The 144,179-nt window shown below is 43.8% G+C and overlaps 1 protein-coding gene and 1 non-coding gene across 3 annotated transcripts; one reads left to right on the top strand and one right to left on the bottom strand.

Moving 5' to 3' along the window:
* Positions 1–47,997: 47,997 nt before the first annotated feature.
* FAM124A (family with sequence similarity 124 member A) lies at positions 47,998–114,887 on the top strand. 2 transcript variants are annotated; one of them, XM_036457344.2, is made up of 4 exons: positions 47,998–48,201; positions 71,073–71,104; positions 87,059–87,795; positions 113,727–114,887. In XM_036457344.2, exons 1-4 carry the CDS (start codon positions 48,137–48,139, stop codon positions 114,531–114,533), a joined length of 1,641 nt encoding a protein of 546 aa, XP_036313237.1. In that variant the 5' UTR covers positions 47,998–48,136; the 3' UTR covers positions 114,534–114,887. The 2 variants fall into 2 exon arrangements, with proteins under 2 accessions (XP_036313237.1, XP_036313239.1); XM_036457346.2 differs by lacking the exon at positions 71,073–71,104 and having other exon boundaries at positions 48,016–48,201.
* LOC118731068 lies at positions 50,252–50,382 on the bottom strand. Its single transcript, XR_004991767.1, has one exon. It is a non-coding gene; the product is annotated as a small Cajal body-specific RNA 24 (non-coding RNA).
* Positions 114,888–144,179: the final 29,292 nt, after the last annotated feature.

Genomic DNA, 144,179 nt, shown 5'->3' with positions numbered 1-144,179 from the left:
ATGCATTCAGGCAAACTACTTTAATGATCTGGTGATGAGAGATGGCTGCAAGAGAGAATATTCCTTGAAGTTAAGACATTCCTGAATTGAGCTACTACTTTAAAAAGCATTAGCTTCTGATCCATTTGTAAAATTGATTCTGTGGCGCTTTACTTGCAAGCAATGATGTACTTGCAGATAAAGTAAGGACGGCGAAGGGAGAGGGGAGCGAGGGCAGGTGGGAAGCAGATGTCTCAAAATGCTTGGTGCGGGCCATGGCTCCCAGCAAAGCACAGGGGGTGTGTGCAGAGAGGGCGCCCTCCACTGATAAACTGGGGACAGTGTTGACATCAGTGTCCTGGCCCGGGTGGCGGCCTCCCAGGGTGCAGAGGGCCAGGGAGGACCAGAGGGATTGCACAAGCGGTTCCCGCCCAGCACTAGGGTTGGTAGTTGCTACGTTTTGTTTGTTGTTAGTGTGTGTGTGTGTGTGTGTGTGTGTGTGTGTGTGTGCGTGTGTGTGTGTGTGTGTTTTATGGGCAGAGATCAAGACCAGATCTGGCTTTTGTGGCAATTGAGGAATTCAGCAGCAGTCAAGTTTTAAGTGTCTGAGGAGTTTAAAAAACGAAAGGGGCCGGGAAATTGTACATACATCTCGAAGGAATAACAATCAGCAGAGCTCTAACCATGTCAGGCATCGGTCTAGGCCAGAGGTCAACAGAGCCAAACATCAACAGTACAATGATTGAAATTTCTTTTGAGAGCCAAATTTTTTAAACTTAAACTTCTTCAAAATAGACTCGCCCAGGCCTTGGTATTTTGAGGAAAAGCCACACTCAAGGGGCCAAAGAGTCGCAGTTTGCCCGGCCTAGGCAATTTATTGACTCATTCAATCCAGACAACAGACACTTTGAGGTCTCCGGATTTGGTCCCACCTGCTTTTCTGGCTTCAGTGGGCCCGGTTGCTCACACAGGAAACCCCGCGCCCTCTGTCTGGGCCCAGGCCTCCAGGCAAAGACAGCGAAGGAAGAGAAGGGAGCAAGGGTAGGTGGGAAGAGATGTCCCCGTGTTCCACGCTGGCCAAGGCTCCCCACAGGGCCAGTCCCTCGAGGGAGGACGGGTGAAGGTGCTGCTAGTTCTCCCCTGTCCTGCCTCTGCTGGTCACAGTTAACCCAGGGCCCCTGGGTGGCTTTCCTGGAGCCTGGAGAGAGGCGAGGAGATGGCTCAGCAGGTGCCAGGAGCCAGCGGACCCTCCCGCCGCAGCCCTGGCCTCCCTCATTCCCACAGCTCCGGCTAGCGTCCCAGAGCCTACCCCCGCTCTGCCGGTGCGGCCTGGGAGGCCCTCCGCCGTGGGCCGTCAGTTCCTCTCCCTCCTTTCATTCTGCGGCCCTTTTCCTCCCTGTGTGCACTGGGACCACCCTCACAAAAACATAGGTTGCCCCACCTTCCTCATCCCAGGGGCTCTGCCCAGATCTGGATGCTGCACTAGTTCCTGCCCCACAGCTTGTGGCCTCCGCAAACCGTTCTTGCACCTTCGATGGAGTTCGGTGTGGATGCAGTCTTACCTGCAAGACCCTCTCTCACCCTAAAGGCAAGAAACTGCCTCTGTCAGACTCAGACCCGCTGAGGGACAAACACTGCCTGGGTTCTGTGGCTGGGTGCCCTCCCTGGGCACAGTGCCTGAGGGAAAGCTACCACTGCTCTCCTCCTGGTTGTGGCTTGCTCCTCTGTAAGGGGAGGGGTTCCATCTGGGTCCTCAGCCTTGAGGACAAGTGAGAATCACCTCCAGAGCTGTTTCCTATTGGTGTCTTCCCTCCTTCCAGATCAATTACGTCAGAACTTCAGGGATGAGGCCTGGGCCTGCGGCTACAAGCCGCTCAGTTGATCTCCAAGGGCTCCACCACATTTGCAATTCCCTGTGAGGTCCTGGGCTCTGGGGATGGTGGGCCCTCCCCCACCTCATGCCTCTTCCCTCCTAGTGAAAGGCTTGGGAAAGGAGGGGCACTTACACTAAGTGGAACAAAGCAAATGGAACTGAAGGAGACCTTTATAAGGTTTTGCATTTGCAGAGCACCTTGGACCATGTGATTTCTCTAACAACCCTGATTATTATCTCTAGTGGAGAGGCAGGGGTTGTACCTGGGCCAGCAGAGGGGCGTCTTTAAAGGCCTTTTTATTATTTATTTATTATTATTATTATTTTAATTTATTTTTATTATTTAAAGTATTTCAGATGTCCCCTCCCCCCATCCGTACCCCCACCCGCATCAGCCCCCCTCCTCCATCAGCCCGCCTCCCAGCCCTTCGTACAAACACGGAGAGCCTATCGATGCCGGCCCTGCACCTGGTTCCAGCCACACGGGGCACAGTGGGGTGATACCCTCAGTGCCATGCAGGGAGCAGTGGTGAGGGGGGAGGTAAAGGCTGCTTCAGTGGCCGGCAGCCCTGCAGGGGAGTTCAGCTACCTGACCGGGAGGCAGCCTGTGAAGAGCCAGGAGACTCAGGGCCAGCAGCTGCTGGGCCTCTGGGTGTGAGGTGGCAGGCCAGGGATCAGGTCTGAGGTGGATAAGAAGAAAAGAAAGGATTTCCCTCTGATGCTCTGTGGGGCCTCTGGCTTGGCAGGAATCCACTCCCAGGGGCAGGGCCTGCCTTAGGGAACAGAAGAGTGAACCCCTGCACATGCAGAAGGCACAAATGTCCCTCTGGCATCAGCCCTGCTGGTTCCCCACAGGCCCCCGAGCTGCCCAATGCTGAGGCCCCCAGGTTTTTGAACCTTCTGATGGCCCAGGCTCCCTGCAGGCTGAGTGCTTCATGACAGATTCTCCCTTCCCCCAACTGATGGACAGAGTATGACGTAGCCTGCACCCGCGGCCTGGACATTCCTGAGCACCTAATCAGGCACCTTATATGGACTATATATATGCATACCCCAATCAGCATCTGCCAAATACCCCAAGCCCTCAATTCCTAGGTCTCTCAGTGCCTAATCATGTGCCTTATATGAAACCACTGATCAGCACATGCTGAATATTTAAGCCCCATCCCTTCTTTTTCCTTCCCTCAACAGGCATGTTCACCTCTGCACATGTTGCTCTTCTCTCCTGTGAGACAGCCTGGCAGGGTCCTTCTCCTCTAATAAAGCCTGTAGTCCTGGTTTGGGGTCCTCTGTCTCATCTTTCACTTGGTGCCAAAGTCTGGGAGAGGTGCATGGGAGCATGGACGATCCTCGAACCTACCCCGAGCTTCTGACTCCTGACATGGCTCTGCTCGGTGGTACGGTTCTGAGTTGATCGGCTCGTTCCGGACACCTCTCAAACCTTGCCGAACCCGGACACGTGAGGACCTCGTCCCTTTCTCATGGTAGGCATTATGCTCAATTAATACTTGACAAAGGAGGCAAGAGCATATGATGTACACAAAACAGTCTCTTTAATAAATGGTGCTGGGAAATTTGGTCAGGTATATGCAAAAAAATGAAACTAGATCACCAACTTACACCATACACAAAGATAAACTCAAAGTGGCAAAAGGACTTAAATGTAAGACAGGAAACCATAAAATCCTACAAGACATAGGCATCAAAATAGCAGACTTATGTCGTAGCAATATCTTTACCTACACAGCTCCTGGATGGCAATGGAGACTAACGAGAAAATAAACAAATGGGACTACATCAAAATAAAAATCTCTGCACAGCATAAAAAAAAACACAAACTATCAACAAAACAGTAAGAAATATGGGAGAACATATTTGCCAATGCTATTTCAGATAAGGGTTTAATCTCCAAAATTTACAGAGACCTTTATAAGACTTTACATTTGCAGAGCACCTTGGACCATGTGATTTCCTACAACTTTACAAAAGGAAGATAAACAATCCAATCAAAAAATGGGCAAAGAACCTAAATGGACACTTTTCTAAAGAGGACATACAGGAGGCTGAGAGACACATGAAAACATGCTCAAAGTCACTAATCACCCAAGAGATGCAAATCAAAACAACAAGAATGAGGTACCATCTCACACCTGTCAGAATGGCTATCATCAACAAATCAACAAATGACAAGTGCTGGTGGGGATGTGGAAAAAAAGGAACCCTCGTGCACTGCTGGTGGGAATGCAGACTGGTGCAGCCACTGTGGAGAACAGTAGGGAGTTTTCTCAAAAAGTTAAAAATGGAACTCCCATTTGACCCAGAAAACCCACTTATTTCTAGGACCATATCCCAAGAAAACAGAAACACCAATCAGAAAGGATATATACACCCCTATGTTCATAGCAACTATTTACAATAGCTAAGATTTAGAGACATCTCATCAGGAGATGAGTGGATTAAAAAACAATTGAATACTATGCTGCTATAAAAAGAAAGAACTTTTAACATTTGCAACAACATGGATGGAACTGGAGAGCATTATGCTAATCGATATAAGCCAGTCAGGGAAAGATCAATATCACATGACCTCATTCATATATAGGATATAATGATCAACATAATTTAATGAACAAGAATAGATCCAGAGAGAAATGGCATGGGTGGTAGGAGGGTTAGAGAGCAACCAAAGGACTTGTATGTGTGCATTTTAGCATAACCAATGGACATAGACACTGGGACGGTGGGGGCTTGCCTGGGGTGGGAATGGCTGGCATGGTGTCAAACATGGGAAAAGGAGGCATATGTAAAACTTTAGACAATAAAATAAAAAAGGAGAATATATATGCATACCCCATGGACATGGACAATAGTTTGGTGAAGGCCAAGGGATGGGTAGGCAGAGATGGGCAGAGATGGGGGGGAGACACCTGATTGGAAGACAATAATTACTGGGGGGAGACAATAGTCTGAGCACGGTTACATGCAATCTGAGGTGTTCTGTCCATCTCGCCAGGTCTGCACATGTAAACAACGTCTGGAGCCAGACTCTGTCCTCTCCATGCTGTATGGTGATTATGAGAATGTTGTTATTGAGGGCAGTGATTTCTCAGACACACATGAGTCATCTCATGCACATAGTCCAGGAGGGAAAGAAAAATGCATGCATGTGGTTAAAGCAGCATGCCATGCACCAAAGTCCTGCAGCAAGCCCTGAGGGCTCACTGAGCAGAAAGTGCTTTCCTCTGCTCTGGCTAGTCAAGGAAGGCTACCTGGAGGAGGGGAGACACTCCAACTAAGTCTTGAAGCCCCAAAAGGAGTCTGCACAGCTCCGGGTTCATGTAGTTTCAGAGCCTTTTATTTAGCCATTTTCAGGGACACGGGAGTTAAACAGAGAAACCATTTTTTTATTGTTCACACTTATCTAGACCCTTGATCCTCAAAATATGATCTAGAGACCAGAAGCATCAGCATCACTGGGAAGCTTGTCAGAAATACAGAATCTTGGTCCCAGCCCAATCCTACGGAGTCAAAACCTTCATTCTAAGAAGATTCCCCAGATGACTCGTGTGTCTGAGAAATCACAGCCCTCAATAATAACATTCTCATAATCACCATACAGCATGGAGAGGACAGAGTCCGGCTCCAGAAGTCGCTTACATGTGCAGACCTGATGGGATGGACAGAACACCTCAGATTGCATGTAACGGTGATCGGAAAGGTTCACCCCACCCTATGCCCTTCTCAGCTTTTGCACAGATACCACACACGATCAGGCTATACAGCTCTGACCAGAACATTGGGCAGATTCACTTAAAAAAAACAAAAAAAACAAAAAAACTTTGTTACAAACATCACCGTTTTATTTCTTAGAATATCTGACTTTAACATTAGCATTCTTCTCTCTCTCTCTCTCTCTCTCTCTCTCTCTCTCTCTCTCTCTCTCTCTCTATCTCTCCAATACATCATCTGTATATTATATTGCCTAATAGGTAAAATTTTAATTTCATTCAATAACTCAGTTCTATAATTTACTCTTATTTTCAAACCATTGAGTTTCAATTTGTTTCTCCTGCCATCAATAAAACCAGGTCAGGGTGGCTCTGGCAAACCCCAGCCCTGGTGTTCAGAACCTCAGTCCTAGGAAATCCTTGGCTGAAACCTTTTTGTTCCCGCACTCCACCTCCAACCTGTGCGGGAGCAGAGCGTGACAGTATGAGGAAGCAACCTAATAGCATATTTAAAATGTCGAATGAGTCTAGCTGGTGTTGCTCAGTGGGTAGAGCATCAGCCTGCGGGCCGAAGGGTCTCCGGTTGGACTCTAGTGAAGGGCACATGCCCCGGTTTCAGGCTCAATTACCAGCTATTGTCAGGGCTTGTTTGGGAGGCAACCAATCAATGACGCATTGAGATTTCTTTCTCAGCTCTTGTCCTCCCTTCCACTCTCTCTAAGAATCAATGAAAAAATATCCTCAAGTGAGGATTAACAAAAAAATAATAAAATAAAATAAGAGTCAAATTAATAAAGTGAGCTTTGTAGAAGCCTCATGCATCATGAACTAATAAATGTTCACTGAAATTTAGAGAGAGGCAATTAAATATCGGCACCTGTGTTATAGCTCTTACAAGGATTTGTAAGTGGCAAGGACGAGCAAAGAGAAAGTTTGTAACTATAATATGAGTTTAAAACAATCTCAAGTCACTATTCTTGCTGATATTATCAAGAATAATGGTTACAGAAAAAAATGGAAAAACAAAAACAAAAATAGCCTTTTCCACATTTATGATGCCCCAGACAGTTGATTTTGTATTCATTGGTTCCATGGATGCATTTTGTAGACAGGAAAACTGAAATCCAGAAAGGTTAAGTAAATTGCCCAAAGTCCCATGGTCCGTCGAGGTGCCAGGATTTGAGCCTGTCTTTGTCAAGTTCCAGAACCTATGCTCTCTGCCACCACATTATGCCTGGATGAGGGACAGTCCAAAGAGAGCTTGGACTTCGGCAATGGACAGAGATGGGTTCAAATGCTGCCTCTGCCTCTCCCTGCTGGTTAGTAGAATAAATGACTTCTCTAAAATCCTCAAGTAAGAGAAGAGCAGGGAGGGACGACAACTCCGACTTGCTGATTTGTTTTGAAAAAATGAATAATATTTGTAAAGCGCCTTTCTCACAAAAGGCACTCAGCCATGGTGACCGTTAAGGATATTCACCACCGTGCAAACTAGAGGCCAGCTGCCTGGGGTGAGAATGATGGCTGCCCCTCGCAGCAAGGTCCTTCCCTGCCCAAAAAGCACCTGTTGACCATGGTGAGCCTCCCTCTCTGTCACCTGGCAGGGTCCTCCCAGCAGGGTCCGCCCCGCCTACAGTTTCCACACATCACACTTCACAGACTCGGCAGCACTGGAGCACAGTAGCCAAGGATGGATCTGGAAGTAACCATCAATTCACGGAACAACGTTACTGACATCTGGGTTCCTTCCTCCCGCTGGTTGTTGAACTGAAGGGTGTGCCGTAGACCTGACTGCACTAGAGGTTCTTTCAGTGTCTGAGAGACAAGATGATGGTGTGCGCCCCAGAAATGAAAGAACCTGCTCGGCAGAGAGCATTGAGGCAAATCATTTTCTTCCTCTGGCAGCAGCTTTACTTCCCAACTCCTTCTGCACAGGGAACTGAGATGTATTTAAGGGAGCTTTCACTGCGTATCAATGTGCTGAGAAGCTAGCTCCCTTTCCATTCTCTTAGCATTCTGAGGGACAGGTTAGGTGCAAAGGTAACTCTCCCAAGGGCTCTCGCTCACACACACACACACACACACACACACACCCGCAACATACACACACTTGACCAATCCTGAGCCACTGAAACCATTGTCTTTTTGTCCTCCTTCCCCCACATTCTCTCCCCTCCTCACACCAATCCTTCACATAAATGATTTTCAGCATTAAATGAAAATGCAGACTCTCAGGCAAGTCAACCGAATGCCAACTCTTGGGTGTGATGATTCATACCACACTTGTTTTCACTGACAGTGATGAAAAAAACACATGTCAGAGTGAGGACTGGAAGGGTAAAGGGGTGGAGTGGGGGATTGGAGAATGACAAGAAATGAAAGAGAGCTGAGTCCAGAGAATTCTGAAACCTTCAGAGTTGCTGAACTCTTAAGCTTCCTCCAGCCATTAGGAGAGACCAGCTTGCTGACCCCCTTTCAAGCACTAAATTACAGTTGAATTTTTATTTTAAAAAAATCAATCTCTTTCTCTGAGTCTTTGCTGCTGTCACCGTTATGTCATTGTGCTGAGACCTCAGGGTTACTGTCATTAGTGTGCAAATGGAATTCTCACATACAACCAAAAAAAAGATCCTAAGGACCTGGGGTCTCACCAAAAAGCCCCATAAGTCAATATGCAATGTATATTTCACATTTTAATGAATTTTATATAGCATGGAATGTCTTATTCCTGGCAACTCACATGTAATGCAGTGTGACATTAAGAGGGGGTGACACAATGCCAGTTAAAAAATTGATTTGCTTCTCCATATTGGCATACTTTATGGTGCACAAAATACAAGGCAGGACGTGAGCCTCCCTCACTGAAAAGTAATAAGGATTTGTGAATTGGACTGTGAGGCACTGGAAAGCATATAATTTCTCAATGGTGTTAGAAGAACATCCCTCAAAATAGTAGGTGTAAAATGAGTGGGAACACCCATAAATGATTATTTTTAAAAACACTTAGAAAACTAGAAATAGAAAGAAAATACCTTAATCTGATTTTTTAAGTATCTGCTAAAATCCCACAAAGAGTGCTATTCCTGATTGTAATCAGAAAAAGCATTCTCTCTGAAAAAAAGGAACAAGGCAATAAAGCCTGAGACCAGCACTTCTAGTCAACATTGTACTGGAGACACTACTGCCAGAAAGAAAAATAAAATCTGCAAGGATTGGGAACAAAGATACAAACTGTCATTTTTCACAGTTGATATAATCATCCAAAAAGAAAATTCAAGGGATAATTTATAACTAAGTAGAATTAATAAGTGAGTTACACTTTATTATCCCATATAATAAAAGCCCATCGACTGAATGGCAGAACAATCAGAATGAAGAGTCGACCAGATGCACACGGACCACCAAGGGGCAGAAGCTCAATGCAGGAACTGCCCCCTGGTGGTCAGTGCTCTCCCACAGTGGGAGCAGCCTCTCAGAGGGTAGGCCCACAGCTGCTCAGCTGACCAGGATGAGTGGTGCTCCCACAGTGGGCTGATCACCACAGGCCATGCCCCCCCCACCAGTGCACAAACCCCATGCACTGGGCCTCTAATTTAATATAAATATTAATATGCCATTATCACTTGGCTTCCTATATCTAATGCACTTAGCCATCAGATATTTATTTAACTCTTACTATGAGTCACTCTTCTAAGTGTTTGTAGTATATCAATAAAGACAACAGGCAAAGAGCCCCACCTTCTTGATCTTACGAGCCAGAGCTACGTAAACAATGTAACTGACATGAGTGGGAACAGAAATACTAGACCACATGTGTCAAACACAAGGCCCGCGGGCCAAATCTATCCCGCCAGGCCTTGCAATGTGGCCCGCACCGCGCTGTCATCACTGCACTCCGCTGCGTTTCCATCACAATGACAGTTTATGACTGTTCAGTAAACCATTCGGCCGCGATTTAGGCTGGATTTTAGATTTTGGCCCCTTCTCTGATTGAGTTCGACACCCCTATGAGTGGGAACAGAAATACTAGACTATCAGGGAAGGGAGGGAGCTTTGAAAGCGCTGGGTTCTGATTCCTGGTGGTTTGCTGCAGCAGAGGTATTATTTACCAAGATGTGGATCTGCTCTTGGGCCATCAGTGACAAGTGGGGCAGAGAGAACTCAGACCTGCTCAATAAGAGCCAAGTTTGACCTTAAAGTTTAATATTGTTTCAATAATATCAATTATTTAGGAATCCATACTCAAATATCCATAGTTGTCCTAATACTAGTTTTTTTATAGCTGACTTTTAAAAATATAGGATCTTATTAATGCTCACACATTCACTTGTTATGTTGTCTGAGTCTTGTTTAATCTACAACAATCCTCCACTGTCGTCTCACCCTATGTCAAAGGCCACGGCTCCCATCAGTCAGCCCACACCCTCAGTTACCCTCGCCAGGTTCTAGGAACCACTCCTGCTTCCACTCCCTCCAACTCCCCCCTGTTTGTAACTCCAGAATACTGGATTATTAATGGTTGATGTTCCCAAACTGTGTTCACATCTTTATAAAAAGTCCCATTGTTAAACTCACTCCAGATTACCTAGATTTCCCCACCAGGTCTCTGACCAATGCAGGGAGAGAGGCCCAAGGACTTGGGGCAGCTTAATAGGTTGGGAAGAAAATAGGAACAGCAAAGATGATCAACAATGAGCAATCACTGAGATTGAACAAAAGTCAAGAAAGTGTGGGTGTCCTGACACCAAGTGAAGAAAAGCAGCTTGGGCTGAAACCAGTTTGGCTCAGTTGATAGAGCTTTGGTCTGAGGACTGAAAGGTCCCAGGTTTGATTCTGAACAAGGGCATGTACATTGGTTGTGGGCACATCCCCGGTGGGGGGTGTGCAAGAGGCAGCTTGTCAATGTTTCTCTCTCATCGACGTTTCTAGCTCTCTATCCCTCTCCCTTCCTCTCTGTAAAAAAATCAATAAAATATATTAAAAAAAAGAAAAAAGAAAAAAGAAAGAAAGCAGCTTGGGAAGAGTGACTGACTGACTGTGTTGATAACTCATGTGAGGTGAGGACTGGCTGAAATGTGCCATTGGTTTAGCAACATGGAAGTTACTGATCACCTCGGCAAGAACAACAGTGGAATGCTGATGTGTAAGGGTCCCAGATAAAAATGAGTGCAGATTCTGCTAATCTCTTTCCAATGGCAATAAGTAATCATAGTCTCTGAAAAATCCTATCTATTAAAAGAGTAATATTCAAATTGACCATCACTCCAACACACAAGATGGCCATCCCCATGTGGTCAAAGATCCTGCCCCCATGTGGACACAAGATGGCCACCACAAGATGGCCTGCAGGGGAGGGCAGTTGTGGGCAGTTAGGGGTGACTAGGCCAGAAGAGGAGGGCAGTTGAGGGGGGACCCAGGACTGCAGGGGAGGGCAGTTGGGGGAACCAGTCCTGCAGGGGAGAGCAGTTTTGGGGGGACAAGGCCTGAAATGGGGGCAGCTGTGTGGGGGGGAACCAGACCTGCAGGGGAGGACAGTTGGAGGGGGGGCAGGCCTTCAGAGGAGGGCAGTTGATGATGATCAGGCCAGCAGGGGAGGGCAGTTGGGGGGGAGGGCAGGCCCGCATGGGAGGGCAGTTGAGGGAGGCCAGGCCTGCAGGGGAGCAGTTAGGGGCAATCAGTCTGACCAGGGAGCAGTTAGGCATCGATCAGGTTGGCAGAAGAGTGGTTAGGGGATGATCAGGCTGGCAGGCAGGTAAGTGGTTGGGAGCCAGCAGTCTTGGATTGTGAGAGGGATGTCCGACTGATCAGGCCTAAATGGTCAAACATCCCTCGAGGAGTCCCAGATTGGAGAAGGTGCAGGCTGGACTGAGGGGCATGTGCACACCACCCTCCCCCCCCCTTCCCCCGTGCACTAATTTCGTTCACTGGGATTCTAGTTAGATATAAAACTACATTTATGCCATGTGCTATTTTTGAAATTGATTTCCGAGATGAAGGGAGAAATATCAATGATGAGAGAGAATCACTGATGGAACTTGCAACATTTGCATGTGCCCTGACCAGGAATTGAACTGTGACCTCCTGGTTCATAGGTTGATATTCAACCACTGGGCCACACCAGCTGGGCCATTTAAGCCATGTTTTTAATCAGCACAACAGCTGCAAATAGAGAGACTCCCAAGCACTAAGAACCATATTTTAGTTCAGGTGCTATGCATATATTATCTTATTTAATCTTCATAACAATCCCATGAGACAGAATTATTTTCCCATTTAACTATTCATCCAATATATATCACTATGGGCCAAGTATGATTTAGAACATCATATAAGGGATACATCAGTAACCAGAAGAGGAAAATGTGTCTGCTTCAATGGACTTCTGTTCTGGTGGTGGGTTCAGAGGAGCGATGCCGACACAGGGAAGTCACATCATTTCCCCAGAAAGTGAAGAAGTAGAGGAGCTGGAATTGGAATAAACTGTATCCTTTCCAGCATATATATATATATATATATATATATATATATATATATATATATGTATTTTTTTTACTTAATTATGCAAACACATAAATTTACAATTAAAAAGTTGTTTAATAAAAATAAGCATGACTTTAAACTTCCTATATGATAAACATGATTGCCACAGCAAGTCTTCATTCTCCATTCGAATGTCCAATATTTCTCCAAGACTAAAATAAAAACCTCAAATATCAAGTAATTCTACCCCAGACACCCACCTGGAGTTTGCTGCATTTGAACACCAAAGGTGATCAACACATACTTACACCCAAACACTCTCCTACACATGCCCAGGCGTTCGCATACAGCTCTGGGGGGTGTTGGGGATGGTGGCCTGGCACTGTGTGGCTTTACGCAAGTCAGAGGAAGGGGTGGGGTTCTAGCAGTAAGTATATAAAACACCTTTTAAAGCTGAAAAGCCCTGTTTAGATATCTGTATAGTGTCAATGGCTATAAAACTCTTGACTCTAGGATCCCCCAAATCCCTCCCTGGAGCAGAGCCTAACGAGTTAGCCACTGGAGACCCTTCTAGCCATGGCAGAGAAGGCCTGCTTGCTGCTCAGGATGGGAGAATAGGCCAGCTCCTAGGAACTGCAAGTCTCTCTCTCTCTCTCTCTCTCTCTCTCTCTCTCTCTCTCTCTCTCTCTCTCTCTCTCTCTCTCTCTCTCCCTCTCTCTCGTCTTTATTGCTGAAAGTATTACAGATACCCCCTCTTATTTTCCTCCATTGACCACCTCCACCCTGCACTCAGCCCTCCCAGACCCTCACCACACTATTGTATGTGTTAATGGGTTATTCATATATGTATACAAGTTCCCTGGTTAACCTCTCCCCATCCACCGTCGCCTTCCCTCTGAGATTCCTCAGTCTGTTCATGCTTCTGTCTCTGGAACTATTTTGTTCATCACTTTATTTTGTTCATTAAATTTCATATATGAGTGAGATCATATGATACTTACCTTTCTCTGACTGGCTTATTTCACTTAGCATAATATTTTGTAAGTTCTTTATGAGGCAAAATGGCAGGAAAGTGACAAATGGGCTTTAAATTCCATTTTCATGGTTAGAAAAGTTCCAGTACTCCATTTATTTCTTTTTAATCTTCTGGGTGGATGTCTCTTATACAAGCAGAAATGCCTAATCTGTCTTCAACTAATCAGCTCCAGGGGTTTCTGGCTCCAGCCGGGTATGCAGGTATGTGGGGGGATAACCGCTTTTCTAACTGATTACCAGGCTTTGGGTGTACTGCACATCCTGCTGCCTCATGGATTTTAGTTTTAATCTTTGTGAACTCTGTGTGCTCAGGGGAAAGTATTCAAAGTCATTTATCAGAAGCTCTCCAGATGCTGCATCTGCGTGCGTGTTTGCCACCAGGAGATGAAATTCCCACCAAATTCTAAGCCTTCACGTAGCTGCACAATATAGCCTTCCTGATAGAATTGCCAGTTTTATACTTTCAATAAAGGGGAGGAGAAAGGGCCCTTTACTAGTATTATTGAACACTTACTATGTACCAGATGCTCTAACAGACACCTTAAGGACATTAATCCCCATTTCTTGTCTCCATTTTATAGACAAGAAAACACACCTGTGTGAGGTCCAGTTAGTAAGAAACAGGTAAGATTTCTTAAGATTATCTATTATCTAGATGAAATAAGCAGTTTCCCATTGTCCTGTAAAGTCTTATGTGCTAGAGATTGCCAGCTACCTCTCAGTAACCATTCTCACTTCTCTGTCAATTTTAGCTGAACAAATAAATGGTTTATCAAAGCCTAGATTGGTTCACAGCCTTTCTTGTAACATGATATAGTTATGTAATGAAGTTTGACAAATGGAAAGTAAATAAAAGTGGTGTGAGCTCCCTCTAGGTTACCTCATTACCATGCAATTTTGATTACTGCCACTTCATGATATATTTTGAAGTCAGGAAATGCGATGCCTCCATCTTTGTTCTTTCTTAGCATCCACTTAACCAGTCATGGTCTTTTGTGTTTCTATATGAACTATAGAATTGTTTTTTCTATTTATATAAAAAAGTTCTTTGGAATTTTGATAGGGATCGCATTGAATTATTTGCAAATAGTTTTAGATATTACAGACATTTTAACAATATAGTACTAAGTCTTCCAATCCACAAATACAAGATGGCTTTCCATTAGTTTCTATCTTGTTTAATTCCTTTCATCAAAGTTTTGTAATTTTTAATATAAAATTCTTTTACCTTCTCCGTTAATTTTATTCCTATGAAACAGAATACAAAACTGAGACATAAAACCCATTCATATATGGTCTACTACTTCTCAATAAGAGAGCCACAAATACCCAATGGGGAAAACACAGTCTCTTCAAAATATGGTGTTGGAAAAACTGGACCTCAGAACATTTAAATACAAAATATGTTTGAATTAAATTGGACCTGCATCTTCCTCCATACCAAGAGGTCAACTCAAAATGGATTACAGCCGAAACCGGTTTGGCTCAGCAGTAGAGTGTCAGTCTGCGGAATGAAAAGTCCTGGGTTCGATTCCGGTCAGGGGCATGTACGTTAGTTGCGGGCACATCCCCGGTAGGGGGTGTGCAAGAGGCAGCTGGTCGATGTTTCTCATCAACGTTTCTAGCTCTCTATCCCTCTCTCTTCCTCTCTGCGAAAAATCAATAATATATATATATATATATATATATATATATATATATATATATTTTTTTTTTTTTTTTTTTAAATGGATCACAGACTGAAACCTGAGACCCAAAACTGTAAAACTCCTGGACAAAACCTTTTGGGGAAAAAAGCTTCATGACATTGATTTTGGCAATGATTCCATGGATATGACACAGACAACAAAAACTAAAATATGAAGTGGGACTACATCAAACCAAAGAGCTTCTGCCCGTCAAAGAAAACAATCAGTAGAATGAAAAGGCAGCCTATATATGGAATGAGAGAATGTATTTACAAATATATATCTGGCTAGGGGTTAATAGTCAAAATACATAAAAAATTCATATAATTCAGTAGCCAAAAAACACTCAATCCAATTTTAAAATTATGTCTCTAGTTCATATATCTTTTCTGCTCTTTTCCTGAACTTTGATCAGGGTCTACCCTTATGGTCCCCTTTATCACTAAGTCTGATGGAACTTTTAAATATTTATCTTGACTAAACTCTCAGCAAAATAATATTCTCTGGGAAAACTCTCTCTACTGGGCTATTGTTTTTGTACTTGCTCTCCTGTTTCTTCCTTCTTCTTGGGCCAAATCTTTCCGTCTCTTTTGCCGGCTTCTCCACTCCTCATTTGTAGAGTGTTGATGTTTATTAAAGATGGTCTTGCTCCAGAAACTCTCTCTAAACATTGCCATAGTTTTAATTACTATGTACATGCCACAGACCTCCATAGATACATCTTCAGCTTTAGCAGTACTCTCTCTTGAGCTCCTAGACCACAGTAATTAAATGCCCATTAAATTAATGAATGAATAAATGATAAACATCTACCGAATGTTAAACTGCTTTAACTTTGATTGCATTTTTTTAAAAATATATTTTATTGATTTTGTACAGAGAGGAAGGGAGAGAGACAGAGAGTTAGAAACACGATGAGAGAGAGTCATCGATCAGTTGCCTCTTGCACACCCCCTACTGGGGATATGCCTGCAACCAAGGTACATGCCCTTGACCGGAATCGAACCCGGGTCCCGTCAGTCCCCAAGCCGACGCTCTATCCATTGAGCTAAACCGGTCTCGCCTGATTGCATTTTTGATAGGTAAGTTCTTGGAGACATGGAAATCATCTTTATCTCATAATCAATATTTTCAATACATTTTTCCTAGCTTTACTGAGATATAACTGACAATTTTGTGTGAATTCAAGGTGTACAATGTGATCGTATGATGCATTTATATATGGTAAAATGTTTACTACATTAAGTTTAGTTAACACATCCCTTACCTCACATAATTACCACTTTGTTGTTGTTGTTATGGTAAGAACATTAAAGCTCTACTTTCAAAGCAACTTTTAAGTATGTAATTTCCATTTAATTCTTTATATACTCGGTTAATCACACACAGGGCTTGGAAATTTGCTATGAACTTGAGTAAAAAAAAATTTTCTTAGGTGATAGCTTTACTTGGACTTGTGAATTAGTCATCTCACAGATCATTGTTTATTCCACAGTACCTAGAATAGTCATTTACAGATAAAGTATTCAGTGAAGATTTATTTGGCATTTAATTTTGTTTATTCCTCAATTGCTCTAGAAGAGGCCAAAAATGAAATGTGAGGTATTTCCATTTAATATAACCTGATGTAATACTGTATGGATTGATTTCTACATAGCCACATCTATATTTTTACCTTTTGCTTTGGGCTATTAAACTTTTGACCATATTCTTCATAGAATTTTAAAAATATCACAAGTGAATTTTGTAGACAGAAGCAACTGTGTGGGACAAGTGACATCTTTATGTGGTCTGAAACTGTCATAATTGCACAGAAATGGTATAAAAAATTAAAGTAAGAATATCTGCATAATTAGTGTTTTTGAATGAACATTTAAATACAAAATATGTATGCTTAATTATGTATCCTATTCTCTTCCTTATCCTTAGCTCATCTCATTTCTTCCAGTGATTATACTCTCTTCATACTTCTTAAAGAATATTTCAAAAAAGATATCTTTTCTTTCATTATTTTGAATGGTAAAGATCTCCTCAAAATTACTTCCACTCCACAAGCCCTCCTATCACTATTATTTTTTTACCCACATCAGGAGAAGCATAATTCCAACTAACAGCTTAAAAATTAGATTTACTAGCATAATAAAAATGAACCTAAACTATATCAGAATTTTACTTTTTATCCTTTGTTTTCAGTGCAAATGTTTGAACTGGCATGACATATAGATCCCTTCTTTACTTTTTTCTAGATGAGGGACTGCATTAATTAGTGAGATCAAAATTTAACAGAAAATTAATCAGATGTCTAAAGGAAACAGCTTCTCTTTCTTATATAATTGGTTTAATTTCTACTCATTGGGGGGAAATGAGATGGGTAAACAACATAGGGACTTAAATTTACCAGTTAAAATAATATGCTCTTATCTGTTTTAAATAAGTCTTGAACTTATTTTGATTTAAGATAAATAAATTTCTTCCCAACTGTCCTTTCCAAGTGACATCTTGGTGTGGTTTGCTGTTATCTAATAGAGCCAACAGTGTATCTTCACCTCATAAATGAGGTTACAGGACTCAGGAAAAAAAAGTAAAAAAAAAAATCATTTTAGAAATTAAGACTAAACTGGAAGAAACACAAAGCAATTGAACACAACAGTGGTGGCTTAAGAGGAAAGATGGTGAAGTGAGGAAATTCTTTAATTAAAAAGAAACAGAGTTTTTAAAAAGACTCAAGAAAATGTGACAAATATTGAAAATAGGCAAAGAAATTTCATTATATATATATATACTAGAGGCCCAGTGCATGAAATTCATGCATGGGGGTATGTGTTCCTCAGCCCAACCTGCACCCTCTCCAATCTGGGACCCCTCGGGGGATGTTTGACTGCCAGGCCTAAACAGGCAGTTGGAAATCCCACTCACAATCCTGGACTGCTGACTCTCAACTGCTCACCTGCCTGCCTGATTGCCCCTAACCACTTCTGCCTGACAGCATGTTCACCTCCTAATCACTCCCCTGCCAGCCTGATGGACTCCTAACTGCTCTCCTGCTGTCCTGATCATCCCCAAATGCCCTCCCTTGCATATTCCCTCTTTATTAGATAGGCTGGCAGGGGAATGATTAGGGGGTGAACATGCTGTCATTCATTAATTTAATGTGCATTTTCTTTAACATATTGGGCAGCCCTAACTGGATCAGTGGATGGAGCAATGGCCTGCAATCTCAAGGGTCCCAAGTTTGATTCCAGTCAAGGCAATGTACCTTGGTTGGGGGCATACCCAGTGGGGAATGTGCAGAAGGCAGCTGATCAATGTTTCTCTCTCATAGATATTTCTAGCTCTCTATCCCTTTCCCTTCCTCTCTGTAAAACATCAATAAAATATATATAAGAAAAGAAACTTTTAAGATTTCTCCGTATCTGCCTGGCTGGTGTGACTCAGCAGCTGAGAACCCAGGCTGGGCCGAGAGGGGATCTCTGTGTGGGTGCGGGCTCCACTGCTGGCCTGAGACCCCAGGCTGGGGCATGGACCCAAACCACTGCTTGGTGCTGGAGCATTCCCAAGTGGCTGCAGCTGGGGTGGGAACATTACTGCTCCACCCCCATCCACTTGGTGCCTGCACTCAGTGGCTGGGGGTGGAGCAGTAACATTCTGGGTGTTCTGGGACCCCTGCCACTCAGGGCCTACAGGCTAGGAGCAGCCTGGGTCCAGAGGATGTTCCTGTTGCCTGGGAAACCCAAGCCTCCCTCCTGCTCTCTGTAGCCGTAGCCATCTTGGTTGTGTTTATTTGCATACTCGCTCTGATTGGCTGGTGGGTGTAGCTGATGGGCATGGCTTGTGAGTGTAACGGAGTGATGGTTAATTTGCATATCACTCTTTTATTAGGTGGGATAACTAGAGGCCTGTGCATGAAATTCATGGGGGTGGGGATGTTGTGTGTCCCACTGCCCAGCCTGCACCCTCTCCAATCTGAGACCCCTCAATCAGACCTAAACAGCAGTAGGACATCCCTCTCACAATCCAGGACTGATGGCTCCCAACCGCTCACATGCCTGCCTGCCTGATTGCCCGTAACTACTTCTGCCTGCCAGCCTGATCACCCCCTAACCAGTCCCCTACCAGCCTGATTGACACCTAACTGCTCCCCTGCTGGCCTAATTGACCCTAACTGCCCTCCCCTGCTGACCTGGTACCCCCCCGCCCCAACTGCCTTTCCCTGCTGGCCCAGTCACTCCTAACTGCCCTCCGTTGCCAGCCTGGTCACCCCTAACTGCCCTCCCCTGCTGGCCTGGTCACCCCCAACTGCCCTCCCCTACAGGGCTGGTCCCCCATATCTTTCCCCCCTGCAGGCCTGGTCGGCCCAACTGCCCTCCCTGCAGGCCTGGTCACCCCTAACTGCCCTCCTCTGCAGGCCTGCCCCCCCAACTGTCCTTTCCTGCTGGCCTGATTGCCCACAACTGCCCTCCCCTACTGGCCATCTTGTAGTGGCCATCTTGTGTCCAAATGGGGGTGGCCATCTTTGACCACATGGGGGTGGCCATCTTGTGTGTTGGAGTGATGGTTAATTTGCATATTATCTCTTTATTGTTAGGACAGAAGTAACAGAAGAAGAAACATAATACATGGGAATAGACTAAATACTAAAAAATAAAATTTAAGAAAGATCTTAAAATTAAAAAAAAAATTTTTTTTTTGAAAGTACATTTTGAAGTATTATATCATGGACCTGAGAATAATGACTCAGAATGACGACAGTAAATCATGTCAGATAAACAATTATATTTTAAAGAAAAAGGAAAAATATTATGGTCATCTAGGCAAAACTATTAAATAATATATAATACATAATAGTAAATTGTTACCAGAATTTTGAACTTCAATGGTTATGGCAAAATAAAGTGGAGTAACATATTTTAGATACTCAAAGAAAACTATGAAGAATTGTTAAGTAATCAGCCAAAACCAGTTTGGCTCAGTAGATAAGAGCGTCGGCCTGCAGACTGAAGGGTCCCAGGTTCTATTCCAGTCAAAGGCATGTACCTTGGTTGCGGACACATTCCCAGTAGGGAGTGTGCAAGAGGCAGCCAATCAATGTTTCTCTCTCATCGATGTTTCTAACTCTCTATCCCTCTCTCTTCCTCTCTGTAAAAAATCAATAAAAATATATATTTTTAAAAACGAATTGTTAAATAATCAGTTAAACTGACTTTCAAATATAGAGGCAACATGTAAACTAACATGGTAAGAACTTAGGATATATGGTTTCCATAAGCCTTTACTGAAGAATATGCAAAATAATGAGCTTCCAATTGATTAGAGAGAAATCAAATATATACTGAAGATTGAATTTCAAATAATTAGACATCAAAATAAGGAGTGGTAAATATTAAATGCACATTTACTTATAGAATTAAATGAAGCTGAAGATAAAATATAGAGTAATATACAATCTATATATATAAAACCCTAATATGCAAATAGCCTGAGCAGTGGAATAACTGAACAACCAAATAACTAACAACCAGTTGCTATGATGTGCACTGACCACCAGGGGGCACACATGGAACCCGATGGGCATCTGAGGCAGGCAGCAGAGCGTAAAACATAGAGGGCATTGGCCAGGTGAGCAGGGACGCCAGACCTAGGCAGGGCACTAGTCGCTGTCATCAGGCAAGTCTCTGGTGGTTATTGAAAATTCTTTGCTCCTGCACACTATGGTCCTGCCCAACACTCTCACCTTCTGCCGGTGCCGGCCCCACTCACACCTGCTGCCAGTGCCCAGCACCGAATTGCTTGACACTGTCAGCATGTGTGAAAGGAGGCTGCCGGCCCCTATCACTCCCGAGGGCTACTCCATCTCCTCCTGCTCCTGAGGGGCTATTGGGGCTGGCAGCCACTATTGCACTCACAGATGTTGCCAGAGCCATTGCTTGTACCTGCTGCCAATGCCCAGCACTGACCCCAATCACTTGGCACAAGCAGTGGGTAAAGGAAATAAAAAAAAAAGTAGCACCACCTATAGTCTTTCTAAAAGGATTAAATATGAGTCTTATTGAGACTTTGGATCCAACCATCAATTTGCAAGAAATACGAAGGACAGAGGAACATGCTGAAATTGTACCATGATTATACAATAAAAATTTCCATGCTGTACATAATTCAGTATTTTTCCACTTATAGCACCCCTTCTCTTCCCTCCTTCCAGCCCCAGATTAGACACGAGTCCGATCCATGAAACCGCAGGAGCCATTAACCTTCAGGAGTGCTGTGCTCAGGGCCACTTCAACATGAGGTAACCCCCAAGTCCACTTGAACCTCGCCAGGCGTACTATTCTGTTAGAAAAAGTGAATCAGAGGGGAATGGGTGGGTGTGTTCTCCAGTGTTAGCTTCTTGCTTACACTATCACAGCAAGTGATTAGAAGCTTCATTGCTACTTTCATCTTGGCTTGTTGCTTTAGTCGGCTACTCTGACACCTGAGAGCTCAGCTGAGCTAATACAACACATAATCATGTAAATTATGCTTCAAAAATATTTAAGGTTAATTTTATAACTAATAATCATTATGAACTATTCCTTGCACTTAATAAAAAATGCTTTCATGCTTGTTAATCTCCTATGAGAACCCACTGCAGGCAACCAATTTTACTGTCTATTACAGTTACTATACCCTTGACAGCTTGTCTGAAGTCCACTACCAATAGATATGTCTTACTGCACACACATTCACATACATGCTAATTTGAGACTCCTTTATTATTTACATGTCTTGTCCATTAAACTTCCCTGAGCCCCTTCCACATATTTCTCTTCCTTTGGTGGCACCTCTGTGAATCTCATCTAACCTACTATTCAAACTAGGCCTATAATGGAGTGGAAATACAAGAGCAGATTGCCTATCACCCTTTCTTTCAGGGCTGTCAAGGCAGAGACAATACTGACCTCACTTCAGTACAGAGATGGGTATGTGCCCCACGTGAGAGGACGGCACCCCAGTGGCTATGTGATGGTCACAGAGAAGGGCACTGAGCCAGGCTGAAATCACATCTTCCCACGGGTTTTTCTGCCATGGGTGTGGGGAAAAGTGCTTTTGTTTTCTTCTGAGATCTTGAGCCCTAACGTCCATAAATGCATGCCACTTTGAACACGTTCCCCAATGGGAAAAATCTGTCTGGTATAGGAATGAATAAAGCCAACACTCATAAAGGAAACAGAAGATAGAGAAAGAAATTGAAAAATAGACTCTTTGGGTCCACTGCCACGAATGTGTACCTCAATTTCATAGTTACATAAGGCAATTACTTCATTTTCCTTTGGTTTAAATCTGTGTGAGTAGTTTGTCACTTGCAAACACAAGAATTCTGATTAATTCATACTGTATATCACCGTTGTTTGTTCAACATAATGCTTTCCTGAATAATTGTGTTAATGAGAGAAGATCTGAAATTAAGACTATAAAATGAAGATAATAGCATTCAATTAATTCTGTCCCATAGTCATTTATTCAATTGTTATGGAAGAAAAGATTTGAAAGGCAGATAAGAAATCAATTATAGCATAAAGCTCTGATATCTGGATTGCAAAATTCTAATCTCTATAAGATGAATATAATATAGCTATTTCTGCTTGAAAAATAAGTGGTTTCTGCCTAATTTTGAATTTTTGCCTTATTGTGTGCTCTGAATCAGCCCTCCTATGAGTGGAAAATATTAATTCTCATCAAAATTCATTTGAATTCTGACAATAGTTGTGATGTGCATTTGCATCTAATTACATTCCACTAAAAGGAACTAAATTGGATGCAGCACAGACTGAATGGTGTTGAGTCCTGAAGAAATAAGGGAGTCTAGAAAAATCAGAAGAGTCTGGCGAATTGATAGGTGCTTGAAGAGCATCATATCTTCACCACCTGAATGTCGTAGAAGAATGGCACTCATGCAGGATATCAGCATCTCTTGGCCCCAGGTTCTTGAAGATAGGACTTCTTTGAATAAACACACATAGACAGTTACACAGACATGCAGTTGGATTCTCTCTTACTCTCTCTCCTTCCCCTTCTCTTCTCCCTCCTCTTTTCCTCCATCCATCCTATCCTCACTCTGTCTGTGTTGCTGGCTTCTTAAATGCCTAAAAGTCACTAGCCACATTTATTATCCAAACAATTAAAATAGTATCAAAGAAGCCATAAAAATGTTCATGTGTCTATAGATTTACCCATTTGTTCTATTCCCTTTTATCCACCTCAGGCCGTCAACACTTTTTTAAACAAACACTGTACAGTTTATTAAAAACCTATCACCCCCCTCCAAAATTTCTTGGTGGCTGCTTTAGGTATTTTATATAAATATCTACAATATTTTCCCCACATTTTGCTTAGGGAAAAAAAGTTTTATTTGAAAAAGTTTTATGAATGTCCTGATTTCTCTATTTCTTGCATTAATTAACCTAATACAGGTTTTTCAATAATTTTGGTTCCAAAATCCTGCTGCATATCAGCAGTCCCTGCAGAATTTCCTTGGGAATCCAGATGTGGAAGCCTCTGCTCCACAATCCTGTCACTGACAGTATGCTCGGAAGACAAGCAGCATTGGCAACCCTTTCTCTGAGCTCCTTAAAAATGCAAACTCTCTGGCTCCATCACAGACAGAATGAATCAAAATCTGCAGCAAAGACCCCAGGCGAGTCTCTGCACATTAGTGTTTAAGAAACATCTATAGAGGATGATCATTCTTTCCTCTATTTCTGTTATTCAAAATTTTGACATCTTCTACTTAGTTAAGAAAACTATGTAGTGCACTTAAATATTATTTATTTTTTATCTGTACCTTGCACCAATAAAACTTAAATCCTATCTTAGACCACAGGTAAAAATGAGGTTTTAAACTTTGTATAGCCCCTCTTTGATGTCTCATTGCATTTTATTTCCAGAATATTCCTTTTAGGCCTGTATCACTAAAGTATTTTAAACTTGTTGTTTCTATATTTCTTGACCTTTGCTTCTTATGTAGGTTTCATTTCCAAGGTTGTTTCATCTTAGCTGCGACATTGTCATTCATCTCCTGCTAAATTTTCAAAATCATTCCTCCGACAGACTTCCAAGGCTCTTGTCTTCCTTTCATCTTTTTGGACAGCTTTAATTTTGCCTAATATGAAGACCCCATTTTCTGTAGGCTCTCAAAGTAGTTGTAACTTCCAAATTTCATTCCTAGGACAATTTCTGCCAATATCTGCTTTCTGGCTGTTCCTACTTCACTTCCAAATGTCTGTATAAAGGTGATTCATCAATCACCTTGACATCTTATTTTCCCACTGCTGGATGCTTGGTGTTACTCTAATCATCTTCTTGAGGATCCTCAATTTTTCTCTTTTCATCTAGATATTTTAATGTTACATAGATGCAGTAGATTGAAAGCACACAAGTAGATTGAAAGCACAGTGATTGGCTTATTATAGTGATAGCAGGAAGGAGTAAGCAATGATCAGAGTATGAGAGTTGTTATGAATGAATTCTGCCTCAGTGTCTTCACTTTCTCACTTTCAAAAACCTTTCTACTATTTCATTTTAGTCACTTCTCCAATAATCAGACCCTGCGCCTGGCCATCATCAGGAAGTACCCACCTTTGGCACTGTGAATGCCAATTCCCAACCAATGATGAAAAAGCTTTATCTGTCAGACTTCAATTCTCTCATCCATGTCTTTTGACACTGATTCAGGTTAAATCAACTAAAACATGAACTCAGCCTTTCAGCATCTTCCACAAAATATAAGATTACCAAAGGATGTCATCATTATTGAAGTCATTAATAAAGACTGTGATCAGGCAGGCAGGCAGTCAGAGAGCTTAGGAGCAATCAGGCAGGCAGGCAGGAGAGTGGTTAGGAGCCAATGGTCCTGGATTGTGAAAGTCATGTCCAACTGCTGGTATAGGCCCAATCCCACGGGGAGCCCCAAATATCCCCGAAGGGGTCCCGGATTGTGAGAGAGAGAAGGCCAGGCTGAGGGACCCTTTCCCTAAATGCACTAATTTCATGCACTGGACTTCAAATATATATATATATATATATATATATATATATATATATATATATATATATATATATATATATATATATACACACGCCCAGGGACCATTACAGTGGAACAACCAGAACGACCAATCTCTGTGACACACACTGACCACCAGGAGGCAGATGCTCAACACAGGAGCCGCCCCATGATGTTCAGTGCACTCCCACAGCAGGAGTGCTGCTCATCCAGAAGCTGGGCTCACAGCTGGTGAGCATAGCTGGGCATGAGCTTCACCCACCTCCAGCAGGCATAATCTCCAGTGAGCAGACTGCAATCTCAACACCTGGGGGGGGGGGTGTAGCCAGAATGACCACAGATCACCCCCTGCCATCCCCTGGAACTCTCCCTCACAACCCTGCAGCTGCACCACACCCCTTACCAATTGCCTTCTAGGTCTCCAGATGTGGGCTTGGAGAAAACCCACAGAGGTGCTTCATGCACATACTGACTGGACTGGCCCCCATCTTGAGAGTGAGCACCAGTGAAGTCAAGTTCAATGACCAATACCCACTCATATCTGTGGACAAGCCCTTCACAACTTCCACCTACCATCTGGCCCCAGCCCCATCTCCTGGAAAGATTGGCACCCTAGCTCTGAAAAGCCACTCCTGGATTCCTGCAGAGTGCTGATCGGCTCTGGTGGGCAGGGGGGTACCAGCAGGTGCTGGCCTGATCTGTTCAATTCAGGCAGCCCCACACTTGGGCCAGGATTTGCATGGAAAATCACCCCCTATACCTGCAGATACAATCTACTGTGAACAAATGCAGCATGGAACGTTTGAGCATGACCAGGATGACCTTGATACCTAGGCCAGCCCCTGGAACTCCCCCTCAGGCATCAGGGCCTCCCTTAGCTAGTGCCATGTTCCTTTGGATGTGAAACTGAAATACTAAGAATGAATCTTACCCAGGACCATGATCGGCCTCTCTCTCCCTCCTTCCTACCACCCCCAGCTGCCACATCCAAGTTGGACCAGTTGCCACCTCCAAAGAAAGTCCTGGAAAAAAGTGAGAAAATTTCAATCCAACTAGCGAGTCTCCCGTACATATCTGTGGCCAAGCCCATCGTGCCCTTCCTGGGCTCGCGGATCCCCAGGACTTCCGCTGGTGGGTGGGCCCACGACCACGGCTCCCATAGACAGACCCCAGTAGTGCTGGTACCTGGCCCGGAGGAAACCCACAGCTCAGCCAGAAGTTGCTGCAAAGCACATACCACATAAGCCTACAAGTTCAATCTCCAGGGAATGGATGAAGCACGGACACTCGGAGTAAATGGGATGAGACTGATAATGACAGCGGGCTCCTAGAACTCTGCCTTGGGCATCCAGATGAGATCAAATCTCATCCCTTCTCGATTGCCCTGGAGCTACAGAGGAAGGCAGCAACATAAAAGTGGCCACAAGGTGGCAACTGACAATTAGGATAAAAGTCAGAGAGATGGAGGTTGGCAAGAGAGCACCCCCACGTTCCAAGCTCCCCAACTATGTATTGTTCACCTTGGAGCATCTCTTATCCGGCTCCAAGCAGTGGGAAGCATCCAGCATGGATCAAAAACACCAGGGACCTCCTGGCCAGCAAGACGTGACACTGGCTGCAGAAGAGACATTAGGAAATTTTTTTTTTTTTCAGGAATATTCAGCTGCGGGGAGGAAGACAGACTCCCCATGCTACTTCCCAGAGGCTCACAGGGACCAGGAAACTCAACCATCCAAAATCCATAGAACACAGTTAAAGCAGTCCAGAGAGGGAAGTTCACAGCTCTATAGGTCTACCTACCTAAATAAATAATAAATAACATTTTAAACAAGTTAATTACTTATCTAACCCTGCAACTTAAAGAATTAGAAAGAAAGCAACAAGAAACTCCCAGAGGAAGCAGAAGGAAGGAAATAAAGATCAGAGTTGAAATAAATGAGATAGAGACAAAAATAAATAAATAAATAATAGAAAAGATCAACAAAACCAAGAGCTGGGTTTTTGAAAGGATAAACAAGATTGATAAACCTCTAGCCAGGCTCACCAAGAAGCAAAGAGAGAGGACCCAAATAAACTTGGTGCACACTGCCCAATGGGCAAGACAGGTGGGTGCCAGGAGCCCACCCAGTCCAGGGCTGATCAGTGGGGTCTGCTTGGTCTTGGGCCCTTTCCTAGAAATAAGCCCTGCTTTATCATGGTGTATAATACTTTTAAGGTATTGCTGAATTCAGTTTGCTAACCTTTTGTTAAGGATTTTTGCATCTCTGTGCATATTGGCCTATAACTTTCATTTTGTAATGTCTTTGGCTGGCTTTAGAATCAGAAGAATGCTGGACTCCTAAAATGATCTTGGGGATCTTCCCTCTTCTTGAATTTTTAAAAATAGTTTGAGAAAGATAGATGCTAATTCTTCTTTGAATGTTTGGTAAAATTCAACTGTGAAGCCTTTCCTCCATCTGGGACTTAAGAAATTTAGAAATTTTTTGACTACTGATTCAATTTTCTTGGTAGTAATCAATCTTTTCAGGTTTTTTGTTTCTTCTTGATTCAGTCTTAGAAGATTGTGTGTATCTAGGATTTATCCAGTTCTTCCAGATTATCCAATTTATTGGTATGTAGTTGTTCATAGTATTTTCTTATAATTCTTTGTATTTATGTGTTGTCAGTTAACACTTCTTTCTTTTTTCTGATTTTATGTGTTTTTGTCCTTTTTATTTTTTTTCTTGATAGTCTGGTTAAGGATTTATCAATTTTGTTTATTTTTTCAAAGAACCAGGTCTTGGTTTCAGTCATCTTTTGTATTTCTTTTTTGCTCTATTTCATTTATTTCTGCTCTGATCTTTATTTTTTCCTTCCTTCTAGCCACTCTGAACTTTGTTTGTTGTTGTTGTTGTTTTCCTAGTTTCTTTACATATAAGGTTAAATTGTTTATTTGAGGGGTTTTTCTTGTTTACTGAGGTAAACTTACATTGCTCTGAATTTTCCTCTTAGGTTTTCCTTTATTGTGACTCATAAATTTGGGATTGTTGTGTTTTCATTTTCATTTATCTCAGCTATCTTTTAACTTATTCCTTGATCTCATTGTTTACCCAGTAATTGCTTAGTATCATGTTATTTAGTAATGAGACTTGGTTTTGTGGTCTAACAGGTGGTCTATTCTGGAAAATGTTCAATGTGCTATTTAAAAGAATGTATATTCTGATTCTTTGTGGTGAAATCTTCTAATAATATTAATTATATCCATCTAATCTAGTGTGTCATTTAAGGCTACTGTTTCCTTCTTGATTTTCTATCTAGAATATCTATCCATTAATGTCAATGAGATGTTAAAGTCTCCATTTATGACTCTTTTACTGTCAGTCTCTCTCATTATGTCTATAAGTATTTGCTTTATATAAAGGTTGGGGCAAAATTAGATTTACAATTGTGAGTATACCAGACACAAAGTTTATTCTTACATTATTAATCATTGCCATTATTTTCCATACAAACAACTATAAACTTACTTTTGCCCCATCCTGTATTTAGGTGCTCCTCTGTTGGTTGCATAAATGTTTACAAGGGATATATCATCTTTTGGATGGATTCCTTTGTAATTGTATAATGTTATTCTTTGTCTCTTATAACTTTGGTTATAAATTTTTTTTTTCTAATATAAATATTGCTACCCAGCTTTTTAAAATTTTTGCATTTGCATAAAATATCTTCTTCTATTCTTTTACTTTCAGTCTGTGTGTCTTAAGCTGAAGTGGGTCTCTTGTAGACAGCATATGTATGAATCTCTTTTTCATATCATGTTATTCAGTTTCTCTATGACTTTTTATTGGGGCATTTAATCCATTTACAATTAAAGTGATTCTTAATAGATAAGCAGTAATTGCCACATATTTATTATTCATATTTGTGTTTCCTTTCCTCCCCACTTCTTCTTCTTAAAGAAGTCATTTTAACATTTCTTATTATACTGATTTGGTGGTCTTGAACTCCTTACTTTTTTTCTTGTCTAGAAAGCTCTTTCTTTATTTTTCCTTTAATTTTAAATTATAGCTTTGCTGAGTAGAATAGTCTTGATTTTAGGTCTTTGCTTTCCATCACTTTGAATATTTCATGCCAATTACTTCAGGCCTAAAATGTTTCTGTTGAAAAATCAGCTGATAGCCTTATGGAAACTCATTTTTATATAACTGCTTTTCTCTTGCTGCTTTTAATATTCTCTCTTTGTCTTTAACTTTGGAGTTTTAATTATGATGTGTCTTGGTGTGGGTCTCTTCGGGTTCGTCTTGTCTGGGATTCTTGGCACTTCCTAGACTATTTTCCTCACCAGGTTAGAGAAATTTTCAATCATCATTTCTTCAAATATTTTCTCAATCCCTTGCTCTCTGTCTTCTCCTTCTTGTACCCTTATGATGAGAATGTTATTATGCTCAGTTTTGTCCCAGATGTCCTTAAACTATTGTTGGTTTTTTGGAACTCTTTTCCTTTTGCTGTTCTGAGTGGGTGTTTTCTGCTACTTTCTCTTCTAAATTACTCATTCAGTCCTCTGCTTTATCTAATCTGCTGTTGATTCCACCTAATGTATTTTTCATTTCAGTTATTGTATTCTTTATTGGTTCTTTTTATGGTTTCTCGTCCTTTTTTATGCTTACTATCTCTTTGTTGATATTTTTACTAAGCTCCTTGAGCATCCTTATAATCAGTGTTTTGAACTCTGTTTGGTAGTTGCTTGACTTTATTTCATTTAGATCTTTTGCTGGATATTTCTTTTGTTCTTTTATCTAGGACATGTTTCTTTGTCACCCATTTTGACTGCTTCTCTGTTTGTTTCTATGCATTACGTAGATCTGTTACACTTCCTAGTCTTAGTTTTATGTAGTAGGTGTCCTGTGGAGCCCAGCTGCAGAGTCTTCCTCATCACCTGACCTGTTGCTCCAGGAGTGACTCTTGACTATGCAGCAGGAGAGTTCAACCCAGAGACAGTGATGGCCTTCCCTTTATCCCTTACATCAAAACCACACAACTCTGCTTCTTTCTGTATGTCTCTAGCACCACTCAAGCCAAAAACCCTCCACCAGAGCCCATGGTGAGTGCCTACAAACAAGTGTTTGTGTGCTGGCCATTTAAGAGGGTGCCTGCTAGCCTTTCTTCTCACTGAGATGGAGGAATATTTGCTGACTTTTATAGCTAGATGTTATATGGGCTTCTCTTCCTGGAACTGCTGTTCTGGGCTGGGAAGCCCAACATGAGTCTAAAACCCCCTCATTCTTCAAGATATCCCTCTGGAATCTCAACTGCCACTCATGGATGTGGGGCCAGTCTGTTCTGTGTTTCCACCCCTCTTAGCAGTCTCAGTGTGGCTTCTTCTTTATATCTTTAGCTATAGAACTTCTGTTCACCTAGCTTTCAGATGGTTCTACAGCTTGATTGTTTACAATTTAATTGTAATTTTGGTGTGTTCATGAGAAGAGGTGAATACAGTGTCCACATACTCTGCTATCTTGACCAGAACACTGAATATATATATTTAAAATTGAGATATCTTATCACCAAGTAAACTTTTATTAATGTAGTATAGATTAATAAAATCATTTATGTTAAGATGCTTAAAATCCTTTTAGTCAATTTTGTACTCTTCATTTCTATCAGGCCTAAGAAGGTCTTTCAACTACTTTTTGTTACTTAACTATACACTTATGGGTTCATTCCAACCCCAAACAGCTCATAGAGGCATTCTCTCCCCCTGCCCCACCAGGAAAAACAAAAAACAAAAAACAAAACAAACAAACAAACAAAAAGCAAGTCTGTTTTATTTACTACTACATCCTCAGCACCTAGAACAGAATCTGGTGATATAATCAGTGGGGCCAAATTAACAATTAGAATAAAGAGTATGTCAAATAGTGGCTAGTGCTGTGAAGAAAATAAAGCAGATTGTGGAGGAATGAAGTATAACATTTTTAGAAAGTGACCAAAGAAAGTTTTATTTATTTATTTATTTATTTATTTATTTATTTTAAGAAAGTTTTATTGATACATTTATATTTTAGTAAAGACTTGAGGATTTAGTAAAACAAGGCATGAGGCTCTTGAGAATAAGAGATTTTCAGGCAAAGGAGTAACAAGTGCAAAGATCCTGGGGGTAGAAGTACAGTTGATTAAATAATATGGTGAATTTCTTTTAAATTTTACACTTCAAATATACACAGATTGTTACTGAACTTAACATAGAAATATGAATACAATAGATTTTTGTCTATTTCATCATTTTATTTCCTAGGATTAAAGACACTAAGAAAACAATTTTATTATCTCAATTAAACAGGAGTTATTGATCTAAGGGACCTGGAGCTGAGGTTACTAGCCCACAGAGGTGGTATGACTCTCCCACGAAAGCATGGGTGATTTCTCTGAGAACCAAAGTTATTTATTAACAAGTTGAAGATTTGCAGGGCAGTTTTGCAAATGACTCTGAACCATAAAATTTGAGCTCCCTTTAATGGAGGTTGTCCCAATTAGGACATCCAGTTAACACCTGCCTATTAGAATAATCTCTTAGTCCACACACCTGAATTCAGGTCTATGTTACCTAATTCTCAAGTCTGATTTAAATCTGCAACTATTGAACTAAAATAAATCAATCTGGCTATCACCTAGCTCAGCATGAGCCATAGCTTTTCCATTTTTAATGACACCGTGTTTCACTTTTCTGTCAGGCTTTGTGATTCTCAGCTACTTCTTCATGAGTCATCCTACTCAACCTCCACATAATATCTGACATCCTTGATGACTAAGCCCCTTTCCAAAACTGTCACCTACTCTGGCTTTTATTAGTGTACTAGAGGCCCAGTTTACAAATATTCGTCCCTCAGCCTGGCCAGCCCCCTCTCACTGGGAGCCCTCAGGGGATGTCCTACGGAGGGCACGGGGAGCAGTCTTAAGCCGCAGTATGGCCTTCCTCTGCAGGAGGCAACCAGGCTGACAGGGGAAGTCCCATGCTGCTGTGCAGCCACCAGAGCTCAAGGCTGCCATGAGCCCTGGGCCTCGCAGCCACTGTGACTTTGTCCTGATGGACGTCCAGATGGATGTCAGGAAGACATCTGCCCTAATTGGAATATTGCCCTTTTATTAGTATAGATTATCCTCATTTTCTGGACCCCTCGTTCCTCTATTCCTCTCTGTAACAGTGATGTTCCCAGAGTCTGCTCTGACTCTTTTCTCTCCCCCTGGCACTAACTCACACTTAATGCTCATAACATTCTCTGTACATTAGTCCTCTCTACTTACAATAGTTTATAGGTAAAGGTAAGGCAATTTCCATGTTCATCCCCACTACTATTATCATTGTTAGTTGATAAATAATGTCAGTTGCTGAGTGTTAAACAAAAAAACCAATAGCACAGTGATAATGTTACCCATATATAAAAGAAAATAAAGGGATTGTGTACAAATACAAAACTGATGTTATTTGTGTCTATCCAATATCAGTCAAACTGGCTTAGGCACAATGGGAGTGGGGTTTTTTAACCAAGAAAGCTGAAATGTGAACACTTATATTTTGCTCTCCCTGAAGAAACTCCAATGGAGGAATGTGGTCGATAGGTCCCTAGAGAAAGAACAAGACCATGTGGCTTTGCCTACGTGTCCATTGCACAGGCCAGAGGAGGAGGAACCTGTGTGGTCGGACTTGGTTCACACTCTGTTCTCCCCTCTCTGCCAAAAGGTTTGCCTGAAGTAAGCAGCCTGTAGCCAGGCTACTTAAAATAATCCCATGTTTTGGCATGTGGGTAAGAAATAAAAAATAGAAAAGGCGCTGACATTCCAGCCCTCACCTCAGCCCCTTCCCCTTCCCTGGTCCCCAGCAGGAAACCTCCATGGCTGTAGGCATATGTTTCTTCAAGATGACCATGGCCTATTGCAGTCATGATGTTATTGGCTCTTCAAGGATCATGAGGCACCAACTTGGGTCTCTCTCTCTCTCTCTCTCTCTCTCTCTCTCTCTCTCTCTCTCTCTCTCTCACACACACACACACACACACACACACACACACGCACTTCTAGGCAAGAGCAATAGGAAGAGAGTAGGATCTTGAAATTGTGAATTTAGGAACCTAACCACTTGGGTTCAAATCCCAGCACAGCCACTTACTGGCTATGCACCTTTAGCAACTTCTCTGCCTCACTTTTCTCCTCTGAAAAGTAGAGATAGAGCATCTATCTCATAGAGGGTGCAGAAGAGTGCCTGGCTGCAAGTTAAACTCTCCCTATCATCCTAATGGGCAGAGAGAGTAGGAGGAAGACTACAAATCTTAGCATTTCTTAGCTCGCCTCGCCAATTTCTGTTCATTAGAGCCAAGATTGCTTCTCACTGATTCCTTCCCCTCAAAGGCAATTACTCCAGAAGAATGGTGCTTACCACCTATAGTTGTTGTTTTTCTAAGACCCAAGCAGAAGAGAGAAATCAAACAATTATTCGTTCAACTACTTTATCTCGTTTAAAGTAAAGTTTAATAAAGTAGAACATTCTTCCAGCTGGTTCCTGTTGAAAGTACAAAGTTACCTTTTGAATTCCGATATATTTTGGCTAAGTATTTCTATCTAAATGGTGAACATTTCCATAGCTTTGTGGGGGTTTTGTGTTTTTTGTTTTGTGTTGTGTGTGTGTGTGTTGTTGTTGTTGTTGTTGGATTTTTTTTCCCCCAGCTGTTTGCTGTTTTTTTAAAAAAAAATTGTTTGTTTTTTGTCTTGTTTTGTTTTGTTTTGTTTTTTTAAAGGGAGCAAAATCATTTGTAGAAAAAAATCTCATATATAAGTAAAAGCTGCTTCATTGTTTGTTATCCCGATTTCAAGTTTACCTAAGCAAAAACAGCATCAACAGTGCCTAGAAAATTCTATGTGAATATTCTGGACCAACAAATCAATAAGAAACATTCATCTCACTTCCCTAGCTTGGATATTATGTTCATTGAGCAGTCTCCTGATTACTGGTATAGTTTGTCTTACAGTCTTTAGGGTGGAAAATGTATTGAGCAGTGAATTCAATACAGTCTTTGGGGAAAATTTATAGTTATATTTCTCACTTTAAGTTAATCAATTTGAGATGGCAAGCCCTCGCCCTGTTTTCACCACCATAACCACGCCTCAGCTTCTGTAATCTCGCTTACTTCTTCTGCTTCTGCTTCAGCGGGGCCGCAGCCGGTCAAGCTTCTGCTGTCTCAGGCTGCTGCACTCACCATCTAAGACATTGTAGGGAATCTAATGGGAATGAGCTTGGAAGTCATGTCTGTGGGGGCAGCTCCGGAGGCCAGGGCCCCAGAGGGTCAGCACGAGGGCCCTGCTCAGCTCCTAGGAGGCATCCTCCTGAGCGGCTGCATTGGCTGAGGGCACAGTGCAGAGGGAGAAACAGCTGAGAACACAGGCGCAGATGTGGGAGAGGGGGCTACCCTCCCGCGCCTCCAGGGGCTCGGCCTGCAGGGAGGTTCTGAGCTCTGCTTGGATGTGGTGCCCGCCCTCCCCAAACTGCAACAGATACCCGGAAGCTTAGCATGTAAAGAGAAAAGAATGCTAGAGTGTGTGTTCAGGCCATATATGGGGGACAAAGAACCCAGGGATGTATACAAGGCAAACACCCGCTGCGCTGGGGACTCAGCCTCCGGAGGGGCTCCGCTGAGCCAGCACTGGTGCGGGGATAAACACTCCTTTTCTGAACCTCTCAGTGCATTTGGTCTGTCGTTTCCTGCCGGCCTGATTTCTGCTATAACAAATTGACATGTTTGCACACCAATGATCAAAACTGCCCCCAAAATACTGGGAGCTTCAGTAAATTAGACTCCCCAGCCTCTGAAACCTCCGGAATGCTGTGGCCACACCTGGTATGATTGCCATTCGGTGAGCCCTGTCTGAGGGAACATCCAGTTACCTTTATAACATCCCCATTGGTGCTTAGTTACAACAGCTACTACAGTTACATCTCCTACTGCGACCTCTATGCACCTGCCCAGGGGACCCTAACCCACCGGCATTTCTGAGACACAATTCATGGTCTTGCTCTGCAAGCCTATTCTTGCTACTGTTTCTAAGATGTTAGGAGATCACAAAAAGGCTTTAAGCAGAGAAGTAACAAGAGTGGGTTTGCATTTCTTTTTTTTCTTTTTTTGAATATATTTTATTGATTTTTTACAGAGAGGAAGAGAGAGGGATAGAGTTAGAAACATCCATGAGAGAGAAATATCGATCAGCTGCCTCTTGCACACCCCCTACTGGGGATATGATAGGAATCGAACCTGGGACCTTTCACTCCGCAGGCTGACGCTCTATCTATTGAGCCAAACCGGTTTCGGCAGGGTTTGCATTCCTGTAACATTACTAACCCATGTAGAGAAGAAATTGTTAGGAGGCAGGAGTGGATTCAGGGGTGTCAGTTCGGAGGCCAGTGCAGTCAGCTGGGTCAGCAATGATGTTGGCCTGGCCTGAGGGGTTAGAGTGGAGATGGAGAGAAGAGAACAATTGAATGATTGGGTGTAAATGGTGAGACAGATAGAGATATCAAAGATAACTCCTTGGTTTCTGGTGGAGGTAGGATCATTTACTAAGAAACAAGGAGGAAGAGCAGCATGTTTGGGAGGAAGATGATCATTTCTGTGCCAGACATGTTGAATTTGACACATCTCTGAAACATCTAAGTGAGTTGGTGTGTAGGAAACTGGACTTAAGGGTGGAGCTCAGCTGGGAGAAATGTTCAAAGACACAAATTTAGGGTCATCAGCATAACGATTGTCCTTGTAGTCATGAGCATGCATAAAATCACCAAGGAAATGAGAATGAGTAGGGGTTGGGGGTGAGGGCAGCAGGTAGAACTAGTGTAACAGGGAGACTCCAAGACAATACCTCAGATGGATCTGTACGATCTGGCAAAGTAATCAAGGTGATATCAAGGGAAGGGAGTGCTCTAGGGAGAAGGGTGTGGCTGTCTGTGTGGGCTGTTGCTGGCAGGTCAAGTTAAAATGTCTATAATCTTTCTCTTGGGGAAAATTGCATGATAAAATCAGAAAATGTTTTGTTTTTTTAAAAAACAAACAAACAAAAACCAGCTCTCTGGATAGCCACAGTTATATTTTGAAATGTAATGTCAATCCTAGTTACATATAATAAAGAAACTTTTCAAAAATGATTTTTGCAGCACCATAATAAGTAATTGAAGAAGAAAAAAACACCCGCATAATTCTTTATCCAAAACATTTGTCATTGTAATGCCAGGCATTTGAATGTTTTCAAATATCTTGATGTTTGGCATAGTGTAAACCAAATGTGCAGACGTTTTCAGTAATAATTTTTTTCTAAAATTATCCTTCTATCTAGCATAATTTGCAAAACAGCCCAAATCTCTCTACAACTCACTGACCCACACTCCACCTTTTTAACATAGAGCCAGCATTTGCACCTTGATCTTTTTGGTTTATGCACTGTTGGTCTCTTAAATCACTTAGAACACCATTTGTCAGTGTTCCCAGGCTCACAGATAAAATATCACATGTGCTCCCAACATGAAGCCAAATCCAGATAAATTTTGTGTCAGTAGCATAAGCTCTCCAACATCCTCACATGGGGCTTTGCTTGTTTCCTAGGTGACCAAGCTGTGCAGCTAGTTGCTATTCCAAATCACACAGCCAGATTCTCATCACTACAGTATATTCCATTTTCTATTCAATTTCATCCCCGGGAGAAAACTCAGGGGTTATGTGGAATTGCACATTTAGACTTGCCATTCTCTCACACATTAATAGGATCATGGGATCATCATGCAGTGGGAGACCTGTGGACTCGTGGAATCAACCCATTTCCCTTCAGCAGGAAAACATTTAACCTAACCATGAGGAACGAAGGAATCTTTACATTTAAAGGCAGCTTCTTTCCCCTCTAGGAGAGAAGATTCTAGTCTATAGCAAAAAATTCTCAGTGCTGAGAACATCTACCCGAGGAGAGCCCTGGGGTGACACAGAATCAACATGATCACAGTAGGACAGACCGAGAAGAAAACGATCAATTCACCTAGAGATGATCAGAAATAATACTGTGAGTTTTGGAAAATATTATGGAAAAGTGAAAGCATCAAAGCACAGCCAGTTCACATTAAAATGTTTTTCACATTAGACTACTCATGCCTGGAAGAGTCCATGGGTCATTGGGGTCAATTCTTGAGGGGTTATGGGAATTAACCATTGTCACTCATTGTGCCTTTTTTTTCATGCTTCTTCCAGTAAGGAAATTTCCCAGTGGGGTGAAACAATTATTTGAACTGTGTCTGTTTTGTTACATATTCTGTCTTGCCCATGAAAAATGCTTTAATAAAACTGTAAGTCTTTTTTTTTTTTTTTTAAGAGTAGACATTTTGATAATTTTTCTAGTTTCCTCCAAGGGATTAGAAAGGGCATCAGAACATTCATAGTGCATATGCTCAATCACCCTTTCAGAAACATTTGAAGGACTCCTGTGTGCTAGGCTCAGTATTAAGTGCTAAGCATAGATACATCTGTTGTAATAAGCACATGTCAAGCTCTGTGTTAGACAGTGAAGGTACAGTGGTGCACAGAATCATCTGGTCTTCATGATGCATAGAGATGAAGAGAGAATGATTAAAGAAACACAAAAATATGAAATGACCATTTTGTGAAGGTCCTCTGAATGCATAAATAGGGGATACACCTAGTCAAGCAGGCAACAATGATTGAGTGGTGATATGACAGCCAAGCAGCAGTCTACCAGGCCACAATGAGCCAGGAAGAGTATTCCAGAGAGAAACTGGCAAATGCGAAAGCCTGTGCCTGGAGAGAAAGCACAGTTGGTTGTTAGGAACGCTAGTATACTTGGAGCACAGACAATGCCTGCAGAAAGGGGGATTGTGATGACACATAGCTTGGTATAATCCTGGTCTCCATTCTAAGAACAACAGGAAGTTATTTCTATTGTTTAGGTTGCTGAGGGGATGACGTGGCCAGACTTCCCTTTCACAAAGAGCACTCCAGCTAGAGTGTGATGACTGGATAAGAGGGTATAAATGGGTGTGGGAAGCCATTTGAAAGACTAGTGTAATAAGCTAGCCTAGAGAGATGGAAAGAATGGACTGAGATGAAAGTGGAGTAGGAGGCAAGAGAAATATCTCAGGGCACATCTAGCAAGCTGAAATGACAGAACCTGGTGGTGAACTGATAAGTAGTTAAGGGAGAGAGAGTTTTTAAGGATGATATCTAATTTCTGACTTGATACTAAGATGGTACCACTCGGTGAGATGAGAAATAGAGAAAAGAGAATCATGGCAGAGTGGGAATGGTGACCACAAGTTCAGTCTGTATAATTTTAATTGGACGTACCCTAGAGACAGCCAAGAAAATCTGTCAGTGAGATAGTAAGATAGATAGGCCTGATCGCCAGAGAAGATATGAGAGCTGGATTCTCATTTGGAGTCATATGTACATCAGTTGAAATCACGGGCCAAGGGAGAGGGTGCAAAGAAGAAAAGAGGACTTAGGAACAAACTTTGAGAATTCCAGTCCATAAAGACATAGAGGAAGCTGCATGGGAGACAGGACCAGAGGGGTGGTCCTGTATCATATTATGGAAGTCAGGGGAGAGACTATTCCAAGAACAAAGGAGGAATCAAAAGTGACTAAGGAATCTGAACCCTATCTGGCATTGAAAGGAAATGGAGATTACAAATATGGACAATACTTTCAGGAAATGTGCTGTGTAAAGGAGTGGCAGTTGATGAAAGAGGATGTGGGGTTACAATGATTTTTTTTTCTTTTTCAACATGAGAGAGATGAGTGTATTTAAATGTTGATGAGAGAGACCCCAGGAGAGGTAGATAGAACAGAGGGAAGGGGCGGGCAATAGGCTACTGTTTGAATAGGCTAAAAGGGAGAGGAGCTTTATGTGGAGAGATTTTATTTTGAAAGTACCCATTGTGGGTGTTACAAACTCAGGTTCTCGGACTATATATTAAAAACAACCATGTTGCCAGGGCAAGTAGCATTGTGGCCAGATCAGGGAACCCCAAAGGTTCTGTCAGTTGTTCCTCTTCTTGCCACCCTGAGGACAGCCGTATAGTCAGGACACTGCTTGCTGGTTGACCCAGCAGAGAGGTTGTCTGAGCCAGAGGCTTTGCTTAACAACCCCAGCCAGCCCACCTAATAGCACGTCCCATCAGTGGCACACAATACTTGTAAACCCACAACACAGAAAAAGGGCTCATAGACATAGCTCTGGTTTAAAAAGAAAACAAACAAAAACCAGCAAACAAGGTGAGTACATCAATAGGTATTACATGAAAGGTCAAAGGGTTTTGTGGGAAAATAGAACCCCCTCAGCCTGACTTTGGGCTTGAGAAAAATTATCACATTGTTTTCAAACTGTCAGCTTACTTTTTAACATCAAATATAGCTGGCAGCAATTTAAGGGAAAGAATTGTTTCCTTTTTATCTGAGTGTCCCCAGTGCCTAGAGCTGTCCCTGATACAGAGCAGTTGATGGGCAGGATCCATCACAGAGTGGAAAGAAGCTAGAGAGATAATTGAGGCTAGGAAGAGCATCAAGATGGGAGGTAAGTGCAGGTTGTGGTGCCTGCCTGAATTCTGTGAGTAGATGGTAGAAATGAAAGCTGTGCTGTAGGGCAGTAGCTCCTGAAGCAGCAGATCTGTCTGGAGACCTTTTCGGGTGGTTCAACTTTGAAATTGCATAAATAGAAGTCTTTATGAGGTGAGGAATGGGTGGGGAGACAGAACTGAGCATAGAAAAGACTAGAATGGGTAGTCATAAATTTGGAGTTTCAAAATTGCAGTTGGAATAAGTGCAAAATGAAGGCAAAAAATGAGTGAGGATGATTGTTAGCGAATTCCCAGATCCTCACCGGAGGAACTAGGATGTCTATAAAATCAACACAACAGAAGCCGGATAGATAGTGGAATGGGCTGAGTTGGGGGTTGGGGGGAAATAGGGATGCCGAACGGCCTAGACCTCAAAAGAAGAAAGATGGTTTGGTGAACTCTATTTGCTCTTTATGCCTCAAACTTGGTTTTCTCTTTGTTAAATCAATTCCAATCAATTCTTCTCCCTCTCCCCTCTCATCCTACTCTGGATCTATTATTTCCTCCCGTACACTGGCTCTAACAGCATCTTGTACATGTTTCTAAACTGAATGGCAAACACATCTGTCATAACATTAATGACAATGTATTGAGGTTTGGGGTTTACTTGTCTGGATCTTCCACTAATGACTGTTAGCATTCAAAGGTAAAGTATCTATTTGGACCAGATCCAGCTGGATACCCAATATCATGCTGAGGATTGAGGGGTTCATGTAGAAAGGGTCAAGAGCATTTAGATCGTAGATACAGACTTGTGAGAGCATGTGAAGAGAGATAGAGATTTGGAAGCTGACTGCAGTGTGAAATGATAATATCCAACACTTCTCACATGCCAAACACTATCTCAGCACTCTATGTATTAATTTCTCAGTCCTCACAACACCCTTAGAATACTAATGATACAACCAAGGAAAATGACTCTGAGAGAGGTTGAGTAACTTGTCCCAAAATCACAAATCTAATGATGGAAAAAGCATTTGAATTCAGACAGTCTCGCCAGCATTAAAAAGTCAGTCTTATCCATGACACATACAATCCTTCCACTTATGTGAGACTTCTTCAAAGGCATTATTGTGGGCTAAATTGTATGCATCAAATTCATATATTGAAGTCCTAACCCCTAGGATTTAAGAATGTGATTGTATTTGAAGGTAAGTTCTTTCAGGAGGTAATTAAGTTAAAATGAGGCACTTAGGATAGGCCCTAATCCATTATTGGTATCTTTATAAAAAGAGGAAATTTAGACACACAAAGAGACACCAGAGATGTGTTCTCACAGAAGAAAGACAAGCAAAGAGGCCTCAGGAGCAACCAAACCTACCAACACCTTGATCTTGGACTTCCAGCTTCCAGAACTGCAAGAAAATGAAGTTCTATTGTTGAAGCCACCAGGTCTGTGATGCTTTGTTATGGCAGCTCTAGCAAACTAGCGCTGGCAATTAGAGCTGTGCAAGACTGGTCCCTGAAGTCAGTGTTTTTCAACCTTTTTTGGGCAAAGGCACACTTGTTTCATGAAAAAAATCACGAGGCACACCACCATTAGAAAATGTTAAAAAATTTAACTCTGTGCCTATATTGACTATATATAAAGTAATTCTCTTGAATAGGAATCAAATAAACACAAAGAAAGTATTTTATAATTACTTTATTATGAAATATTAAGTAAACAAATAGTGAAAAATTATAAAATTCTTGTCTTGTCTGCACCTATGGCACACCAGGCAACATCTCGCGGCACACTAGTGTGCCGCGGAACAGCGGTTGAAAAACGCTGCCTGAAGTCACTGAAGGGGAGTGTGAGAATGAGAGGGCAGAGGATAAGCCCCAAGTCTAGATGAATAATATGCTGATAAGAAGATGACCCGGCCACAGTTCCAAGAAGGCATAAGCATCCTCATAGGAGCCTAGAGGGCAGTGTTGTGGGTCTAGAATTTCACTGTATGCTTAAATTTCCACAGCACTTTTCCAGAGTTCTTTCTCATTCCATCTCATCTTTCTCCCACCTCCCTGCGGTTGGAGAGGTGACCATGGGCACGTGGTCAGATGTCTTGTCCTGGTCTCCCCATGAACTGCAGGCTGAGAGTTCTTGGATAGGTGCCAAGGCAGGACCACTATCTCTGCTCTCCCTTATCGAAGCAGTCATTTATATTTTAATGAGATTATTTTCCAACTCAACAGTTTATCTTTAGTTTCATTTTCCCTTTGCCATCTGGTCCCCTTATGCTTGCATGTAAGGCTAGTGGCTTTCTTTGTCTAAATAGATTTGTCAATAGTTTATAATTTTTTCTTGTCATGATCATAATATTTATTTTTCACATTAGACAAACTCTTCTGGAGACTTGGAAGAAAACGGGGTTTTGTTGTTGTTGTTTTATTATGTCTCTTTTTAACCTGAAATTTTTCTTTCTAGAAAAACGTGTTTTTAAAAACATTGTTAAATAAAAATGAATGAATAAAACTTCCCAAGCTAACATATCTTTGAGTTCTAATTGCTGCTAAATACCCTAAACTAGTACTTCATTTAAAGAACTGTAACAGAGCAGGTGGCCTTACAGCAAATGGTCCAGAAAGGTTAAACTCAGGCAGAGGAAGTGGCTGCCTTCTTCTCTCTAACTTTAAACTCAAATCCAGGAAAATCCTATGCTTAGGAGATTTTTTTATTTTTATCTGTTTGTTTTGTGTTGGTTTGTGTTTTTTTTTTTAATCTCTAGGCCTTTAAATTCTTATAAAGCTGCTTATCTTCTGTTATTTAAAACCTTGGCCCCTTCCTTATTACTTTTGGCCTTCTTGATTACTAATCTTTTTCATCAAAATTGATGCTCTTTATTTACCGTCAGATTATTTTGAGATTTGTTTCTCTTCAGTAAAGGGCTTTGATATTCCAGGTTTACCCTAATGGCTGATGGCACTGTGCACCTGACAGGTGCATGATAGGACTTAAGGAGGTCTCCTAGGAAGGTTAGGCCTAGTGGGGGGCCAGGCCTGCCCGTAAGACCTAGAGCATGATAACTGACCTCAAAAGCTCCATTTGGGCCCTAAGCAATGTGGCTCAGTTGGTTGGAGCATCATCCTGTACACCAGAAGGTGGCCAGTTTGATTCCTGGTCAGGGCACATTCCTAGGTTGTGGATTCAATCTCTGATTCCAGGGAGTCATGTGGGAGGCAATCCATTAATGTTTCTCATTCACATCTCTCTCTCTCTCTCTCTCTCTCTCTCTCTCTCTCTCTCTCTCTCTCTCTCTCTCTCTCTCTCTCTCTCTATTGCTTCTTCTTCTCTCTGAAATTAATAATAATAATAATAAAAAATAAAAAGGCCAGTCACTACCTCTGACCTGTTCCCCAATGTTCCCTGGCACCAGGCCACTGCCTGGCACACTGAGTGCTCAATAAGTAAGTGGATGAATGACCTTGTATTTGTAAGACTAACACATGCAATAGCATCAACAAAGATTTAAAATAGTACTGTGGTGAAATAAAATATGGGTTTTGAGACCTGGTTGAGAAAAAGTGCTTAAAAAGTCAGTGACATCTTATATTCATACTAGATGCTTGGTGCACGAATTCATGTATGGGTGGGGTTCCTTGGGGTGGCCTGTGGAGATCAGTTCCCATCTCACACCCCATCCTTGCACCTCAGTAGCCCCATCTGGCAACTTGCCTTGGCCTGGCACCACCCCTTCACCTGCTCCATCATCCCGGGGATGATTAGTCAGGGCTGGGCCGCCCACATGGCTCCCTCAGCACCTGGGAGCCCAGCGGCAGCCCCACCCCCCACCACTGCCACAGCTGGTCACCGTCTGTGGGGCAATTAGCAGGGCAGTTAGGCCCCTGCTCACACCAACCTTGGCCTGGCGCTGTCTGCTCACCTGCTCCACCATCACACCACAGTCCCGCTCCTGTCAGGGCCCATTAGGGCTGGCAGCACCTCCACTGCTGCCGCTGCCAACTCTGTGTCACCAACACCTGCCATGTTCCGCACCACCCCCGGTGGTCAGCGCATGTCATATCAAGTGGTCAAAATCTCGGTCTCCCAGTCTAACCATTAGTCAAACAACAGTCCTAGGGGACAATTTGCACATTAGGCTTTTATTATATAAGACTAGAGGCCTGGTACATGAAAATTCCTGCACTGGAGGGAGGGGTCCCTCAGCCTGGCCTGCCTCTCTTAGAGTCTGGGAGCCCTCAGGGGTGGGAGCTGGCCCAGTGATCAGGGAAAGGCGATGCCCCATCACACCTCTGCTGCTGCCACTGCTGGCAACACAAGCCTTGGCCGGCCCTGGTTTCTGGAGCCTCGGGCTGCCAGGCAGTCACCATATGAAGTTTGCCTGTGCCTCGGGCCAGCCCTGGACAGTTGGGCAGCTGCTATTCGAGGCTGCCCTGGGCGGCTGGGGGGCTGAGAGGACTGGGGGACTCCAGAGGCAGGTGTGTGGTGGGGGCGGGCCCAGCCTTGCTGCATGACTGCTGCCCCGGCAGGGCTGAGGGGACTGGGTGGCACCATCTTTGAGGGTGTGGCAGTCAATTAGCATATTCCCTCCTTATTGGCTGTGGGCACTGCCATCTTGGAGGGTGTGGCAGTCAATTAGAATATTTCCTCCTTATTGGCTGTGGGTGCCGCTATCTGTGACGGTGTGAGGGTTGATTAGCATATTCCCTCTTTATTGGATAGGATATTTCATAGTTTCTAGACAGATTCAACGACTCCATTTTAAGAATGATGGGAGCCTCAAAGGCATTTTTGAGGATTAAAGAGATCATGTATGTAAAGTCCCTACCACATGCCTGACATGTAGTAATGAAAACAGCTGATGGTCTACACTTTCTTCTAGTGAAGTGACAAATTCAGGTCCAGAGGTCAGGTTTCCCATCTTCTGGCCTATCACACTTTCCCACTTCCTCAGTGTTCCTCCCACACTGTTCTCAGACTCTGGTGGGATCATCTTTAGGACAGCAGAACAGGAAACCCTAAGCAGACCAGTGACACTCCTCTGTTGCCATCTTATGGGGGAGTGGGGAGAAGGTATCGCACCCTCCACCATTAAAGTGACTGATGCTAAATAGCTGGAAGTAGAGCCTGGGAGCCATGCAAGGTTTGGACAAGATATCCTACTGTCATCACTGTAAAATCCCTGGACCAATTCCCTGCCAACAGCTCTGTTTCTGAAAAAATAACAAATAAAGTGAAGCTTCTAAGACTCAGTGTCTAAAGTGAGAACCCACACAGATCCATGATATGTCTGCTCAGAGGGACAGTGATTATCCTTCAAACTTTCCATCCAAATAATAAATGCATTATGGAGTTGCCGTTAGATGCTGTGCCAATGATAAACAACACTGTGTCCCTGAGGTCCAGGGGATCTGAATCAAATGCACCATTCTGAGATGTGGCCCAGGCTTTTTGTCTGGATAATTAAAAAAGAGTGAAATAATTTAAGTACCATCTCATTTTCTCCTGTCCTCTTTTTAAGGGCCATGCTACAGTAATTTCATTCTTTTCTTTTCTGACCTTTGTCTTTATGCCATCTTGCTGAGGGTGCAGCTGGCCCATCCATAAGCAATCCAGGTAGATGACATGAGCTCCATTGCATTAAAGCACATGTGTCAAACACAAGGCCCGCGGGCCAAATCCGTCCCGCCAGGCCTTGTAATGTGGCCCGCACGGCGCTGTCATCACTGCACTCCGCTGCGTTTCCATCACAATGACAGTTTATGACTGTTCAGTAAACCATTCGGCCCGCGATTTAGGCTGGATTTTAGATTTTGGCCCCTTCTCTGATTGAGTTCGACACCCCTACATTAAAGGGCCATCTGGCACTTCCTCTCACTCACTGAGTGGCGTGGGGAAGGCCCTTGAATTCAGTGGGGTTTAGTTTCCTCTACAGAAAAATGGAAAACTATACCTACTTCACAGATCTTTCTTTGACAAATATGAATTACCTATACAGAATAGACAGAGGTAGTTTCTTTCATAACTATAAGGATAATAAGATGGCAGAATGTTCAATATACTTACCTATCTTCCCACTTCTATCACTCCTGTTCATCTCATTTCATTGGCACTGTTTTTGTCCTTCTGTTTTACAAATAGGCTACAATTGCCCGTTGATTTCCTGGAGATGTCACGTTTATGTACTAGTAGGCATGTCTCACTGTCATCTTTGCCATTTTGGGTTCTGCTCACCTAGCTTTCCTTCGCTCCCCCTCTGATCAAATCCCAGTGCCTCTACCTCTTGCTGGTCTCCACCTGGAACACTCTCCTCATGGCCCACCTTCACTTGAGGGCTGCTTCTCTTTCATCCCGTTTTTCAGAGAAGAATAGGAATGCAAACTCATAATCGAGAATTAAAAAACAGGTGAATGTGCCAACCCCAAATCATAACTGAATTGTCCTTGCAGAGTATTACATTCCTTTTATACAACACAGAAATGGATATATTATATTTATTTATTGCTCCAGGTGTTAGGTATATAGCAGTGAACAAAACAAAGCCCCCGCTCACGTGGAGTTGGCATTTTTGGGGTAAAGTTGGAGATGGGAGAGCAGGTAATTAAAGAAATCTATCATATGCCAGATGCTGGCAGAGTTACAGGAAGGAGTCAAGAGGGGTAAGAGGGTTCTGTGGTGTGGGTTAGTTGGGACGGGCTCTCTGTGTCAGGAGTTCTGCAGGAAATCTGGAAGACAATATCCCAGGGAGAAGGAACAGCTCAAGTGCAAAGGCCCTGATACAGCAGAAGGCTAAAATACCCCTTTCTGAGAGAGCTCAAATTTAAATTGTGTTCTTTTGTTCTCAGGGCACACTGTTCTTTCCCCTCAAAGATTTATATATATCATATAATTTACTTATTTAGTCTGGATTATAAGGTCTCTAAGGGTAGGCATCATCTGTTGCTGTTTTCTCTTACTTCTACATTCAGAATTCACCCTCCTGTCTGGTTAAATAGTCATTGAATCCATTGATACCTTTAAAAAGGTCGTTAATGGCATTGTGTAGTAAATCACTCACTGGGTTTCTTTTGCCTCCTGTGAGAATTTTCTTTTAGAAATCAGTACATGGGGGTGGGAGGAAATCCTCCTTGACTTGCTCCATTCTTTCCGCTAATGAGCACAAATTGAGTAGAATATATCCATTTCTGTTTTGTGTAAAAGGAAAATTCAGTTAAGATTTGTAGTTGGCATATTTACCTGATTTTTACTGATGATAAGATTGCTCTCTATTCTTTCGCTAATTGGTTTCTCTTTTGTGTAATTTAAGTAAGAAGCAGAAATAAGTGATCTTTAGGTAGGTACATGGTAAGGAAGAAATAAAGAGAAGGGAGAGGGAAAGAAAATATATTCCTCTTCATCCATATCACTTGTCATCCAGAGTGACACTGCTTTGCAAGTTGAGATTGAGATGTAACGACAGCTGTCTTGACTAGTGCTTGGCATGTATTAGGGCCAATGCTAAGTATTTAACATATGTGAACTCATTAAATTTACAACACACTATAGGGTACATATAACTAGCTCTATCTCATAAATAAGTAAATTAAGTCTTAAAGAGGTTAAATGACTTGCCTCCAAATAGAAGAAAGTAGGAATGATTGCCTTTTAATGGCTAGGTCAGAACTGTCAGAATTAAATCCCAATTTTTCTGATCTTCCCTTTCCTCATGCTCCCATCTGGCCTCACCCTCCAATAGTGATCATTAACTCACCTTGAGTCCTTGAAGTGGTCTTTACAAACATCCATTATTCCCTTACTATAATACAACAATTCCTGACTGAAGTACAGCCCTGTTTAAAAAAACAAAAACAAACAAACAAACAAAAAGAATGCAAGATGCCCATTGTAAACCGACAAGCTGGATGGTGGGAAGCCACCCATACCTGTGCTAAGAAAGGTGGTAATGAATTCAGTGTAGGCGATTCTGAGGAAAATATAAGAAAACACCTAGATGCTCCAACTGGTCACAGGAGTGAAACAGATCCCTCCTTGCTTTCAGGGTACGACCCGGTGTTTCTCCCTGCTGCTTGCACCAGCGCCGGGCTCAGGAACCCTGAGGCTGGGGAACCGAGGGGGCGATGCCTGGGGGTCTGGCTCACGGACTGTGGACACGGGGGAGAGGGCAGACCAATGCTCACACATACATACGCGCAGGCATACATACACTCACACACCACACACGGTCTCAAGAGGGCACAAGAGCAAACGCGTTTGACACATACATAGAAGTGTGCACCTATAAATGCATACTTCACCCGCCCACCCACATCGCACCACAAACACAGGCGCACGAGAACTCACACACCCTCCCACTCATGCACGGACACCGAACACAGGCCCGCAACACGCGAGCTACAAATGCTCTTGGCGCACACGCTTCCATCCTGTGCACACACCCTCTTGCGCGCACACACACCTTGCACAGGCAGGCACCGCGCGCACGCGCGCACCCGCGCGCACAGGCTCTCGCGGCGAGGGCGGGGCGGGAGGGAGCGGCCGGGTGCCCAGCCCCGCGCGGCCAGGAGGGGGCGCGGCGCGGAGCCGCGGGCGGAGCCGGAGCTGTTGCTGGCGGCGGGGCGGGGAGGCTGGCCGCGGGCTGCACCGGGTCCGCTGCGCGGGGCGGGGCGGGGAGGGAGCGCTCCCAGGCCACCCGGTGCCGGTGCCCGCGCCCGCGAGGGGAGCGCGGCGGGGAGCGCGCCATGGACCCCAAGGCGGGCGGCGGCGAGGATGACGACTGTGTGGACTCGGGAGCCGAGACCGGAGGGTGAGCCGGGCCGGGGGTGGGTGGGGGCCGCTCTGTGAGTTGTGAGGCCGCTCTTCTCTGGCCTGAGACCTTCCCTTCCCGGACCCCTTCGGCTGAGAAGGGGCCCGGGGCTGCCCTCCCGCAGCCACTTCTCCCCGAAGCCCGAGGGCAGTGCGAGCCTGAGGGCACGTGGTTCATGGCTGCCCGGGACGGGACCGGCCCACCCGGGGAGGGGAGAGTGAAAGACTCAGGGTTCAGAGAACCCCCACAGCCCGCACCCCGTTATCACTGAGATGGTGTGGAGTGCCAGACAAATGCAGTGTCCCCCGTGGTCGTCCTTAGAGAGACAGGAGACGCTCTTGCACCTGTTTGGACCTTCCATGAGGACTTTCTTGTGGCTCAGGAGCCCCCTGGAGTCCGGGATGGGGGCTCCTGGGTGAGGAAAAGAGGTTAGGACACCTGGCACCTAAAAGTCTTTCGGAAATCGGCGAAGAGGGAGGCATTTTTAATTTGATGGCTTTACTGTGCTTGCTGAGACATTCTCCCCTACCCCTCAACTTCTCCACTCTGCCCTCCCGCAACTCACCCCCCTGTGTACCTGTCCTACCCGCAACCTTTTGCCTTGGGTACAGGTGGGATGAAGATGAGGGATGAAGACATATTTAAAAGCAATGTCCTCCTCACTTCAACAGACTGTTACCCCAAACCTTTGGAGACTAACTAGCCCTCTCCCAACAAAACCGGTTTCCTGAATGTCTTTAAGGAGATGAAAGTCGTTGTAAAGGTTCCCACCCAGCCCCTATCTCTTGAGGATTTCCCCGTGCAGAGTCAGCGCCACATGCAATGTCCAGGATGCCGTGCTGACCCAGGAGGAAAGGGTGGATTTTCCTATCCGGAGGAGCCCGGGGGAGGGCTGAAGCTGCCCAGACAGCCTTCATCCCTGAGTTGGGGAGGTTTAGACCAATCTCAGGGGTTGGCAACCGGGTGCGGGCAGGAAGACAGTCCAAACCTAGAATGGACACCGGGTTCTGACCTGACCCCAAGAAGCGCTCCCTACTGGCTTCTCCTTTGTAGCCCCCACTGCCATTGCCAGCCCAAAGCTGGTGTGTTATGCCCTAAAGCAAGACCCTTCAATGGTCTTGCCCTGTTTTCCAAACTTGTGATCGATCATCTGTGGTTCACTACAGAACTCAATGATGTTCCAGTGTAGTGACCTGAGTCCGAATACTGAACTCCCTTGCTTTCCCCCCACACTTTGTATATGTGGCCTTTATCAACTGTAACTGAAGATCCTCCCTAATGTCTGTAGTTAGCTGGACCATGAATAGAGAAAATGCAAGCAAAATTAACCAGCGCATTATCAGCCTTGCTAAATAAAGCACGGACTAGCCCATTTGTTTTCAATGGACTAGTCAGTGCTTTTTTCCAAAGCACTAAAACATTTTTGCCAAAGGCTCCCTCTTGGAGAAGAGAATGGAGAGGAGTCTCACCCTCTTCACCCATTTCACACCACCCTGGGATCCCAAGAGCAGCATCTCAGCCGGGACTCCTGGGTGGGGCTTGCTGAACACGCGGATACCAGAGTGTCTGTTTTCTGCCTGTGGTGAAAGTGTGCAGTTGTAACAGGACATGATTGTTTAAAGAATTCTTATAGCCTCAGTAGCAACCTTAAATTGAAGATGTAGGTAAAATGCCCTGAATTTAAATAAAATAGTTTCTGTGTATGCTTATTGGTCTAGTATCTGCCACATATTCACATATGCCTGGAAGTAGTTTAGTTACCAAAAGGCTGTTCATAATTTCCCTGCTTTTCCAGAGCTTGTCCCCTCTTACCCTATCTAGCTTCATAGAGCTGCCTGTTGAGACTATGAATCAAAAGTGGAGAAAGAACTCAATACATGTTTGCTATCATTATTTTTTAAATTTTATATATATATATATATATACACACATATATATATATTTATATATATATATATGTATATATATATATATTTATATATATATATATGTATATATATATATATATATATATATACACACACACACACACACACACACACACACACACACATATCAGCAGAGGAACGATCTACCTTTTCCACTTGCAAAGGGTGAACAGAAAGCCACTATATTTCTTTAGGACATTTACAAAGAGATTTCTTCACCTTAAGAAATCACTATTTTTGAAGTGCAAATCTGGTCATGTCTCTCTCCCATTCAAACTTTTATGGCTCTGCCATCTATAAAAGGCAAAGAGCTCAGCATGCCCTATAAGCCTGATGTTATGGAATTCCTCTCTCTCTGGCTTGTTTCTTGGCAGGTCTATCCTTACTTTTTTTCTTTTCTTAGACATTGTCTTTTGCTTGAAATGCTACCTTTGCTGTCTGACCCACCTAATACAGGTCAAAACTAAATGCAGTCTATATTCTTCTGAGCTGATTGATGTCATTTTGAAACTCTCATTTTCCTATTGAAAACCAGCCTTGTGCTTTTGTGTACTTCTTGTTAGAAAAAACAGGTCAGCTATTGACAGTTGTGAGCTATCTTAAGAAACAGAATTCTTTAATAGAGGGACAGGCAATGCTGTAAATCCAAATAAAAGACAGAATAAGCAAGACACTATATATAGTGTATTGCTTATTCAGTATATATATATATATATATATATATATATATATATTTTCAGTATATATATATATATATATATATATATATATATATATATATATATATATATATATATATAACTGAACCGTGTAACAACCAAACAACCAAACATCCAGTGACTATGACGTGCGCTGACCACCAGGGGCACATATGTAACATAGTGGGCATCACCAGCAGGCAGCAGAGCATGGAACATGGTGGGCGTTGGCTGGGTGGGATAGTGGAGCAGGTAAGCAAGGGTTCCAGACCAAGGCAAGGTGCTGATCGCTGTCATTGGAGTGAGCCTCTTGTGGTTACTGAACATTCTTTGCTCCCATGTGCCACAGTTCCACCCGGTGCTCGCACCCGCTGCTAGCACCAGCCCCAATCGCTAGGCAACAGCAGTGAGGGTGCACAGCGGCTGCCGGCCCTGATAGCCCCTCAGGCTACTCTAGCCTCTTTTGCTCCTGAGGGGTGATCAGGGAAACAGCTGCTGCTGCGCCCTCTGATGGTGTGTGGGAGCAGTGGCAGGAGTGGGGCTGCCGGCAGATAGGGGGTCAGGGCTGTGATGGGAGGGGTCAGGTGGAGTGTGGATGATGGGTCAAGACCCACCCCTGTATCCACCACAGCCTTGGAGCCCACAGTTCCTTTCAAGGAACTCCCATTTTCCTATTGAAAACCAGCCTTGTGCTTTTGTGTACTTCTTGTTAGAAAAAACAGGTCAGCTATTAACAGTTGTGAGCTATCTTAAGAAACAGAATTCTTTAATAGAGAATTTTTAAGAAACAGAATTCTTTAATGAATTTATGCACTGGACCCCTAGTGCTTTATAATGGGTGTTTCATTGGTGATGTCTCCCAGATTCAGCCTGTAAACCACTCTTCCAAATATGACAATACTTGATGGATTACTTTCATTAAAAAGTTTGATCTGCCGAAACCGGTTTGGCTCAGTGGATAGAGCGTCGGTCTGCAGACTGAAAGTTCCCAGGTTCGATTCCGGTCAGGGGCATGTACATTTGTTGTGAGCACATCCCCAGTGGGGAGTGTGCAGGAGGCAGCTGGTCGATGATTCTCTCTCATTGATGTTTCTAACTCTCTATCCCTCTCCCTTCCTCTCTGTAAAAAAATCAATAAAATATATATATTTTTAAAAAAGTTTGATCTGACAATAATGAACTTCTACTTCACAGTCAGTTGGCCCTGGGTTTCTGGAACTATAGGGCCTGTCAATGAAAGGATGACCAGCCTAAGAAAAGATTTGCAAGAGTTTATTTGAGCTAACTGATGACAATTGCCAGGAAGCAATTAAAAAGAGTTGGGATTAAAAAGAATGCTCAGGAGAATGGCAGTTTTGTGGCTTATTTTATACATTAGAATCGAAGGAGGACACAGAGGAGGATTACATGAAATCTAGTGGTGGCAGATTTAGGGGGCTGGAGAAGAGTGGGGAAATCTCTGAGACTGGCTGAAAAGCCAAATGGAGAGACACATACTTCCTTTGCCGTGGTGGGTCAGGACAGCTGACATTTACAGCACACAGAGACGGTGTGCGGGGAAGCAGATAACAGTGTGGCCTTGTGCTGGCCTTTGTGCTTTCCAGAGGTTTAGAAAAGAAAATTACTCTGACTTTTAAAGGTACGTTATCTTAGATCAGGGGTGGTGGGCTTCCAGCTCTCAGGCCGAATAAAGCCCTCGGAATCAGTTGATCTGGCTCTGCCAACGCACTAGGGGTGAGCTGATTAAGTGTCTGACCATATATAAAAGACTAATTTTTAAGTTGACAATTTTATACGGCCCACAAATGATGCTATAAATATCCAAATGGCCTTCCCCACCCCTGTCTTAGACAGTAGACGCCTAGCACATGACTACCTACCATGCCCCACTTTTACTTAGGAAGTTTTATGTTCAAACCTGTTACTGTTGTAACTAGCTAGTTGATGTTAATAATAGGAAAGGAGCAAAAGGGAGGCCAGACATTATAAGCAGGTCATCTAGGCAGCCTCACCAGGAAGCTGCCTCTCACACTACCCACAGAACTACCAGTCCCTTCCCCACAGCTCAGTAGGAGAAAGGGAGAACTGAGTCATGTGCAGTAAAGTCGGGTGATGTATGGAAGATACTTGCCTGTCAGCCTAGCCCAGAGAACCATGGATTCGCTAGAGGGGATGGAGCCACTGCATTTTAATCTTGTAAGATTAAATTCCCAAGGACAAATTCTCTCTCTTTCATTGCTCTTGCTTCACTCCTGCCATGTGGACCCCACACACCATGGACTGCAGCTGGAAATACAAGCTAAGCTAGCCTGATGCTGGATTGTGCAAATATGGGACAGAAACTCTGGACAATGGCTTTAACCTGAGCTCTGCTGATGGCACACCTGGACTTTTTCCTTGGCAGGATGGAGAGAGAGGGATCTTGGAAACTCATGAGTTTAATTTTATGCAAATAAATGTCACCCATTCTTTTTTGTGAGTCTCAGAAAATTTATTTTCTCATGACATCGCAAGAAGCCCACTTCCATCAGCAACAGGTGGGACACGAAGAGCAGCCCACCAATAGCAAGCCCATCCTGTGTGATGACTTTCGGTCTCTTGAGTTTGTAAGGCCTTCCATGTAGGCCTCTGCTGAGCTTGTCAGGTTTGATTTGTTGGTCCTTTTTCATCCACAGGTAATACAGATGCAGTTGCAATAATCTGGTTATTATTTACAGGAAAGAAGTAAAGGGGAGATCAAATAATATAGGCATGCCATTTATATCACTCTGCCAAAAGCTGCACTTAGCACTCTCCAGGTCATTCCTTGCTGTTTAATGGGGGAAAGGACTGGACAAGGGCAGTTTAGACTCATACCCAGTAAGTTCAGAATGCCGTGGGAAGGTGCCTACCTGTCTCTCAGTCACACCTGGGATGGGTGTGGCCTCTGCAAGTAAGCAAAACCTGAATATTTAAACTTCTAATCAAAAGAGCACCCCCCCCCCGCTCGCTCTTGTATTATTATTCTGCTCATCTGTATTATGTGTCCATAAATTTTTCATCCTAAAATGCATGGATTCACCTTTCACGCTTTACTCTGGCAGAGCGGAAGGTGTTATGTAGAGCCAGCTGGGTAAATTCTCAGGATGTGATTCCCAAGATAGGCACCCTATTGCTGTTCCTCCTCCTCTGAAAAAGCTTGGGAGTGCAGAGCCCTCCAGAGATTGAAATTGTTTGAACCTACTTAGTATGCATAAACTTGTTTTAAGTTTTACAGTTTGTCTTTCATTGGCAGTATTTCCAGTAAAAAAAACTTTGTAAGGTATTTGGACTGTGTTTTAAGAGCTATACAAGGTCCATGCCTTGATTCAGTCCCTGCTCCTGTTCATGATAATTTTCCTAAGGAAAAGAAAATAAGTATCAAGTTGTATTATACATATTTCATTGCTGGTGTGCTTTGCAAAAGTGAACAATCAGGAGCAATTATATAACCAACAAGAGGGAAATAGTTGATTAAATTATAGTAAATCACTTTATCTAAAATTATAACTACAGGAACTATGCAGCAGCATGTTATAATAGTGTTCAGTGAAAAGATCAAATTAAAATTGTATCTCCAGTATGATGGCAACTGCATACAAATTATAGAAACAGGATGAGAGGCTGGAAAGCAGCGTGAGAGTTTAGGTGACTTTCTGTTGATTTCTGTCTTCAGGAATGGAAGATGGGGCGATGAATGAGACTGCAGAGCTGGGCAGGGGCCATCAGTAATGGAAAGAGGGGTTTATGCTGTATAATATATCAAGCTTGAACTTCATCCAGAGATACAAGATTAAATTTGTACTTTGCAGAGTTTCACTGATGTAAAGGGTGAGAATGACAGTCAAGAGACTGAGCAGTACCAGGCCAGCCTGACCCACGCAGTGCCTTTAGACATGAGAACTAAGGAAGGATTCCTGGCAGGGGCATTAGTTATGCTACCACCTGCCCTAAAATTCTACTGTTGCACTTTAAGATTGTTGAAATGTGTTTCAAATGTAAATCTCATTCTAAGTACATTGCCATCTGTAGCAAATCTTTAAAATGTATGCATATGCGAACCGAAACCAGTTTGGCTCAGTGGTAGAGCGTCGGTCTGCGGACTGAAGGGTCCTGGGTTCGATTCCAGTCAAGGGCATGTGCGTTGGCTGCGGGCACGTCCCCGGGTAGGGGATGTGCAGGAGGCGGCTGGTCGATGTTTCTCTCTCATCGACGTTTCTGGCTCTCTATCTCCCTCCCTTCCTCTCTGTAAAAAATCAATAAAATATATATATTTTTTAAAAATGTATGCATATGCGAAACCCATCTGCCTCAGGAGTATTTGGAAATCCTAGCTGAAAATACTAACAAATTTTTAATAAGGTAAATAACCCTATCACACATTCTTATTGAATGTTTTATTTGAGTTATCATGAAATTTCTTTAAAATCTGTCCACCTTAATGAGATTGCTTTTCTGTTGTATCTACTACAATGGATCTTTGTCGTGTATCATTGCATTTATAGAGTGTTATATTTCTAAGTATTGCCCTAAAGTTTATTTATTTCCTGCCTGATTCCAAAAAACATGCAGTGCACCAATACTGGGGTTCCAGATCCTGGGTTTCAAAAGATTCTTGATCCTTGACTCTCCTTTCTCTTTCATTTCCCTTAGCCGACGTGTCGCCATGCCCTAGCCAATTCCTCGACCTTCCAACTTCTTCCTTCCCACCGCCCTGCACACACAGGTCAAGCCCTTATCATTCCTCACCTCCTGTTCTCCCTACAGACAGTATCCCTGTAGTTTCCTAATCAGCAATATAAAAAATTGGATTAGATCTAGGGGAATGCAGTTAGTAATATATGAAGAGATATGCAAATGTTAGTAGTTTGTTATTCTTTCCAGTTTTAGAACTCAGTGATTCTATGACTAACTGTACTCTTTTTCTTCTATTTTCTTCCTCTACTAGTAAGTCAGTGCATCATTTTGTGTGAGAGATGCAGGTTATTTTAATTAGTAAGGCGCATGCTCTTTATGTTTTTTAAGTTTTACATATACTGTGCTTTGTTAATGTGCTAAGAAACTCAGTGGAGAGAAAATTGGATGATTCGGGAAGGATACTATGAGACTAGTAAATAAAAGGAGTGCAAATCTATAAAATGTAACATAACTAATCACTTAATTTGCATAACTATGTCCCCTAACTCCCACTTAGCAGAGTAATCCCTGTTTGAGATTAATTTCCTACTGAGAACAACTTTGGGATACTGGGGAAAGGAAACTAATAGCTCCTATACCAATGCGTTGCCAGAGAGGGAAGCCTTAACAGCCATATAAGTAGGGCAGAAGTTTAGCAGAGAGTAAGCAGGCAGGTCCTTGGCCAGATGCCCATTTGCACAGAGGCTGAATGCCAGCAGCTGACTTCTTAGCGTAGAGACTGATGGCTGATTTCACCCTGGCCCTTAACCCTGCCTTTCCTTTCCCCAATCACAGCCTATATCCTGTTACTGTACCGTGCAGCAGGAGTTGTCCTTAGATGGAACTGAAGTCAGTCAGACATCATGTGCCTCTGTGTTTCCTGATGGCAGGCCAGACCTTGAACATGGAAGTCCTCACAGCCAGGTCCCCACTCACACTCCCCAGGCTCCACCGTTCCTACAAACAGGAAGATCTGTCCAAGGTGTGGTGGTAACATTTGGAGGGTATTATTTGCAGTGGTTTAAACTTCTGGGGAGTCATGAGCCCTTTGAGAATCTGTTGAAAACTTCGAGGCTTTCCCCCAGTAACGTAAGTGTCCATTCAAAAATTTGCCAGGAAATTTAGATGGTCCAGAGTCCACCGGATCTCCAGTCTGGGAGAGTTACAGAGCCCATATGAAGCCCTGATTTGTTTGTTTGTTTGCTTGTTTTCAATTACAGTTGGCATTCAGTATCATTTTAGTTTCAGGTGTAGACTGCATAGTGGTTAGACAATTGTATAATTCACAAAGAGATTCCCACCCTTTGTTATGCCCAGACTTCGTGATCCCCAAGGACCACCAGGGAGCCGAGTCCGATGCAATAAACAAAAGAGCCTGTACCATGCTAGCAATGGGCTCCTCCCACTCATGCCGGCAGCATGGCGGAAGAGAGCGAATTTCTCCCCGTCCAGGAGTTTTGAGGGCTAGGGATAACTCCGCCCTACGGGGCGGAGTTGGGAGCTCATCCTCGCCCCGCCCTGCCCTTTCATTCCCCCCTTGTCTAATGTGCCTAGTCAAATCATTGACTCAGCAGCCTACTTCCTTTCAGCATAAACAACAAATACAGTTATCAAGACCCTTAGTACCACAGTTCCCATCAGTATTGTCCTCACTGAAGTCCAGTTCCCCTCCTGGCCTGTAGTTGCCAGGATCCAGGCCACGCAGGAGCTGGGAGTCATGTAGTCAGGTCTGGGTGCCATCTACTTCAACAGCAGTGGGTGTGCTCAGGATAAAGTGCAACATCCCTTTGAGTCCTTGGGCAGCAAATTTCTTTACCCACATTGAGTTCCGGGGCTACAGGGTCTGCGGTGGGCACTGGCAGTGCATCTGGAACAAGCAAACTGCAGAGCCTGTAAGGACTTGAGCAAGGAAATGGTTACCATACATGATCCCCTCCCAAAAAGGGGAAACTTGTCCCAATAAGGGGTACACCTGGCCCTCAAGAGGGCAAAGGACAGGGGGTTGGTCCAATTTTCACCGATTTTAAGACACATTTAGTTAAACCCCCTTCCTCCCGAGTTGCACCTACCTGTCCTAAGGCTAGAGCTATACTCTGAGATACCTTAGCTACCAAGGTGGGGCTGTTATCCGATAGTGGGGTATACTTCAACCTAATCTGAAGTGTCTATAAAAACTAGACCTTAATGCTGGTGGTTTAATCTCTGAAATCCACCTACCAATGCTCTCCTGGGGAGGTTCCCTGGGACCTGAATTCCCAGGGGGGATCCCCTTACCTTGCTTAGCATTTACCTGTGCACAGACAGTACTTCTAGCAACTCTACCTCACAGAAGTTTAGAAGTCTTGGTGACACTTAACCTGGTGTCACCGGGCAACTCTGACCTAGAGCCTCTGGGACCAAGTCTTGTCATCTGGAGGGTCCATCAAACATCTGGTCCTTCAGTGGCTTGCTTCTGTTCAACCAATTCCTTCTTGTTGCAATTGGTAACCCTCTTTTCTCTGTGGATGGCACAGTGTCTCCATCAAAGGGCCTGGATTAAGGCCAAAAGTTCTGGAGCTGTGCCCAAATGGTGTGGTCCAGGGTGACTACCACTGCCCCTGCATATCAGGTCCCATCCTGAACGTAACTGCTCCCATCTGTGAACAGTACCTTGTCGTCTGTTACCTCTGTGCAGTCATGAATGGGTTCCTCATCATCATCTGGAAGCAGGCTGGCAGGGTTGATGGCCAGAGTTTTATGAATCTGGACACAGGGCTGGTCCAGGAGAAAAGCCTGGCCCATCCAGGTTAGCTCCTGGTCCAGAGTCCGCTTATCTGCCTCCTTCACCAACAATGCTGTGGCTGCCACAGGGTCCAGTCTCTTAGACAGATAGGCAACAGGTCTCTTCCAGGGACCTAGAGTCTGAGTGAGAACCCCTTTGGCAATGTCTCTTACCTCACTCACATAGAGGTGGAAGGGCTCCGCGTCGTCCAGCAAGGCTAGGGCAGCTGCTGAGATGAGAGCCTTCTTTAGCTCCTCAAAGATCCGTTGTTCCACTTTGGACCAGTTCAACAACTGCATTCCCCCAGTACGTGTTCCTTCCGAGGACCACAGTCCTTCTTGATGTCCAAGGAAAACAGGCAGTTTGTCCGGTGGCTTCCTGGGCTGATGTACGGGTCCTATTGGCTCTCTCAAGACTAAATAGGGTGCCCCCATGCCCATCAGGAAACTAAAAGGCTTGCCTCTCCTAGCTAACCTGTCAGGACATACTCTTTATAATTTCTATAAAAATCTTATCTTCCAAAAATACATAACCATGCCTCAAATTTTAAAGAAAAGGCAAGGGAGGAGGAAGCAGGTCCAGTACCTGTTCCCAGGCCTCCAGCCGTTTAAAATTTAAAATGCCACATTTTTCCTACAGATACAGATCTATCTGCATTTCTAAGCCCCTCTACTCCCCCCGCAGAACATCGGTGAAAATTGTCCAAGCAGTCGCAGGGGGTTAAATCATACAATTAATTGTTTTCACATTGTTTTAACACAATTCTAAATAAATTATAAACCTTTGTGATGAAGTCTACTTAAACCTATAAAGTAGATACACATGACTGAAAACAAAAATGATTCCCAAAGTTTAAACAAAATACAAGATGCAGGTACAAGCCCAAATCCAACAACAATGGCATATGAGAAAAGCAAAACAAAACAAATCAAATATAAAAGTTTCATATGTTACATTAAACATTACTTTAGAAAAACTGACTTAAAAAAATACTGCATCACTGACTTAAAATAATTTTTTTTTAAGTGTAAGCATTACATACTTTTTCATCTGACAAATGAGAATAAATCAATCCTTGAGATCTTTGATCATTACTGCTTATTCTTAACATATATAATACAGTTTAGCCTGCCATATTCTAGGCATCTAGTTACTGCAATTAACTTTTCCTAAATCAACTTATAACTTTTAAAGCTGGCAAGTCAAATAAATTTTGCATTTCTTAGATTAATAACATTACATTTCTAACACATCCTGCTTATTTAGGGTAAAGTTTCAGCAACAGATCTAATCATACAATTTTTTCAGATCTCAAAATTTTTTTCTGAAGTTCAAACAAAGCTCTGAATAATCTCTTTGTAGGAGAGCTAATAGTCTTGCGCTCTCCGGCCTCCCCTAGACCTCTTCACACCAGAGGCAGTTTACTAGGATTTAAGACAATGTCAGAAAATCATAGGTCAATCACAATTCATACTTAAGTAGCTATATGACTCTGCTTAGCTAGCACCAATGACAAGGAAGACTAACCATTGTGGGCTGCTTCACCACCAATCACCTGCCACTCCTGAAGCTGGAGCAGCATTCAAATGCAAATGAACACATTCTTTACCTAAAGACTCCTGGCCATTCAGGGCCATTCACCACCATTCACGTAAACTTGTTACCATTACCATCTAGTTTCCGCCTCATGGCGGGGAATTTCAAAAGCTGCTTACAATGACTTGGGAAACCAGTTTTAATTTATCTCCACTACTTTTAAAACTTATTCTGTACCCAGAAAAGTGTTTTTAAGCACAGCCCAAAACTATGCGCACTCGTTTTGAACTGGCCTTTTCACTTTACTGAGCACAGAGATTCGCCCTTGAGCTCTTCTCCAGTACCGGATGTCGCCAGGGACCAGATGCCTCCACGATGGCCCAGGCCACCAGGGCCCAGGCCCCCGGAGTGAGGCTGCTTTGGCCGCAGCCCCAGCCACGCTACTCAGGCAGCCCCCGAGGAGAAAGCGCGGGTCGCCCCAGCGGCTTCCCGGCTCCGCCTCCCCTTCTCCAGGCAGCCAGCAAATTAACCCAGGTGCCTGCTCCCTGAGCAAGGCCACCACTGCCCAGCCGCGCTCCGACTCACAGACTGAGCCCCGCGGGAGCCCCCCCTCCGACCCAACGCCGCCAGGGGCCCCGCACCGCCACGCCGGCCACACTTCGCCGGCTCCATCCTGGGGCGCCATGTCGCCCACAGATACCAAACTCAGACCTGGGAAAGGCTCACTTTCCGCAGGTGAGGCAACGGCTCACGCCATTCCTCTCCCCATACGAGGGTCCCTCTCGGGCCCTCCCGGAGGTCAGAACGTCTTCTGATCCTCTTGCCCGTGGCCTTCATGGTGCGTCCACCAGGCGTTTTCGGGCACCAATTCCACAAGGGGTTTTACTTCCCTCCAGAGCGTGCACACAAAAACACAGACACACACACACCTACCGCGGCCAGTCAGACTCTCCGGACCGGGTTTTCCCTAATGGTCCGGGGGATCCCGGACGAGCCCCCATCTGTTATGCCCAGACTTCATGATCCCCAAGGACCACCAGGGAGCCGAGTCCGATGCAATAAACAAAAGAGCCTGTACCATGCTAGCAATGGGCTCCTCCCACTCATGCCGGCAGCATGGCGGAAGAGAGCGAATTTCTTCCCGTCCAGGAGTTTTGAGGGCTAGGGATAACTCCGCCCTACGGGGCGGAGTTGGGAGCTCATCCTCGCCCCGCCCTGCCCTTTCACCTTCACCCCTCGCCCATAATTCTCGTACCACCTGGCTCCATACATAGTTATTACAGCATTATTGACAACGGTCCCCGTGTTGTATTGTACTTGAAAGCTGAGACAGAGGGCCGGAGACCAGGACTCAGGCTTTGTTAGAGGAGAAGGACCCCTGCCCGGCTGCCTCCCAAAGGATGGGAGCACATGTGCAGGGATGAACACGCCTTTTGAGGGGAGGAATGTGAAGGGCACTCAGCACACGCTGTTTGGTGGTTTCATGTAAGGCACATGATTAGGAACCTGGGGACTTAGGAATCGGGGGTTTAGGGTATTTGGCAGGTGCTGATTGGTGGTTCAATGTACGGTCCCTATAAGGTGCCTGGTTGGGTGTGTAGAAACGTCCGTGCTGCGGTGGAGTTCACACCATTCTTCATCCATCAGTTGGGGGAAGGGAGGATCTGTCAGTACTTTACATCCCTATGACTATTTTGTAATGGCAAATTCGTATTTCATAATCCCTTCACCTTTTCAATCAAGCTCCTGCCCCACATCTGACCTGGCAACCCTCAGTTTATTCTTTCATCTGTTTCTATTTTGTCTGTTTATGTTGTTCTTTAGATTCCACATATAAGTGAAATCATATGGTATTTGCCTTTCTCTGTCTGACTCATTTTACTTAACATAATATTCTCTAGGTCCATCTATATTATGTATTGTAAGATTTCATTCTTTTTAAAAATATATTTTTTATTGATTTCAGAGAGGAAGGGAGAGGGAGAGAGAGGTGGAAACATCAGTGATGGCAGAGAATCATTATTTTGGCTGCCTCCTGCACACCCTGCACTGGGGATGGAGCCCACACCCAGGCGGGCCCTCACGAGAGACAGCCGGGACCTCCTGGTTCATAGGCCGACACTCAACCACTGAACCATGCCAGCCGGGCAAGATCTCATCCTTTTTTATAGCCTCGTTGTATTCCATCGTCAATATCTTCTTTCTCCAATCATCTATTGATGAGCCCTTGGGTTGCTTTTCAGATTAGTGCTTTAAAAAAATTGTCTTTATTGTTGAAAGTATTACAGATCTCCCTTTGTTTGTTTGTTTGTTTTCACCATTGACCCCCTCCACCCACACTCACCTTTTGATTTCTTCCAATATATATCCAGAAGTGCAATTGCTGGATCAAATTCCAGCAATTTCTTTAGAAACCTCTATACTATTTAGAAACTGCCATACAATTTTTTTAGAAACCCCATACTGTTTTCTGTAGTGGCTGTACCAATTTGCAATCTCACCAACAGCTCTTGTTGTTTGTTGATTTATTGATGATAGCCATTCTGGCAGGGGTGAGATAATATCTCACTGTGGATGTAATTTGCTTTTCTCTGATAACTACTTGAACATTTTTTCATATGGCTGCTGGCCATCTGTATGTCCTCTTTGGGAAGTGTCTAGTGAGGTTCTCTACCAATTTTTAATTGGATTGTTTGTTCTTTCAGTGTTGAGTTCTATGCGTTCTTTATAAATTTTGCCCCGTATTGGATGTATCATAGGTGAATGTCTTCTTCTTTTTAGTAAGTTGTCTCTTTATTTTGTTGATAGTTTCCTTTGCTGTGCAAAGTTTTTTAATTTGCTCTAGTCCCTTTAGTGTGTTTTTTTTGTTTGTTTGTTCCTCTTGCTAGAGGAAATATATCAGAAAAAAACCTTGGTAAATGTCAGAGTTTACTGCCTAAGTTTTCTTCTAGGAGTTTTATGGTTTCAAGTCTTATATTTAAACCAAGGGCCCAGTGCACAAATTTGTGCTCCTTGAAAGGAGCTGTGGGCCTCATCAGGTGTGAGCAGTGGCTCTGGTGCTGGCTGCAGGTGCAAGTGGGGCCATTGCTAGCAGCGGCTGTGAGCAACAACACCAGCGCCGGTGGAAGTGCGAGCAGCGCTGGTGCCAGCAGTGGGTATGAGTGGCAGCTCTGGTGCTGGCAGCAGTACAAGCAGGGCTGTTGCCAAGAATGGGTGTGAGAGGTGGCTGCCAGCCCGATTGCCCCACAGGAGGAGGGGAAGGTGGAGAAAGCCTGAGGGGCGCTCAGGGCCGGCAGCTGCTGCTTGCACCCACTGAGGATGATGAGAGGTTGGGAGGGTGCCGGATGCCGGCAATGGTGTGAGCGGTGGCTCCAGCACTGGCAGCAGGTGCGAGTGGGGCCAATGTTGGCAGCAGGTGTGAGCTACAGGTGGGACCACGGTACACAAAAGGGAAGAATTTTTAGTAACCAACAGAGTCTCACCCAATGACAGCAACCAGCGCCCCGCCTTGGTCTGGCCATCCCCCCCCCCCCCCCCCATCTGCTCCACCATCAAACGGAAGCCGATGCCCACCATGTTCCGTGAGTGCCTCCTGGTGGTCAGCACATGTCATATCAACTGGTTGTTCTGTTGCTCTGTTGTTCAGTCTGTTTGCATATTAGCCTTTTATTATATAGGATCTTATATTTAAAACTTCAATCAATTTTTAGTTTAATTCCATATATGATGTAAGAAGGTTGTCTTGTTTCATTTTTTTGCATGTATCTGTCCAATTTTCTCAACACCATTTCTTGAATAGACTATCTTTATCCTATGGTATGTTTTTGCCTTGTATATAGGCAAAAGGTCAGTTTCATTTCTAAGCTGTCAATAATGTTCCATTTATCTATATATCTATTTTTATTCCACTACCATGCTGTTTTGATTACTACAGACTTGTAGTATACTTTAGGTATCAGGTAGCAGGTATTTTTCCTCAGAATTATACTAGTGGCTATTTGGGGTCTTTTTTGGTTCCATATAAATTTTGGAATTATTTGTTCTGTGAAAAATACCATTGGTGTTTTGATAGCGATTGCACTGTATCTATTTAGATTGCTTTTGAGTAGTATGGGCATCATAACTATGTTAATTGGTCCTATCCATGAACTTGGTAGTATATATGCTTCCATTTATTTGTATCTTCTTGAGTTTTTTTCTTCCATGTTTTATAATTTTCTAAGCATAGGTTTTCTGTCTCCTTGGTTAAATTTATTCTTAGGTACTTTTCTGATGCATTTGTAAATTGGATTGTTTTTTAGTTTTCTTTTCCAGTAGTTCATTATTGGTGTATAAAAATGCAACCAAATTTCTGAATATTAATTTTGAACCCTACTACTTTACTGAATTCACTTATCAGTTCTAGTAGTTTTTTTGGTGCATCCTTGGGTTCTCTATTTACAGTATCATGTCATCTGCAAATAAAGACAGACAGTTTTACTTCTTTCTTTCCATTTTAGATGCCTTTTTATTTTTCTAGTTTCATTGCTATGGCTAAGACTTCCAATGCTATGTTGAATAAAAGTGGTGAAAGTGGGTATCCTTGTCTTGTTCCTGATTTTAGCTTTTCCTCATTGAATATAATGTAAGTTGTGAATTTCCATATGTGACCTTTATTATGTTGAGGTATGACCCCTCTATTTCCATTTTACTAAGAGTTTTTATCATAAATGGATGCTGCATTTTGTCTAGTACTTTGTCTACATGTATTGATATGATCATATATTTTATCTTCCATTTTTATGTGGTGTATCATATTAATTAATTGGCTGATTTTAAACCCAATTTGCATTCCAGGAATAAATCCTACTTGATTGTGGTATATGATCTTTTTAATGTATTTCTGAATTCGATTTGCCAATATTATTGAGGATTTTTGCATCTGTGTTCATTGGGGATTTTAATATATAATTTTCTTTCTTTATAAAGTCTTCTAGTTTGGGAATCAGAGTAATGCTGGCCTCTTAAAATGATTGGGAGCCTTTAGTCCTCTTGAATTTTTTGAACAGTTTGAGGAGAGATGTTAATTATTACTTGAATGTTTGGTAAAATTGCCTGTCTAATGTGACTCAGTGGTTGAGCATTAATCCATGAGCCAGGAGGTCATGGTTCCATTCCTGGTCAGGGCATATGCCTGGGTTTCAAGCCGGATCCCTAGTGAGGGATGTGCAGGAGGCAGCCAGTCAGTAATTCTTTCTCATCATTGATGTTTCTCTCTCTCCCTCTCCTTTCCTCTCTCGGAAAAAAATTAAAAAAAAATTTTTTAATTCATCTGTGAAGTCATCCAGTCTATGACTTTTGTTTATTGGGAATTATTTTTTTTATTACTGATTTGATTTCATTGGTAGTAATTGGTCTGTTCAGATTTTTCGTTTCTTCTTTTTTTAAAGTTTTTCTTTGTTGTTAATATTATTACAGATGTCTACTTTTCCCCCCATTGACCCTTTCACTCCAATCCCCAGGCCTACTGTACTATTTTTTCTGTCCATGGATTATGCATATATGCATAAGAGTTTTTTTAGTTGATCACTTTCCACCCACCCTTCCCTGTCTTCCCTATGAGATTTCACAGTTTCTGGATCATTTTATTCATCAATTTATTTTGTTCATATATGAGTGAGATCATGTGATACTTGTCTTTCTCTGACTGGCTTATTTCACTTATTATAATACTGTCCAGGTCCCTCCATGCTGTCTCAAAGGGTAAGAGATCCTTCTTTTTTACTGTTGCATAGTACTCCCTTTTGTAAATGAACCACAGTTTGTTTTTTTTAATCTACTGATGGGCACTTGGACTGTCCCAAATCTTAGCTATTGTAGATAGCACTGCTATAAATATAGGGGTGCATATGTTCTTTTGATTGGTGTATCAGGATTCTTAGAATATTTTCCTAGAAGTGGGATCACTGAGTCAAGTGGCAGTTCCATCTTTAATTTTTTTAGGAAACTACTGTCTTCCACAGTGGCTGCACCAGTCTGCATTCCCACCTACAGTTTACTGGGGTTCTCCTTTCTCCACATCCTCACCAGCACTTGTGATTCATTTTGTTGATGGTAGCCATTTTGGGAGTTATAAGATGATACTTAAGTGTCCTTTTAATTCGCGTTGCTCTGGTAATTAGTGACTTGGAGCATTTTTTCATGTGTCTCTTGGCCATCAGTATGCCCTCCTTTTTGTTTTTATTTTTTTTAAAATATATTTTATTGATTTTTTACAGAGAGGAAGGGAGAGGGATAGAGAGCTAGGGACATCGATGAGAGAGAAACATCAACCAGGTGCCTCTTGCACACCCCCTACTGGGAATGTGCCCGTAAGCAATGTACATGCCCTTGACTGAAATCGAACCTGGAACCTTTCAGTCCGCAGACCGAAGCTCTATCCACTGAGCCAAACCGGTTTCAGCATCCTTTTTGTTTTTAAATATTTATTGTTGAGAATATTACAAATATGCCCCTTTTTTTCTCCATTGCTCCCCACCACCTGGTTCTCATTCCATCCCAGGTCTCCACCATCCTATTATCTGTGTCCATGGGTTATGCATATATGCATATAAGTTCCTTGGTTAATCTTTTTCTCCCTGACCCCTTTTCCCTCTGATATTTGTCAATCTGTTCCATGTTTCCATGCCTCTGGTTCTATTTTATTCATCAGTTTATTTTGTTCATTAGATTCCTTATCATTTTTATTTTAAATTTAATTATCGATAGATATGTATTTTATTCATATTTTTATCTCTTCTTCTTGTTCTTGTTCTTCTTCTTGTTCTTCTTCAGTTGCTTTTCTGTTGCTGCTTTTTAAGATTATTTCTTTGTCTTTAACCTTTGGCATTTTAATTATGATGTGTCTTGATGTGCCTCTTTGGGTTCCTCTTATTTGGGACTCTGCAAGCTTCCTGGACTTGTTAATCTATTTCTTTCACAAGGTAGGGGAAGTTTTCTGTCATTATTTCTTCAAATAGGTTTTCAATATCTTGCTCTGTCTCTTCTCCTTCTGGCACCCCCATATTGCGAATGTTGATACGCTTGAAGTTGTTCCCAAGGCTCCTTATACTATCTTCAGATTTTTGGATAATTTTTTTTTCTCTTCTGCTTAGGTGTTCTTTGCTTCCTCATATTCCAAATCCTTTATTTGATTCTCAGACTCTTCTACTCTACTGGTGAATCCCTATAAATCATTCTTTATTTCAGTTAGTGTATCTTTCATTTCTGACTGGTTCTTTTCTTTGTCATTGATGTTCTCACTAAGTTCCTTGAAGTTGTCACTAAGTTCCTTGAAGCTCTCATTAAGATCATTGAGCAACCTTATAACCATTGTTTTGAACTTTATATCTAGTAGTTTGCTTGCTTCCATTCCATTTAGTTCTTTTTCTAGAGATTTCTTCTGTTCTTTCATTTGTGACATGTTTCTTTATCTCTGCATTTTGATTGCTTCCTTGTGTTGGTTTCTATGTATTAGGTAGAGCTGCTACGTCTCCTGGAATTAGTGGCCTTGTACAGTAGGTGTCCTGTAGGGCCCAAATGGCTCAGTCTCTCAAGTCACCTGAGCTGGGAACTCACTCTAGGTGCACCTCTGTGTAGCCTGTGTGCACAGTCATGTTGTAGTTGAGCCTTAATTGCTGTTGGTGTCACTGAGAGAAATTGGTCTCTAGACCAGTTGACTATGAGGACCAGCTGTGACTAAAGTGGAAGAGCTGTCATGCAGAAAACACCCCTATAGAGCAGGACTTTCTTCAGTGTGGCTTTGGTGCTCACTGAGTCTGCCTTTTGAGTGTGTCACTTATGGATGTGTAGAGTTGTAATCTGGTATGGTCTGAGTGCACTGGCTCTGGGGCCTCCTGGGAGGAGTAAAGTCAGCCCATGGGGTAACCTAGCAGGAGCCACAGATCAACCTGTAGATGGCCACCACTTATTGATAGGTATGGGGCATGCTGATGCCAGATGCTGCTTTCTTGAGAGATTTTAGGGAAATGTGAAGAAGCCTAAACCAGAACTGGCCAATTATTTGAAAAGACCACTGCAAGCATCTTGGGTGGGGCTGCAAATTGGATGGGGCAGGGTCTCAGTGAATCACTAGGTTGGAGAAACAGTGTTAGCCACTCAGATTAGGCTGCCAGTCAGCTCTGTGATGAGGTAGGTGTCAGCACAGTAAACAATGGCCCCTTTGAGCACCCCTGTCTGGGAGAAAGTCATCTGAGAGTTCTTGCTCTGATGTTAGATGATCCAGTTCCCCCCTTTATGTCCCTGGATTCCCCTGAGCAGTTGTCTGAGTGCTGGAGCTCAGAGAGAGCTGAACTGTGTAAGTTCACGCACCAGCCCTTTAAGAGGAACTATTTGGGTCTCCAGCAGCCTCTTTGTCACTCGGCCACAATCCCTGCTGGTTTTTACAGCCCAGAGTTACAGGGGCTTCTCTTGCCAGCAATGGAACACTCGCTGGGGGTCTGGTGTGAGGCTGGGACCCCTTGCTCCTCATGGGAGACCTTGCAGTCAAGATATCCCTCTTGACTGGAAAAAAGTGCTGCACATGGTGCAGTACAAAGCTCATTCTGTGCCTCTGCCCCTCCTACTAGTCTTGGTGTGCTTTTTTCTTTATTTCTCTATTTGTGGCACTTCCCTTTAGCCAGATTTCAGGCAGTTCTGAAAGATGGTTGTTTTGTATTTTAGTTATAATTTTGATGTGGTTGTGGGAGGTGGCATGTATTGCTTTTGACCTGTGCCACCGTCTTGGTTCTCTGTATGTCTTCTTTGGAGAAGTATTTATTAAAGTTCTTTGAACCTTTTTAAATTGGATTGTTTGTTTTCCTTTTGTTAAGTTGTATGAGTGTTTTTTTTTTAGATATTTTGGAAATTAACCTTTTATCAGGTGTATCATTGCCAAATATGTTCTCCCATTCAGTGGGATCTTTTTTGTTTCTTTTGCTGTACAGAAGCATTTAGTTTGATGTAATCCCATTTGTTTATTTTTTCCTTTGTAGCCCTTGCCCTTGGATATGTATTGGCAAACATATGGCTATGATAGATGTGTGAGATTTTGCTGTCAATGGTTTCTTCTAGGATTTTTATTATTTTGTGACTTACATTTAAATTTTTTTATCCATTTTGAGTTTATTCTTGAGTATATTGTAAGTTGGTGGTCTAGTTTTATTTTTTTTTGCATGTACCTGTCCAATTTCTCCCTCACCATTTATTGAAGAGATTGTCTTTACTCCATTGTATCCTCTTGCCTCCTTTGTCAAATATTAATTGAGCATAATGGTTTGGCTTGATTTCTGGGTTCTCTGTTCTATTCCACTGATCTATATGCCTGTTCTTGTGCCAGTACCGGGCTGTTTTGATTATAGTGGCTTTTTAAAAAAAATAAATCTTTATTGCTCATATTATCACAATTGTTTCTCCTCCACCCCCCCACCATAGCTCCCTTCCACCCGGTTCCCACCCTACCCTCTGCCCTTACCTTCCCCCCCACCCCACCCCCGCCATTGTCCTCATTCATAGGTGTACGATTTTAATCTAGTCTCTTCCTGCACCCCCCACACCCCTTTCCCCCTGATAATTATCAATCCACTTCCTTTCTTTGCACCTGGTTCTATTATATTCACCAGTTTATTCTGTTCCTCAGATTTTTAATTCACTTGATTTTTAGATTCACTTGTTGATATATATGTAATTGTTGATCATAATTTTTAGCTTTTTTCTTCTTCTTTCTCTTCTTAAAGAATACCTTTCAGCATTTCATATAATACTGGTTTGGTGGTGATGAACTCCTTAGCTTTTTCTTATCTGTGAAGTTCTTTATCTCCCCTTCAATTCTGAATGATAACTTTGCTGGATACATTAATCTTGGTTGTAGGTTCTCGCTATTCATCACTTTGAATATTTCTTGCCACTCCCTTCTGGCCTGCATAGTTACCCCACCTGGTGAAAGAAATAGACTTACAAGTACAGGAAGCACACAGAACCCCAAACTAGAGGAATCCAAAGAAGACCATACCAAGATACATCATAATTAAAATGCCAATGGGAAAAGACAAAAATAGGATCTTACAAGCAGCAGGAGAGAAGCAGTTGGTTGCCTATAAGGGAGCACCCATACGACTATCAGCTGATTTCTCAAAAGAATCTATACAGTGGCTTTGTAGTACAATTTGATATTGAGTATTGTGATCCCTCCAACTTTGTGCTTCTTTCTCAATATTGCTGCAGCTATTCAGAGTCTTGTGCAAGTTAGATAGGGATGTGTCACAGGAAGTCAGGCAAGAGCTAGTGGTGTTCACCTGGCTAACGTAGACTCAGCTTAGGCTGTGTGCAGGGCGGGCTCAAAGCAGGAAGAGTGGTGGTCGTTCCTCCAGCCCTTGCCCTGAAGTCATTCAACTAACTTTCTCCCCATATATCTGTGGCACTCTCCAATATACTGCCCCTTCATGAAGCACAAGTTTAGTGCCCTGTTGAGTGAGTGAGAGTTTGTGATTTGGCCCTTTAAGAAGACAACCTTCCATGCGGGCATATCCCCGGTAGGGGGTGTGCAAGAGGCAACTGATCGATGACTCTCTCTCATCGATGTTTCTAACTCTCTGTCTCTCTCCCTTCCTCTCTGTACAAAAATCAATAAAATATATTTAAAAAAAAAAAAAAAAAAAAAAAGAAGACAACCTTCCAACTACCTCAAAGAATGGGATCCCTGCTGATTTTCACAGCCAAATGTTATGTGAGCTACTCTCTGGCACTGGTGTTTCTAAGGGGGGAACTCTGCAGCTGAAATATCCCTTCAGATTCTTAACCACCACAGACGGGTGCAGGGCCAGCCTGTTTTGGTCTCTACCCTTCCTACCTGTCTCTGTGTGGCTTCTGCCACATATAACCCTTAGTTATAGGATTTCTGTTCAGCTATTCTTCAGGTGATTATACAGACTGATTGTTCTATAATTTGGTTGTGATTTTGATGTGGTCATGAGAGAAAGTGAGTGCAGCATCTCCCTAGTCCACCATCTTGACCAAAACCTAAAGGACCCCTGATTTCTAAAGTGCCTTTAAAGTTTTGCTTTCAAATTTAGACAAATTTATTTTGCACAAGCAATACTAACACTATAGTTTTTAATTTGTGGCATTTCTTTATTAGCGAGGTGCAGTTGCCACTGACTTTAAAACTGTAGCTTGGATAAATTATTTGGATAAACTAAAAATTTTTCATCCTACTAATACCAAGGTTTTGTGTTTCAGGTCTGACTACAGCCACATATCCTCCACCAGCAGTAAGTATGGCTTAAATGCCCGTCAGCATTGTTTCACAGTCCCTCAGTGTCAGTCCCATCCATGCATGGAGAGAAGGTCATCTGTGTGACCCTTGTTTTAATAGTAGGACTTACCAAAGGTAATCTTAACAATAATACATCCTCTAACTCTAATGGTGGAGACTTTTTCAGGAGAATTTGTTTTTTCCTTGGTTGCAGGACTAGATATGCCACTACTTTCCCTATGGGAATTCAGCCTGGAGGAACTAGCTTAGGCTTTATTGGCACAAATGCTTCTAAAACATCTTCTCTGAAGAATCTGAGGCAACCCATTCACTCAACAAACATTTATCAAATATCTGCTAAAGGTTAATGGCTCAGAGCACATTTATTGGGTCCTGGGGGTGGCCCCAACTCATCTGTTGGGCAAATTTCCTCAGGTATTATAATTATTATTATATGTGGTTAAAAAATTATTGGGACTTTGTTTATAACCACATTCTGCATATAGAAGAAGTTGCCTCTGTATTAAATATTAAATCGCAAGTGTGAATCTATTCATGGGAAATTAGGCCTTGAACAATTTACAGTAATTAAGATCACTGTATAACAGACCATAGTCATTCAGACTGATTAAACACTTACTTTAAAATAACAAAAAAGATGTCTTAGGGGAAAACCCTGATCTTTTTAATCAGGACAAAACAGTTCAGTATTTATTATCTCACTATCTGATTAAACTCTCAATTCTAAATAGTTCCCAATTGGAAACACACTTAATTGGGTTATTCTTTTTACAGATGTTCTGGCTTAGCTTTCCTTTGCAATAAGAGACTGTTCAGAAAGCTGTATATCTGAAATTATATTTATTGTCAAGTTATATTAGTTATTAGCATGGATACAAGGAGCAATTTCTGCTTGTTTCAGCCAACTAGAGACTAGAATTGCCCCTTAGTTATTAAGAGCCATTAGTAATAATGAGAATAATGAGAATTAGTAATAATGAGAAATAGCTTTCGTGATTTGCATTTACTCCCTGAAGCTTTTGCATTCCTAACATCAGAGAATGCTCTCTTGAACTCTCAGAGGCTATATTTTTTTAAAGAATGGTTTGTATAAGACACTTTCCCAAAGCCTTTCTCAATTCAGAGCTCTCAAATCAGTCCTCTGGGTCACAACAAAGCACCTCTCCTGTTAGGGAAAAAGGTAATTTGTTTTGGGATGTTTTCCTCTCCGATATTTTTATTGCAATCTCTGAGCTGAAATTTCTCTTAGTGCAACTGGGATCAATAGCCTTTTATTACTCTTTCTTTTCTCTTTAAATATTCCATGACTTCACTCTCTCAATGTCAGGGCTCCTTTACAATTGAGGATGTACATTTATGTGTTTTATATTTTAATTAGGACATGCATCTGGCTACAGATAATAGAGGAAAATGAAGACTTGAATAAATAGGGGTTTCTTTTCCTCTAACATTAAAAATAAAATAATTCCAGAGGATGCAGTGCCAGTGTGGTATAGAAGCTCCTTCAGTCATTATTCTACACTAGGGGTGTCGAACTCAATCAGAGAAGGGGCCAAAATCTAAAATCCAGCCTAAATCGAGGGCCGAATGGTTTACTGAACAGTCATAAACTGTCATTGTGATGGAAACGCAGCAGAGTGCAGTGATGACAGCGCGGTGCGGGCCACATTGCAAGGCCTGGCGGGACGGATTTGGCCCGCGGGCCTTGTGTTTGACACATGTGTTCTACACCATCTTAACTTTTGGCTTCCATCCTCAGGATTGCCTCAGAGTCACAAAACAGCTGTCTCTAGTATAGCCATCACATCCTTGTTCTGGGCAGGAAGAAGGGGTAAGTGCATATAGGTGGTCCCTCTCTGTTTTTGCCCAGTATGGGGCCTGGCCTGCATTTCCTCCCAGCCAGGAACATAAATCCTGGCCACACCCATACTCAGGAGAAGGCCCCTTAAGCAGTCAGTGAAAGATAATAGAGTGGACTCTTTCCGAAAAGAAAACAATTTTTTTTAAGTCTACAGTTTTAAATCTGTCCTTTAAAACATAAATTCAACAGAGTTGCAATAATAAAAAATTTCTTCCAAGTAGATTTAAAACAGCATTTCTCACCCTGGCCAGTGTAGATCAGCTGGTTGGAGTATCGTCTCGTACACCAAAAGGTTTGATTTCCCATCAGGGCACATACCTAGGTTGTGAGTTTGATCCCTGGAGGCAACCGATTGATGTTTCTCTCTCTCTCCATTCCTCTCTCTAAAAATCAATAAGTACACGTAGCATTTCTCCACAAACTATATAGCACACTCAGATGACTAATAGGGAGAAAACTAATATGGTTAGCATCCATCCTGAATGTTTCTGTTCCAGGGTCACTCTCCCTCACAGCTGGCTTGGTGCCTGTGCCCTGTGTGACCAGTTCCCACTTGTCAGTCCTGGGAGTAGCTCTTGCATCTCATTGCATCCCACTGTCCCCAGTCAGCCTCTCTCCACCCAGTCGCTTGTTTCTGGGTAATTCCTGATTCCTGACTGGGATTTGGGCCTTGGTTCTGGCGATTCACTGTTAAGAAATGAATTTTTCTGTCTGCAAGTGGTTCTTACTCCACATTCCCATGATATTCCTTTCCCCATATGTTCCTGAGTTCACAGGGACATAAACGCTTCCTTGGGGAGAACTAGGGATAGAGTCTGTCCCCACGGTTGGCTTTCATCCTTACCAAAATTATCAGAAAAGCTCCGTCCAAAACACCAGTCGCTCCGTTTAGTCATCTTTTGCTTCAGAATGCAGGGGCTGCTTCCTCACGCTGCCTGCCCCTGGTGGGAAAAGAAGGGAGATCATCACCAAGACAAAGTGCAAGAGCAGGGGTGTAGATTTACGGGTCTCAGTCCTGGCTCCACCATGAATGAGCAGTGTGCTCTCACACAAGTCAGTTACCTTCTCTGGGCATCTGTTTCTCTTTGTGGAAGGAGGCTGGATGCCCTCTAAGGACATTTTCAGAAGCTCCAGGATGCTAAGTTGTGAATTTCTTAGAAACTCCTCTAAACAGAGAGAAGAATGAAGGAAAGAAGGAGAGGAGGGAAGGAGTCAAGCATCGAGGAATCTGTACCTTTTTCTTTGTCCCTGAATAGAGTCTAGGATGTGCACCCTCTCTGATGGCCCTTAACATTAATGTCAAATTGAGGTGCTGTTTAGACTGAACCTGACCTTCTGTACTGTGAGTTGCTTGTAGTTGGTGGCAGTAGAGACATTATGGTGAGGGGCAGTTGCTGCTTTTTAATCTCCCTCCCCTAGGAAAAAAAAATGGACAAGGTATGGGGTTGGGGAGGGCACATGGAGAGCCAGGCATCCTTTTTTCCTCAGCCTCATGGATCATGGAATTGCATTACGACTTACTGTGTCTGATTTCCCTTCCAACTGGGGGCTGAGGAAGCTGCTGAGGGGGCTTCTTTAATGGGTGATTTGTTTTGTGGGGGTGAATTTTTTTCTAGTTGCAACTGGTCCATTTGCCATTTTAGATTGATGGTGCAGACAGGTTTTTCCTTTATGCTTCTTGCAAAGCTAAACACACTATTAGCCCTCAGGAGGTCTCAATAAATCATATTTCCCAAGGAAGACAAATTCAATTTAAACTCAGAATTTTAGGCCCACCTTCCTGTTCCCCAGTCCCTTGTTTGGGATGATGTTATCATGGACCTTCTTGATGTGCAGCCATAGCTGCAGAGACCCATCACAAACCACTAAGATGTTGTGCATGTGGATGGATAAACCTGATTCCCTTGTCCGATCTGTCCTCCTTTGTGTATATCAGATAACATCTGCCTTCCAAAGTGACTGTAGGATTAAAGTTGCTACTCAGAAGTACCTTTCCCGTTGCCTGGCAGGTGGCATTTGGTACACCTACAGCTGCCGCTCCTTTGGCTGTGTGGGAAAGAACTCGTAGGGCTGCTTCCCCCCTCCTCGGAATGCTCTGGCCTTGTTCCAGCTTTCCCTAACCATGGAGCAAGGGCCCTGCTGCCAGGGGCTCTTCCCATGCTCCTAAGCATTGAAGCTTTCTGTGGCAAGTAAGGCTTCAGGTTTGAGACTGGTATTCCTGGACCTTCCTCTTAGTCCAGGAGCCATTTAGCTTATAGCTTACAGGTGACACTAATAAACAGTCCTGACTGTTATTTGGGGTAGGTCTGGGAGGGCTAGTCATGAGAACCACAAAATACCAGCTGGGATATCTGCTCACTCCACATTTCGTCAGCTGCCCAGAAAAGGCAGGCTCAGCCTGGCAGAACACATAAAGCTGGAAAACGTGCTCCTCAGTGTGGTCCAGGGACCGCCGCATGAGCATCAGCCTGGAGCTTGGTAGAACGGCAGGATCCCAGCCCTGCTCAGCACCTCCTGAGTCAGGTGGGCTGCTTGTGCTGCAGCTTTGAGGAGTAAAATTGCTCTTAAATCATCCCTAATAGATAAAGTTTATCCAGGCTTCATACTTTTAGAGTTTAATTTTTAAAGGTATAATTTGTAAACTCTAGGATTTGGATAATGTCTAGAGGAAAATATATATTCACTTGATTAATATTTAAATTATTAATAATTTAAAAGAAGAAAATTGTGGTTTATCTTAAAACATGGCAATTGTCCTTTTCAGGCAAGCTAGAGGTATTTGTTTGGGGCTTTTTTGAAAAGCAGGTGTCAGCCTTATGTATAGGATCATGGAGGTAGCAAGTGAAACCTCTGAGATGAATGAAACTACTGAAGCTGAAAGTGTAAGTGCATGTAGACTTGGTGGTTTGGGTTTACATGTTCAGAATCCTCTAAATGGGAACTTGAAAAACTAAAATATATTGCTATTTCATAGTTGATAAGAAAAAAGCAATAACCAAAGATATGCATCAGGAAATCAAAGGCTGAGGAAGTATACCATTCGGACAACTCCTTTGATGCTTTGCTGCTGTTTTTTGTTTGTTTGATTGTTAAATATGGTGTAGTCCTTCTAGCTTTAAAGATGAGATTTTATTGTGTGACTTCAACTACATAGAGGGTGTCAGTTTCTATCCAGGATATGAAAGAGAAATGAAGGCAGATTTCTTAGACCATATTTTCCCCGAGCAGCTTAAGTGACATGGTCTACCAGGGTTGTCAGGACCCCCCAGAGAGGAACAAAAGTGAGAAGCTGCCACTGCTTATTCCCCTGACAAGCCTGGTGTTTTTCTCAATTTCAAATAATAATTATTATCCAGACAATGTATGCTCAATATAGAAAAGTCAGAAAATACAGATTAGCAAAAAGAAGAAAACTCAGAACCCTACCATCCAGAAAGAATCAGTATTTATAATTTGGTGTCTACCTTTATAGGGTTGTTTTTGTTTTTTCCTGAACATCTGTAGTCATATAGACATATATTATTATAAAAATATGGTATGGTAAATTTTTATAGTCTACCTTTCTCTTTTTTAACTAAGTATATTGTGAACATCTTTATGTATCGGTAAACTTCTGCAGTAGTCTGAATATCTCAGTATTGCATTAAGATCTTTCTATAGCAGACTTTATTCACCAGTGCCCTGTTGTTGGTCCTATAGGTTATGTTCATGTTAATAAACATCACTGCCAGGAATATCTTTGTACTAAGTCATTATATGTATTCCTTCATCATTTCCATAGAATAAATTCCTACAAGTGAAATTGCTGACCCCTATGGCTAGGTCATACTCCAAAGGTACCTTTTCATGCTCCCATCTCAGGAGGCAACATCGGCCACAGCAAAGTCATCAGTGCTCTGCACAGGCTTTGTGGAAAGTATCTCCCTCTCCAGTAGACAATTTCTGTCTTTTTTCACCATCAGTATTGTTGCCATTTATCTCTGGGGGGTAACATGTTAGAAATATTTGGGGGATGCTGTGCAAAAAAAAAAAGTTCATATTCACTAAGGGGTACAATACTCAGAATAGATTAGAAAGGTGAAGAGGATCCCATCAATCTTCCTTCTTTCTTTGTAAACCTTCTCTCCTTCCTCTGCATTTATAGGTTTGTTTTGTACGACACACTGCATATAGAATGGCAAGTATGTTCTACCTGCTTCCCCTTTTATTTCTAGCTCACCCTGCCATCTTGTGACATTGTTATTGGTACAAAAAGTAGCGCAGCTGAGATCTTCCACCTGTGCTTGGAAGACTAATTTTTCCTTTTTTGTAACCAAAATAGTTGTGAGAAATCTTTCCTTTGCCTACTATCAGGAGAATTGGGCTTCCTCCGAAGTTACATATTTAACATTTCAGGCTTGAACATAGTTTGGCTAAAATATGTGGGGATCACAGATAATCTAGACTGAGAAGTTGGAAGTGTTTCTGTGGAATGGTGATCCCACTGGGGATCACCAGGTGTGGGATTATAACATTTAATGCTATCCATGGAAAACTCTGCAAGAGTCTTCACAGTCCCATGTTCAGGTATAAAACTAGAACTGCTATATTTCTCTGTAATTGAGCTGAACTTCAGTCTTGAGTAGCAAGCTCACCCCTGGCAGGTGAAGGCCCAGAGCTGCTATGCTTCGGGATCTGCCACTGCAGGTTTCAGCCAGGAGAAGTCCATTGCATGATCCTTCCTGAAGGGACTTTGGTCAGGTCCCTTCCAGACTTCTTCTGTCACCAGGAGATCGGTGGACAACTCCTGAGCTGGAAGAGCTGTCCTTGCAGCATCACACATGTTTCTGCGTTCCATTCGTGGACTGAACCTCCTGCTCCAGGTTTTTGGCTCAGAAAGCCTTTCTGTCTCCCAAACCAAGGCCTTGCAATAGAGAGTCCAAGAGTGTTTCTTCCACGCTGGTTTTAAAAGTACAGAAATTTGACTAACGAGTCTATCTGCCCCCACACTCCCTGAAGCAGTAAACAGCCAGACTCTGCGGGTGGGGGGCCACAGGCAATAAGAAAAGTGTGGGAAAGGGAAACTTTCCTCTGACATTCACCCACTACGTCCTTTAGAACTTAACATCTCCCATTTTACGTTTTTCCTATATTTCTCGGGTGTGAGTGAACATCTTGCTTCCTCAGCTAGGCTGTGAGCTCTGGAAGGGACTGTGTTTCCTCCTGCTTTGCAGTCCTGGGGCTGTCAGCGGGACTAGGCACTTCAGAGCGAGGGGCAGCAGAGGTGCAAAGGGGAGAGCCCCACATTGGGAGTTGGGAGATGTTCATTCTCTTTCTAGACCTGCCACTAACTGGTTGACCTGGGCAAGTAGTCTGACCTCATCTGTAAAATGAGGGGCTGGACTAAATTCCTTACCCGCCTTTCATTTCCTAGTCATGTTCAGTAAGCATGTTTTTTAAATAGGCTGCATGGTACATATATATCATATGGAAACAAGGACCAGGGACTTATCAGTGTCATATTCAAATTGGCAAAGCATTTGAATATTTTATTGGATTTTAGCTCCCTCACAAAATGAGCCCAGAGGCCCCAGTCCCTCCATTGCTAGCACTGATTATTCTGCATTTCAGGTACGCTTTATAAGCATATATGGTGTTTTCTTTCCTAGGAGAGTTGTAATAGCGAGTCATTGTTTATTTGATTTCTCAACATCCTGCCAGCATAAATCCCATTTAAAAATAAATGTTAATTACTGTAATTGTGAGGAATCCTCCTGCTAGCTCTAGTGTAAGACTAAAAAGTCTGGAGCTCCTTGATGAGCAAATCCTTGGAACAGGTTTTGGCTAACATCCTCCTCTTGTATCTGTTTTGCTTTGACAAATGCACTTTACTTCTTAAAACAAGATGGATATTCTAATCCTGTTGTTCAAAAGCCCCTATGTCCAAATCTACAGAATTTTATTGAAGTTCTGGCTTTCTTTGGATGCTTTGCTACTGATGAAAATGATAAGACCTAATGTGGTTTAGAAAGATGCAGAATTGCGGAGTAGAAGAAAGAATTCTGTGTAAAATACTAGATACTTTAATCATTTTGAACCCTTTAGCTTTTATGTACCAAGAGTCTTAGAACATTATTAAGCATTAGACATTGGTGTGTGTCGGGCCTGTGTTACCTTCTCATAAATTTTCAAAATCATTATATTCCTAAATACTTAAATAACTATGATAGGTATGTTTAGTGTTTCCAGCTGCATTTACATATTCTCCAACTAATAACCTGTCAAACTCCTGGTCCTCCTCCATTATTCAGGTCTAGCTGTCTCAGGATTTAAAGTGCCTTTGTCACTACTCTCTGGTTCGTACTTCCTTCCCCTTCCTCTTCTCACCACAGGTCTGTTCTGAATGAAGCTTAGAAATACATTTAAAGTAAAATGAACGTCTCATTTCTATAGTATTTTGTTCTTAAAGTGTCCTACATCCAGAATGAGCTCAAGAAACTCTAGATCCCTGACATTGTTTCCACAGTGGTGATGGAAACTGAGAGGGAAGTCCAATAACCACAGCTACAGCAAAGCCATGTTTTCCCCAGTAGCTTGAGAGTGTGGCCAAGGAGCAGAAAGATTCCATATTCTCCTCTGTCAAATGAAGATACAGGTTTGGGCCTAACCATGTCAGCCGATATTTCATTCTTCAATTAGAGGAAAGTTGTATGAATTCAGACTGGGAGAAGAGAACCTTATTTTCTACATGACGAACACAGTTCAGATCCATTATGTTAAAAACTTATTGCCCCAAGATTCCCACTATTCCCAACCCTGCATCTAACTTGGACTTCACATTGGAGCTAGCACCGGGATTTTCACAGCCCAAAGTTGCAGGCCAACCAACGGCCTTGTACAAATTATAAAATTACTAAGAATTAAGAAAGTCTGAGATTTCATTTAAGTGTTGGCAGGGGCAAAGGGGATTGCTTCATTTCCCTACCCCCACCCCCAATACCTCCCCCTCATTAGTCCAGAGGTTCAAGGAACTGCCTTTAAAAAACTGCTAAGAAAGAAATGAAGGCGAGTCATTCATTATATTCCAGATGAATGGACTCTCAGGGTGAGAATTTGAGAGCCCCTTTCAGAGAGCATTTATTTCGGGCATTCAGGGAAGGCAGCTTCCTGGGGGAGGCTGGCCCTCTTATGGCAAAGCAGTGGAGTTTGTGTTCATTGTCATTCTGAGGTCCCTCTGCCTCCTGCTTTCCAGAAAACCTAGTCATTCTTCACTGTGTCAGCCTGTGCCCTGGGCATGTCTGTGTTGCATATCTGATCCTCCATCTCACCTGGGTTTACTGCCACTGAATCATGTGGGTCTGGATGACAGACCAAGTGTCCAAGCCTCTGAACTGCCCAGTGCCACAGAGTGGGGTATCTTTATAAATGCAAATAATTTTATTCAACCTCTGAGGAGTTTGTTCGACCTCATGCGTATGAGCTTCAAGGGTCTTAAGCCAGGTTCCAAGGCCAAATTCCGCAAACCAGGCCTCCTGCAGCAGCTGGAGGTACCCTTGTTCAGGCTCTGTTAGCTTCCTTAGGGGACACTAAAGGTATTGGTGGTACCTATGGCACTGAAATGCTACTTGGGAATGTATTTAGTTGATGGTAAATGGTTATGTCTGCTGCCTTGGAAACCTCTTATTACGCCCACATTGAACATGGGTCCATCCAGTAAAGTGTCTCTTGCACTCAGCTCCCTACTTCATTTTATACATTTGTTTGTTTGCTTATTGTCCATCTCTTCCACTAGATTATACGTTTTAAGAAGGCAGAGATTCTTTTATTCATCACTGTATCCTACAGTGCCCAGCACATAATAGGTTTACAATAAACATTCCTTGATTAAATAAACCATTGCATCTGAACTGCAAATTGTCAGTGATAATATTACAGATAAAATGACAATGACATCAGTCATTGCCCAAAAATTCTAAAAAGAGGTATCTGAGCTTGTCCTATTCTGAGACTTGGTGAGGTATTACCTTTGGAATGAGAGAATTGGACCTTCGATTAGCTATGCCTGCTGTTTGGAAGGAAATGTGTTTGGGGACATACCAGTTTGCCAATTCTTAGAGGAGGGCCAGTCTGGCAGGCACTGGACAGCTAGAGACAGTGTTGTAGGCAAGAATGGCATGAAGCCCTAGGAGGCAGGAGTGATGGCGAGGGGTTCTGGTGCAGGCAGCATTGAGATGCTCAGTGCAGATCCAGCACCAGAATGGCAACAGGCAGAAAGACCTCAGTCTCCTACACCACACTCAAACCTAGGCCGTCCCTGCAGGCCTGGGCATAATGGTCAGTCCATTCACAGCAGAATCTCCCGCCCACATTGCCTGAAGGAGTTAAGTCCCAATTTCAGAGCCCAACAAGCAGCTGAGGTTCAGATCAGGGTGGATATAAAGAGGACAGACTTGAGAGGTGGGAAAGCACACTGGTGAGAAGAGAGACCCCAAATGGCCTTTGGCAAGTCAGTTTAACATTTCACCTGCATCATGGTGTGTGTGGGTTTTTTTTAAATATATTTTAACTGATTTCAGAGAGGAAGGGAGAGGGAGAGGGAAAGGGAAAGAGAAACATCAGTGTTGAGAGAGAATCATTTATCGGCTGCCTCCTGCATGTCCTCCACTAGGACCACACCCGCAACCCTAGCATGTGCCCTTGACCAGAATCAAACTCAGGACCGTTCAGTCCGCAGGCTATTGCTCTATCCACTGAGCCAGGGCTCATAGTGTTGTTTTAAAGATTAAGTGAGATAATATATGTATTAGAACAGTTTTTGGGAAATAATAAGAGCTTATTACATTGTTGTTATTGTCTGGATTATTTTCTGCTAGACTTAAGAGACAAAAAAAAAAGATATAAAGAAAAAGTGAAATATTGGGGGCGGGGGGGGGAGTGGGGAGTAACAAATACTCAGATTGACAGTACACTTTCTACCTCATAGAAGGCCTGAACTAGTGCAGTACTTAAAGTTGTTTTTGTTTTACGTTATGAAAGGAAAATATCTAATTATGTATAATCACATGGGAAAGACTCTTTCTTGTCCTCTGGGGAAGCGGAATCTAATTTGAAAGCTTTTTAAATACTATGTGGCCAGCTCCTGTCCCCGAACCAGCCCTGAAGAGGCCAGTCATTTGGTCTGCTTGCTCTAACTGAACATGTGCTCGCTGAGGGCCTTGGGAAGACATGTAATAGATCCGATAAAGGCCGAGCACATCCACAGCCATGGCGTCTCTGCTTCTCCGAGGAGGCAAAGAGGCTTTGCATGACAATTAATTATTCACACTTTCTCTCCTCCTCAAACACTTGGTTTCCTATCGAGCTCTCTCCACGGAGGCCAGTTTTCTCTGGGCGTGTGTAACCTAGCACCGGTGACCGTGTGGCGCTGCGTTCCATGGCTCTTAGAGCCTGTTTATTTTAGGCTTACCTGCATTGGGCACATGCTGGCGATGGCTAGGGCATACCACTGCCACTACCCAATCTCCTTCCTCTTCTGGGGCAGCGTTTTGGTCACTGATGTGTCCTGGTTCTTACCGTGCAAAGGCAGGGGCTCCGGAGTCGGTCAGTTGGCTGCACCTGGAGCTGCCCGGGCTAGAGCTTGAGCTGGTGCCTGGCCCAGTGCCTTTCCGCCCCACCCTCTGCTCTGAGGCTGGGCATCTTGCCCTTGAGTAAAGCTGTGAGCATTCACTCATCCGTGCAGGCTCAGGGAGGCCTTTGTTACCATCCTCTGGGAAACCTTTGTGCAGCTGATGGAGGCAGTGTGGCTCCGAGCTCCCTGACAACTCCTGGAGACTCAGAGGCTGCCTTCCTTACCCGGGTCTTCACACCCAGGCCGCTCACACCGTCTCTAGACTTGCTCTGTGTCACTCTCTGCTTTCCTTTCGCTGTTACTCCCCCACCTGCAGTGCTAGCCTGTTTCAGTTTCCCTCAAGGGCAGTGTTCAGATCTAAACCCTTGGGCATGTGCCATCGGGGAGGTGGTTTCTGGATAATCTTTCTAAGAAACCCAGGGCCAGAAGAAAGAGATGTAAATGGCTGTCCATGGCATGAAGTTATTGGCTGGCAGCCAAGAAGCCAGCCGGTTAGAAGGAAGTAGGGGAGCAGTAGAGACAGGTGAAGTAGCAGCAGTGTGGCCAGAGATGGCAGGAGAGTGACAGCAGCTCGTTCTGCTGTGGAATGAATGCCGCAGAGAGCTTGAGCATACCTCTCTGCGGAGCTGTGGGGTGACTGTGCACACAAAGTCAGACGCTGGGCGACTGGGAAAGATTACTCTGCATCTTTGAGCCTCGACTTCCTGCTCTCTAAAATGGGGAGAATAATTGATTCCCCCACACACACATACCTCTTTAGGGTTATTGTGAAGATTAAATAAGTTTATACATGTAGAATACTAAAAAAGTGCCAGCCTGCCGAAACCGGTTTGGCTCAGTGGATAGAGTGTCGGTCTGCGGACTGAAAGGTCCCGGATTCGATTCTGGTCAAGGGCATGTACCTTGGTTGCAGGCACATCCCCATCGGGGGGTGTGCAGGAGGCAGCTGATCAATGTTTCTCTCTCATTGATGTTTCTAGCTCTCTATTCCTCTCCCTTCCTCTCTGAAAAACTAAATAAAATATATATTTTTTTAAAGTGCCAGCCCACCCATACTGAATGTCATCCAAGTGTTAGCAAGTAGTGTCATCACAGGTACATGGCCACATGCACACCCTGAGTGTGGGGCAGGCTCTTTTTAACAGGACTGCCTGACTGCTCTGACAGCCTCTTTTTCTAAACATTCTTTCTGCAATGTGTATTCTTTTTTCACAGAAATCATCTGTAATTTTCTCAAATAAATTTCTTCCTCAAATTGTTTTAGGCTTTTCTGCCCCTCTCCATCCATACTGAGCATTCAGTAATGTTTGGCTTAGTCAGTGTCTCCGCTGTTGGGAGATCAAGGCACCATGGAAAAGTGAAATGTGTGTTACTGGAGTTACTGACTGATGGGAAATTTCCGTGGTTTGCATTTCACTACTTTTGTTTCTACTGCAGTTTTGCTAATAATGTTCAATGAAACAGAAAGTAGCTAGGTGAGCAGAAAGAGCAAGCAAAGTAAAGAACCATAATAATTCATGAATTGGAATTGTTTTTTAAGCCATCATGATTAACTTTTCCTGATTCCAATGAATATGGGGGCACACACTTATGAGTTAACTGCATAAAAATAGGAATATATCCTAAAGGTAACTGGCCCATCTTTTTTAAATTCAGCCCATTACCTCAGCAAAACAGAGGTCCAGTTCCCAACAAGACATTTCTCCTAGAAGCCATTCAGACATCTCAAGCCAACATGGGCAAAGTGGAACTTGTTATCTTTCCCCACAAACCTACCCTTCTTCCAAATATTTCTTAGTTAAGTTAAACATCAACATCAGACCACTTGCTCAAGTTGGAAGTATCAAGGTGTACACTTCTGCTTTTCCTGCTCCTCACCTTCATGCACATGTGCCTCCTAAAAAGCTTCTGCATCCGTGCCCTTCCGAACACCCAGTGACTCTGCCTGCATTTATAATGTTGCTGTGTAACAATCACCCCAAACGGTGGCTTAAAACTGCAGTCATTTATTATTTCCCATGTGTTTTGGGTCAGCTCATTTAGACCAAGCTCAGCTGGTGGCTCATACGATGTGTCTTTGGGTGTCTGAGGTTGGCTGTTGTAGGTGGGCTCAGCTGGGGTGCCTTCGCTCCACGTATCTCTCATCCTCCTTTCTGGCAGCAGTGGGTTGGCTTGAGTATGTTTTTCTCATGGAAATGTCAGAAGCACAAGAAGGCAAGCCAGAACATGTCACTCTTGACTCTTTCTGTTGGCTGGGTGAAGAGGCCCAAAGAAAAGCATTACCTGGGCAGTAATGGTCCTCAACCTCGGTATATAGTCTAACCCAAAATCAAAGAGTGAAGAATCGCACTTCACCCACTTGGTGGGAGGAACTACAAAGTCACATGGCAGAGAGCAAAGGGACAGGGCAGGATACACGTTTTTTAGAGGACTACTGCCTGTGCTTGTGCAAGTCATGCACTGCACAGTTCCGAGGGCACGCTGTTCACACCACAGTCTATGTAAGTGGACTTCCACAGTGCTCAGTGGCACCAGCTTCCTTATCTCCCCAGTGCCGAGTACATATAAATTGCTCGAGAAAGGTGTGAATGAAAGAGTAAATGAGAAAGAAGGTAACAAAAAAACTGAACTAACTATTCCCAGGTGAGATATCTGACAGTCAAAGTTGGGATTAAAATTCAGATAGCTTTTGATCCAACAATATTAAAACCATGTTATTATAGGTACATATGGTAGAATGTATCTGTAAGCTAACTTGGAATGTCTCATTTACCTACAACAACAAAAAGTTACCTTTCATCTTGTGAACTAATCAAGATTATGGCTCCTTAAAGCACATCACACTTCTTAAATGCTATTGGCTGCATAAATGCCCTGTGCATAACACCCTAGGGGACACTGTGGGACGGGTATAAAAACTGGTCTGGTTCTACATGACTCTAACCCCCAAGTCACAATAGAACTAAAGATTTCTTAAAAAAAAAAAAAAAAAAAAAAAAAAAAAATTTCTTTATTGTCCTTGGATGAGTCATACAGCTTATATAAATGCAAATAGGGCCCATATTTTAAAAGAACAAGACTCTTATCAGGTAATTTGATAAAATATGTTACATATTTGTGAATTATAAGTATGCCAGTGTGGCCAGCAGACTGTTCACCCTGTGGGAAAGTGTTGCCATGTTAAACAGTCAACTTCACACTTAGAATTTGACACAGGGAGGGTAGCTGACCCAGTTAGGATGTATGGGCTTCTGCGTGGACATGGCCTGAGGAGAGGCCCAAAAGAAAGCATTACACAGGCAGTAATGGTCCTACCTCGAGTCCCCCACCCCTAACCATAGCCCCAGTAAGCTCTGACAGAGGACTCTGTGCTTTTCCCTGGATTGCTCTTCCCTGGGTTTCCAGCAGCAAAGTGATCATGACCAGGCCACCCCCACCGTCAGGACACGGTTGGCAGGATGCCTTAGCACAGCACCCAGCATAGGGCATGAAGAAAGAGTCCATAAATATTTGTTAAATGAGTGAATAAAATAAACCAATGAAATAAGCAAATGAAGGGAGTATCCTATCTAATAAAGAGGGAATATGCTAATTGACTATCACTCCCTCACAAAAATGGCAGCACCCACAGCCAATAGGGAAAGTTTAAGCTAATTGAATGACACCCTCAACAATGGCGGTGCCCACAGCCACAAGATGGTGGCTACCAGTCCCTCAGCCCCCCAGCCATCCAGGGCTGGTCCAAGATGCAGGCAAGCCTCAAATGGTGGCTGCACAGTCACGCAGGGCTGGCCTGAGGTACAGGCAAGCCTTGGATGGCTGCTTCCCAGCTGATGCCCACAGTACACACAAGCTTCAGATGGCAGCTGCCCAGCCACCCAGGGATGCCCGAGGCTCAGGTAACCAGGGCCAGCAGATGCTTGTGCTGCCAACAATGGCAGCGTCAGAGGTGTGATGGGGACATCACCTTCCTCTGATCCAGGGTCACATCCTGCCCCTGAGGGCTCTAGGACTGTGAGAAGGGGCAGGCTGGGCATGAGGGAATTTTCATGTACAGGGCTTCTAGTAATGGTATAAGGAATATTTGTAGAGTAAGGCACTGCAGTCACTTGAGGAAATACTAAATGGTATACACTCAAGGCTACTGGGTCTGTTATCCCTTCCAGGCCAATGGGGCCTTGACTTGCTATTGCCTAATATGTTGAACCTGATGAAGTAGCACCACAGATCTCTTAGCACCGCCCAGCTGGGGAACCATTCACAGCCATGTGCTCTTCAGCTTTTGGCAGCGAGGGTATTGCAACCGTGGTTTCTGCACATGAACCTGGGGTCAGAAAAAACCGTAACAATCGTGGAGTCAGTTCAGTTAGACTTTAGCGCCTCTTCCTGCCCAGGCTTTGCACGTCGTCGTCATCATTGCAGGACACCAGGAAACAGTCGCCATCTGGGGATTTCTTGTGTTTTTCTTTCTGTGCTCCCAGGTGAGCTCTCCGTGGAGGAGGCACAGGACCCTTTCCTGGTTAGCATCCACATCATCGCAGACCCCGGGGAGTCCCAGCCCCTGCAGGAGGCCATCGACGGGGTCTTGGCTTGGATCCATCCAGACCTGCAGCTGTTCCGGGTCTCGGAAAGGCGGGCTCCCCGGCAGCGGCGGAGGAGGGCCCCGAAGGTGAAGACAGCGCAGCAGCCCGCCCTGGCGGTGGTGCTCTTCCTGCAGGAGGACGAGCCGGTCCTGCGGCTGCACCGCGCGCTGCAGCGGCCGCCCTGGCGCCACCACCACACGGAGCGCGTGCCGGGCCGGCTGCTGCCCTACCTGCCCTGCAGCCAGGACTTCTTCACGCTGGCGCCGGGCACGCCGCTGTGGGCCATCCGGCCCCTGCACTACGGCCGGGAGATCGTGCGCTTCACCGTCTACTGCCGCCACCACAGCTACGCCGACATCCTCAGGTTCTACCAGTTGATCCTCAGGCGCAGCCCCAGCCAAAACAAGGCGGACTTCTGCATCTTCCCCGTTTTCTCCAGCCCGGACGTGGACATCCAGTTCTCCCTCAAGAGGCTGCCCTGCGACCAGCACCCCGTGCCCACCGACAGCTCGGTGCTGGAGTTCCGAGTCCGGGACCTCGGCGAGCTCGTGCCCCTCCTGCCCAACCCCTGCAGCCCCATCAGCGAGGGCCGCTGGCAGACGGAGGACCACGATGGGAACAAGGTCCTCCTGCAGGTACCCCGGGGGGAGTCTGTCCGTGTCTATCTCCCTGTCTGTGTGGGGGGCACAGAGGGAAAGGGGGGGTCAGCCCTGCCAGAACCCCTACCTGTTACAGAGCAACGAGTTAAGAACGAGGAGGGATCGGTGGCCCTCCGTCTGGCCTCAGACTGTGTCAGGAGCTCATACAATACCTGAGCCAGAGGAGGGCTCTGTCTGGTGGTTCCCTTCACTTCACTGTGGTGGCCACGTGCCTCGGGCAGGCAGTGCCAATCCCTGCCCCGCCGCCTCACCCACCTGCGTGTGAGCACCCGCTGAGCGCTTGTGGCTCCTGGGGATTGCAGGTGAGCTACATATCCAAGGGCACTTGTTAGTAAAGATTCCGGAATCGACTCCCTCACTTTTTTACCATTGTGTTTATCAGTTCCACAAAGGAACGTAAGGAAAACCCATCTATTGGTTACATTCAGTAGAGAAGATAATCTGTTTTCTTCACTCTGCTGCCACCTCCCCTACACTTCCACTGCTGGGCAGCGGATGGTTAAAATTCAGTGATCACTTGGAAAGTGGCTTTCTCATACACATTTCAGTGAGTGAGTGATGCCTTTGGACCTGTGGTTTCATTGAGCTTGGGGGGAATGAGTGGGTGCCTGTGGAGGAAATGGATGCAGGAGACTCTCCTGTTCCTTCTGTGGTCTGTGTCTTTGCTCAGATACTGGACCCATTTCTCCTTTCCACCTTCCGATGGGTGTCCAACGCTCTTTCAAGATCATTAGCTATACCCTCCCTAGGATTCAAAATTCAACATACAGACGTAAGAATGTCCTACACCTGGCCCTGCCTGATAAATGCTTTCCAAACCCATGCTTTCTTGAATCAACATGTAAAATCAGTTCAAAGAATATAGGAATTTGTTTTTCTGAAAATCCTCTTCTGTCTCAGTTTTCACTTTTGGTTACCTGCAATGAGAAAGTTGATATCAAATTAGGGGCTATTGTCTTGAAAGGTGCTGCTTGCAGTTACTTGAATCACAGGAAAAATTTCAGTTTTTGTTGGTTTTGGTATTAAACATCAGAACTGTAATCCACGTCACAAAATGAAGTGACAACTTGGCAGGTGTCCAATAACTGATTCAAACAACAGCCAGGACACCATTGCTCAAGTCGAAAGGTCACCTTGAGATAGTTACTATTTATAGAAATAGAGAATTTTCAGAATTCCTTTTGAACTGAACAGATAAGTAAATAATATTGCTCTTTTATTTGGTGAACTAAAAGCTGGCTAACATTTTCTCTATAATCCCTTTTGAAATGTGAGAAAAAATTTTCTTCTGGTTTGAAGACTGCCAATTCTTTATGCAGAATATAATGCAGTTGAATAAGTAAAAGTTAAAGTTTTGCTTATACAAAAAAAAAAAAAATGAATGTGATTGTTTCTGAAGGACCTCTTCCTTTTTATAACCATTAGGATGCTTTTTCTCTTGATCCCTATAATAACGTAAGTGACAGAACAAAGTATGGAAACTTGGTCTGGACTCTGCTCAAAGGAGCCATTGAAAGAATATTTCAAAGTGGATCCATACATTTAACTGGTAATAAAATCTGTACAGATACAGGCTTTTGGAGTTATAGCATCAGAGTGTGAAAAGGGTAAGAAAAAAAAATTGTTTCTTGGGCCTCAGAAATTCAGGCCTTTATTCAAAATAGTAGTATATTGAGGAGTTAAATTAATGTGGGCAGAAATGACTAATAGCCCTTCATAAATTTTGATTATGGCCATTTGAACAGCCTACTGTGACTCCATCACTATAGAAAGCAACCTGCTGCTCTAGCATGAGATACATACCTGCTCATCTCTTAAGTAACTTTTTAAAGTAAAAATTTATGGTTCAGTCTTAAGCAAAATTAAGATATTTAGATCATGAGGGAGGGGTGAAGTTGAGAGAGCTCATTTTTATCAACATTTTCATTAATGTATATATTTCCCAAATTCCATGTTTAACTATAATTTTAATTAAATGCTTTTGTTTGATTGGGCAGAATTATACATTGAAGAAAAATCTTTGTTGGGTAGTTTTTAATTACTTTCTTTTTTTAAATATATTTTTATTGATTTTTTTACAGAGAGGAAGGGAGAGAGATAGAAAGCTAGAAATGTCAATGAGAGAGAAACATCGACCAGCTGCCTCTTGCACACCCCCCACCGGGGATGTGCCCGCAACCAACATACATGCCCCTGACCGGAATCAAACCTGGGACCTTTCAGTCCGCAAACCGATGCTCTACCACTGAGCCAAACTAGTTTCGGATACTTTCTTAAAATATAAATTATATTTTATTTCTTCATCCTGCCTCACTGATTTAACATTCCATATTTCAGAGACCTCTTTCTCCCATTTAATTTCCCTAGAGGAGAAAAGCTGACAGGTTATTTTCTGGGAGTACTCACTCTCTTATAAGAATTTGGAAATGTTTTTATTGAGGTATGATAAGATAGAAAGCAGGCTTTTATATTCCTGAAAGTAACATCTCCATCTTTCTTGGCATTGCTGGTTCAGAGGAATAGGCAGGAGGTGTCATCAGAAGTTGTCTGAGATCCCTTTGAAAAAGGCATCTTAGAAATTTGCATTAATACCTTGTGATATTAAACTGTAGTTTTCTGGAATTAAGGTCTGTGTTTATGAATCCACATCTCCAGAACTAAAATAACATTGACTATAAACATAATAGGTTCTCTTTATATGTTTTTCTTTACTTTTTATTGAAGGGAATATAAATTTTATTTGGAAAGTGTACATATCTTAAATATACAGCTCAGTGAGTTTTCACAAATTGAACATTTGTGTGAGCAGAATCCAGATGAAGAAACAACAGACACAGAAGCAGAGACACTCCTGCGACTCCCTTCCCTTAATTCAGGGGTGGGATACATCCGCCCTGGGGGCCATGTAAGGCCCTCCAAATCATTTGGTCTGGCCCTGCCGAGGTATTAGGGGTGAGTTAATTAAATCTTTGATCAAATGTAGCAGGCTAATTTTTAAGTTGATAATTTTGTATAGCCGGAGGATGATGATATGAATATCCAAATGGCTCTTGGCAAAAAAAAAAAAAAAAAAAAGGTTCCCCACCCCGCCTTAAGTGAACATATTAATTACTCTATGTTACATTAAAGGTGGGGAGAAGTACCTAGTCTAAAAAGTTGGCGGTAGATCTGGAAGGAAGTGCTGCTGTGTCTGATTGGGCAAGTGGCTCCCAGCAACCTGAGCCTGTCTCCTGCAGACCAGCCGAACTGTGCCTGTGAATAAACTGCAACAGAACTAGACAGCCCAGCGCTTTTGGGAGCCATTACAGTGAGCAAAAACTTTGAATATCTCCTCTCGGCCAGACATGGGACTGGAGGGTGACAAGATGGACAGCAGAGTCCCTGTGCTCCAAGCCCAAGCTGGTTTAGATCATTCCATGGGTGATGACATGTGCAAGCCATGGTACAGGAGAATGGGGTGCAGTGGGAGTGCCCCAGAGGGACCCCTCCGTCCAGGCCTGGGAAACCAGGAGACTAAAACAGAAACTTTTTGGAAGCCAGCAGATGGGAGTTTGGACCTTAGGTCCCACAGATCCAGACCAAATCCTGTTTTGTGATCTAACAGCTCTGTCAGGTTGGCCTAAACCCCTGGTCGGCAAACTGTGGCTCATGAGCCCCATGCAGCTCTTTGGCCCCTTGAATGTGGCTCTTCCAAAAAATACCACGACCTGGGTGAGGTTTAAAAAATTTGGCTCTCAAAAAAAATTTCAATTGTTGTACTATTGATATTTGGCTCTGTTGACTAATGAGTTTGCCGACCACTGGCTAAACTTAAAACATCAGGCAAAATAACTCAATTTTAATTTCTAGTGAGTTTCCCTTCCATGTTAATATATTTTTATTAGAAAGAAATAAAACCAAAATACCAAAAAAAATTTTGGCAATTAGAATTTTTTTTTTAATTGCTCTACTACTACCACCATAACAGCATTTTGGTACATTTTCTTTCAGTGTTTTTGTCATATAAGATGTATATGTCAGTTTTCTTAAAATTTTTTTCACTTTTTCTTCTCCATTTATCCCCAAAAATGTACCAAAGGAAATTTTTCCTAAATAGGCTTCAGACCTTTGATTAGTTTTCTCTTTCCCATCACCAGCCTTCCACCTTCCCAAATGGAAGGCTAAACATTACTTTTACTCTAAGGAACTTTTCACCTGACTTTTGGCTTCATGCTGAGAGAATGAGCCCCAGACCCTCTGGAACATTATGTGAAGGGGTTCTGTCTCCCACATTGTACTCAGATATAGCTGTGCCCCCCAAAAAAGTCTAGGTTCCACTGGTTTGGACAAATTGGAACCCATGGGGACAAATTGGAACCAGGTTTGTCTGTCACCACCTTAACTTCCTGCGATAAGGTGACCTGAAGAGAAGCTGGCTTCCTTTGGCATAGACCTAAAGCACACCTACCCAGGTTCACTTTGGCAGAGACAATTTTCACCAGTCCAACTGGCTTGATGTCCTGGATGTTTCACCTGATAATATTCTTGGGCAGATGGGGCTTGCAATCAAGGTCTATTTTGGGGTGGGGCCACTTCTTGGATTCTGAGGTTGGGGGTTAGGAGTGGTGACAGTGGCTGAGAATAGTTGGATAGGACTGTTGGCTTGGTTCTCTGTCCAAATGAGGCTGTAGGATTTGTTTCAAGGTTGTCTAGTCTCTGGTCAGGTGTAGCAGACATTGGTGCCTGGGTACTATTCTTGGCAGTAGGCAAGGCAGGAGGTAGCTCCCCTGCACTAGTGGTTCAGCAGAGCGTCCCAAGGTCTGCCTGGCTCATTGTTTGAGGACCTGAATCAGGCGAGACTGTGCACTGAATTTCCTGACCAGATGGGCCACCAGTTTTGCTCTGCAGATGGGAAACCCCATGCTGTGATCTCTGTTCAGTGCCACTGCTTCAGCAGCTGCAAGGTGGACTGCTCAGCTTCCTGTGTGCTCCCGTAGGTCTCCAGGATGGGCAGGCTGGAGATTCTCTTCATCAGTGGTGGGGCTGCAAATTAGTTTCCAAATTAGTTTTTTTTTAAAATTATTTATATGTTTTATTGATTTTTTAAAATATATTTTATTGATTTTTTACAGAGAGGAAGGGAGAGGGATAGAGAGCTAGAAACATGGATGAGAGAGAATCATCAATCAGCTGCCTCTTGCACACCTCCTATTGGGAATGTGCCCGCAATCAAGGTACATGCCCTTAACCGGAATCGAACCTGGAACCTTTCAGTCCACAGGCCGACGCTCTATCCACTGAGCCAAACCAGTTCCGGCCCAAATTAGTTTTTGCCCATGTGGGCTCCAGACAGGCACCAAGGCTGGCAAGACTCTTGTTTGAGGACCAAATTAGGCAGAACTATGCTCAAATTCCCAGGCCTGACAGGTGAGTAAGGCTGCTAGCTGGGTTCTCCACTTGTGTTCTACTATTGCAAATGGGATCCCAGAGCTCTGATTAGGTTTCCAGGTCAGATTGGGCTGGAGGATATATTGAGCTTTGGGTGTAACGATAAATTACCTTCCCTGCATGGTTAGAGCTGCAGAACAAGGCCTCAGGGCCAGCAAAGCTCTTTATTTCACTATCAAGTCAGACAAACATGCACACTAAGCTCCCTCCTGGACAGATGGGGCAACCACCTTGTCCTGCAGACACAGAGCCACTGATCAGGGTCTCCATTCAAACGCTGCTGTAATCAGTGCTGCATGGTGGGCTACCAGGATGCCCAGGAGCTCTAGTTTGATTTCTTGCTTAGCAGGGCTGGAGACTGTATTCAACAGTGGGAAAAGCTATGGATTAGCTTCCCAGCTGTGGGGGCAAGGGAGAAGGTTTTGCACACATAAGAGGCCCCAAGGCTGACCAGAACTCTTACTTGGGGAACTAATCAGGTAGGTCTGTGCACAAACTCTGTCCCGACAGTCGCCAGCTTATCTCTGAGATGAGCAGAGTGGCAGTAGATCTGACAATGGAGATGGCTGCTAAGTGTGGATGTACTGGACGAAGGCATGACTCACATCCAGGAGGGAGGGAGCTGGACGGTATGGGAATTCATCATACTACTCAGAATGGAACACAGTTAAAACTTAGGAATTGTTTATTGAATTATTTATTTTTGGAATTTTCAATTTAGTATTTTTGGACCACAGTTGAGCACAGGTAACCGAAACCAGGAAAAGCGAAATCGTGAATAACTGGATTACTATAGTTGTTAGACGTTCTCCTTGTGAGGGAAGCAAAATCAGGAAAGACCTGTGTCCTCATCTCGGTGACATCATTCCAAGAGACAGGATCTAGAATAATAAATCCTAGCACATAGTAAGGTTATTAAGTGTTGTTTGCTATTGCCCTTGTTTATCATCATTACCATTATCATCACTGCCAACATCATCACTACAGCTACTAAACCACTTGTCCCAGGCCACAAAGCTAATAAATGAACCAGTAAAGGTTCAAATGCTATTAGCTAAATTTGGTGATTGCTAAGGGCATCCCAACTTCAGAGGCCTCTCTCCAGAGCACAACAAAGCACCTTTGTGCCTGAAACCAGAATTTAGGGTGCTTGATTGGTACATGTAAGCATGTGCCTATCTCAGCCACATACATAGGATTTACTTAAATTATTCTTAGGAAATGCAGGTTGAAATATGAAGGAGTAAAATGTTAGAAAAGTCACAAATTGCTTTCAATGGTTCAGCAAAAAACTATATATAGATTCTATTACATATAAGTACTATTATACATATATGTATACATATAAATAAATGAAATTATTTAAAATGGTATAACTATATAAAATATATCTATATATTTGTAGATAAAGGAAGTAAGACAAAATAATTGTGTCTAAGCTAATCCTTATACTATTCTTTCAACTTTTTTATATTTAAAAAGTTTCATAATAAAACATTGGAGAAAAGTGTACATATTTCCAGCCATATGTAGTTTTAGGTACTTTTATCAGTAGAGTCCATTGCATAGATATTGTCAGATTTTTATTTAGAATTTTTCCTAGAGGCCTGGTATACAAATTCGTGCACCAGTGCCCTCAGCCTGGTCTGTGGGATTGGACTGAAACTGGCTCTCCAACATCCCCTGAGGGGTCCCAGATTGTGAGAGGGTTCGGGCCAGTGTGAGGGACCCCACCAGTGCACGATCAGGGCTCGGGGAGGGACTGTGGGAGGGCTCTAGGGCATGTCCAGCCCATCTCAATCAGTCCCGATTGGGCAGACTCTAGCAGCAAGCTAACTTACCAGTTGACTATCTGCCCCTTGGTAGTCAGTACACATCATAGTGAGTGGTTAAGCAGCCTTAGCATATCATTAGCATATTACTCTTTGATTGGTTGAACAGCTGACTGGCTGACAAACAGCATATTAGGCTTTTATTATATAGGATATAAAAACTGTCATACACTAGGTAAAATATAAAACAAAAACAATGCTCTCTACTCCTAAATTGGTTATCTACAGCTGCATTTTAACATGCATTAGTGACCAGGAGTCCTCCCATCTGACTCCAGAGCCCATTGAGTTGGGGGCTCAGTAATGCTCCAAGGAAGCATGTGCAGTTTTTTGTTTAAGGCAAAACTTAGCCACTAAACTTTAGAAGGTGTTCAGGCCCTTATGGGCCATGTGGAGTAAAGATTTGTAGTGATGCTGTTGGCTGTAAGTTTAAGGTCATAGTAAAATGTCTACAAGTAGGAATGGAAGCAGTATGGGCAGAAACTTGAGTATTATCGTGCTAAAAGACAGGGCCACCTACGTGGGAAGAGTTGGCCTGCTCCCTGTGTTGCCCATTCCTTGGCCTCTGCTCTCAGAGGCACTTGGGCGCCCATCATATGCTGCTGCCCTCACAGCGGCACTGGGAATAAGAAAAGTCCTGCAACAGCATGAGCTACCGTAATTAGTCCTCCTGGCAGTTGTTGATATCAACACACACCTATAATCTTTAGGGAATGGGGAATTTATATCATGCCTAAATTTTCATTCAGGCAGTTTATAGAGTGCTCATAATACAGCCAGCAGCAAGCAACTCAAACAGAAATCCCTGCCCTCATGAAATTTATATTCTAGCAGGAAGAGTCGTATAATAAATAGTAGGTGTAAAAATATTATATAGTATATTAGGCAGTTCTATGAGGAGGATGTTAAAATTGGTTCAACCTCTTTTAAAGTCTTAGAATATGAGGCTAAATCTGATTCTCAAAATATTTTTTATTAAATCTTCAAAACTTAAGGGTTTTTGTTTACTTTAGTTAAGCATGTGCTAAGACACACAGACCAAAACCATCTAGAAACATGTAAATAAACCTCATATGAAAGAAATTATCCTATTTTTAAGTGCATTCCTCTGCTTTTGCATAATATATATTATACAACGTATGTATAAGGTTGTTGTTTTTCTGAACCATCTGCATGAGAATCACACAGCAGCCCCTCCTTGTCTGTGGAATGATGTTCCAAGACCCACAGTGGACCCTTTAAACTGTAAATAGTACTGGGTACTTTAATATGTTTTTTCTGTACATACATAACCTTGAGCATGTTTAATTTATAAATTAGACACAATAAGATTAACAACAGTAATTAATAATACAATAGGACAATTATGTATAGTAATAATATACTGTGGTGGGAACCAATCACGTGTCATGAACACACCCAACTGGGACCTCGGGAGACGGAGACCTGGAGGCCTGTGGACCCACCTGTGGCCACAAAGGATGCCCTATTGTGGGGCCCTGGAAGCCAGCACATGGGATTGCTTTCCAAGGTGCCTTTGGGTCTAATGATCTTGATAGTCATGAGCAGTTCATCACCTCTCTTTCCTGAACCTACCTCTCTTCAGTTGCCCAGCTGCTTTGTGGCCACTCCTTTACCACCAGATTCACATGGGACTTTTCAAGTAGCTGGGCCTTCCAGGCTCAGCTGGCTCCTCTCTTCCATGAACCTAAGAAACACCTGGTTATCAGAAGACTGCAGAGGCAACAAAGCCTTGGAAGATGCAGAATCCAGTGAGGTAACATGTGCTAAACAAAAACATGAAGAGCTAATGAAGCAGTGAGAAAGTTAGCCACAATTTGAAAGAAGGTTTCAGAAGTCTGTTAGTGGAGAGGAGTAAGATAATGATTTGACTTAATCCAGGAAGACAGACCATGTGAACATTTCCTTTAAGTTTGGGGATGACTTGTTATAGCAACTACATAAGAGGGCCCTACTTGTCCCTCCTGGTTGGGATACCTCCTGACCAAAATAGCTGTCCATATGTAACCTCAGTCAACTAGAAAACAACCCCAAATTGTTTGAAATGACATAAGTATCTCCTTAGTGGATGTTTTTGCTTTAATCCCAGAAAAAATATTAGAATTATATATAGAAATAATAAAGTAAAAACTTTAATGCATGTTGTAATATGTATTAAACATATCGTGTTAAGTTTAGAAATAATTTGTTCATGTTTGATATTTTAAGAATCTGTTGTGTTTTAAAGACATTGGTCAACCTGAGCTTCCACTTTAAAATGTAATTCAGAATTTATTGCAGTTTTAAGTTGAGGAATATAAGGGTAAGTTTTAGTAGATTTGTAACATCGAAACATTTAAGAGGATTCAATATTTGCCATGTTTATATCTTAACTAATCAGATTTACAAGAGTTACTTACGTGTTTAAAGGTTTTGTTTATCACACTACTGAATGACTTAAAGAAAATCAATGATTAAGTGCATAAATGCAGTTTAAGATGTTAAAGGAAATTAGCTAATTAAGCAGTGAGCCCTTTTTAAATGTCTTAATTGCTAGATTACTTAGTGGAGTAATAAGATTTGAAAGTTGAACTTAAATCAGTAACTTTAGAAAAAGTGGGCTAGAAATTTGTAACTTTATGTAACTGGTATTAATTTTTCAAAGTAGCTTTTGGATATTTTTCTGTACACAAAAGCAGAACAATACCTACATTGGTACTCAGATTTTAACTAAGTAACTAATGGAAGGTTTATTTAATTCCAGCCAAAACTCCTCCACGTATAAGTCAGGTCTGGTCCTCAAGACAGTGGAGGGTATTGAACTAGGTGAGCTCAGAAGTCAACTATTGAACTGGGTGAGCTCAAGACCAGGGAGACAGTTCTGAGGGCTCTCACCCATGGTATTCCAAGATAAGTCCTCTTTACTCAGGGCTCTCCCAGATCCATGGAAATGGGGTCTGTCCCATCCCCTCAGTGGTCTTCTGCACCTCCAGGCTGAGCCCTACCTGAAGCAGTGACCCCAGACCCATATTCCTTCTCCTCCCAAGACTGGAGCCGGTTAAAGTGGTTAGTAATTCTTCAGGCAAATGACCAACTGGCTACTTGTCAGGTTGTTTCCACATCTGAAAATGCAAACCTGTAGTGACTCATTCTTTACAACATATATATTGCATCCAATTCAGTGAAAAATGCTTCTTTAAATGACGTATTTATTGTGCATCTATCAAGTTGTCCTATCTTTAGGTCCTCCTTTTTCTGCATCTGTCTTTTGAATAGTAAGCACTTCAAAGACAGGATTTTTTTTTTTAATTTAATATTTTTACTGTCTTTTCAACCACCCAAGAAAGCCCACACAGAATCCTGGCCAGGAGGGCACCTGAGGACATAATGAGTAGCCATAGTGAGTTCTTGACGTATTCCTGGAAGGTTTCTTACTAACCCAAACTGTGAGGTGCTGTTCTAAATTCCATTTGCTAAGTAGAGGCACTGTTATGACAAATCTCCACAGCCAGCATTTCTCCCCAGTGAGGAAGATTTATGGAGAAGATTAGATCTGTCTTTGCTGTTCAGAATCTACAATGACGATGACGTCCGTGTGTTGTAAGGAGGGCTGGATGGAGAGCTTGTTCAGCCTGGGCCTTTGTTCTGCAGGCCAGTTAGTTGATCTCTTCTGAGGTAGGCAGCCTTGTTTCTGGCATAAGCATTACAAAATATACTCAATAGTTCTCTGTTTAAATGTTGTTAGCAGATAATACTGTCAGAGGAAACTTATGTGAGCCAAAACAATGGTTAGAAATGAGAATTCAAATAAAAAGCAGGTTTTGTTATTAAAACAGATTTTCAGATAAGAACAAAGTAAAAAATTATTGAGAGAGGAACATGGCAATAGAAACTCATTCTTCAAAATTTCCATTTTCCAGACAAAGGTCAATTGAAAGAGAACTTCAGTGTATTTTGGCCAAAATAATTGTATAAAGCAAGGGGCGGGGAGTGAATGCTAATCTAATTAACACAGTGGGGTGTCAGAGAAAGGGAAAAGAATATTCCTATGTGCTAGCTCTGCCTCTCCCTTTTCTCAGTGCAGATTTTACAATGCACAGTTTTCTGTCTCAGTTTTCACAGTTTTTTTCTAAATCACAGATTCTTGGAGCTAGACTTGCAAGAGATTTTACATCACAGAGAGTAAGAAAGAAGGTTTTTCACGTTTTGAAGAGTATATAGTCATGAAAAGATATACTTCGGAATGTCACTTTTAGTAGCCAAAAAAATAGGTGCACACCCAGGCACAAGAGAAATAAAAACTAGGCATACGAGGAAATCAGGAAGTTGGCCTAAAACAGCTGTTCCTGTTCTGTCTACCCGTTAAAATCACCTGGGGAGCTTTTCAGCTGTTGCCGGGGACCCACCTGGAAATTGTTTCAATTGCCATGGAGTGGGGGCTCTCTTTTAAAGCTTCCAGGTGATTCTTATGTGCAGCCAGGATTGCAAATTACTGGCCTACATAATACAGTAAGTTCTCTCATTTCTGCTCCTCTTGGCACGTATTTGCCAGGACTCTGCCAGCATCTGTCCTGGCAAATACATGTATTCACTGGCCCTGAAGAGGGTGTGGGGCTGCAGTTGAGGGCAGCCAGGAGAGGACCATGATGACTGGCGGTAATGTAACCTTGGCCAAGTCCACTGGCATTGCCTCATATTAAGTACGGTTCCTTTTTTGATATGGGAAGCTAGCTCAGCCTGGCAATAGCACTACCTTGGAGTTTTGATAATCCAGATTTGTTTATTTTATAATATCATGTCATCTGCAAATAGTGATGTTTTTACTTCTTTCTTTCCCATTTGGATGCCTTTTCTTTCTTTGTGTTGCTGACCTGCCCTGGCTGGGATTTCTCATACTATGCTGAATAAACATGGGTAAAGTGGGCATCCCTCTCTTGTTCCTGATCTTAGAGGAAAAGATTTCAGTATTTCACTATTGAGGATGGATGTTAGCTGTGGGCTTGTCATTTATGTCCTTTATTATGTTGTGGTACATCCCCTTTATACTCTTCTTGTTGATTTGCAAATGTGGAACCATCCATACATCCTGGGAATACATTTTACTTGATCAGGACATATGGTTCTTTTAGTGTAATGTTGGATTCAGTTTTCTAGCAGTTGAGGAATTTTTCATCTATGTTTATCATGGATAATTGGCCTATAATTTTTTTTTATCAAGTGCCTTTGTCTTTGGTTTTATATATCAAGGTAATGGTGGCCTCATAAAATGAATTCGGAAGGATTCCCTTCTCTTCTACTTTTAGTAGAGTTTAAGAAGGATTGGTATTAATTCTTCCTTAAGTGTTTGGTAGAAGTCACCAGTGAAAACATCTGATCCTAGACTTTTGTTTATTAGTAGGTTTTTGATTACTGTTTCAATCTCCTTACTACTAATTGGTCTATTCAGATTTTCTGTTTCTTCATGGTTCTATTAGTAGATCATATGGTTTTTTGTTTGTTTTTGTTTTTTTTGTGTGTTTTTTTTCCCCCAGAATTTATCCATTTCCTAGGTTGTTCAATTTCTTGGCCTATGATTGCTTTATAGTTGTCTCTTATGATCCTTATTATTTCTGTGGTATCCATATTAATGTTTCTTCTTCAAGTTCTCTTTTTTCTTGGTGAGTTTAGCTAAAGGTTTGTTAATTGTGTTTATCTTCAAAAGATCAGTTTTTAGTTTTATTGATCTTTTCTATAGTCTTTCCTATGTAATTTATTTATTTGTGCTTTGATCCTTGTTATTTCCTTTTTTCTGTTATTTTGGTATTAATTTGTTCTTATTTTTCAAGGTTCTTGAGATGTAAACTGAGTTTGTTTACTGAGGTCTAGTTTTGTAATGGTAGGCGTTTATTGCTATGAACTTTCCTCTTAGAACTGCTTTTGCTGCATCTCATAAGCTTTGGTGTGTTCTATTTACATTTGTCTCAAAGTATTTTTTAAGTTTTGTCTTTGACCCATTAGTTTTTCAGTAGCATGTTATTTACTCTCCACATGTTTGAATTTTTTTAGTTTTTCTCCTGTATTTAATATTTAGTGTTATAACATTACTAGAAGCCTGATGCATGAAGATTTATGCTAGAATGGGCTTTCCTTTCCTGGCTGCCATCACTGCCTTTCCACTCCAGCCCAGGCCCTTTCCACTCTGGCCCCGTCTTCCCATCACTCAGCACCTGTGTTTGCAAATTAACTGCCATCTTTGTTGGGTTAGATTGCATATCACTCCTGATTGGCTGGTGGCGTAGTGGAGGTACGGTCAATTTTAATGTTGGTTTGTTATTAGGTAAGATTGTCAGAAAAGATGCTTGATATGATTTTTTTTTAAATCAATCTTTATTGTTCATATTGTTACAAAGGTTCCTCATTTCTTTCCCCCTCCACCAGGTTCCCACCCCACCCTCTGCCCCCTCCCCATCCCCCATTGTCCTCATTTATACGTGCAGTTTATGTTCAGTCTCTTCCTCCCTCCCTTTCCCCGATAGTAAATCCCTTTTCAGATAGTAAATCAGTTACTTAGCATTTTCTCATATCAATAATACCACCACATGCCCAATGATACATTTCACACAAAAGACATTTCCAAATAGGCCAACCAGCCTCATCCAGGCCCCACCCAAGGCACTCACAGATCAACACCCCAGCCCTATACTAACTCAACACATCCAGATCTAAGTCTTCATCACTTGATTCAGCAGACCCTCAAGTTCCCACAAAAGTTTCCAGCCATGTCTGAGAGGCAGCCGTGGGGCAGGGGCAGGCGAGAAGCGAGCTGTTCCGGGCCTGGCTGCTCCAGGCCTGGCCTCTGTTGCTCTGGTTTGTTCCACAACCAGCTGCTCCGGGTCTGGTCACCACCGCTCCCAACCTAGTTGCTCTGGACCTAGCAGCTGCTGCTCCGGGCCTGGCCGCACCAGACCCGGCTGCTCCCAGCCTGGCCGCTCCCAGCCTGGCAGCTGCTGCTCTGGGCCTGGCCACACCCGACCCGGCTGCTCTGGGCCTGGCTGCTCCGGGCCCGGCCGCTCCCAGCCTGGCAGCCGCTGCTTCGGGCCTGGCCGCACCAGACCCTGCTGCTCCAGGCCTGGCCGCTCCCAGCCTGGCAGCCGCTGCTCCGGGCCTGGCCGCTCCCAGCCTGGCAGCCGTGCTCCGGGCCTGGCCGCACCAGACCCGGCTGCTCTGGGCCCAGCTGCCCCGGGCCCGGCCGCTCCAAGTCTGGCCGCTCCCAGCCTGGATGCTCCGGGCTTGGCTACTGCTGTTCTGGACCTGGCTGCTCCCAACCCGGCTGCTCTGGGCCCGGCTTCTCCAGGTCCGGCCACTCCGGGTCTGGGTATTCCTGGACTGGCCACCCTGGGCTTGGCTGCCTCCGCCTCAGGCCTGGCTGCCCCTGCCCCAGGTCTGGCTGCTCCAGTGCTGGCTGTTGTTGCTCTGGTTCTGGCTGCTGCTGCTCTGGGCCTGGCCGTTGCTGCTCCGGGCCCGGTTGCCATTGCTTTGTGCCCGGGCACTCTAGGCCTGGCCACCACTGTTCCAACATTCTGTCCTTTTTTTTTTTTAAACGCATTTATGTTGCAATGTTGGCTGGTGAGTTGAGTTCTGACTTAGTCTTTGATTTTTCAAGATCTTCTTTGTATTCTTTCTTAAGTAATTTTACTATCTTTTGCTCTCACTTGATTTCTTCACATTGAGAACTTTGTTTTCTTCCTCCTTGTCCTGGGAGCTCAGCAGGTTGGCCTGTGGCACCCCTTTGTTCTCCGCGGGCTCACACGCTGCTCCAGCCTGTTGCCGGGGGTCAGCGCCACCCAGGAAGTAGCCCCCAGCCTTGGCTCCGTTGCCCGCACTGAGAGGTCGAAGGCTCAGGGGCACCCCCCCGCCCTGGGGGCCCCGTCGCCCGGCTCCCTGCCGGCGCCCAGCTGGCTGGTGTCTGGCAGGGGCTCCTGCTCCCTGTCGCATTCCTCCAGTCTGGAGCTTTTTTTTTTTTTCTCCTTCCCACTAGGGGAATCTAGGATCAGAGTCAACATTCAGTCCTCTGCACGCAAAGTGCGCGCGACTCCGGGGGCCCTGCTTTTCGCTGCTCGCTTGGGATTCCGCCTCACAGCCCCGTCTCCCCCGCCGGAGCCTGGGTCCCCAGGGTCTGGCTCATAATTGTGGGTCAGCGCTGCTGGTTCGGGGGTTTAGCCCAGGCTGGGGGTTTTATTTCCTTCCTGCTAGGGAACACCAGGCAGCACCCAGCCCTCTCCTCCTCTCCTGCTGCGACCTCTCCGCGCGCGCGCAGCATGTCTCCGTACCTTAGGCTTTTTTTCAGCTCCTCTGATTTTCCTTCTGGGTTTCTCTTTCCTTCTTGTTGTAGAATTTTTAGTCAGTCAACTACATGTAGCTCTGGGCGATGTCCACTCTACATTTTGGTTGTATTCCATTGAAATTGTGTGCTGCTGCGGTTAGGTGTCTACCCGAGCAGCCATCTTGGATCCCCCTCTTGATATGATTTTAATCTTCTTAATTTATCTTGTTTTGTGGCCTAATATATAATCTATATTGGAGAATGCTTAATGTGCATTTGAGATGGGATTTTCTATATATAACAGCATAGCTTTGGCAAACTCTACATAATTTTACTTCTTCCTTACTCCTATGGATGTCTTTAATTTCTTTTTCCTGCTTAATTTTTTTGGCTGGTATTTCCAGGCATAATTTCTACACTAAATAGAAATTATGAGAGGGACAGGAATTCTGTCTTGTTCCTGATTCTAGAGGGAAAGATTCTAACTTTTCACCATTCATTGTCATGTTAGCTGTGGGCTTGTCATATATGGCCTTTATTATGCTGAAGTAACTTACTTATATGCCAACTTTTTTGAGTGATTTACCTTGAAAAATATATTTTTTCAAATGCTTTTTTTCTAAATATATTGAGATGACCATGTGATTTTTTTTTTTCTTTCATTCTGTTAATGGGGATGTATTACATTTGTTGATTTATGTATGCTGATCCATTCTTGCACTACAGGGATAAATCATACTGATCATGATGAATCATCCTTTTAATATGCTGTTGAATTTGGTTTGCCATATTTTTTTTTGAGAATTCTGGCATCTATATTCATCAGTGATATTGGTCTATAATTTTCCTTTCTGGTGTTGTCTTTAAATGGTTTTGTATCAGGGCAGTACTGGCCTCATAAAATGTGCTTGGGAGTATTCCCTCTTCAGTTTTTGGGAAGAGTTTGAAAAGGATTGGAGTTAATTCTTTAATGTTTACTAAAATTTAACAATAAAATGATCTGATCCTGGGATTTTGGGGCAAAAGAGAGTTGATGAATGATTTAAATATCCTTACTTCATTATTGGTCTGTTTTGATTTTTTTTTTTTTTTCTTCATGATTTGGTCTTGGTAGGTTATGTTTCTAAACATTTTCCATTTCTTCTGTTTTCCACTTTATTGGCATAAATTGTTATAATGGTCTCTCATATTTCTTTGTATTTCTTTGCTATCAGTTGTAATCTTTCATTTCTGATTTTATTTATTTGAGTTTATTTGAGTTTTTGCTCAGTTTATCTTTTCAAAGAACCAGCTTTTAGTTTTATTGATTTTTGTTTGTTTTTCTGGTCACTACTTCACTTATTTCTGCTCTGATCTTTGTTGTTGTCTTTCTTCTGTTAAATTTGCACTTACTTTTCTTTCTGGTTCATTAAGGTATAAATTGAGATTGTTTATTTGAGATGTTTATCATTATAAACTTTTCTCTTAGAACTGCTTTTACTATATCTCATAGATTTTTATAAATTGTGCTTCTATTTTCATTTCTTACAAGATATTTTTATGTCCCTTTTGATTTCTACTTTGACCCATTAATTTTTCCTGAGTATATTATTTAATCTTCAAATATTTGTGAATTTTCCAGCTTTCCTCATGTTAATTTAAAAAATACTTGTTATGATTTCAGTCTTAAGTTTGCTAAGACGTGTTATGTGATCTGTCCTGGAGTATGTATTGTGTGGATTTGAGAATAATGTATTCTCTGCTGCTATGGTAAAGTGTCATTGTCATTGTCATTTTTCCTCATTGATTTTCTTTCTGAATGATCTATACATCATTGAAAGTAGCATATTGAAGTGCCCTACTATTATTTCTTTACTGCCTATTTTCTTCAGATCTGTTAATAATTGTTTAATATTTTAGATTCTCCAATGCTGGGTAACTATATGTTTACAGCTATATTCTCCTGATGAATTGTCCCCTTTATTATTATATCACTGGAGGCCCAGTGCATTAAATTCATGCATGGGGGAGGAGGGGACCTGTCCATCAGCCCAGCCTGCACCCTCTCCAATCTGGGACCCCTCAAGGGATGTCCCATTGCCCATTTAAATGGGCAGTCAAACATCCCTCTCACAATCCAGGACTGCTGACTCCCAACTGCTTGCCTGTCTGCCTTCCTGATTGCCCCTAACTGCTTGTGCCTGCCAGCCTGATCACCCCCTAACCACTCCCATGCCAGCCTGATTGATGTCTAACTGCTCCCCTGACAGCCTGTTTTCCCCAGCTTCCCTCCTCTGCCGGCCTGGTCACCCCTAACTGCCCTCCCCTGCAAGGTTGATCACCCCCAACTGCCCTCTCCCTTGAAGACCTGGTCTCTCCCAACTGCCCTCCCTACTGGCCATCTTGTGGCAGCCATCTTGTGTCCAATGGGGGCAGGATCTTTGACCACATGGGGGTAGCCATCTTGTGTGTTGGAATGATGATCAATCTGCATATTATTCTTTTATTAGATAAGACTAGTAGTCCTGTGCACAAAATTCATGCACAGGTGGGGTCCCTAGGCCTGGCCAGTGATCAGGGCCAATGGGGGCCTTCCAGCTGCCAACCAGGGCTTTCCTTCCTTTTCTGGCTGCCAGCTGCCAGCTGGGGTCTTCCTTCCTGCCAGCTGCTGGCTGCTAGCTGGGGCCTAACTGACGGGAGGAGGGACCAGGGAGATTGGCCGGCCACAGGAGGTTGGCTATGGGAGCTTTCTGACCACCAGGGGGCAGCTCCTGCATTGAGCATCTTCCCCCTAGTGGTCATTGTGCATCATAGAGACCAGTCATTCCAGTTGCTTAGGCTTTTATGTATATAGATGATCCTCTTTGTCTTGTATTATAATTTTTTACTTAACATCATTTTTGTCAGATGTCTATTATAGTTTTTACTTAACATTTTTTATTTAACATCATTTTCTACACTAATAAAAGAGAAAGTGGAAATCGACAGTTCCTTTATGAGACCCACCAGCCAATCAGGAGTGAGTATGCAAATTAACCCAACAAAGATGGTGGGTTGATTTGCATATGCAGGCATCGAGCAGCAATGCTAGCATCATCACCACAGTGATGATGCAGGCATTTTACACTGCCCCAGCTCTCAGGGCCTCTGGGCAGAGTGGGAAGGCAGGCCCAGATTGGGAAAAGGTGTCTCCGGGGCTGGAGCAGAAAGGTGGTGCAGGCAGCCAGGGAAAGGAAGGCCCATTCTTGCACAAGTCTTCCTGCATCTGGCTTCTAGTGTAATTACAACTACCCAAGCTCTCTTTGCTTTCATTTGCTGTAAATATCTTTTACCATCCATTCACATTCAGCCTGTGAGTGTTCCTAATGATTAAGTTAACCTCTTGTAGGCAACATGTACTAGTAGATGGGTCATGTTTTATCCATTCAGCCAATCTATGTCTTAATTCAATAAGTTAACACATTTACATTTAAAGTAATTTTTAATAGCTGAGGACTTATTATCACCATTTTGTTAACTGATTTCTGATTGTTTTGTAATTCTTTAGTTCTTCTTTTTGCTATTTTTCTTTGTAGTTAATGTTTTTTTTTAATAGTGGTTTAATTTTTTTTCTCTTTATCATTTGTGAATCTTCTCTGGGTTTTTGCTCTGTGCTTACTAACAGGCTTTTTATAATACATCTTATAGTTATAACAAAATGCATAAGAAAGTTCTACCTGTTTACTTGCCTGGCCCTGCAATTTATGTAGATATCCAAAATTACATCTTTTTATATTATGTTCATTAACATAATATTATAGCTAATTATTTAACCACATTCTTCTTTCTTGGCCAATGTGCCAGATTTTAGTGATTTACACACCACCATTGGAGTATTAAAGTATTTTAAATTTGACTATATGTTTACCTTTACCAGTGTATTTTATATTTCAATAGATTTTCATGTTACTAATTAGCAACTTTTTTGTTTCAGCATAAAGAATTCCCTTTAGCATTTCTTACAGGGCAGAACTAGTGATGATAAATTTCCTCAGCTTTTGTTTGAGTAAATATCTCTCCTTTAATTCTGAATGACACTTTGCTGGGTAAAATATTTTTGGATGAGTTTCTTTTTTTTTTTTTTCTTTGACCACTTTGACTATATCACCCCAGTCTCCTGCCTGCCTGCAAGGTTTCTACTGAGCAATCTGCTGAAAGCCTTACCGGGATTTACTTGTATGTGATGATTCTTTCTGTCTTGCTGCTCTCAAGATTCTCTTTTTGTTCTTAATTTTTGAGAGTGATTACATTGTGTCTTAGTGAAGATCTCTTTGGGTTAAAGTTCTTTGGGGAGTTTTGAGCTTCCTATACTTGGAAGGCCATACCTCTCCCCAAATTTGGGAAGTTTTCAGCCATTATTTCTTTAAGTTAGATTTCTGGCTCTTTCTGTTTCTTTCTTTTCTCCTTCTGAGACTCCCTAAATAAAGATATTGAGGTTTCTATTACATGTTCCACTGTTCAGATAGGCTTTCCTCGTTCTTTTTCATTCTAATTTTAAAATTGGTATTCTTGCTTAAATTGTTGCTAATTATTTGTCAGCTATTTCTAAGATTTACTCATTGAACTATGGCAAGGAATATTTGATTTTTGAAATTCTTAAATTGGTGATATTTAATCAACTTCTGATGATCCTGGGTTAATATAAACAACAGTTCAGTCTACCCCTGTATTTTACAGTCAGTGACATAGTGTTTCATAAATTATACTGAAAATAGTCAGGGGGAAATGCCGAGCTTATACATGAAAGTATAAATCTCACTGGTAAACGTAAATGTATAGCAAAATTCAGGGTAACAATATCGCAAAGGTGATTAATCGCTTATAAAGTTAGTATGGGAGCTAAAAATCAATGGAAAAATATCCTCAGGTAAGGATTAGCAAAAAAAAAAAATAATAAGTTTTTGAAAGCCTCATGGTCTCACAAAGCAAACACCTATAGCATACACACAAAGAGAAATAGAAAGAAATCTAAGCACACCGCTGTCAGCCATCAACCCCACACCAGTGAGTCCCCAATTTGGGGTGTGGGAAAGGGGGAGACAGACTTTATTCACGGCTGTAGAACAGGTCAGGTTTAGAGTAGTTCAACTGTGATACATTTAGCTTTGGAACAGCATGGCTATGAGACAGCTCAGTGGTGATACAGGTCCATTGTGATGTAGCACAGCTGTGGAGGGCATCCTGGGCAAAGTGGCCTGGTGTTACAGCTCCACTCAGGTCCAGGGAGACAGTTCCAGCCGCAGTGTTACAGCCCAGGTGGTGGTGCAGCCGGGGAAATGCACCTTTAATGGACACTGAGCCTATGCTCCACCAAGACAGAGGGGAAGCTGGCTTGTATGGAGAAGAGTGCCTGCCCAGGCCCTGATTGGTCTACTCCCATGCAAACAAGGACTCCAAATCCTCACAAAAGTGCTCCCCAAAAAGCAATGCCCTAATTGGCCAGTGAAGATTCAAATGAGGATATAGCTGTGTGTGCAGTCCCAACTGGCTGGGGCAGGTTTTCAGTTCAGTGACTGATTCTCTGTAAGGGTCCGCTCAAATGTCAGGAACTCAATGCCAGAAGACAGGCAGCGCAGTGCAGTTTTCCCCTGAGGTGCCGAGAACATGCAGTCCCCTGCTTAGCAATAACTAAGAGACTCTGTTTATAAATTTGAGCCAAATAGCCACCAGGAATCCTCAACAGCCTTCCAGGGAGGAGGGCACGGGGCGCTGTTTCACTCTGGAAAGGTCCCCTAGGGAAGAGTTTCCTGGAACATCCACCATGATTCCTCCTCAGCATCTAGTTGTGTTCCTGTCAAGTCAGACAAGCAGCCACCGCCAGGGTAGGACACAGAAAGAAACCCGGTCCTTTGCATGTGCAAGTTGTCTTTCTTCCTCAGGGAAAAGCTGGAGAATACTGCCCGATGCCTCCCACATGATCCCACGCCAGTCCTGGGCCCAGATTGGGATGGGGGTGTGGAATCTCTGCAGCCACCCTCCTCCAGCTCCCTGCCCCACACTCTTGCCGTTACCACCAGCCTCTCCGTGCCAGCTGGAATCCCTCCTGCCCAGCAGCTACCTCCACAGTGCACACGGGCACCTCTATGTGGAAAAAACACCAGGTGCCTTCGCTCTCCATAGCAGAAGAATTTAGGGTTTATTTGGACTCCTGATGTGGTCAAAATAAGACAGAGCAGAGGCAGCTTTCTGTTAACCAAGCACAGTGATAAAAATCTACAGAACCACCAACTACTCATCCTCAGCCAGTTGTTCCCGATTTCTCTGCCCTGGCCGTGGGAAAGCTCAGATGTCCCTGAGCAGTTCCTTGCAGTTCTTTGGCTTTTTGCTTCCCGTGAGGCGATACCCACAGAGGTTCCTTTTTCAGGCAGATGGACACTGCACGGCTGCTCACCTCAGGCATGCTCCTCGAATAAGACTCTGAAGTCATAGGCTCACATACCTAACAAGTCAGAAAACGCCTTTGGAGGACCCAGGCCCCTGGGGGAAATAAGACATCTAACTACCAAACGCTGTCCCTCTGGAACATCCTTCTCTAAGAGCCGCATGCCATGTTTTCCTCTTTTGTTTAGCCCACTTCATTCTTTCTCCTGCAATCCACAGCCACAGCTCTGGCCATGCCACCGTCTTACTTTCAAACCTTCCCAGGTTTTAAATTGCAGGTGCTTCTATTTGCATGGGATTCAGGGCCCCCCGTGACATGACTCCTCTCACTTCCCAGGCCTTCCTCCTGGTTCATGCCTGCAGCCTCTGCTCAGGCTGCTTCTGTGCCTGACTGCCCTTCATGCTGTCCCCACTGCCCTCCAGTGGCAAACACCTCCTCCAGGTCCGCGGTTTTATCCAAGCAGGACTTTTTCTACCTTTCCCCATGCTGCCTCACTCCGCTTTAAAATCAGGACTTTTTCTACCTTTTCCCATGCTGCCTCACTCCTCTTTAAAATCAACCACTTCCCTCTTTGTGCCCCAGCATGCCTCATCTACTGCTACTCACTTTGTCATCATGGCTCACTTTACTGCACTTCAGCATTGTACTGTCCATTGTTGGGGCTAAGACCATGTCTTATTCAAAATTATCTGTGCCTGGCCCTCTGGACCCTTTTCACATCAAAGAGCACATCGAAATGATAATGATAATATTTATGTGGTTAAGAGGCTGCTAGTGTAAAAGATTAATATCTTAGCACACCTCTAATAACCCATTTAAAGCTTAAACACACCAGTTGAAAAGTTCTGCATACAAGACGTGCAGTTAATGTTTATTGAAAGAATGAGTCAATCGGTCTGTTTATAGGATTAAGAGATATATGGAATTAGGCAAATAAAGATCTTATAAATAAATGAAAGGAATGGTCATATAAAAGAGACATAATTAAGACTGAATTTGGCCCAGCTGGTGTGGCTCAGTGGTTGAGTGTCGACTTATGAACCAGGAGATCATGATTCAGTTTTGGTCACGGCACATGCCTGGTTTGTGCTTGGTCTCCCGTGGAGGGCGTGCAGGAAGCAGCCAATCAATCATTCTCTCTCATCATTGATGTTTCTATTTATCCTTCCCTCTCCCTTCCTCTCTGAAATCAATAAAAATATATATTTTTTAAATTAAAGATTAAATATGATCCCAGCAGTAGGGAAGATATTTTATCTGTTCCTCTCCTGGAAATATCTAATTTCTCATCAAGATAAGCTCCTCATTCATTCAATTTAATTTTAGAGCCAGCTTTTTCAAATTGAGCATACAGAATAATCAATTTGTAGGTGTCAAAAGTTCCCTACTTTGCCCATTTCATGTGCCCTTATTTCCCCCCTGATAGCATGTTTAGTTAAATTTTCCATTTCTATAGGTACTTGCAAGTTGAAATTTCATACAAACCGTACATGTATTCTGTGGGAGTATTAACGAGGGGCTGGGATTCTTGGCCTTTCGATCTTAGAGGTACAATTTTCCATTTTATTTTTAATCTTTTTTTGGATATCTGCAAATTCTGAGCAAGTTTTCTAGGGATGTTATGTAGTGGGTCAAACTGTTCTGCTTATTGGGTTGAGTTCCACAAGGCTTTCATCCCTCCAGTTATATTCAATCCTCTTACATGCCTCAGTTTCTCTCCCAGCTGTCCAAAACAATTGGAAGGGCATTGGGAGCTGTCAACCTGGATGTTATGGGTACTCCCCTGGATGAGCCTGTTAGTTTAATTACAGTTGAGTTGGAAATTCCCAGTGGGGCTCCTGCAGAATGACCTCTGACACCTCCACAAAGGTTCTTAGTAACCTAAGAACACCTGAGATTTGGGCTGGAGGGAGGATGTGCCCTTTTACTTCAGAGCTGAATGAGTTCAGCTCTCATTTATAAAGCAAAGGGTTTTTGCTCAGACTCTCAGAAAGAAATTCCAATTGAAAAGCCCAATCAAAACCTGTCACAGGTTTCAACTCCTATCCTTTAGTGCCCCCTCTAGGAATTTCTAAGAGCAGCTCAAATGAAGTCAGACCCTCTACCAAAAGCACCGGAGGTCCTGGATCCAAGAGATACCTCACCCAAGTTCACCCGATGCAGCTGGGAGCCGGCAGGGCTCAACCAGCCCTTTCTGGATCCAAGCACGGGCTCTGGGTCTGCAAATTGGTCTTGGGTGAGCTTCTTTGGAATCCTGCCAACTATACCAAGAAAGATTCATAACTGTGAAGAATTTTTGTGAGTTTATTCTAGCCTAACTGTCAACAAATGCCAGGAAGCAGACTCAACGGATTTAAATAATGCTCCAAAGAATGGCAGTTTTTGCACTTTCTACAAAATTACAATCAAAGGAGGTGTTAAGTGGGTTACATGAAATCCATTGGTGATAGATTAGGGAGGTGGGAGAAAGCAAAGTGGGAAACCTCTGGGATTGGATTACCAGGTAAAAGTAAAATGATGGACACCCACCCCTTTTACTTAAGTAGGTGCAGGACAGTTAACAGTCAGCAATTAACTCAGTAACAATGAGGGGATTTGTGTCTCCACAGAGCAGTGCCTGCTTTGAGAGGTTCAGGAAAAGGGAAATTATGTTTACATTCCAAAGATGTGTTATTGTAGATGCAAAAAGACAACAGGCTCAGTTAGGGTAAAGATTGACCTAGAACATGACTACCCACTGTAAACTGCCTTTAGTTTTTTTGTTTGTTTGTTTTTGTGTGTGTGTTGTTGTTTTTTTAAGTTTAATTTCAGACCATCCTTTGTGGTTATTTTAGGCCTCTGAGTTCGTAAGGCTGCCACGGAGGCCTCCCCTGAGCTTGTCAGGTTTAGTTTGTGGCCCCTTTTCATCCAAAGTGGATTACATTGAACTAAATTTCCCAAGTGGCTGTGGAAAACCAGGATCCTGCTGAACAGGGAGGCAGGGTTGTTTGATGTCTAGTGAGGGGCTAGTATGTTAGCCTGCTGGGTGCCAGGAAACATCCCTTTTAGTAAACTGCAGTCAGAACCCTTTTCTTATAGCAGGGATTCATAAATCAGATCCTATACTAAATAGAACCAGATCCACTATCCCTAAATCTACTATTAAATTGAACCTTTGCATTGTAAGGTTGCCCTGTAGCTTGGGCTTTGAGCCAGGCCAGAGAAGAATCTGGGAGAAGCAGACAGGTGGAATGGAGGTCCCCACATTTGTGCAACAGAACGTTCCTGCTGAGCTGCAGGGAGCGCGGAGAACAGGAGGACAGGGCTGAGGCCTTAAGGCGCAACTGCTTGTCTACGCCCTCCGGGGCGTCCCAGGGATTAGTCAGTATTCACAGCTCCCTTCCCTGAGCAGTCTGAAAGGCAAAATATACAGGGATCCCTAATAGCAGGTAGATAAATGCTAATCTCCTGATAGCCCCTTACTCACTGAAGGTTTACCACCCTGCCATGGCCAGCCCTAGGATGTGTCCTGTGATCACAGGGGAACTGGAGTCACATCCCCTGTCCATCTGATCTGAGATTGTCTGTGCTTATCCCATCCTGGATGCTTCCACCCTCTCAGCAGTCACACTGCCAAGCAGTGCTGTGGTCAGAGGGAAGGAACCTTCAACCATCCTTGGTGCATTTAATGGTAATTCTTACCTCCTCTCAGCTGGCCCTCGTTTTGTAGCTAATCTGTTGAGCCCCTTCATGTGTACTTGTGACAAGGGGCTGTGTCTCCTCCTAGGTCCTGATTGGTTCCACCCCAAGCCCTGCTACCTCTGTCTTTGCTTTAGAGTTTGGAGAATGAAATGGATTGCTACGACATCGCTAGAAGTTTCCAGTTCTGAGGAAGTGTGTTTCAGGATGTATTTAACAATGAATCCACTTCCCAGGTGACTAGGGGTATGCCCTCTCCCCCCTGCAGGCACAAAGGGTGCACAGGAAGCTTCCTAAACCCAGCAGAGCTCACCACTCCTCGGAGCAGAAACCGCACTCCACGTCTTCCCCGAGCCGCACCGCACCGAGCCGTACTCCTGGCAGCGGCCAGCAGCCCCGACTGGACAGCCCACGCCTGGGGCCCAGCCAGGCGATCCTGCTAGCTGGGCACCAGCAGGAATTTGCCACACGAGCCAGCAGCCCTCCCAGCCTTCCCTGGTCTTTCCCAAGAAGCAAGTCCTTGTTTTGTTTGCCCACAGAAGACCCCGGCCCAGCCTCCTCGGCTGTACCCCTCGGCTTTTCAAACACAGGTGCCCCGGGGCACCAGCCATCGGAGCGGAGACACAGCCACCTCCTCTCCATTGATGACCTAGAGGGGTCCCAGGAGACAGATGTGGACACAGGCCTGCGGCTGTCCTCCTCGGACCTGTCTGTGGTCTCTGCGTATTCTGCGCCCAGTAGATTCTTTAGCGCCTTGGAGGCACCCCTCCCCTCCGAAAGATGTGGCAGCCACCGCTCCAAGCACAAAGGTTCCCGAGAAGGACTACTGCCCACTGGGAGTGCGGTGACCAGGGAGACCTCCTGGGCTTCCCTCCCTCCCTTCACGGAAGGGCCTTCCGGCTCCTTGGCAACAGCGGTTGCTGCTCCCCCAGCTTCTGGTGCCACCGCCCTCCCAGAGCCATCCTCCACGCTCCCTGGTGATGCTCCCTACGCCCAGCACACTGGCAGGCACGCCTCTCCATCCCCGGCGCTGGCTGGGCCCGGGGACAGTGACCCAGAGGAATTCTATATCTGAACTCCCTCCGCTCTGTTTTCTCAGACACACACGCTCAGCTTCCCAGGTCTGTCTGGAACCTAGTTATCTGTCCCCGCCCCCGTTCACCATGCCTCCCATTCTAGGGACTAGGTGGGAAAGTACTCGCATTTTTATGCCAATAACTTAAGTCGTAAAATATATTTTTTGAATTACTCAGTTCCATTTGAGATATGGTTTAGTGCATTTACACACATTAAATGCTCCATACAATTATAGTAGGTCCTCGAGTTATGTCGGAGATCCATTCCTATGGCAAGGTAACGAGATTTTCGCCGTAAGTCAGAACCCACCTACGTAAGGATCTACATCACTCACATGGAGCACACACACAGCAGTAATGAAGTGACACAGTAAAAAAAAATTAAAAGAAAGATAACAATTTCTGACCTTTACTTGTGGTAAATAAATAATAAATAAATAAAGCACATATGTACATATGTTGAAATGATGGAACTTTTTTTAAATAAGTAAATGAGAGATGGTGTAACCATGAAAGGATGTACGTTGAGTCCAACGTATCCCGAGGACTGCCTGTACTTGAAATGAAAAGAAAACCTAGTCAGCCAGAGCTGGTTTAGCCATTTTTCATGCTGTGAAGAACGAACAATTAAAACCAAAGTGTTGACTGTAGGGAAGATACTAAGTGACTTGTGTGAGAAACTAGTGCACAACAACAATGTGCAACCCAGGATTTCCCAGGGAGATTTATTACCAGGGAGCAGTGACCCTAATAATCTCCAAGTAGTGCTTAGAATGAAAAAGTCAGCTTGATAAGACAGCTGCAAACATCAATCAGACTACAGCCATATCACACTTAAATGTCTTGCAATGTCCAAAAATCTGGATTTACACTAAAGTGGCTAATATGCTTTATAAGGATTTAGCATGAGTAGCAGACTGTTGGTGCATTTAAAATCTGATTTCAGTTCCAAAATCTAGATTTGTATTCACCTTTCGACAATACTAATACAGTCACTGTAACAAGTGAGGGCTAGAAGGCCACTCCCCCACCTGGATTTATTTGGATCGCTGAGGATGAATTGTTCATCAGAATTACAGAATAATAAGATGTTCACTGGGCAGGTAGTCTTCGGATTTTTAAAACCTACAGTCTAAGGGCTATCAATTTATATATCTATATAAATGGCAGGACTCACATTGTATACCACTTTCTCTAGCACATATGCATTGTCGCCTTGTCTTTTTCATTTTTTAAAAATTGTAACATTTTAACCAGCATTCCGGTTGCACACTAGGAAGCTTTACGGCAGTGCTGGCCTTGCAGGAGTGCCAGGCATCGTAATTGAAGCTGGAGCTTTCCCCTGACTTTGGCCTTCCGGACTGTTGTCTGCTTCTGTCACTGTGTGAATGGGATTTAAATCTCACCTCTCCCCCACTCCGATAAGGACACCTTTACAGTTTCAACCTCAGCAATGCCAAGTGCAGGCATGGGGCAGTGCTGAGCTGTCGCTGGTTGCTGTTTACCTTTGGGGAAGAAGACCATGTATTTTCCTTGTTTGTTTCTCAGTCTGGTGCTCCTCGCCTCCATTAGCACAGCCCATTCTCACCTCTCTGGAAGCGCCCACACCAGTCCAGACCCAGCCTTGGGATCTTTCTCCACACAGCCTTCCAGGCAGCTGTGGCCGGTCAGCAGACCCGCACTGAAGCCGCAGTCTTTGCCTTAGATCTTCCCTCAAACATCCTAGTCTCCCAGGACTCCGATATATAACATTCTGTTCCAGTTTAAGTAAATAAAAATATGGTCTCTTATAATTCTAGACCAGGAGTGACACCAAAGTTTTTCTGGAAAGGGCTGGATAATAAATACAGTAAGCTTTGCTAGCCAAATGCTCTCTATTATATCTACTCAACTCTGCCATGATAGCATGAAAGCAGCCATGGGCAATATGTAAATGAGTGGGAGGGGCTGAATTCCAATAAAACTATTTCCAAGAACAGGTGGAGGGTCAGATTTGGCTCAAAAGTTATAGCTTGCCAATCCTTGTGCTAGACTGAGGTTGGTTTAAGACCCCAGCCACAGTCAATAGCAGTCTTCTGCTGCTGTGTGCGTGAGGCCGAGAAAGCGGGCTCAGGCCACGCAGATGGCTGCAGGACCACAGGGCACCGCGTGGTGAGGGGCTTCTTTCTGCAGAGATGATTCCTAGACAGCCACTAGCTGTCCAGCTCCTGCCCAGAAATAAATGTGACTCACAATCAGTAGCTGATGATAAAGAGCAACAGGCTAACCTTAGGGAGGAGGAGAGAAATAACTTACAGGTGTTGACTCAGCCTACAAGGAACAGTGGGCCAGCTCAGGAGCAGCAAAAGTCAATGAGGCCAACTGCCAAGTGCTGGCTCCTCCTGAATGGGTGCCCTTAGTTTAGTGTACTTGCATGCATCCCTAGAATTGCCTGAGAGCCCAACTCTGATGCTCTCCGGTCCCACCCTTCTTCAGTGGCCCACCCTCAGCACAGTCCATTCAACCAAACTGACCCCAAGGGACCAGCACTGTTAGCAGCACTGTTCAAGAGCAGAAAATGCAAGGTGCCCCCAAAACAGAGAGCTGGAAGGGGAAGCCCACCACAGCCACATTCAGGCCCTCCCTCCCATCCCCTCCAGGGCTGTGGTCAGAAACGGCAGTCACTGTGTGGAGAAGGAGACACAGACACTCTACTGACAGAGCCCTAGCTTCCATTTCTGGTCATACACTAACCTTTCCTCACCGGGGTCGTTCCTGACACCCACTGGTGGATCCGACTCTTGGATTATTATTGTTGTGCTAGACACTGGCATATTGTAGGTGCTCAATAAATTTGTTCAATTTAATAACATTGAGGTTGCCTCATAAATTATTTCTCTTCTGAATTAAGTTCTGTGACACAGGAGATCTAGACCTGATTCCCAATTTTTGGTACTGAATGGAACCCAGTTGCTTCTTGTTGGCCTTGCACTTTCCCCAGCTTGCCCCGGAGGGCAGTTCACAGCCCATCCCTTATTTGCCACTTTTCCTAATAAGATTCCCCAAAATTACTGCTCACAGTCCCACTATGGCCTATCCTAATCACCACCTAGTACCTGCATTAAAGATCAAACGTCTCTCAGGGCAGTCCCTGACTGACCTGTTGAGCCCTACAGAACTCATGGTGATTCCAGTTGGGTCACCATGCAGGTGGGTGGGGAGCCACCAAAGAGGCTTGTGTGCTGTGGGAGGGCTGATGTGTGGCTGCACTACATGGACTGCAGTGTTGGATGCTTCTTGAGCTGAGGGATCCAACAGCAGAGGGACGATCACATGGGAATCTATGTGCTATCCAGTGCATTCCAGGTGAGAACACTCGTTTACCCTCAGCAGGAAGACATCTGAGTGCACAGCTGATGTCTTCGGCTCCAAGGAAATTGGAAGAAATATAGGTATCTTCTTATCCCCCCACCGGGCTTTCTGTAGACAAACGAATTCTCCAATCCATCAGGAAAAGGTGCCTGAGTAGACTCAGAATTCCTGGAAGAGGCTCTTAAAGGCAAATTAACTGGAGAGTGTCTCCCTCCCAAACAGAGCAGTATCAGTGACCAGTTCTGGCCAGTGACCCCAGGGCTGAATTTCAGGAGAGCAGTGGTAATGGCTGAACAGTCACCTTCCATCTCTCTGCCCAAGGCCACATAGCTCCCTGAGCCTGATGTGGACACAAATGCCTCCTTCTGACTAGTAGGGTTCCACTGCTCTTCAATCCTCTGGAAATACAATTGACGAGGTATTGCAGAGGCTTGAGAAAAATAACAAGAGAAACCAACAGGAGTAAACATGGATTCTCAAAGAAAACACCTTTTGTCACAATTCTAACAAGTCAATTCATGAGGGGTCAAGAACTAGAGTTTAAAGATTTTCCTGTAATTGCATTCTTCCAACTTCTTACTGAAGGCTTTTATCTCATCTTGGGCACAGAGGCCTAAATACAAATGGCTTTAAATGAATAATTTATTGGAGTGAATGACGGAGGCAAAAATGGATGGTAATGTCAGCACAGCTGGGTCTTTTTATCCGTCAGTTTCTTTTTTAAAAGGCTGCTAACTATTATCCAGTTATGCAGCCACTATTACGAACAATACATTCATTTCAGACAAAAGTCACCAGAACATTTGGTGAAGCTGAAAGGACCTTTCCCCTCCCCCTTCCCCTATGACACCCTCCCTAAATTCTCTGTTTGTGATGAGGTCCCACTTCCAATTGCCTCAAATGGTGTAGAAAAACAGCTGCTTCAAAAAGTGGCATGGCCCCCACCGGCTGGATCTGGTTGGGAGTCGCCTTGCCCCATTTGAAGCATTGATCTTATAAGCTGACCGTCTGAAAGAAGCCAACTAGACTTAAGTCAGCTCTGCTCAGTCCCCAGGGCATTTTGGTCAGGAGCCACTGGGAATGCATGTGGCACACAGATCAAGAAACAGAATAGAAAGAAACACTTTCATGCCAAAGGAAAGCTTTGGTGCCACCTGGTGGCCACCCTGCCCAGGAGGGTCAGCACCTGCCTCCCTTTTCATGGAAGACTCCACCTGGGTGAACAGGAGGGAGGCACTTGTGTTCATTATTCTGCATTGAGCTGTTTCTACAAGGCATTAAGGCAATTGATACTGCAATGACATAAGACGATAGAAATAGAAAATCAGAGCTAAGAAAACTGTTCATAAATAAGCCAGCCATAAAGAAAAATGTAACTGCTGTGGATGAATTTCCTAGAAGCCAAAGCAAAAAGGGAAACACGAGTAGCTCAGCAGTTCCCACTTGTGATTGGAGAATCTAGCAGCATCTTACTTCATTGTAACTGAAGTTGCCACAATGCTCTTTCTCAATGGAAAACAAGTTTTTCTTAGCGCAGAATTCTAAAATCACTTTCTGAGAAGGGGATTTTCCTAAAGGATTTTCTCTTAATAGAGTCCAATCTGGTAGCTTTCTAGATTGGAGGATGAACTTAATAGACCTGGAGGAGTGGACACTCCTGTGCACTCTGGACAAGCCTCCCTGGACATCTCCGGCAGCACCATTTCTCCCTCATCAGGAGCCCAGGGGCTGCTGCTTCTGGTTGCTTGAGGCCAACTCTGAACCATCTGGTGAGTGGGAAGCTGGCGGTAAGGCTGACATCCTACTGGGAAGCTAGAAGCTCCTCCAGGGAGTCCACATGGGCGGGCGCTCCATCTGCCTCTGCATTCGCTCGCTCCCTGCCTGGTGTCAACTCCGGTTCCCTGACCTCGCCAGGTAAGAGGTTACAGGGACTTGGAAGCTCTGCCAAATCCCTTCCTTCCGCCTCTCACTGACATACTTGAAACTTTTTAGGAATTTGGGTCCCTGCACCTCTTTCTTCATTGCCCTGAATATATTTGCTTATTATCATTCATTCAGCAAGCACTGGAGTCCCACTATGTGTGAGGCAGTGGGCTGGGTGCTGAGAACCGAGGATTGAATGGAAGAGGCAACCCCTCCCTCATGGAACTACCCTCCTATAATCACCATTGTGATTCCCGCTTACCTGTAGATTGTACAATATAACCCTCCTGGTGGACCTGCTGGGATTAACCTCTGCTGCACTCACATGGAGTCTCCGATTTTGGCATCAAACAGATCTGGCTTCCAATTCTGACTCCACTCACTGTGTGAACCTGGGGTAAGTTATTTCACATCTCTGAGCCTCTGTTTTTTGTTTTTGTTTTTGTTTTCATCTTTATTGTTGAAAGTATTACAGGTGTTCACCCTGTTCCCCCCATTAATCTCCTCCACCTCGCCCCCACCCCTCCCAGTGAGCCTCTGCTTTCTCATGTGTAAAATATGGACAACATCCAAGGGTCATTACAAAATTAAATTATATCACTGTGCACAAGTTTCTATACTGCCTGCAACATGGCAGGTGTTTAATAAAGGTTGATTTTCTTCCCTCGGGCTGTGGGACGGCGCGTGCTCTGCCAGCAGTCTCTCTGTGCAGACAGCAGGTGTGCTTGGCTTCACTATGCTCTTTGCAGCTAGCTCTTCTACCCCCACCTCTCAACCGTCTGTCTGGACAGAACTCCATCCAACAGGGACTCACCTTTCCAACATCACACCCTCAACCTCCCGGGGTGTTTTCCTTTCTCCATTTAAGCCACAGCCAGCAAAGCCAGACCTGAGTGCTTGTTACCACCCAGTGCCACTCCTCCTAGCTCTCCAACTCTGAGCTGCCCTTCCCCACCAACCCCTCCACCTTCTTTCAGCCCCCCCCCTGCCCCCCTGCTCCCCACACCCTCTCCTCTGGCTTCCAGATGTGCCTGCCCACCTGGAGCGCCGGCAGTGGGCTAGGTGCTGCCACTTCACCTGCCTCTGTGGCCTCTGCACCTCTTCTCCTCTGGCTTCGCTGCCTCCTCACCAGGCACCGAGCCCTCCAGGGCACTAGCCCAGTTTCCACCATCGTGTTAGGCATCCTGTGCTGAGTCACTCCCATCCACTCCACAACCTACGGCTGTTTGGGCAGTTTCCATCCACTCTCAAAGGCTTCACCTGTCCAAGCTGGTTTCCAATGCCCCCTATACCTCGGTTTGCACTTCTCCTAGCAGCTGGTCTTGCCCCCTATTCAACCAGGGCCAGACTGCCCATGATCCTTCAGGCTCCCTCCTTATCACATAAGATGTGTCTGACTCTAATGAGCTAAGAAACAAGGAAGCTTCACTGTAGAATGGATTTACTGCCAAGTCCTCTGCCCTTGGAAATGGTCTGACAACTGAAAGTGCACCTGGCACAGCAGAGGACACTGATTTGTGCAGCAGAGACTCCTCGTTCTATTTCCATTCTAAGAATTATGTTCCACTTCTGCAGAATGAGCCTCATATGCCCAATACAAGTAATTCAGCCCAAGCCCCAGGGTGAATTCTGGACCATAGAGCTCAGTGGCAGTCTGGGCCTGTGTCCATCGCCTGAACTGGCTCTGCAGCCCCCGGAGTGGCCCCTGTGCTCCTCTGATCAGTGTCAGAGCCCCCAGCTCTGGCCTGGGCTCCCTGTAGTGCTCCCCACCATCTCTCCTTGCTGGCGCAGTGAACTGGCTGCACCTGTGGACACCTGGCAGCAAGCTCGGCATTGTGACCAACCACATGTGACCAGCCTGGGAACTCTGCCTGATCACATTTTTGTTCTGGGTCCATCCCAGCCTTTGCTATCTGGTTTGGTAAACATTGGAGCTTTCAAAATGGGTGTGTGCTGGCCTTCCTTTCCCTCCTTCCTGCAGGCAAGGCCTGAATTTTCAGCCCCCCACCACATACCCCACATTGCACAGGCCTGGCTTCCCTGTGCCCCCAAATCATGTCCCACAACAAACTGCACACACACACACACACACACACACACACACACACACACGAGAGAGAGGACCAGCTCCTTCTCCTCTGGGCTTCTCAGTTCTGTTAATGGTGTATTCTCTCTCATCATTCTCATTCACTTACTATTCTACAGCCAAACGGGCTCTTAATTCTTCACTAAACATACTTACCTTCCCACCCATGTGCCAAAGCTCAGGCATTTCTCCAACTCTCCGCCCATCAAAGCCCACTGTCCGCCGAAGCCGCGTGCACACTGCCGCCCTCGGGAAGCCTGCCTGGCCGCCCTTCCCCCCTGCAGTGTGCGAGCACCGGGTTGTCCCTGACCCGGGACAGGTCACAGGCTGCTTAGTCTTGAAGTTGTTTAGGGACAAGGCTTATCTATCCGGGCAGATTATAAATTAGTCCTTAGTCCAAAGCAGCACCTTGACAGATGGGATTTAAATAAGTGAGTGCAGGAGGGATGTGGTTGCGGCACAATTATTCCCATCCATCGTCCTGGCGGGTAAGAGGGAGGAGCTGTGTGGAGGGAAGAAACCTCCAGGCCCTTGCTGAGCGAGTCCATATTTACCTGACTCCCTTGTGTTTTCTTTACAAACATCTAGGGCTAAACATTGGGGCACTTATAAAACCTAGAATTTGTCCACATTTCCCTATAGATATCCTATGTATACACAGCTATTTTTAAACTTTATAACCACAAAACTCTTGGCAAAAATACCAACTGAATGGATTTCAAACACAACTGGCTTAAAGCCACGTGTTTGAAAAGGAATGTTGAAATGACATGAGCACACTTACTTGATTTCTTTCATGCTTGCCAGGGAAAGGAAGGCTGGAATTATAGTCTTCCAGCGCTGGGCTGGGAGTGCAGGTGTTTGACCTGTTTCTTTGCCTGAGACTGAAAATCCTTCCCACCATCAGCTTCCAACATTTCCCTCGGGGCTGGCCTCCTGTCCCTCCAGAACCACATGTACGGCGTGAACCAGCAAGCAGTCCTCCTGGATCGGGCTGTGCCCGGAAAACCTCTCTCCATTGCCTAGAGCTGCAGGTCCCTAACTCTGTCATTTGCTTTGTATTTTCACCATATCTGTGGACTGACTGTGCAATAATTACTTATTTTTAAAATCAAGTGGAAAACGAGCAGACTCTCCAGCACCAGGCACCTGGGAGATCTGGTGCAAACACAGCAGTGTGACCACAGGGTCAAAGCTCTGGGCTTCCCTGGAAGCATACCTGCGGCTCAGAGGCCTCTGAAAGCGTGCGGTGAGGAGCCTCCCTCCTTCAAGACAAATGCTGCAGGAGCGGGCGATGCATTCACAGCCCCGGAGAAGGTGATGAAATCTGTGCATTGCATTATGTCACTGCGCCCTTAAGTCCTACAGTGACTTCCCATTGCATTTGAACTGAATACAATGGCCTGTCCCCAGGCCTCAGAGCCCTGTATGATCGGGCTCCTCTGTCTTCACCCCTCACCCTCCCTCACTCACGCTGCTCCAATCCCACAGACCCCCTGCATACAGTCAAACATCCACACAATCTTTGCACATGCAGTCCCTTCGGCCTGGGACACTCCTCTCCCTACATTTTGCTCCCGTATCTCCCTCTTACCCTTTGGTCTCAGTTTAAGTGCCGTCTACTCTCAAGGGCCTTCCTGGGCATCTATCAATATCCAAAGTGCCCCCACGAAAGGCATGCTATCACAGGACCACCAGCATAGTATATATGCACTTGATAAGACACATGATTATCTTGTTCGTTGGTTAAATTTTTAATGACATTGAGTTGCATTTTTATGTGCTAAATGTATGTTTGAGAATACATTGGGCCCTTCTGGAATCTTGTCCATTACTGTATATAGAACTTGCAGCATTATTTTAGCAGTTGAAATTATTTTAGCTTTATTGCTGTTACTTTGCTTTTATGAGGTACTGTTGATTACCTCCATCCTTCATTTAACACGATGTCCCTGATCAGCAAAGAAACCACCCTACCTCCAAGACCCTACTGAACAATATAGTTCATGTTACTAACATTAAAATCAACAGCTGACATTTATCGAGAACCAATGTGCCAGGCCTTGGGCTAAGTACCAACACACATGATCTCATTTCATCTTAAAGGTGTAAGATAGCAGTTGTCACCATTTTATACGTGAGGAAACAAGCACAAAGATTACAAGATGCTTCCCAAGTTCACACAACTTTCAAATGACAGAGTGTCCTCATTCTTTCTTTCTTTTTTAAAATAAATACACTGAGGCCGAAACCGGTTTGGCTCAGCGGTAGAGCGTCGGTTTGTGGACTGAAAGGTCCCGGGTTCGATTCCGGTCAAGGGCATGTACGTTGGTTGCGGGCACATCCCCGGTGGGGGGTGTGCAAGAGGCAGCTGGTCGATGTTTCTCTCTCATCGACGTTTCTAGCTCTCTGTCTCTCTCCCTTCCTCTCTGTAAAAAGTCAATAAAATATATTTTAAAAAATAAATAAAAATAAATAAATAAATAAATACACTGAGTACTGTTAGGTTGCAACAGAACAGGTAAAGTTGTGTGTAAGGAGTTTGTGAGACAGCAGGTAAAGTGAAATCGCACACAGATGCCTAGAAAGAAGAGCATGGTGTGGCAGGTGACAGGAGAACTCTTTTCTTGAAGAGAAGCACAGTCACTCCTGCAGAAGTAACAACTGAGCTGGGTTTGAAGAGGGGTAAAAATAAATAAATAATAAATAAATAAATAAATAAATAAATAAATAAATAGGGGTAAAAGTTTAACAACTGTGAGACAGTTCTTCCTGGCAGGAACACTTTTAAGCTAAGCTCCCCCAAACAGGAATTATTAAACCAGCAATATCCACTGTAGCCTGTGTTGTGAATATTTCATCATCATTGTTTTCTTAATAAAATATTAATGCATTTGATTTACTTATTCACATATTCCATTGTCAGCACAATTCATAGTACTGCTCGTCTCAAACACAATACCTCAATGAATCTGGTGGGAAAACCTGATGAGAATAGCATATAATTGTTTGGAACTAAATTCAGATTTCAGAAGTTGTAAGCACATTCTATGAAAATTCTATTCCTGTGACTTAATTATGGTCATTAAGAAGACTCGCTCCACAGTCTCCTTTTAAAGAGGAAAATCCTGCTCGTCTCAGTCCTGCCTGTCTAGGAGCATGACTGCCTTCTGTGGCAACAAATGGAAGGCCTGATTCTATGGGGGTCACTTCCACGAAAGGCCCGGCATGGCCACTCAGCACTCAGAGGCCGCAGAGTCCCATTTAAATGTCTTTGTCAGACTTGTGATTGGACAAGTAGACCAGCTTTTCCCTCTGTGACCAGGGTCCCTGGGCCTTGCCTTCCTGATTTGGGGTGAGAGAAAGAAGGCACAGGAATGCATCTCTGCCTTCTCTCCACCCCCAATCAAGAGCTGAACTCTTCCCACCACTCTGATATTTGGAGCAGACAGAGAGAAGAGAGGGAAATAACTAGAGGATAAGAAGAATGTCAAGAAGGATGGAAGAAATCAAAAGCTCCACAGAGCTTCTCATTGCTGTGGCCTCAGAGAGCGGGGTGGTGCCTTGGTAGGGACCCCAATCCTCCTGAGAGGCCTTGACTCCCTCCAGTGCCATCAACACCCTTAAAGCACTTTGCACCCTTTATTTTAAAGTGGAGAAAAAGAAGTTACGTGTCCACGGTACCGTAAGGAGATACACAAAGCACAGGTGTTTTAAAACTCGTCACAGATCAGGCAGTTTATAAAGTTAGATCTGTGACATTTTCAAACAGGTCAAAGAATGTTATGAAATTTCACCGAAACCGGTTTGACTCAGTGGATAGAGCGTCGGCCTGCAGACTGAAGGGTCCCGGGTTCTATTCCGGTCAAGGGCATGTACCTTGGTTGCGGGCACATCCCCAGTGGGGGGTGTGCAAGAGGCAGCTGATCAATGTTTCTAACTCCCTATCCATCTCTCTTCTTCTCTGTAAAAAATCAATGAAATATATATTTTTTAAAAGAATGTTATGAAATTTTAAAACAAAATTAATATTAATTTGCTCTATTTGGGAAGATATATTACCTATGGACTTAGGGAGGGCTGGAAGGATGAGGTTGAACCCAGGAGCCGTTAGAACAGATGAGGCAATAAGAATGAGGGATGTGGAGCATGCAGGCAAGCACGGCCTCTGACCCCACACGTGATTTCACTCTTACATGAGGCACTTTGCACAGCCAAAGCTTGTCAAAGTTCCCTCAAGTCATCTGAATTGGTCTAGTTTTTTCCCAGCTAAGTACAAGCAATTTTTGAATGTATTATTTTTTTCTATATATATCCAACAAAGGGTCTTCAAAGCAATCACTCTGCCCGTCTGGATTTTCCTTTCTTTTTATTACACAGTCTGAGGTTCCTTCCTGCATCCTATCGCCTTCAGACAGCAGAAAGATGGCACCATAGTCAGGACCATTCTGCTGATTGCAAATGTTTCCCATTGCATTTGGCAACTCACTCCCCTACCTCATATCGCTGCAGAGGCACCATGTATCAGCATGCTCTACACAGCTGAGCCAGAAATAACCAAGAGGATACTTGGACCAAATGGAGTGGGAGGCCAGCATGAAAAATGGAAACACTAAGGAAAAATGTATGATGAAACAAAGAGATGAATTAAGCAGAGGCTGTTTGCATATTACATGAAATAAAGTGATACCTTTGCAAAAAGTCTCACTGAAATCATGTCTGATACTATTTTTTTTTTTATTCTTCCACCCCTGTCTCATCCAAATCACTGTCTTCAGGTTCACTGTAGCATTAACCACTTAGAGCTGGTGACAAAGTCCACGGCCAGTGCAGAAAGGCCATCTCACTCTGCGGAGACAGTGCTTGGCACCCTGTGGGCTTCCGGAGGATTCCCAGTGTCTCCAGGAGAGGACAGTGGGAAAATCCCCTCTCCGGGAGGAGCTTTACCTCTAGTCATTCCCAACCTCTTAGTTTGCATCTTTATGACAGAAAAAGAAGAAAAAAAACTTTGAAATAATCTAATAGGTTAAGGAAAAATACATGCATAACTCTCTGGAATAATTGCCCTTTCATTTACTGAGTGCCAACTATATACCAGGCATTGTGCTAAATCCTTCCCAAGCATTTTCTTTTCAATCTTCTGAAGAACCCGATGTGATAGATTTTATTTTTCCATGTGAGAACTGAGACTTGGTGACATTAAGTAAATTGTTCAAGGCAAATGGCCAGCTAAGAATAAGGTCAAGTTTCAGACCCAGGTCTGTCTGAATTAAGAGAGTGCTCTTAATTCTGACACTGCCTCATCACCAAGTAGTTCTTGAAGTAGACAATAGAATTGAGTCCCCTAGTTGAATCTATAAAGAAAGTTGTTAAAGGGCTGGAGGCCCGGTCCATTAAAATTCATGCACTAGAGGGGCCTGGCCTGCCCGCTCTCACAGTCCGGAAGCCCTCAGGGGCGGGGGCGACCTAGTGATCAGGGAAAGGCGATGCCCCCATCACACCTCTGCTGATGCCACTGCCAGAAGCACAAGCCTCAGCTGACCCTGGTTACCTGTGCCTCAGTGGCCCTGGGTGACTGGGGGGCTGAAGGAACTGGGGGACTCTGGAGGCAGGCACACACAGTGGCCACGCCTCCCTGGGGGTGAGCCTGACCATGGCACGCCTGCCACCCCAGCAGGGCTGAGGGGACTGGGCGCTGCCATCTTGTGAGAGTGTGCTGATCAATTAGCATATTCCCTCTTTATTAGATAGGACAGTGTTTTTCAACCTTTTTTGGGCAAAGGCACACTTGTTTCATGAAAAAAATCACGAGGCACACCACCATTAGAAAATGTTAAAAAATTTAACTCTGTGCCTATATTGACTATATATAAAGTAATTCTCTTGAATAGGAATCAAATAAACACAAAGAAAGTATTTTATAATTACTTTATTATGAAATATTAAGTAAACAAAATAGTGAAAAATTATAAAATTCTTGTCTTGTCTGCACCTACGGCACACCAGGCAACATCTTGCGGCACACTAGTGTGTCGCGGAACAGCGGTGAAAAACGCTGAGATAGGATATCAGGCAGATCCCAGAGTCTCTGTAAGGTGTAGAAACCACGCCTGACTGCCATACAGCCAGGAATGATTTCAAACTGTTCTGGAGAATTTTTTTTTTTTTGACTGAATTTATTAGGGTATCTTTGGTTAATAAAATTTTGTAAGTTTCAGTTGTATAATTCTATAATACATCATCTGTATATTGTGTGTCCATCACCATTTCTCTCCCCTTTACCCTCTTCTATCTCCCCCCACCACCCTTCCTCTTTGATAATCCTCATGCTGTTTTTGTGCCTATGAGGTTTTTTGTTGTTTGTTTTGCTTAACCCCTTCACTTTTTCACCCAGCCCTTTCATTCTCTTCCCCTCTGATAGCTGTCAGCCTGCTCTCTATCTGTTAGTCTGTTATGAATCTCTTGTTTGTTAGTTTATTTGTTCATTAGGTTCCACATATGAGTGAAGTCATATGGTACTTGTCTTTCTCTGACTGGCTTATTTCACTGAGCATAATGCTCTCTCCAGGTCCATCCATGCTGTTGATTTCCTTTTATACAGCTGAGTAGTAATCCATTGTGTAAATATACCACAGCTGCTGCTGCTTCTTCTTCTTCTTCTTCTTCTTCTTCTTCTTCTTCTTCTTCTTCTTTTTCTTTTATCTACTTATCTACTGATGGACACTTAGGCTGCTTCCAAATCTTTGCTATTATAAATAATGCTACAGTGAACATAGGGGTGTATATATTCTTTTAAATTAGTGTTTCAGATTTCCTCAGAAGTGGAATCACTGGGTTATAAGGCAGTTCCATTATTAATTTTTTGAGGTAACTTCGTACTTCTTTCCACAGTGGCTGCACAGGTCTGCATTTCCACCAACAATGCATGAGGATTCCCTTTTCTCCACATTCTGGCCAACACTTGTTATTTGTTAGTTTATTGAGGGCAGGTGGGAAGTGATATTTCATTGTGGTTTTAATGTGCAACTCTCTGATGATTAATGATGTTTACCATTTTTTTCATTCTATTGGCCATCTGTATGTCCTCTTTGGAGAAGTATCTATTCTGGTCCTTTGCCCGTTGTTTAATTGGATTGTTTGGTGTTTTTAAGTACTTTATAAATGATGGATAGTAACCCCTTATCACATTATCATTGGTAAATATGTTTTCTAATTCAGTGGGTTGCATTTTTATTTTGTTGATGGTTTCCTTTGCTGTGCAAAAACTTTTTAGCTTTATATACCTTGTTTCCCCGAAAATAAGACAGTGTTTTATATTAATTTTTGCTCCCAAAGATGCGCTAGGTCTTATTTTCAGGGGATGTCTTATTTTTCCATGAAGAAGAATATGGTACACATTTATTGTTAAATGAAAATAAAGGAAATTTATTACCTGTATATGGTACGGTAGTACGGTAGTTGTCAACACAAACCAGACAAACTTGAATCCTACAGTATAAAGAATTTACTCATTTATTCAATGACAATCATGTCATCATCTTTTGGAACATCATTATAACAATCCAATTCCTGAATTTCCTGGTGAATTTCTTGTAACTCCATTTCTTTCAGAATCAGTGGATCAAATCTCTCATGTTTAGCCTAGGGGGGGGGCCTTATTTTCGGGAGGATGCCTTATATTTCACTCAGAAGGACACCTGTAAGTAGGTCTTATTTTTGGAGGATGTCTTATTTTTGGGGAAACAAGGTAGTCCCGTTTGTTTGTTTTTTCTTTTGTTTCCCTTGCCTGAGGCAATATATCAGGAAAAACATATTACTAGGAGAAATGTCCAAGATTTTTCTGTCTATGTTTTCTTCTAAGATTTTTATGATTTTGAGTCTAACATTTAAGTCTTGTTGGAAGAGGAGGAGAGGGGAGAGATGGGGGTGTGCTCATGGGAGAGAGAGCACCCCTAACATTAAGTCTTTAATCCGTTTTGAGTTTATTCTTATGTATGGCATAAGAAGGTGGTCTAGCTTCATTTTTTTTTATGTATCTGTCCAATTTTCCCAATACCATTTATTGAACAGATTGTTTTTACCCCATAGTATGTTTTTGCCTCCTTTGCCAAATATTTATTGACTGTAAGGCATGGGTTTATTTCTGGGCCCTGTATTCTGTTCCATTGAATATAAGTCTGTTTCTATGCCAGAACCATGCTGTTTTGATTATTATGAGCTTGTAGTTTAGTTTGATATCAGTAAGTGTGATACCTCCAACTTTGTTCTTTCTAAAAATTGCTGAAGCTTTTTGGTGTCTTTTGTAGTTCCATAAAAATATTTGGAATATTTGTTCTAGATCTGTGAGATGTGCCATTGGTAGTTTAATAAGGATTGCATTGAATCTGTAGATTATTTTGAGTAGTATAGATTTTTAATGATGTTAATTCTTCCTATTTATGAACATAGTATATGCTTCCACTTATTTGTATCTTCAGTTTCTTTCTTCTGTGTCTGATTATTTTCTGAGTACAGGTCTTTTACTTCTTTGGTTAAATTTATTCCTAGGTATTTCATTCTTTTTAAAGCAATTATGAATGGGATTGTTTTCTTAGTTTCCTTTCCTTATTAATGTATAAAAAATGCAGCTGATTTCTGGATATTTATTTTGTATTCAGCTACTTAACTGAATTTATTTAACAGTTCTAACAGGTTTTTTGTTTGTTTGTTGTGAATTTTTAGGGTCCTCTATATACAGTATTATGTCATCTTCAAATAATGACAGTTTTACTTCTTCCTTTCCAATATGGATGCTCTTTATTTCTTCTTGTTTGATTGCTGTGGCTATTACTTCCAGTATTCTGTTGAATAAAAGTGGTGAAAGTGGACATCCCTGTATTGTTCCTGATTTTAATGGAAACCCTTATAGCTTTTGCCTATTGTGTCTAATGTTGGCTGTGGCTTTGTTATATATAGCCTTTATTACATTGAGGTATGTTCCCTCTGTTCCTACTTTGCTGACAAGTTTTTATCATAAATGGATGCTCAATTTTATCAAATGCATCTATTGATATGATCATGTAGTTTTTGGTTTATATAATGTGTGCCAGGCCAGCTCAACCAAGGGTTTGGTGAGCCTGAGGGGGGAGCAGCGAAGGATTGAAGAAAAGACAGACAAAGAAAATAAGCTGGGTCTAGGTGGATTTCCTGTGCCTGGCTAAGGCCACAGAGAAAGATCCAGAAGGCAAGCTGAGCCTTTACTTTATAGCCAGAGGTAACAAGGTGGTGGTCACCATAGTTACAATGTTCTTGTGAGTTTCACTTGTTTTTGCACACTTGCTGTACCTCCCACAGCCCATTAGCTATCTAGGAAGGATCTAGGGAGCTTCATAAGGTCAAGCTTAATTTTGCTAAGAGGGCTGTGCCTTCCAAGCTGAGACTTGTTAGTGGCTTTGCCAATAGGTCTGTCTGAGGCTTAACCCTGTAGCCGCTCCCTACAGTGATGTATCACATTTTTTCGATTTGTGGGTCTAGTACCAACCTTGCAACCTCAGGATAAATCCCAATTGATCATAGTATATGACCTTTGTAATATATTTATATTTTGTTGAAGATTTGAGCATCTATGTTTACTAAGGATATTGGCCTATAATTTTCTTTTTTTGTAGTGTCTATCTGGTTTTTAAATTAGGATAATGTTGGCCTCAAAAATGAGCTTGGCAATCTTCCTTCCTCTTGAATTTTTTGGAATAGTTTGAGAAGAATAGGTGTTAGTTCTCTGAGTGATTGGTAAAATTCACCTGTGCATTTTACCAATGCAGGACTTTTGCTTGTTGAGAGGTGTTCTGTTCTTCTGCTTAATTTCACTAGTTGAAATCTTCCTATTCAGATTCTCTGATTCTTGCTGATTCAGTTTTGGAAGATTATATGTTTCTAGGAACCTATGCATTTCTTTCAGATTTTTCTACAGAAAATTCTGCTACTCTGAGCCGTTGTTGGCACAGATAATGCCTAGGACTGGACACCAGATTCTCCACTAAGATTGCAGCAGAAGAGCCAGAGGCCTCTTCCACAATGCTTGCTAGGAGACCTTTCTCCTTGTATTGCCTGCCATCACTCACTTTCCACTGATGTCTGTGTGAATGCTTCTAATTAGGTGACTGAAATCACATGGCTGCACTTGGTTGGGAAGGAAGTCTGGGAGATGTGTTTTAGAGGTGTTTTCCTTGGGAAAGTGAGACTCACAATATGAAAATTATGAAAATAAGAAGAGGGTGAACAAAAAGGTTTATAGGTACTAAAAATATTAAATAAGTGTTTACTAAGGGCCTACTAAGTGCAAAACATGGTGATAGACTCAAGACTTATAAGCAGTTTACATTAGGGTTCACTCTTGGTGGTGCAACCACCATGGATTTTTACAAATGTATCCACCATCCAATATGATAAAAGGCTAATATACAAATTGACCAAACAGTGAAACAACAGGTTGCTATGATGCACACTGACCACCAGGAGGCAGACGCTCAACAAGGAAGCTATCCCCAGCCTGCAGGCCCCAGCCAGCAGTAGTGGTTTGGGGGTGGGGCTGGTGAGCAGATGGCACCAGGCCAACCAAGGTGGGTGATAGCAGAGGGTCCCCCCAATCACCCCACTGGTCGCCCCATAGAGGGAGGCTACCAGCAGCCAGGGGGGGGGGGGGGGGGGGAGGCCAGTGAGTGGGTGGCACCAGGCTGCCAGCCAAGGCAGATGCCAGTGAGAGCCCCCGATTGCCCTGCTGGTTGCCCCACAGAAGGAGGTGACTAGCAGCGGAGGGGAGAGGGGGAAGGGACAGCCAAGGTGGGTATGAGAGGGGACCCCGGTCCCCCTGCTGGTCACCCCACAAATCAGCCCTGATCGCCAGCCAAGCCTAGGGACCCTACCTGTTCATGAATTTTGTGCACCAGGCCTCTAGTTATAATAATTTTCAGTGCACAAAAATTTGTGCACTCAGGAGGGTCCCTCAGCCCAGCCTGTGCCTTCTCACAATCTGGGACTTCTTTAATGATATCCACCAGCTGGCTAAGGCCTGCTTCCTGGGGGATCAGGCCTAAGCTGGAAGTCAGACAGCCCTCTGGCAGCCCAGGATCCCACTCCCCGTGGGGAGAGGGCCTATGCAATTAGTGGTCAGTGTGTGTCATAGCGACCGGTGTTCTGCCATTACGGTCAATTTGCATATTACCCTTTTATTAGATAGGATTTCACTACCCTAAAAATCCTCTGTGCTCCACTTATTTATCCCTCCCTTCCTTCAATTCCCTGGTAATCACTGATCTCTTAACTGTCTCCATAGTTTTGCCTTTTCGAGAATGTCATAGAATTGGAATCACACATTGCTTCACACATTCATAGAATTGGCTTCTTTCACTTAGCAATATTCAGTTAAGGTTCCTCTTTGTCTTTCCATGGCTTAAGAGCTCACTTCTTTTAAGCACTGAATAGTATTCCACTATCTGGATGTACCACGGTTTATGTATCCATTCACCTATTGAAGGTCATCTTGTTTGTTTCCAATTGGCAATTATGAACAAAGCTGCCAAAAAAATCTGTTCAGGTTTTGCGTGGACATATATTTTTAATTCATTTGAGCAAAAAGCAAGATGCAGGAATCCTGGATTGTGACCCATCACTTTTCTACTTTGCCTTTTGCCCTTCTTCCTGCCTGCAACTCGGGGCAATGCCTGAAGGAAGAGCAGCCGTCCTCCAACTCCAAGCAGAAGCACTCCACGCAGAGGAAGGAGCTGGAAGCCAGGGGGACCCGGGTCCACAGCAGCATTGTGGAGCAGCTACACCAGCCTGGACTGACCCAGACTCTGTGTTACATGAGCAAGGAGGTTCCATTCTGGTTATGCTACTGTTCCAGCCCAGCTCAGCCCCAACCTGTGCAGGAGCCTACTCCATGTTTCCAAAATCACATGGAATTGGCAGCATATGGACAAGGCTTGATTCTCAAAATACTGATAACCTGGAAACAATGTAGTGTTTTTCCTTTATTTAATTCCATATAATCTTAAAATTTTTACTTTGTTTGAAATAGATTACACACACACACACACACACACACACACACACACACACACACACCATTCAATCTCAGAGAAAAGAGAAGTGCATTGCCAGTTTTCATGGGGAGAAGAGGGAAGAGGAGGGGAGGGGAGGAGATGGATGGGAAGAGGAGTAGACAGAAGGGGAGAGGATGGGAGTGGAGGAGAGCAGGGGAGGGGAGAGGAGAGAAAAGGAGAGAAGAAGTGAGCAGGAGAGGCGAGGGGAGGAGAGGAGAGGGGAGGGGAAGGAAGGAGAGAAGAGGAAAGTGAAGAGGAGAAAAGAGGAGAGGAGAGGGGAGGGGTAAGGGAAGGAGGGAAGGGGGAGGGAGGAAAGGGGAGAAGAGGGGAGGAGAGGGGAAGGAAGAAAGGGGAGAAGAGGGGAGGAGATGGAAGAGGAGCTAGACCTTTCTCCTTTCTCATCAAATAACCAGTTGGGAATGTAAAAACACCATCTACAATTTGGTACCTTCTGGACAGAAGATGTGTGTTCTGAGTACAGAATCCATTTGCTTTCATGAAAGGTTTTTTTGTCCCCTTTCCTGTGAAAGACCTATTATAAAGACAATTTGTCTCATTGAAGGATTCTGTTTTGCAAAAGAGCTAAATCTCTGCACAGCTGCTCATCCTTAGAAATGACCTACATACTGGAGAGAGGGTGATCCTGGCACTTCTGCAGAATCTGCCTCTGCAAACAGGACCAGCTTGGCCAAGGCAGAGTCCACCTTGCCCCATCTGCCCCACCCCGCACCAGAGGTCTGAGCACTGGCACCCCCCAACAGCTGAGCCTGCTCTCCCATCCAGGCAAGGAGGAGGGCTCTTGCTGGAGACAAAATAAAGCCTTGACCCCATCAGCACTGCGCGGTGGACAGAGGCCACAGCATCGAGACCCAAGGGGAGAAAAAGCCTTGAGGCCAACTGGGCCATGTCAAGAGCAGCTGTAAGACCTCAACACTGTACGTGTTCAGCATCTCTTGGTTGAAACGGGCCCTTTTCAATGACTGTGGTTGTGTTGAGGTGTGCAGTTTGAATGAACCCTTCTGACACATCTGTAAGTCACAGCTGTGAATCTCCTGGGTGCTGAAATAACAGTATCATGCACTTAGCCAATCTGTGCTTTTCCTGGAGGCTGTCATTAAGCAAAATGAGGTGAACTTGGTGGATGAAAAGCTCCAAGGAGGCTACAGGCTTTGGAGTAAGCAATGATTGAAATAATGGTAGGATATAACCAAGGTTCTGATCAGAGAAGTTAGCCATAGAGACCCAGTAGCCATACTACTATAGCCTCTGTATATACCATTATTCTGAACTAGAGGCCCTAGTGCAGTGGTTGGCAAACCGCGGCTCTCTAGCCACATGCGGCTCTTTGGCCCCTTGAGTGTTCTAACACCACTGCTTCAAAATAGACTCGCCCAGGCTGAAAACCAACTTCTGCACATGGGCCACAAAGTTTCAATCACACTGTATGTACAGGCACACACATGGTATCTTGTGGAAGAGACACACTCAAGGGACCAAAGAGCTGCATGTGGCTCACTATCCACAGTTTGCCGACCACTGCCCTAGTGCACAAAAATTTATGCACAGGAGGGGGGGTGGCCCATCAGCCCAGCCTGCACCCTCTTCAATCTGGGACCCCTTGGGAGCAGTCGGACATCCTTCCTAAACCAGCAGTCAGACATCACTCTCACAATCCAGGACCACTGACTCCTAACTGCTCACCTGCCTGATTGCCCCTAACCACTCTGCATGCTGGCCTAACATCCCTAACTGTTCCCCTGCCAGCCAGATCACCCCCTAACTGCTCCCCTGCTGGCCGGATCACCCCTAACTGCCCTCCCCTGCCAGCTTGATTGCACCTAACTACCCTCCCCTGCCAGCCTGATTACACCTAACTGCCCTCCCCTGCCAATCTGATTGCACCTAACTGTCTCTGCCTCAGCCCCCACCACTGTGGCTTTGTCTGGAAGAATTTCTGGAAAATGTCTGGTCTAATTAACATATTACCCTTTTATTAGTATAGATTATATATATCCTATATAATAATATGCTAAATGTCTAGTCATCTGGTCATCCATTTAACCAATCAAAGTGTAATATGCTAATGGTATTACATATGCTAAGGCTGCTCAACCTCTTGCTATGGTGTGCACTGACCACTAGGGTTCAGACAGTCTGACTAGTAGATTAGCTTGCTGTTGGGGTCCAGCTGATCAGGACTGAGCCAGATGGGCCAGACATGCCCTGGAGCCCTTCTGCAGTCCCTCCTTGGCCAGCCAACCTCCCAAATCCCTCCCCAGCCTGGTGATCGTGCACTGGTGGGGTCCCTTGGCCTGGCCTGCACCCTCTCGCAAGCCAGAACCCCTCAGGGAATGGTACAGAGCCTGTTTTAGCCTGATCCTGTTTTCAGCACAACTCAGCCAGAAGCTGAGTTCACGGCTGGTGAGCACAGCAGCAGCGGCTGGAGCTTCTCCCACTCCCACTTTAGTTAGACATCCCCTAAAGGACTCCTGGACTGTGAGAGGGTGCAGGCTGGGCTGAGAGACCCCCCCCCCCCAATGCCCTTGTGCATGAATTTCATGCACGGGGCCACTAGTGTAATATATACATACACACATTTAAATATATGTATTCTACTACAGATGTATATATATAAAATATACATATATATATGTGTGTGTATTCTACTACAGATATATATATATAATATACATATATATAGATATACAATATATAGATATATCTATATATATGTATTCTACTACAGATATATATATAATATACATATATATAGATATATAGATATATGTATTCTACTACAGATATATATATATAATATACATATACATAGATATATAGATATATAGATATATGTATTCTACTACAGATATATATATATAATATACATATATATAGATATATAGATATATGTATTCTACTACAGATATATACGTATAAAATAGAGAAATATGTAAATTAGCCTGGATGCCATAATGCAGGGTCCCCAGCAGCCACAGGCTCTCAGTGTCACCAGCCCCTGAGAGGCCAGCACATCCTTGGGCCTGGAATAATGACACATCACACGGAGCCCAGAGTCACTGCACAGGGGGCTGCAGATCAGCGGGGCTGTGGGTGGGGGGCTGCAGATTGGGAGGCAGGCTATGGACCTAAGGCTGTTCCAGGCCAACCTCACCTCCTGCTGCCTGGTCTTAGCGGGGCTGTGTACTGGGAGGATGCAGATGGGGGACTGCAGATTAGAAGGGCGGCAGATTAGGGGTGCTATGGTTGGGGGGCTGCGGATTGGGGGACTGTGGCACTGGGGAGCCCAGCTCAGAGCCCAGAGCCTGGCCTCAGGGCTGCAGCTGTGGCTGTCCTGCCCAGCAGGGAGCCCCACAGTCTGCCCGCACAGACTCAGGAGAGCCAATGGGTCTGTGGAGATGGCCAGGAAGAGGCCTCGCCTGGCACCTTTTACTCCATGAGGAAGGCCCCATGGATGGGAGTTGGGGGCCAGACTGTGACCAATGATCAGTGTTTGAAGAGGGAGCCTTCAGCCCCATGAACTTTCTCACCCAACGAAGCACTGTCTCCTCCTTGCACGCAGGCCCTGCCAGGGGGCCATGCCCACTGGTATCTTCAGTCCCACGTGGAACCATGAACCGTGTCTGAGCCACTCTGAGGCGGAGCCCACGTCACCTCTTTAAAGTTTTCATTTTTGCTGATCGGACCTTTGCCTTCTGGGGCCTAGAAGCCAGGAGGGTGGGTGCAGTGGAGCCCACGGAAGGGAACCAGGAGCTCCTCAGCTCCCACGGCTTCATTAGGAGAAGGCGCCCCTCCCCCCTCCCACCCCTCGGGCACCACTCACCTCAGCCTGCGGGGAACACCACAGTCACCGCAGCAGGCACGGCTCAAAAGCTGCTCCTGAACCTCACTCTCTCTGCCTTGGCTCTCCAAGCCCAAGGCAGCCTATGGCCAGCCCAGCAGAGGGTGGGCTGGTGCTCCCAGCGCCTTCCCCCGGGCCCTCGACAGGACCAGGCAGCAGGGGGTGAGGTTGGCCTGGGACAGTCTTAGCCTCTGCAAGCTGTGTCACAGCGGATCCTGAGCAGCGAGAACTTACCAATAGGGATGTTTGTGCAGACATTTTACACAACTTGCACTTTTAAAACTGAATTGAGAAGCATAGATTGTTGCTCTAGACTAGAGAGCAATGCTTCGGCAGACCATTGGAGGCTAGAACCAAGAGTCACAGGATAGCAAGTGTTGGCAAGGATGCGGACAAATCCGAGCCCTCACACACTGCTGTCAGAGTGGAAATGGTATGGCCGCTCCTCAAATGATTAATATCAGTCACATAGGACCCTGCAACCCACCCCTCCAAAGTATGCACCCAAGTGAGGCAGCCGGTCACAAAATGCCCATTGTGTATGGTCCCATTCCATGAAATGTCTGAAACAGCAGTGTGCAGATGGCTGGGTGGGGCAGGCAGCTAGATGGGGAAGGTGGCACAGCATTTCTTCTAGAAGCAATACAACATTCTACAAGTGACTGGTGGTGCCCTGGCTGGTTTGGCGCAGTGGATAGAGTGTCTGCCTGCAGACTGCAGGGTCCTGAATTCAGTTCTGTTCAAGGGCACATGCCTGAGTTGCGGACTCGATCCCCAATAGAGGGTGTGCAGGAGGCAGCCGATCCATGATTCTCTATCATTGATGTTTCTCTTTCTCCCCCTCCCTTCCTCTCTGAAATATAAAAGGGTAATATGCTAATTAGACTGGGAGACCTTTCGGACAAAGCCATGGTGGTGGGGTGGTTAGGGGTGATCAGGCCAGAAGGGGAGGGCATTTGGGGGCGAGCAGGCCAGCAGTGGGGGGCAATTGGGGGCAAGCAGGCTGGCAGGGGGTGCAGTTGGGGGTGAGCAGGCCAGTGGGGAGAGAGCAGTTGGAGGCAAGCAGGCTGGCAGGCAGAGTGGCTAAGGGCAATCAGGCAGGTAGGCAGGTGAACAGTTAGAAGCCAGCAGTCCTGGATTGCCAGAGGGATGTCTGACTGCTGGATAAGGCCCAGTTTGGGCCTAAACTGGCAGTTGAACATACTCTGAGGGGTCCCAGATTGTAGAAGGTGCAGGTCAGGCTGAAGAACACCCCCCACCACCACCACCCAAGCACGAATTTTGTACACCAGGTCACTAGTATTCTATAAATATGGTATTATATACATATGTGTGTATATGTTCACATACATTATATCCACTACTGTAGCTACTCCCTGCTCTACTGTCCATCTGACCACTGTTCAACACCCCTGCTCCCACCATGCTGGCCTCTATCAGCACTTCAGTTTGTTATGCTGTCACCCTCTGCACAGCCCTCCCCACATAAGAATCTCTCTCTTCTCCCATAACATCCTTCACCTGCTAAATTGTGCTTCGAGTAGGCAGTCCTCTCAAATTAGGTCAAGTCCCCCATAATAAGCTACGCTTTACCTTCATAGTAGATTTCACTGTTTATTATGTATTATGCTATTATTTTTGTTTGTTTTGTTTTTAAATATATTTTTATTGGTTTCAGAGAGGAAGTGAGAGAGAAACATCAATGATAAGAGATAATTATTGATTGGCCAACTCCTGCACCCCCACATTGGCATGTGCCCTGACCTGGAACTGAACTGTGACCTCCTGGTCCACAGGTCAATGTTCAACCACTGATCCACACTAGCCAGGCTTATTTTGAAATATCTGTCTTCCCCAATAGACTGTGAGTTCCATGAGGACAGGGACCTTGTCTGATTTGCTTGCTTTTGTATCTCCGGAGCCTAGGATAACACCTCGCCATAACAGAGGTTTGATTAATATTGGTTACATGGATGGCTTTGGGTCTCATAGCAACCCAGTAAGGCTGAGGCGGGGAGCAGACACCTGCGGTCCAGGCTCCCTCCAGGGGCCGTGAATGTGCCCTTTGTCCTAAAGCTGCGGTTCTCAAACTTGAGCCTTCAGTACAATCACCTGTGGGGCTTGTTAAAATCACACTGCCAGTGCCATCCCCAGAGTTTCTGCTTCAGGAGGTCAGGAAGGAGCTGGGGATGTGCATTCCCAGTGGTGGTCCTGGTGATGCCCAGGCTCCTGGTCCCGGGACCCCTTTGACAACTAGTATTCTAAGGCATCGGGCAGTTTCCACATGCTAGGCCTGCTGGAAGCAGCCCAGCCACCCACAAGCTCTCTCTGGGGTGCTCCTGAGTAACCACCACACCAGGTTGTGGCAACCCCACACTTACTTTGGTGGGCTGCAGTATCACCTGTATGGATACCCAAGGTTCAAACCCGAGATGACATTTCCACCGTTTAGAGTTTCAATCCTCTTCAGGTAATGTTAAAGTACAGCCAGAGTTGAGAGCCACTGAGAGATGATGGCTGATTAATTCAACCAAAATTTGCAACTGTTACAGGTGTCTAACTTGCAATCATAGGTTTTTTCCAAGAACCATGTGTTCCCCTTTATTAGACTGAAGTTTAGTACCACAAAGCATTATTATAGGGGGAAACACACACAAAACAAAACAAAAAACACCTATCTCTTTCTTACTCCAAATAGCCATGTGAAAGGAAACTGCTTGGAGTCAGAACTGGAGACCATTAATTCCTTCAGTTCATTACATGCAGATGACTGTATTGGATGCTGGGGACATAATGATGGGTGAGACACAATTTTTACATGAATGGAACTTACAGTTTCAGGCTCAGTTGCTAGAAAATTTCCAGCTGAGAGTCCAGAAGGCAGAGGCTGGAAGTGTAAACATTGAAAAGACACAGAGATGCTCAGAGTGGGGAGACTCCATTTGGTCCAGAGAAGCAGTCAGAACTGAGGACCAACCTGGTGTCCTCCAGGGCTCACGGTCTCCATTGTGATCCCAGCAAAGCTGAGGGGATAAAGGCACCCAAGGCCTGAATACCAACCTAAGAAAAGCTTGATTGGTTGTGCCTTCACAGAATAGTCCTGGGAGTGTGAGATGCTGTGTATCAAGAGTTTGAGCCAAGGTTTTGGTATCTTGGCAGCAATGAGCTATGCCCAGGAACCCCACCCTGCTACTCCTTCTCAATGGTGCGTTCTGCCCATTAGAGAAAACACACAAACATATGATGCTAACAAAACTGGAAGGAAAGTCTCTTTAATGTCTCGACAAGTCTCCAGACCTTCAAAATGCAGGGCCCTCCAGAAGTAGGAGGCCTCATTGGAACCTAACTTTGGGCAGATCTAGAACCAAGAAACTCAAAGAAGTGGTCCGAGAGCCAACTGAGTTCCCTGGGCGCTTGGTCAGCACCGCTGAGTGGGAGTCTGCTGCCCACAGGTGCTCCAGAGAGCTCTCAGGCCACTGGGTTTAAGGAGGCCCATCTCTGTGGGCTTCTCAAGCCAGATCTGATCTGCGAAGCAGCAGAGGAATTGTTTTCACCACAGGGGCGCCCAGGCCCCACCCAGACCACTTAACCCAAACCTGGAGAGGAGTCAGACATTGGTATTTTTTTATGAGCCTGAAGGCCTGTGAAGAGAGCCTGCTCTGCAAAAAAGACTCCTTTCGGAGCCACTTTCCCAGGCGCTGGGCCTCATCCCTGGTCAGCCAGAGGAAACCACTGACCGAGGAAAGGGGGTGCAGGAGAACCACTTACACTGTCCTATCAGGCAGGCACAATCATCCTTCCCTCAGGAGGGGGAGGGGGGGGCCTATAATCCTGGGCTCTTAAAATCAGTTTACTAATAGCCATTTCTTCCTACTCCCATGGGGTGGAGAAAGACAGGATTCAATCTGCATTCTTGTCTTGGGTTCCCGCCCCCTCTCTGGTAAATGCTGCCCCTTCATTTGTGTATTCAGCAAACATTTGTGGAAGAAGACCTCTTATAGTTACTCAGCACTTCCCTGGATTGGGCCATGTTTGGGGGCTAAGGAGACAGCAAGGGGCAAGCAGGTGTGCTCACAGAAGTCTTATTCTAGAGCCAAGAAACATACGAACATTCCCGATACTTGCTGCGGTAGCACAGACTGATGTTACAGTGCCTGTGGATTGGTGGTCAGAAAAGGCCTCTTTTCTGAGAAAATAACTTGAGCAGAAACTTGAATAGAAATAAACTGGTGGTTCTGGGGCAGAGTCCCAGGCAGAGGGAAAGCACTAAGTGCAAAGGCACGGAGGTGGGAATCCTGGGGGCACAATGAAGACAAGGTCGGGGAGAGTGGGGCCAGTTCACCCACGTGTAATGAGAAGCCACGGGAGGAGATGTGATATGATTTGCACTTTTTAAAGATCACTCTGGCTGCTTTGCAGAGAATGAATTATAAATGAGGGAAGGAGGAAGTGAGTGACCAGCACAGTTGTCCAGTCCAAGAGGCAGTGTCCAGAGTCCAGGGGGTCTGGTATCCATGGCATAGACGGCTCCGTGCACTGTGAGGCCCTCTCTGGATGGTTCTATGAGGGATTTGGGGTGTGGTTCCTGGTTCTGTACCATGGCCGGTTCTCTAGCCTTCCCACAGGTTTTGTGAGAACTAATGTCCTTGATATAAATTCTATTTCTGCCCAAAGCAGTCAGAATTTTTTTTCCTATTACCTGCTACTAAGAACTGTAATATTGCTAAGCAAATCTTGAAGTCAGTAACAACAGAAGTTCTCATGTTTTAAATGCAAGTAATACACTAACATAACTCAATGTAGAAATTTGGAGAGCAGAAAAGTATGGTAACATAAGTTATTGATAAGAAGACCAATTACCCAAACAATCCTAGCCCATATCTGTTGTCCCTATATAATTATTAATAGATCTCTCTTTCACTCTCAAAAGCTTTCCAATTTCAATGTAAGAATTATCCAACTTAAGACTTAAGGCATAACTTTGATTTGAGGCCCCCTAGTCAGTTTATTGAGGTGCCTCTATCTTACAGCCCACACAGCCATGACAGGAGATAAGCTCCTTTTACAGTACCAGATGTCATGGCAATGATGGGGGCATTTATGATAAGCCGTTTTTGGTAACCATACCAATGATCTTACTGTTCTGGCCTAATTGGGTTCCCCCAAAATGCATATGCTGGAGCCCTCACCCCGAATACCTCAGAATGTATTTGGAGGCAGGGTCTTTAAAGCAACAATGAAGTTGAGATGAGGTCATTAGGATGGACCCTAATCCAACCTCACTGGTGTCCTTAGAGAAAGAGAAGATTAGGGCAAAGGCACACTCGAATGGAAAACAATTTGAAGACACAGGAAGAAGACAGCCATCTGCAAGACAAGGAGAAAGGCCTAGGGAGAAATGAACCCTTCCAACACCTTGATCTTGAACTTCTGGTCTCTAGAACTGTGAGAAAAGTAAACATCTTTTGTTTAAAATCACCCAGTCTGTGTACTTTGTTATGACAGCCTGAGCAGCTCAAATAATGCAACATGGAAGAAAATTTTCTCAGGACTTCTACCTTGCACAGAACCTTCCATTGCCTGGACCTGCAGTTAGCTCTACTCAGCTGAGGGACACTCAGCTGCTCCAACTTGGGCTAGCTAGTCTGCCCAGGCAGATAAGCCAGACCAGTTACCCTCCAGTACCTGGCAGCCCACTAATGTGCAATGACAGGAGGTTAATTGGGACCCCTTTAATCCATGCTGACCACCGGTCTCTGTGTATACAGAGCACAGAGGTTAAAAATTAAGAACCTTAACCATGAACTTGACTCATGCTCACTGTTCCTGGAAAAGCAGGTTGCCAGGGTTACACACTTGACGCTCAATCCCATTCTCAGGCGTAATACTTGTTTTCATCCCTGTGTCCTGGAGCCAACTCACCGATGTGGAGTTTCTCAAAGAGAAAAGCTTGTCATAAGAGTGCTCCGCTGTCTGATATTAAGGCCTTTTATGGTGTCAATTACCAATTATTTGTCAGTTACTCCTGGCACTGTGGAAATTTCAAAGAAATATTACTCTCGCTTCCTGCCCTCAAAACAATGGCTACAGTACTGTTGGGATTGATGTGTTTAAAAGCTTCAAAAGTTAAATAAAAATCAAAAAGCCAAGCCAAGACCAGAACTGATTTCTGATATTGTTTCTGGTTAGATGCATGATTTAAGCGAAGTCTTTAACCTCAGAGTCTCAGGGACCTCCTGTGCCAAAGGAGGGTAAGAGTACTGTCCTCACAGGGTCCTTGTGAGAATGTGAAAAGTATCAAACTAAGTACTCAGCACCTTGCAGATGCTCCTTTGTAAATAGTGGA

This window comes from Pipistrellus kuhlii, unplaced genomic scaffold (assembly GCF_014108245.1).
Source record: "Pipistrellus kuhlii isolate mPipKuh1 unplaced genomic scaffold, mPipKuh1.p scaffold_m20_p_3, whole genome shotgun sequence".
NCBI lineage: Eukaryota > Metazoa > Chordata > Mammalia > Chiroptera > Vespertilionidae > Pipistrellus > Pipistrellus kuhlii.
This window is presented reverse-complemented; position numbering and strand designations above follow the sequence as displayed.

Coding starts and splice junctions, on each gene's coding strand:
- FAM124A (XM_036457344.2), top strand. CDS start 48,137: ATGGACCCCAAGGCGGGCGGCGGCGAGGATGACGACTGTGTGGACTCG. Junction 71,105..87,058: donor CCACATATCCTCCACCAGCA/GTAAGTATGGCT, acceptor CTGTGCTCCCAG/GTGAGCTCTCCGTGGAGGAG. Junction 87,796..113,726: donor GGAACAAGGTCCTCCTGCAG/GTACCCCGGGGG, acceptor TCCCCCCTGCAG/GCACAAAGGGTGCACAGGAA.